Source organism: Sorex fumeus, unplaced genomic scaffold, assembly GCF_029834395.1.
Source record: "Sorex fumeus unplaced genomic scaffold, SorFum_2.1 ptg000029l, whole genome shotgun sequence".
In the NCBI taxonomy this organism is placed as follows: Eukaryota; Metazoa; Chordata; class Mammalia; order Eulipotyphla; family Soricidae; genus Sorex; species Sorex fumeus.
In genome coordinates this window covers 6,461,493-6,596,106 of record NW_026606086.1, presented here as the reverse complement: position 1 = coordinate 6,596,106, position 134,614 = coordinate 6,461,493, and the positions used below count along the sequence as shown (strand labels likewise).

General features: G+C 45.5%; 2 protein-coding genes across 4 annotated transcripts; one reads left to right on the top strand and one right to left on the bottom strand.

Annotated features, from left to right (window-relative positions):
* Positions 1 to 16,005: 16,005 nt before the first annotated feature.
* FAM168B (family with sequence similarity 168 member B) lies at positions 16,006 to 40,642 on the top strand. 2 transcript variants are annotated; one of them, XM_056115419.1, is made up of 7 exons: positions 16,006 to 16,080; positions 22,997 to 23,077; positions 28,925 to 29,041; positions 37,310 to 37,452; positions 37,557 to 37,734; positions 39,689 to 39,814; positions 40,236 to 40,642. In XM_056115419.1, the coding sequence occupies exons 2-6, from the start codon at positions 23,008 to 23,010 to the stop codon at positions 39,799 to 39,801; spliced, it is 621 nt and encodes a 206-aa protein (XP_055971394.1). In that variant the 5' UTR covers positions 16,006 to 16,080; positions 22,997 to 23,007; the 3' UTR covers positions 39,802 to 39,814; positions 40,236 to 40,642. The 2 variants fall into 2 exon arrangements, with proteins under 2 accessions (XP_055971394.1, XP_055971395.1); XM_056115420.1 differs by lacking the exon at positions 16,006 to 16,080 and having other exon boundaries at positions 28,958 to 29,041.
* Positions 40,643 to 45,377: 4,735 nt separating this feature from the next.
* On the bottom strand, positions 45,378 to 133,676 carry ARHGEF4 (Rho guanine nucleotide exchange factor 4). Of its 2 annotated transcripts, XM_056115416.1 has the most exons (11): positions 133,394 to 133,676; positions 64,572 to 64,744; positions 53,541 to 53,720; positions 52,428 to 52,604; positions 52,091 to 52,270; positions 50,628 to 50,860; positions 49,045 to 49,174; positions 47,437 to 47,568; positions 46,605 to 46,848; positions 45,895 to 45,969; positions 45,378 to 45,529 (listed from the first exon to the last, which is right to left on the bottom strand). In XM_056115416.1, exons 1-11 carry the CDS (start codon positions 133,449 to 133,451, stop codon positions 45,378 to 45,380), a joined length of 1,734 nt encoding a protein of 577 aa, XP_055971391.1. In that variant the 5' UTR covers positions 133,452 to 133,676. The 2 variants fall into 2 exon arrangements, with proteins under 2 accessions (XP_055971391.1, XP_055971392.1); XM_056115417.1 differs by lacking the exons at positions 64,572 to 64,744; positions 133,394 to 133,676 and adding an exon at positions 56,750 to 56,884.
* Between the last annotated feature and the right edge of the window lie 938 nt (positions 133,677 to 134,614).

The following is a 134,614-nucleotide window of genomic DNA, read 5'->3' as shown; positions in this document are numbered from 1 at the left end:
TTTGGGTCACACCCGGCAATGCACAGGGGTTACTCCTGGCTCTGCACTCAGGAATTACTCCTGGCAGTGCTCAGAGGACCATATGGGATGCTGGGGATCAAACCCGGGTCGGCCTCGTGCAAGGCAAATGTCCTACCCGCTGTGCTATCGCTCCAGCCTGAAACTCTTGGTTTTTAAAATGGGGGAAATAAAACCTGAATAGATGAGGCCGGAGTGATAGTACATCAGGTAGAGTACTTTCTTTGCATGCAGCTGACCTGGGTTCAATCCCTGGCATCCCATATGGTCTCTTGAATCCTGCTAGGTGTAATCCCTGAACACAGAGGCAGGAGTAAGCCCTGAGCATTGCTGAGTGTGGCCCCACAAGAACTCAAATAAAACCAAAGCAACAAGAATAGACACATCTCCAAAGATGACCTAAAGATGGCCCAAATGTGACATGACACATGACATAAATGTGCATTAACATGGAGGTTTTGATTTACAAATAGCTTGCCAGATACCAGAAAATGTCTATATTGGTTTTACAGGAGTCAGAAAAAAAAAACTTGTAAGGGACCCAGCAGCCTAAGAAATTGTTTAACTCTTCTCTGCAGGATCAATTCTTGGACTCTTTCCAACTTTGAGTTATTATTAGTAGACCCTCTGTGAATATATACAATTCTTGGCATGTGTGTAATGCTTTTATTTCTCTGTAGACAAGGACGAAAATTTTCTGGGTGATGGTATAAGACAGATCTATGCTTAGCTTTATTTAAAATGATGAAATCTTTACTCCAAATGATCATACCGTTTTACACTTTTAACTCTGTAATGTTTTTATTTATCTATTTTTAAAATGTGTCATAGTGTTTGGTTTTTAACCTAAAGGCCTCACATAGCAGTGCTCTGCTGCTGAGCTACATGACTGGCTCATTATTTTTAATGATACAATACATGTACACAGTTCAAAAAGAACTAACCATAAGAATTATCTCTACCCCCGCCATCTGCTCATAGCCTACATTGTCTACAGTCTTATCATAGGAAATCACTCCTACTAAGTTCTTGTCTTTTTTGTTTTGTTGTTGTTGTTGTTGGGTGTTTTTTTGGGGGGAGGGGAGTTCACACTCAACAGTCCTCAGGGCTTATTCCTGGCTCTGCACTCAGAAATCATTCCTGGAGGTGCTCAGGGGACCATATGGGATGCCAGGGTTCGAGTTCTGGTCAGCTACATGCAAGAAAAATGTCTAAGACAAATACTACTATACTATTGCTCTGGCCTTGTTCTTGAATTCTTAAAAATATTTTCTGCATTTGTATACAAGCAAGTAGTATTTAATATTTTAATTTCCCTATTTTCACACAATCTTTTATTTTAACATTTTTATTTAATCATTGTGAAATAGACCCTTAATAGGCTGTTCATGATTGGATTTCAGTCCTATAGTATTTCAACACCCATCTCTCCACCAGTGTACATTTCCCAGCATCAGTTCACACAATCTTTTACATGGCTCATTGGAAATGAAAGTCTATTTGGCCTGGCAGTTTTCTGACTGCATATGCATGAGATCTCAGCTAGTTGGAATTTCTATATGTTAACCAGGGACATGGCTCAGTGGTAATGCATATGCCCTGCATACATGAAACCTGGGTTAATCCCTGGCACCACAAACACACAAATAATTTCTGTGTTCCAATTTTTTAACAGTACGTGCAGACTAGCTAAGGAATGGAACAGGCCCAAATTTGAGTCATTTATACGCAAGTACGCTCAAGTGTATTAAAATGATAGCTAAGGTTTTTGCTATCCCAAGCTTTCTCAATAAATGAAATCCCCACTTTGCTGCTGTTGTGATTGCAGTGACTGGGGACATACATACTTGGTGGTGACACCTTCCAGGAACCATACTTCTCACCTCATTTCTTGCACAACTTTAGTTTCAGAGATTGCCAGAGACTGATCAGTGTTTTGCAGTGTGGAGTTGCCAGGATACACGTTTGGTGCATGACACTAGCTATTAAACTCAGGCCCTCAAGCAGATGCGACTGAGCCAGCACCTACGGTCCCACTAAGTAGAATTTGAAACCAATTAACCTGTAATCTCCTGGTCAGCATCAATGAGGTAATCATATCAGTTCTGGGTACTTATACTTGGTCAGCCATGTGCAAGGCAGGTGCTCTACCCACTGTACTTTCTCTCTGGCCAAGCGCCATTCTCCCAAGTAAATGGGATGCTACCCTACCCATGAGTCATCCTTAAATCCACTTGATTGAATTTTGTTATTTTTACCATAAAACTCATCAGAGAGTAAGAAGTGACTAGCAATAAAATAGAATAATTATGACCTGACCATCTTCTGTAATAATATAGGAAACCAGGTGTTAAGGCTGGCTGAACTGACTCCATCTTGTGCTCGAGACTCCATCACTAAACTAAACAAATGTTACATTTCAAAAGTAACCTTTAGGGGCTGGAGCAACAGTATAGCAGGTAAGGGACTTACCTTGCTGAAGACTGACCAGGATTTGATTCTCAGAACCCCATGTGGTCCTTTAACCCCCACCAGGAGTAGTCCCCGAGAACAGCCAGGTGGTCCCAAAACCAAATTAAAATAAAAAAAATAAATAAAAAGCAAACTTTAAAACATCTACTCAACAAAAACTATGGACTGGCAAGTACTGAGTTTCAATTAGACACAGTCTTCTCTAAGAACTGTGTAAAGGGTCCCCTCCCCTTCCCTTCTCTCCCAAGTAACCCCTAGTTTAACTAGAAGTTTGCAAACTATAAAAAAATATGTTCTGCATTGGGATCAGAGCAACAGTACAGCAAGTAGGGTGTTTGCTTGCATGCAGCTGACCTGGGTTTGATCCCTGGCATCCCATACGGTCTCCCAAGCACCACCAGGAGTAATTCCTGCATGCAAAGCCAGGAGTGACCCCTGAGCATCACTGGGTGTGACCCAAAAACCAAAAATTTAAAAATAAAGTAACTACAACCTATAATTGTGTTTATAATTCTATCCTTCTACCCTGACTTTTCTTCTATTATTTTTTACTGTAGCTTTATAGTTTATTTTAATATTTTATCTTTATCGATGTACTGTAATTTATAAAATTCTTAACGATAGTTGCATGCAAGTATCAGTCCAATACCACATCCATCAACAGCCCACCCCTTCCCTCTACCAGAGCCCCAAAGCTCCCCACTGTCTGCTCTGTGGACCAACTCAGTTGTGTGGATCAGTTCTCCCATTGTGTTGCCTTGGGCCTTTTGTTGCTCTCTTACTGTGTATCATCTTTAAGTCCCACATATGAGTAGGCATTCTGTAGCTATCCCTTTTCTCCTGAAGGACTGATTTCTCTTTGTGTGAAATCCCTTAGTTTCATCATTGTCATAGAAAATTGCATGATTCTGTCCTTTCTTAGAGCTGCATGCCTTTTCTTCTCTTAAAACCCCTTAAATAAAGGCTGCTACTGAGTTTGTGCTCCATAATTTAAAGTTTTAACACTTCCCCCAAATAAATTAATCCCCAAATAATTGATCCTCTTGTTGTACCTGGGTTTTCAGGTCACGATGTGAACGGACAGAGTTAGAGAGACAGTAATGAAAGTGCAAACGAGTTTTATTCCAGATAACTGGGGTCAACTATCTCACCCACAAAGTGGTCTCTTGATAGTGACCCTGACCTCCAAGTGCAAGCAGTTTATATAGGCTCCAAGGTTGAGCAAGCACTATGATAACAGTGACCAAGCAACAATTGTCAGTGATTAGTCAACATTTGCTAATAGTCAGTTTCTGGTTGTTCAAAAAAATGGACATAGTGACCCCTCATGACCAGTCAGATGATCTAGCAGTTCCTTACCAGAAATTGCAAGTTCAATTTCTGGGAAACAGAAACTTAGGCCTAGACAAAACTTAATGTTAGCTGTGGCCTGTCATGGCTGCAGTCTGGCTCTAAGTCTGGTTTTCGGGAACCCAACACTCGTGTTTTTCTCCATTGGCAAAGAGTTCTGTGGATGTTCCTTCTCTCTCAATACATACTATTTTTGGACTGCGGTTGACCTAAAGGTAAGTGAAATTGTGGAAAGAGAAACCAACAAATAAGGGTGACTACTGTAATTCGATCTATGGATGAATCAGAGTAGAATTTATTTCTTTTTTCTGGTGATAGATCCCAGGGTTCTTTCCTGTATGTTGCCAGTCTCAACAATGCATGCAGCAATGAATAAGGTTAAACCTTATAAACGTGTGCTGAATCTTGCCAATGTTTTATGAACATGTAAAAATACCTTTAAAAAAATACCTCTGTCCTCACTCTAATTGATGTAGCATATTATATTGATTTGTTTATGTTGGCTCATCCCTAGAAAATCTCCCATTTTTTTCATTATATATAATCTTTTGATGCGTTGCTTAAATCAATTAACCAGTACCTTGTTGAGAATTTTTGCATCTATGCCATCAGATAATTGGTCTGAAGTTTTCTTTTTTTTTTTTTGTGATATTCTGATTTTGGTGGGTGGTCCTGCGAGAGCGCCAGCTATCCTGAGGGAAACTTCGGAGGGAACAAGCTACTAGATGGTTCCATTAGTCTTTTCCCCCTATACCCAGGTCAGATGACCAATATGCATGTCAGGACCGCTACGGACCTCCACCAGAGTTTCCTCTGGCTTCGCCCTGCCCAGGCATAGTTCACCATCAGCACAGCGGTAGGGCGTTTGCCTTGTACGCAGCCAACATGGCCGACTCGAGTTCGATTCCTCAGCCCCTCTTGGAGAGCCCGGCAAGCTACCGAGAGTATCTCTCCCACACGGCAGAGCCCGGCAACCTGCCCATGACGTACTTGATATGCCAAACACAGTAACAACAAGTCTCATGATGGAGACGTTACTGGGCCCGCTTGAGCAAAAATTCTGATTTTGGTAGCAGGATAATATTGGCTTCATAAAATGTGTTTGAAAGTATCTGCTCTCCCTAATTTTGGATTTGAGTTTGAGAGTTTGAGAAGAACAGGTGTAAGTTCTTTAAAGATCTGATAAAGTTCACTGATAAAGTCATTTAGTGCTGAAGTTTTTCAAAAATTAATTTGTTTACTTTGGGTTCACACCCAGAGTTTCTCAGGGGCTTCTCTGGGAGCTGTGTTTGGGAATGCTCTTGGCAATGCTCAGTGGACCATGTGATACCAGAGACCAAATCCAGGTCTCCTACATGCAAAGCATGTGTTCAGCCCTGTGAGCTCTCTGAAACCACTATTTTGATAGATTAAAACACCCATCCTTCTCCCAATGTACATTTTCCCACTACTAATGTCCCCTGTTTCCCTCCCACAATCCCCCTAAACCCCACCCTCAATCCCAAGCCTCTCTCTATGAGAGGCACCTTCCTTCTTGTTCTCTCTCTCCTTTTCCTTTTGTGCACTATGGTTTGCAATACAGGTACTAACAGATCATGTTCAGGGCATTCAATATTTTTATTGGGACAATAAGGCTGAAGTAGCTTTTTAACTGGGTGGCAGCTTTGGGGTATGCATGTGACGGCCAAGGCTTGTGGAAGTACAGGGAGGTGGGGGGAAGTAGCCCATCCAGACACCGAGAAAGCCTGGAAACCCACATACCTGAATTTTCAGAACCTCGGTGAGAACCTCGAGGTCCATCCTGAGATGGTGGAGTCAGACTGAGGGTATGGCGGTGATTTTGGATTGTGGAAGCAAGTGGCTGCTGGGGCTTCTGCTTGGGCAGGCACCAGGCTAATCCCAATTCCGCCTCCTCTTTACCCTGGCCTGTTTATCCTTGTATGGGTCTGAGATTAATTGTGGCTTTTGATCTCTTCTGAGATTTATTCATGGGTCTCTTCAGTAAGACCAGTAGAAGAGCTTGCATGGTGCTGCAATTGGTCTTTGAACAATTTTCAGATAACTTACTCTGTCCTGTTGTATTCTAATTTCTCAGGGTTTTGTTAAGTTCCATCACTTCTCGGTGTACTCCTATTTTCTCCTGATGTGAAGTGCCATATGGATTTCTGTGATACAGAGCTTGAAGTGTGTGTCTCATGTCAAGATTACCAGCTGCAGGGACTGACCTCAGTTTGCTCACTCTGGAGGCTCCTGTGTACAGATGCCTGTGCATGTTTCAGGATTGCTGGGTCTCTGGTGCCTGCACGGGGAAGAGGCTGAGAGACAGGAAGATGCAGTGGGCTTGCCAGTAAGACAGTGACATGAATTTCAGATCCCTAGGGGGGCTGAAGTCTGAGCTGAGGGGGAGATCTGCTTCTATTCTCTCCTCTAGATCACTTCCACGGTTAAGGCTTCCCCAAATGTGTTTGGATCGTTCTGAGCTCTAGTATATAGCTTCTGCAGCTTGAATCTTTTATGGGTTTATAGACAGGAGGAGAGTAATCTATGAGATGTGTGTCCACAGGGCCAAGTAGCCAAGCCCATGTGGCCAGGCTGCCAGCCCACAGTGTCACTGAGGAATAAGAGAAAGGAGCTTTTCAGGGTCTCTGAATGATGTCTATAAAATTGTGGGGGTCAGAGGAACATAAAAGTGCCTTGCATACAGTCAACCTGAGTTAAATCCCTGGGATCCCATGTGGTCCCCTGAGAACCACCAAGGAGTGATCTCTGAGCACAGAGACAGGAGTAAGCTCTCAGCACCACGAGTGTGGCTCCCAAGCAGACAAACAGAAAGACAGCTATGCTGACAAACCAGCCTTATTTCCCTTTCTGATCTTGTAGTTCTCAGAGGGAGAACCTTTTGGAACGGGGAGCTGCAGGCAGGGTCAGTTACCAGACCAAGAACTACCAAGAGCAGAACTTTACCCCAAAGCCTCTGTTTCCTCTGCCAGGGCCTGCGTGCTGTAGACCTTGGACAGAAGCAGCAAGTACTTTTTAAGGGATTGTAACCCCAGTGAGAGCCCCACGTGGGGTAAAACAGACACTTCACAAAACACAATCTAGTAGAGAGGAGCCGATCAGGACTTAGAAGGAGACCCTAATTGGCGCCATTCACAAGCGAGCCCAGAGCCTGCCCAGCTGGTCTGCACAAGAACTACCCAGGGACCTCAGGCACTCCTGGCAGCAGGGGTACAGGGCATGTCACACCTAGGCACCATCTCCTGACTAGACACTGTTGTGGGGACCAGGACCTCGGCACAGTGTGGCCCCAGAGCAAGGTCTCTGGGCAGAGAGCTGTGGGGTGAACTCAGCAAGTGTAACTGTGTTTTGGTTTTCCCTCTCCCTCCATCACCAGTCACCTTGAACATACTGTTCTCCGGTCCCCTGGTCTTGTCTCAGCCACTGTGGTTTTGTAAATCTGGTATTTTATTGACAATTCAGAGCTGGTCAGAGTGTGATTTCACTGCTCTTTCACCTAATTGTCAAAGCCCAGCTCCATTAAATGATTGATACAAGTGAACTTGAACCTGTTGACTGTTGCAGAGACCTTAGTTTCTTGCCATAAAAACAATGGTTTTTGTTTCTCCATGGAACGTACCGGGTTTCCACCTAACTTTATGCTTCCTGAATTGCAGTTCTTTGATTCAGACCAGGGCTTGATAACCTCTTCTTTCAGCTCTTTATATTTTGCTTGATTTTGGAGTCACACCTGTCAGTGCTCAGGGCTTACTCCTAACTCTGCACTCAGGGATCCCTTCTGGGGCTGGTCAGGACACAATATTGGGTGTTGATGATAGAAGCCAGGTTGGCTGTATGCAAACCTTACCTGCCGTGCTATCTCTCTGAGCCCTTATCTCTAGACTTTTAAGATTAATGTGATTAAGGGCCATTTACTTCCTTTCCTGTGAACTTGCCTAACTTTTCCTTTGGGTTGTAGGACTTAGTGACTTCTGGAAACTCTCTGAATATTCAGGATCCTTTGGCAGAGATACTTGGTGAGACTGTATCTTCATTTGTCTTTTGATCTTTCCTCATAATGCTTTTTAACAAACCAGTGGTTGTTGTTTTGGTTTTAGGGTCACAGTCAGTTGTGCTCAGGGATGACTCCTGGCTCTGTATTCAGGGATCGCTCCTGGGGTTTGGAGGCTGTGTGGGGTGCTGGGAATCAAACTGAGGTTGGCCACACACCATACCCACTGTATTATGGCTCCAGCTCCAGTCAGTGATTTTTAAGACTTCTGAATGTTGAGAGTAAGTTAGATGCCCTTCTTCACTCCAATATGAAAAAGAGATTTTCTCATGTTTTCTTTTTTGTAACTATCCCATTGTTGAACCTTTCATCTTTTGTGGGGGGTGGGGGTTGGAGTCACACCTGCGGTTCTTGGTGGCTATCCCTAGACCATATAGTGCTAGGGATTGAACTATGGTCAGCTTTGTGCAAGGCAAGTGAGGTAAGTGCCTTAACCCTGTACTGTCTTTCCAGTTTATTTTTTTTAACTTAAAAAAATTTGGTTTTATTGTAAAATAGTGTCTGGTAATAGAACCAATTTATTTTCAGATGACTATGTTTTCCTGGAAACCAGTGGAAAATATGCACTGGTGGAGGGATGGGTGTTCAATCATTGTATGACTAAAGCTCAAACATGAAAGCTTTGTAACTGTATCTCATGGTGATTCAATTAAAAAAAAAAAAGTAATCCGTGACTTCAGAGCCAGGAGTAAACCTTGAGCACTGTGGCGTGTGGTCCCATGGGGGGGGGGGGGGAAGTAAATATGTGTCTTACCTGGTAGTCTTTGGCTACTGTTCAAGTAAGAGTATTTTCAAAGGTTTTTGTTGTTGCTGTTGTTTATTTCTGGGACACACTCGGTGGTGCTCAGGGCTTATTCCTGGCTCTGCAGTCAGGGTTCACTCCTGGAAGACTGGGGAGACCATATTGGATGCTGGGAATCAAACCCAGATTAGCCACATGAAGGCGTAACATTTTGTTTGCTGCATTTCTTTTTGGCCCCTATTTTTGAAATTTGCTGGCAGATAATTTTGCTTTCACTTTTTTTTTCCTTTTTGGGTCACACCCAGCAATGCTCAGGGATTACTCCTGGCTCTGCACTCAGGAATTACTCCTGGTGGTGCTTGGGAGACCATATGGGATGCTGAGAATCGAACCCGGGTTGGCCGCGTGCAAGGCAAACGCCCTACCCGCTGTGCTATAGCTCCAGCCCTGCTTTTGATTAAAAAAAATTTTTTCCTCATACGGATATTAGACTTATTACTAAAAAACAGGAAAAAAATAAACATAGTAAGAATAAACATTTAAAAAGAAAAAATATAAAACAAAAATATTTAGGTAGAACAAAGTTTATTGCTAGGTTCAATCACTTAAAATCACTTAACTTCCCGTTAGTCGTCGATTTGCTCGAGCGGGCGCCAGTAACGTCTCCATTTGTCTCTGTCGCGTGCTAGTGTAGCCCAATGGCATCTGTTCGCTCCGGGAACATGAAGGGCCTCAAACCGATCGTTCATGATCTTCACGAAGAAGTCTGACCATCTGGTAGGTGGGCGGCCACACGGTCTTTTGACATCCCGTGGAATCCAATCAGTAACAGCTCTAGTCCAACGGTCGTCTTTAAATCTCATTACGTGACCAGCCCATCTGATTTTCGACACCTTGGCAAATGAGACAGCGTCCCTGATCCTTGATCGTCGACGGATGTCAGAACTCCGGATTCGTTCTCTCATTTGAGTGAAACGTGATATTCCAAGCATAGCTCTTTCTATTCTTCTTTGGGAGACCTGAATAGCGTTCTCATCTTGTTTGTGTAGGGCCCAGGTCTCTGAGGCATATGTTAATGCAGGAAGAACAGTGGAATCAAAGAGATGTGCCCGGAGCCGGAGGTTCTTCGTCCTCTTAGCTATTTCTTCGACGTTCTTGAAGGCATTCCAAGCCGCTCTCTTCCTCCTGCGCAGCTCGGGTGCCAGGTCATTTGTCATGTTGACCTCTCGACCTAGGTACACATAGCTGTTGCATTCGGAGATGGTCATTCCATTGAGAGCGAATGGGGCGTCAGGAACAAGGCTGTTTCTCATAAACATTGTCTTCGTAAGATTCAGCTGTAGTCCTACCTTTCCACACTCACGGTCAAAGTCGGCCAGCATTTGTGCTGCTTGGCTAATGTTTGGTGTTATTAAAACAATGTCATCAGCAAAGCGGAGGTGGTGTAGTTGCCGACCATCTATCTTCACTCCCATTCCTTCCCATTCCAGTTGTCGCATGATGTTCTCGAGGGTGGCACTGAAGAGTTTCGGTGAAATGGTATCACCCTGCCGCACCCCTCTCTTGACATCAACGATCACTTCTTTGTAGAATGGTGAGATCCTGGTAGTGAATCCGCAATACAGCTCACGGAGGATCCTGATGTATTGGGCTTGAATGCCCTGATTGGCTAGGGCTTCAATGACCGCTTCCGTCTCAACAGAATCAAAGGCCTTCTTTAAATCAATGAACGTTAAACAGAGCGGCATCTTGAACTCCCGAGAAACCTCAATGAGCTTGGTTATTGTGTGGATATGGTCGATGGTGCTGAATCCTTTGCGGAACCCTGCTTGCTCGCATGGTTGTCCTTCATCTAGTGTTCTGCCAATCCTATTTAGGATGACTCGAGTGAACAACTTGTAGATGACAGACAATAGGCAGATCGGGCGATAGTTGCCAATGTCATGGATGTCTCCCTTCTTGAACAGTAGTACGGTCCTGCTGGTTTTCCATTGGGACGGAACCTTGCATTCAGACAGGTAGCGAGTGAAGAGCCGAGCCAGTGTATTGATGAGTACTGACGGCAGGTTCTTCAGGTGTTCAGGTCTGACCTTGTCTGGGCCGGGTGCTGTTTGTTTCTTTACCGACGAAATGGCGTGTAGGATTTCGGAAGGGAGAACGTTGGGAACGACATATCCATCCTGTGGAATTTGGTATGTCGGCAAGTGGACATGGCTATCGAAGAGATTTGAGTAGAAGTCATGGATAATCTTCTCCATTGCCGTTCTGCAGGATGTGATGGATCCATCAGGATGTCGGAGGGCAGTCATCTTGGTCTTATAGTTGGCGAAGGACAGGCGGGCGTTAGGAATACTTTTCCCGGCTTCTGCCGCATCTACCAGTACTTCTGCTCTTCTCTCTTTGAGGTCTTCCTTGATCACATTTCTGCACTGCTTTGCGAGCTCGGACGTTAGCTTGCAGTTGCCTGAGGCATGCGCCAAACCACGCTGGCGAATTAGCTCAAGAGTTTTCGAAGATAGGCGATTTTTTGTGGCTATCTCTCTCTTGGCGTTCCTCGCACATTCATGGAGGTGCTGAACCAGTCGATCGTATTCCTCGTCAATGTTGTCAACAATGGCATCTTGGATCCTCCCAGGAGGGGAGATGCAGGTTGAAAGTAGACTGGACTGAACATGTTCGCCACTCAATGCCTCTTTGGCTGATCACAGCGCCCAGGAGGAGAGAGAGAACAGGGGGGAATGCCCTGCCACAGTGGCAGGGGGGGATGGGGGGATGGGAGGATGGGGGGGAGGGATATTATCCTGGTGGTGGAAAATGGGCACTGGTGGAGGGATGGGTATTTGATCGTGGTATGACCTAGATCCAAGCACAAAAATTTGTAAATCTACAACTGTACCTCATGTCGTTTCACTAATAAAAAAGAAAAAAAAAATAGTACCAAAGAGTTCCCAGTTGGTGGTCATTCTGGGAGTTCTCTTGTTGAACTTTGCAGCCCTTTCTCCCCGCTCTGTGAAGTAGAATTTTGCACGAAGGAGACGGTGGTCTGATCCCGTTCGAAATTTTGGGACAACAGCGACATCAGTCAGGCAAAACCATCGATTGAATATGATGTGGTCTATTTCGTTGTGGAATCGTCCACTGGGAGACTCCCATGTCCATCGTTTAGATTCTGCCTTCTGGAACTGTGAGTTACCATGAATGGTCTTGGTCGACATGATGAACTCAGGCAGTCTCTCACCCTGTTCGTTCCATTCTAGGCCATGGGTCCCGATGTGAAGTTCTTCAACTGATCTTCTCGGTCCTATCTTGGCATTAAAATCACCCACAATGATCTTGTAGAAGGTGTGGTCTTCTTTATAGAACTTCTCTAGCTCCATGTAGAACTTCTCGATTTCTCTACACTACTTCCACTACCCAGCCGTCGCCACACTCCAGGACGCTTTCCGGACCCGCGCGGCCGCTTCATAAGACACTAAATACCCATCTTCTGGAATTGTCGTACCATATTTGATAGGGTTCAAATATGGTAACACCTACAAAGGTGATTAGAGGTCACCCCAAAAGCCTCTATCCCTCTCGGAAAGACTGGCAAGCTACCGAGAGTATTCCGCCCGCACGGAAGAGCCTGGCAAGCTATCCGCTGTGTATTCGATATGCCAAAACCAGTAACTACAACTGGTCTCATTCACCTGACCCTGAAGGCTTCACCGACATGGCAGCACTGAGAAGGATGAGAAAGGAGAGGCCGACAAAATCTCAAGGCCGACGTAGGCTGCCACAACGAAGGAAGACAAAAATGATCGTCTGTACTTTCAATGCACGTACGCTAGCATCAGATGCATCCATAGAGGACCTGATGGTACAAGTGCGAATGATCAAGTACGACATCCTTGGTCTGACCGAGACAAGAAGGCACGAATCTCTCCATGCCATTTTCGACACTGGAGAAGAATTGTTCCTCAGAACATGCGATAAAAGAGGTGTCAGAGGCGTCGGTGTCCTTGTCAACACAAACTTGGCCAAGAGCATTGATTCATTCGAATGCCTAACAACCCGAATCGGACGTTTACATTTGAATAGATGTGGCTCACTGCCTGCAGTTTCTATCTTCGTTGTCTATGCACCAACATCTCATTATGATGAAAGAGAAATCGAGAAGTTCTACATGGAGCTACGTTCAATATTGTTCAATTTATATATTTATTTTTCTATAAGTAGCCCAAGTCCAGCGAGCTACTGAGAGTATCTTGCCTCCCTGCACGGCAAAGCGTGGCAAGCTACCCGTGATGTATTCGATATGCCAAACACGGTAACAAGTGTCACAATGGAGATGTTACTGGGCCCGCTCAAGCAAATCGATGAACAACAGGAGGACAGTGACAGTGACAGCCCAAGTAAAATGAATCTTTTGGTCCATTTGAAGTTAGATACATGATCGCCATGGTTTTCCCATCCATCCTTTTGATTTTTCTTAGTGAATTCTCTTGTTTGTGCCAAGCTTTGTTTGTTTTCTTACGATGACACCACCTGCTTTGGATCATTTGAAGTACTTAAAATTTTATTGTGTGCAGACACTGATATTTCGAATTTGTTCTTCTTTTTGGTTTTTGGGTCACACTTGGTGATGCTCAGGGGACCATGTGGAAAGCCAGGGATTTGACTCAGGTCATCTGCATGCAAGGCAAAGGCCCTATCCAGTGTGCTCTTTCCAGCCCCAATGGACTTGTTCTTATTACATTGTTTCCTTGCCACACCGACAAAAGTTGTTCTAAAAAAACACTTGACACAGATACGTGGGAGGCAGCAGAACGGATAGTTCAAAAAGAGAAAGGAACAAAGAAATGTTGTGGAATGGAATTTATTAGTGCATTTTAATATTTATTTTCAGTGCTGAGGATTGAACCCAGTATCTCACACAGGCAGAACATGCGCTCAACTGAACTACACCCTCAGTTGATTTTTTTGTTTATTTGTTTGCACCGGCACTCAGAGGTTACTACTGGCTCTGCACTTAAGAATCCCTCCCGGTGGGCTTGTTGGACCAATGGGATGCTCGAGATTGAGCCAGGGTTGACTGCATGCAAGGCATGTGCCCTAATCACTGTACTGGTGCTTTGCCCCTCCCCCATTCATTTTTTAAAATGAACTTTTTTAAAGATGGAAAATGGTGAGAATCAGATAAACATGCTATCTATATTCTAACAGATGAACTTTTAAAAGAGTAAGATTCATATTATTTGCAGATATTTAAAAAAATTGGGGCCATACCCAGCAGTGCTCAGGGGATCATATGGGATGCTAGGGATTGAACCTGGGTCTGCCGCCTGCAAGGCAAGGGCCCTGCTTATTGGATCATTGCTCTGGCTCCTTTTGCAGCTATTTTAAAAGACATCAAAACCTTACTAGTGCCAAGTAGAGTCTTTAGAACTTTTTTTGGGGGGTATTCTTGGAGGCCCATCTCAGCTTGCATAATAGACACACTGGTTCTCCACTCAGGCAGGGAAATCGGGGGTCCAGTCCAGTTGCAGGTGTCCAGTATACCTCTTGTCTTCATTTCAGAGGAATCTCCTCACCCACTCTTCTCTTTCCTAGGAAGAGTCTGCTGATCTGTGTGATATGCGGGGTGTTCTTCAGATTCACAGAGAACCTAGAGTCCAGGGGCTGGAGCAATAGCACAGCGGGTAGGGTGCTTGCCTTGTACACGGGCTTACCGGGTTTCAATTCCCAGCATCCCTTGTGGTCCCCCAAGCACCGCCAGGAGTAATTCCGGAGTGTATGAGCCAGGAGTAACCCCTGTGCAATGCCGGGTGTGACCCAAAAAGAAAAAAAAAACCTGGAGTCCAACATTCCCCAAGTGCATCCAGGAGTCGTGACCTATACTTTCTCTGCAACCAACTTCCTCTTCTGCCCTCCCCACCTCTCTAACATGTACATACTCAGGACAGCTTGTACTTGCTCAGTCAACAGAGAGAAAACCTGGAAAGAACTTCTGGACCTTAGCCCACCAGTTTGTGTCGTTTGAGCAGCCCCTTGCAAGCCAATATGGATCCAGGCACGGATGTCCCATGCCCTCACCCTGGGTGGGATGTAGCTGAAAGTCCTTCCAAGCTACAGAGCCAGGGAGCTGTGGGGATTCACTATTACCTGGGCCATGATCACTTAGCCTTCCTTTAAGAGCAATTAGTGGACCCAGTGAGATAAAACACTGACTTCAAAATAAAAAGAAATCTAGTATTGTTTCACGAAGAATTAAATATACATAGAGACAGAGAGACAGTGTTAAGCGCTTAGTACCAAGGTTTTTTTTTAAATCCAAGAATAATAGACACTATGTAACTTTGTGTCTGAGAACTGGCCCCTGCAGTGTGACTCCTGGTGAGGTCACTTTCTGTGTGCTCTGGGAGTGGCTCGCTCTGTTTTGCTCCAGCCCCAAGTAAGAATTCCTTTGCTAATCTTCTTGCACCGTCTGGCGGTGCAGGGCGCCCAGCTCTGGACTCGGTGTGTCCCCGCAGTGACAGCGGGGCGTGGACAGCACCGGGGTGGGCGCAGAGGCGGCCGCGACTCCTGATGCAGTCGTAGGGCGCGCACGTGGCCGTCCCGGGAAGCACCCACGGGTGCGGCATTCCAGCCCGACCTTTCCATGACGGTGCCTGCCAAGTGGCGGCTGTCCTGAAACAGTAGGAACCCCAAGGGCACGTTTCCCCAGAAGTTGACAGAACGGGGCTGGAGCGAGCGATAGCACAGCGGGGCGGGCGTCTGCCTTGCAGGCGGCTGACCCGGGTTCGATTCCCAGCATCCCATATGCTCCTCTGACAACGCCAGGAGCCAATTCCTGAGTGCAGGAGCCAGGAGTAACCTCTGTGCATCGCTGGGTGTGACCCAAAAAGGAAAAAAAATAAAAATAAAAAGAGAAAAAGAATTGACAGAACGCTACAGATACGTTCTCCTCCCCGCCCAGGGCAGCAGGGTGCGGAGCGCGGGCGGCGGGTCGCGAACCCGGACAGCCCGGGGCGGGAACCTGGGCGTCGGGCAGCGACCCCAGGCGCACGCAGAGCCCAGGACTCTGCATCCGGGTGCCCTCGCCGCGAGCGAGCGCGCGCACGCCCCGCCCCCCGCGCGCCCGCCCGCCGCCGTCGCGTCACGTGCCCGGCGCCCCGCGCGCCCCGGCCGGAAGTGAAGTCGGCGGCGGCGGCGGCGGCGGCGCGGCGGCGGGCGCGCGGGCTGCTGAGAGGCGGGCCGGGTCGGGCGGCGCGGGCGGGCTCGCGGGTCGGGCGGCGGCGGCGGCAAGCGGCGGACGCCGGAGCCTCGCGGTTCGACCGTCGCCTCGGAGCGGTGCCGTGCGCGCGCGCCTCCCGCTCGCCCCGACGCCGGGCCCGCTGCGGGCCGGCGAGCGCTGGTGGTGCAGGCCCAGGCGGCGCGGCCGCGGCGGGGTGAGTGCGGCGGGCGGGGCGGGCGGGGCGGGCCGGGCGCGGGGCGGGCGGGCCGGCGGCGGGCGGGCGGGCGGGCGACGGGCGACGGGCGGAGGCGCGGCCCGGCCGGAAGTGCGGCGCTTTGTGCGGCCGCGCGGGGCGGCGCCAAGGTCGGCGCGCGGGCCGGGCCGGGCCGGGCTTTGTCCCGCGGGCTCGGCGCGGCTCCCCGAAGTTCGTGCCGGCGCGCGGGCCGTGCGCTCCGTCTCCTGGCGGGACGCGGGTTCGAGTCGCCGGGCGGGGCGGACGGTGTCGCCGTCCGGCCCGGAAAGGCGCGTGCGGCTGGGCTCGGCCGTGCGTCCTGCGGGGAAGCGTCTCCCGCCTGCCCGCCCGTCCGTGTCCGCGGTGGGACCGTGTGCGGGAGGGACATGCACGTGTGCGGGCAGGCGCGTCCGCGCGCCTTCTCCGAATCGTGGCTGTGTCTTTATAAAATAATATATATATATATTTTTTCTTTTTGGGACCGGTTTTGGTAGTTTTTGTTTGGGCGATGCCCGGGACTCGCCCTTGGAGCTGGAGCGAGTCGGCTCTTGGGGCTGTCGGCACCGTCGGGGGGCAGTCTCGGCGGCCCGCTCCCAGGTTGGGGTCGCCCCCCCCGGGCACTGACAGCCCCGGGACTCGCGGGCGGGGCGGGCACGACCACTCCCCTCCGGGTCTCGGCGGCCCCCCACCAGGCCCGCCTCGGGAGGGCGGGAATCGGTCGCCTGCACCTCCGCCTTCTGACTGCAATTGCGGTCGGTTAGGGTTTCTGGTTCCCCTTCTCTGCCTTTCCACTCACTGTCATTTTAAGGTCAGACCGTTTCCATGCCGAGTACTTATTTGAATTTTAAAACGCTAGGGAAGTGAGTCGTCTTGAATGCCACAGACAGGGCTGGAGTTGAAAATAACGAAGCAGTGATATTGATATTCAATTAATGTTAGAGATAGTAACCGTTTGAGTCATTTAAATATTTAATAACTTAGATGGTTAATATCTTTAATATTAAGGTTGGGGTTTTTTTTTTTTTTTGCGCTTTGGGTCACACCCGATGATGCTCTGGGGTTACTCCTGGCTTTGCACTCAGGAACCACTCCTGGCGGTGCTCAGGGAAACATGGGATGCTGGGAATCGAACCTGGGTTGGCCGTGTGCAAGGCAAATGCCCTACCCGCTGTGCTATTGCTCCAACCCCAAGTTATTTAAATATTTAAAATGTTTGTTATAGGTCCCATGGTTTATAGGGACCTTTTTGTTTATCAGGTTTGTATGTAGCAGCTTCTTTTCCTGAATAAATTGAAAGCAATTTTCAAAGGATAGCCTACCAGTGTAATACTTTTCTCATCAGTGTATTCTGTTCTATACTTTGGAAGTGTCTGCAGTCAGTGTTTCTGTGCAAGAATGTTGCAGGAATCCCCCCCCCCCCCCACCAATAGATTGCAAACCATGATAGTTAGGGAAGAGTTTAGGGGGGTTTAGGGGAGTACAGTTTATTTCTCCCTCTTTTGGTACATCCCCAATACTGAGAATTTTTTTTTTTATGGTTCTAAAAGATATTAAAGGTATCTTGCATGTGGAGAGAATTTAAGCTCCTTGAAATTAATTTTCTTGCAGTGAAACACCAACTTGCAAAGCCTTAAAAATTTTGTGATTGCTGTTCTTTTGTTTATTTTTTGTGATTGCTGTTTTGAATAAGAATATTTTTTAACTCATTGGAATCTTTGGAACAAGGTTAAAACAGTTGCCTTTATAGTTGATCCAATCAGGATCCAGACAGAATTAAAAAAAATTAACTTATGGGCTTTCTATTTAAATTTATTATTGTCCTCCCTTCCGTTATATCTCTTTTCTTGACATTGACTTGCTGAGGAAACTGGGTCATCTGTCCTTTATCATGTCCTAACAGTCTGATTGCTTTATGGGTTTAGCATATTCCTTCAGCTTCTGTCTTTTCCTCTAACCAAGGTTTTATTTCGTTAGGTTCAGATTTTAGTTTTTTGTGATACGTTTGGTAATTATTATTCTCATTATGAGGATGCACATAATGTTAGTGATGGAAACATTGGTTTGCAGGTTCAAAGTTTAGATACTGTAGCACTGTCCTTCCATTGTTCATGGACTTGCTCCAGTTGACACCAGTAATGGCTCCATTGTGAGACATTGTTACTGTTTTTGGCTCATCAAATACTCCACGGGTAGCTTGCCAGGCTTTGCTGTGCTGACGGGATTCTCTCAGTAGCTTGCCCAGCTCTCCAAGTGGCGTGGAGGGATCGAACCCTGGTCGGCTGCATGCAAGGCAAATGCCCTACCCGCTGTTGTTGCTCCAGCCCAAAGTTTATATACACTAATTTATAAATAGATGTGTCTGAATTGTTCTGAAGACTTTAAATGTCTCACATTTACATTTTTGTCATGAAAAGTTCTATATTTTCTATTGGCTAGTCAGGTGTTTTATTGTTTTTGGTTTGCTCTTCTGCAGTGCCTGGGGTCAGACCCAGGGCCTTCACACATGGGACAAGTGCTGTATCACTCAGGCCCCAGTACGGAGTTACTCAAGAAAATTTAGTAGGTGTTTATGAGTTACCAAGCTTTAGTGAGATACAGATTAAATAGCTTGGTAAGTTATTTTCTGTGTCCTTGAGGCTTAGTCTTGGAGGTAATTTCTCAGCAGTTGAACTCATAATTTAAAGAACTATTTGATGTTTGATGGCAGACTTTGTATTGCACAGTGAAAGTCATTTTGTCCAGTTGAATTCAGTTCTGTTCTAATTTCTTAAAACTGAGTTCATTGAGACTTTTTACTCAATTTAGGAAAGATTTATTACAAGACTATAGAAAAGTTGAACTGCTCTTAGGGAATAGTAACTTCTGGGTAGTTTGGAACTTAATGATATTTAGAATTCAAATACAGTTCTCTGAATTTTTTAATGGCAGATACAGAGTAGAATTGTATTACTGGTTTAGCTCATAAGCCAGATCATCTTGGATTGAGAACTTTTTGTTCACTTGAGTTATAGAGCTTTTGGCTTTACAAACATTCTTGTGCAAGCTAGTGTGTATATGTAGTTTTAATTTGTTGGAATTACAAGGCATATAGCCTTTGAGCTTACCTGCTGTCATTCATGAGCTTCATTGCCTACCATATAACATGGTCTACTTGGTTGAACACCTGCCTTATGTTTTTAACTTGAGTGATATCACCATATCATCGTTTGCTATTATCTAAATGTAGCTTGGACAAGCTCCTTAGTTCGATATTCTAAAATGCATTTCACATTTTCTCGTATCTATAGTTCTTAGAGATGCTATTAGGGCTTTTTTGGAAAACCATCAAGAGGTTTTTTTTTTGGTATAATCTTTTATATTTTGATCTCGTCATGGTAATAATTATAATAACTATCTGTCTTTACTAAAACTTTTTTTTTTTTTTTGCTTTTTGGGTCACAACCCAGCAATGCTCAGGGGTTACTCCTGGCTCTGCACTCAGGAATTACTCCTGGCGGTACTCGGGGACCATATGAAATGCTGGGAATTGAACCCGAGTCAGCCACATGCAAGGCAAACACCCTACCCATTGTACTATTGCTCTAGCCCCTCTTTACTAAAACTTTCAAAGAATTTCTGTGCTAATATATTTCAGAGTTAACAAGAAACAGGTAAGGCCTATTTGTATAAATTTTCCCCCTACACTTTATGTAAACACTGTGGTTTGCAGAATTGTTCATGATGATCTGTTATAGGCATTCAATGTTTCAACACCAATCCCACTACCATTATCACCTTCCCTTCACCATTGTCTCCAGTTTTCTCAACCACCCCTAAAAACTGCCCCTATGGCAGGCCCACAATAATTCATTTTATATTGCTTGTTATCAATTTCTAACTGAATGATCAAAAAGTATTTCCTTGGAAGAAAATTAGTGTAAATTGTTGTGTGTCACCCTGGAGACATTAAGAACATCCTTGTAGGAGAGATTACTAAGATATTGTTTCGGTTAAGCCTTCACCGTTGGGTTAGTTGAAATTGGTGGCCTTCTATGTTACTTCCCATCCAGTGTGGTGGGCCTCTACTGGATTAGCACTGTTGTCGAGTTCGAAGATGTTGCTCCAGGAAGTCCAGAATTTTTAACTTGATGGTACAGTTGGAGTTAAATTTTTAACTGGGCAGCGGCTTTGGGGGTGTGGATGTGACTGCCAGGCTTCTGGAAGTACAGGGAGATAGGGGAAGGTAGACGCAGAGAAAGCCTGGAGATAACCTGTCACAAAAACCTACATGCCTGCATTTTCAGCAGGTTGATTTCTGGGCAGGGCTCCATCTGGAGACACTAGCCAGAGGCATTGTGTTGATTTTGCTGTGTGGGAGCTAGCGGCCACTGAGGCTCTCTGCTTGGTGCCCCTCTTGGTGCCCTGGATGCAGGTGTCCAGATGACCTTTGGAGGCTGGGAAAACCATCAAATTATTCCTATTCTCTTCTCCCCAACCCCCACTCTACTCTCATCATTCAGCTGTGCATGACTCAAACCTAGGATACTCTTATCACCAATAATCATGTCATATAGGTCTAGTAGAATAGCCATTAGTGCTTATAATGTGGTGTTTAATTAAAAAAGTTAAACTAGAATTTGTTCTTGGGTTGTGCTAGCCACATTGCAAGTATTTAGTAGATTGCATTTTCACAGAAGGCTCTTTGGGGCAGCCTTTTCTCTTTTCCTACATTGTTAATGCAACAGTAGTGGTGACATGCCTTTTTCATCTTTTGTTGGTGCATGTACTGTACTATTTTATCAGTCTTGAAGTTTATTAAGAAGCATCAGGTCCTGGCAGGAAAGGAGAAATAATTTTGGGAAAATACTTACTTCCCAGGAGTTGATGTTGAATATAGAAGTAGATTACATGTTTGGGGATCTCAATTCATACTTTTTGCAGATTCACCAAGAGTTGGTTCAAAGTGTAAGGCTATAGGGAATACAGTTGCAGATTTATTTATTCTTAGATATGGGGTAAATACACTATTTTTATGCTTGCCTTGCTACTCCCTCTAGCCAGTTCAATAACCCAAGCCACAAGTAGCTATTTAAATTTAAACTGAAGTAAATTAAACTATCAGCCTCCTATACTGTCCACACTGTTCGTTTATTTAAGGTAACTTTTTTTTTTTCAGCTTATGTCTACCATATTGGGTCTGCATGAATAGGGATTGTCACCGTTGTAGAAAGTTCTGATATCTTTGGCAATAGATTTGAATGTCACAGCAAATTTGACATCTGTATAGAAGCTTAAAAAATTAGGAATTGTTCGGCTAAGGAAAGTCACGATTGCTTAAAAAATTAGGAATTGATCGGCTAAGGAAAGTCACGATTGCTGATGTGTTGTCCCTGTCCTATCCCCCTGTGTCCCCTGTACCCCCACCCACCCCTGCCCCAGTGTATTCTTGTTTGGTTACAAAGGATAAGGACCAGAACCAAGTATTTATACTAGGCTTCTTAGTTGTGAATAATCATATGAACGGGAAATTTGAAGTGGTTCAAGTTTGTTTGAACAAATTGGTTTGTTTTATCTTTATAATAAAATTAGAGTCTTCGGATATCCGAATACGGTAGTTGCACCTTTTTTGTGTTAGGCATTGGTGTTGGTGTCGAGGAGGGCACTGCAGTAAACAGGGCCAAGTTCCTGGGCTGCATTGCTTGGGTTAGGTTCTAGTGGAGAAAGCAAATGAGTACATGCACGTTTTAATACAGGTTTATTTTTGAAAGACTTTAAAATTTTTAAATATTAAGGCGCTGTAATTTACATAGTTATTCATAGTTGAGCCTCAGGAGTGCAGCATCCCAGCACCCATCTCCCCACCAGCATCCCCAGTGTCTCTTTCTCCCAGGAAGGCTCCTTGGATGGCACATGTGCATGTTTGGACATTGCTGATTGGATCTTATGCTGGCAGTGTTGTGGGCTCTTACAGTATTGTAGTTTGTAATTTTTATATCTGTGGGTATACCTCATATGTATATGCCTACAGTGCACCTCTACTTCACCAGTGAGCTCAAAGGACCCTGATCCCTACCCCTGTTACCTCCTGTTTCTGAACTCACCCTCACCCTAGCTTCTTTCCTTCCTGGCCTTTTCATTCGTATAACCAAGGGCCAGGGGTGATCTGGGAATCTCCCCGTGGGAATTCCCTCCTCCTGATGCTTTTCTGTATACCGAAGATAAGGGAAGTCACCTGGTGTTTTTGTCCTTCTTACTCTGGCTCACTTTACTCAACATGGTAATCTCCAGTTCCGTCCAAGTCACTGCGAATTTCATGATGTCGTCCTTTCTTGCAGCTGTATGGTATTTCATTGTGTATACATACCACACTTTACTCATTCGTTGTTATCAGGTAAAATTGAGTTTTTAAGAGCAGTTTTTGCTTTACTGTGAAAAAGTAAAAGTAGAGCAAAAAGTAGAATTTCCAACCCTTTTCTGTGTATGTAGGCTTTTTAAAATTTCTAAATTTAACCTCATTTTTGTTTCACTGAATGATTTACTAGACAGGAACATTGTTAAATCTCTGATTAAGCTCACACTTCGGAAACTGGCTCCTAGAATGCATAGGAGCTTTCTGGATACTTTCTAGAGAAATTATTAAAGGATAGTTTAATTGTTAAAGGGCATTTAAACTACAGGGTTTGTTTGTTTGTTTTTGGTCCATATATGTATGTTTTTCCCACTTCTGTAAGAGGGAAGAGAGTCGTAAAGTTGGCAGTATGCTAGTTATTATATGGCAGTATGCTAGTAGGCGTCCATTGGGATTCGGGGCGTTCCTAGTTGTCCCCTCTTGGCAGCATGAAATGCTTTGTTCTGCTCTTTTGAGATCGATGCTGGAGAACAATGTGCTTGACTAAGTAACTTTTTTTTCCTTTTTAGTTCTTGAAATCATGAATCCTGTGTATAGCCCTGGCTCTTCTGGAGTTCCCTACGCAAATGCCAAAGGAATTGGTTATCCAGGTAAGCCAGTACAATTTTATTGAACTTTGAACACTTGGTAAACTTCCATATCATGAAAAATTCTTTCAGTTGACAACCACTGGCTTGGACCAGCATGCTTTGGCCTTTTACACTGCGGACATTGCTCCTGTGCTGCGTACTGGCATGCTGGTCCTTGACTGGCATTCAGAACCATAGTGCTAGAGCTGTGGTTTTCAACCTTTATATAGACCCTGCGGACAGGTGATTTAAGATCACTGGCTGAGACAAAAAGAAAATATTGGCTTGTGTAACTGAAAAATGAAGAGCTAGTTTTGACTCCGGTCATGGTTTTGTCTGGTGACTCCAGTACTGTAGGGCATAGCTTCATTTTCCCAGTGTTGGGCATAGGTCAGATTTTTCCCCATGTAGACTCTGGTGATGGTCTCCCCGTCCTGTTAGCCCGTTGGCTTATAGAATTTTGTTTTTTTTCTGTTCTGTAGAAAGCTCGTGGGAGCCTCTTGTTCTCTATTCACACCAGTTCTGAGAATGTATCAGAATGAACTCAGCTTTTATCTTGAGGGGTTCAAGGAGGGCCTTCTACTGTTTCAGTCCTAAGCTGTGTGTCCCACCTTTAATTGGTGGTCATCTAGTCAAACATGTATAGGAGGGAATGAAACAAAATAGGAGGGAGCAGGAGCTGGCTGGTCAGAATTAGACATTGTTCTAATCAGTGAGTTCAAATAAGGAATAATAATAATTTGTAATGTGCAGTGTCATTGTATATTTGGACGATGTGGTGCTACAGATGAACTTAAAACCCTATTGCTAAAAAGTAAAGCAAAACAAAATCCTAGAAAGTGAAACAACATTTTACAAATGTGTAACTGAAATTGAAAGAGAAATATCTTTAGCTACAGTCCAGTGCATTTGGTCATTGATCTGATACGTTTCTGGTCAGGGAGCATTTACTATTATTTAGTTTGAACAACCCACATGGGTCAGAAAATGTAACATTGGTGATATTGAAGCTGGTATGGGAGCCCCATCTCTCTGGTATTACTGGGACATGATACCCTTTTTGAGGATGGAAGTTACAGTCTATTCACTGGCCTCAGGAGATTGAGTATCTCTGTTATAACTGGGGTGAAGGAAATCTTGCTAAGAATTTGTAATCAGTCAGTTGTTTGAGTTTTACTTTCTGTTACTTGTATTTCTCATGGGGTTTATAAGTCTATAAGTTGAAAAATGAATATTGAATATTAGCTTCTAGCCTGCATTAGCCTTAGAGCACCTGATAACAGCAAATGGAAATGACTATGGAGGGATATGTTCTCAATCTAGGTTGTGTGGGTTTTCAGATAAAGTTCTGCTTGTTAACAATGCAAAAAGCACAAGGCACGTGATGTTATTAAGAGTTCCTAGTCATGACAGACTACAGGAATAGAACATCAGGTGAAAACTGATTAGCAAGACTGCTGGGGAGGGGAAAAAATAGCTGAAACAAATGAAAAACAGGACTTGAACAAAATTCGGCGTAAGTTATAGATGAAATATTGCTAAGAAGAGAACCAGAATGGCGCACGAGGAAAGGGGGAAATAGAGTAGTCGAGAAATGGAGATTTACCTGGCAAGATTTGAGGGTAGATGAAAATCTGACTTCAGAAGAACCGAGAGGAGAAAAGATATAACAGAATTTTCCATAGGATGCTTAAATAGCTGAAGAGGATCCCAAATGGGTCTGGAGCTAGGAAAATAGGTTAAAAACCGCAAGATATTGCCATTATCTAATAGTTCATATAATAAATGCTGATGACCTCATAATGTCTGTGCCAGGTTTTAAGGAACAAAACTGAGCACAGCTGGGTATGGTCTAAGCCTACCACCCCACCAAGAAGAAAGTGGTTACTACCATTGGATATTTCCAGATACCATCACATTGAAGAGTAGAGTTTAAACACACATTTTTGAAGGGAACTCGTTCACTCCTTGTCCTCCCCAAGATTATCTACATTAGATTGCGGGTCTAATTTCTTGTGTTACCTTAAAGATGAAATTAGGAACTCTGTCTTTGTTACGGAGGATGACACATGAAAGGGTTGGACAGGAGGAAGTGGAATTGTGTAGTCTGGGGCTGTGCTGCTTATCTTGGACTCATTAGGGAGTTCTTGGGGAAGGTGAGCAGTTAGGCGCAGGTGAGCTGGAAGGTTCTAGAAGGCCTTTGGTTCATGAACTTCCTGTGGCTAAGTAGCAGCTTCTCTGGAATAGAAATGAGGTGGTGATGTAGACTTCGCTCTGTCAGTTTAATCTATTCCAGGAAGCGTCAGTACGTTCTTTTCCATATTCGTTCACAGAGGGCTTCCCTTGTTCTTTTTTGGGGAGTGTAGGGGAAAGGTTGGGGCCACAGGTGGTAATGCTCATCTTACTCCTGGCTCTGTGCTCGGGAGTCACTCATGGTTGTGCTTGGGGAACCATATGTGGCTCTGGGAATTGAACTCGGGTCAGCCATGTGCAGGACAAGCACCTTGACTCCTACACACTTTCTGGTACTCCCTTGTTCTTTTTTTTTTACCTTCGTCATACTCCCGCAGCATAACTTGCATAATCCCAGAGAATTCTCTTGTTTTCCCAGCCATGCTTTGGGTGGCTCTGCAATATATTTCTATTCTAACCTTGCATTCTCATGTTGCATGTGTTTGGACTGGGGATTACGGGAGTGAGAAGTAGGAGCACTTGTGATGCATATGGAATTCTGAGTTTGCATCCGTTTGATTTTTACTACTGTTTACTCCTGTCGAGCAGTGTGGGACTGCTCTGTGCCTCCCGCCTTGCCAGCAGAGTAAGTATGTTGGCAGCTTTTGGATTTTTGTCCATCTGATGTTAGAAAGTATATTTGTAATTGGTAATTCGATTTGTCTTATGTTTTTTCCCTGTTTTTTTTTTTTTAACTCAGCTTTAGGAGTTATTAAATGTATTAAAAAAATGTATTAGCTCTTTGCCTAAATAAATAGCAAGCATTTTCTCTTGCATGTTTTTTTCCTTGACTTTTGGTACTTTCTGGCTAGTCTAAAGGTTTGTTGTTGTTGTTGTTGTTGTTGTTGTTGTTGTTGTTTTCTGTTACTCTTATTCTGGTGATTAGCCTTATAGAGGTGATTAGGATTTGAGATAATTTCTGATTTATTGAGAGAGAAATTACCTATGCAGAGTAATTTCTAGCTTTACATCCTCTGTACACCAAAAGGAAGCTAGAGTAGGTAGGAAGAGACAGTCTGGTCTACTCATGGTGGGGGCAGGCTGGAGTAGGAGGAGGAGGAGATAGTCCGGCCTACCCATCAAGGAAGGAGCTGGAGTAGATGGAGGAGGCTGAGGCTAGAGTAGGTGTATACTCTCCAAGGGAGGAGAGGAGGGAGGAGTAGCCTAGGGGTGGGGGGAGGCAGGTTCAGGAAGGCGCTGCTGTAGCCGGGAAGATCAGTAGGGTTGACACTTCCAGCCTTGGTCACAGTATCCCCATAGGTTGGACTTTTCTGAAGAGATTAAGAGTAAAGATGCTGGTGCTTTACCCCCAAACCAGCCACAGCAGAGTGTTTATGGGGGGGTCCTTTCCGGGTTTCTGTGGGATTTCTGTGCAGCTAGGTAGAAAGCAGTGAACTTGAGTTAGGAAGGGCAGGTGTTTCCAGGCAGGTGGGGATTTGTGGAGGGGCTTTCCTAGCCACAACTCATTGTTAAACAGTTAAGATAGGGAGGGGCTCTCCTAAGAGGGTAAGACTTCAAGAACCTGAGACAAGTACAGAAGTCGGTGACTTACCCTGAGGATTTATTGGTAGTTTGTGCATATAGAATACGATACAGATGGGTGGTGGTTCACACTTAAAATAGCTTTACGGGACCAGATTGAATTAGCACTAAGGTGCTTGCCTTCCATGTGGCTGACCCAGGTTTGGTTTCCCACTAGAACATATAATCCCCTCCAGGAGTTATCCTTGAGCATAGAGCCAGGAGTAAGTCAAGCATGGCAAAAAAGGGAAAGAATAATAGAAGTAGCCACTTTAGTATGTTTCTATTGTACCAAACAAGTGAAACTGATAAGCTCAAATTCTTTGTCTCCTCAAACTATTATCTAGCTAGGGCAAATGACAAGGTGTTAATCCATAAAGAATATCCAAAATACTTCTGCCAAGGTAGAGGGGAATCAGTTTTGCAAAAGGAAAACCATTGGAATAAAGCATATGTACCTGTGATGAGGACTGGGCACTTTCAAGGAGGAATTCCTGGTACAGACACTGGTAGTGAAAACTTTCTGCTCTTCTAAGGGGCCCATAGAAACCGCAGGACTGTTGAGGAAGTGATTTACCAGACAAGGACTTCCAAACGGTGGTGGGGATCTCAGGGGTTGGTATTTAAAAATAAAATTCAGAGGGGCTCAAGAGAGAACACAGCTGGCAGAGTGATTGCCTTGTGTGCCACCAAGCTAGGTTCGATCCCTAGCACCCTATGTGGTGGGGGGAGGCTAGAACCCTAGCACCCTATATTAGCCCTTCCAGGAGTGATCCTTGAGCACAGAGCCCGTAATATGCCCTGATCACCATCAGGTCTGGCCCCCCAACCAACTCTAAACAAAAATGAAATCCAGAATCAATCATAGGCATTTACTTTTGGATTTCTCTCTGAATTGGCCATGTAGTTTTCTTCATCTATCCTGGGTTTTTTTTTTCTTTTTGGGTCACACCTGGCGATGCATGGGGGTTACTCCTGGCTCTGCACTCAGGAATTACCCCTGGCGGGGCTCAGGGGACCATATGGGATGCTGGGAATAGAACCCGGGTCGGCCGCGTGCAAGGCAAACGCCCTCCCCGCTATGCTATTGCTCCAGCCCCTATCCTGTTTTTTCTATGTCTTTATTTTGGTTTCTGTGACCATCATGATAGCCCTAGGTTACACTTCTCTGAGTCTCTTAGTGCTGTGTCTTCAGATGACTTTTATTTAACTTAAATTTTATTCATGACTACGGGGAGAGTGGAACACGGGCGGGGAGGTGTGGTGGGGGGAATTGTATTTGGTTTGTTTTGGGTTTTTTTTTTTTTTTTTGGCTACAACTACAGATCTCAGGGCTTATTTCTGCCTGTACTCCGGGATCACTCCTGGGACACTATATGGGATACAAACCCAAGTTGGCCATGTGCCAGGCAAGTGCCCTACTTGCTCTAGGCCCAGAAATAGAGGAGTCACAGCTTCCCACAACTAGATTCAGCAATAGTAAAGACTCGCCACCCTGAATTGTCTTTTTTGGTTCTTGCCCTGACCATCATGGTATACTAATACTTTAGCTGTCGCACAGTAGACATTTCTGGATTGTGAACTGGAGGGGTCAGTTGCAAGGGCAGCATGAGGACCTTATTGGGTTCCTAGGCCTGAGCAGGTCTCTAAAGACCCTTCTGCTCATGGCAGGATTTTGACAATAAAACTTAATGCCCTGTATCTTACTGTATCTGTTGTGTTGACTTAAATTATTAGTGTGTAGTCCTTCTTTGTATTCATAATTTCTGTTATGAGATGCTTGCAAGTGGGTTGTGAGGGATTTTTTTTCCTTTCTGGGTGCAGGTTGCCCCTTCAGTGTGGAATACTCTTAGGACTCTTAACAACTCTAGTTAAGTAATATATCATATGTTACCGATCTAGAGTAAAGCCATAGGAAATACTGGGAGTTGGCATTCAGAAAGCTTAGAAGACATGGTTATCATTGAGAGCCTCACAATCTTGAGATCAGGAGGCAGCTCAAGACAGACTTCTTGGTATGCATTATTTCCGTTGAACTCCTAAGGTAGGCTGGAGTTGTGGTGATGCAGGGAAGACATCTGGGTCTCTGGTTGTAAAATCATGGTGTCCTTTCAGGTGATGACATCAGATTGTTCTGTTTTCCTGCAGCTGGCTTCCCCATGGGCTATGCAGCAGCTGCTCCTGCATACTCTCCCAACATGTACCCCGGAGCAAACCCAACTTTCCAAACAGGTATGTGTGCGTCATGTGTGCTGGGTCCATGAACTGGGGTGGGGATGGGGGAATGGTGGATTCAGAGAAGAGTGATTGTAGAATTCGGATTTGGGATTAATTTAATAAAATTAGCCTTGTTGATAGTACAATAAACAGTTCTCTTTTTGGGGAAAAGGACACCCACCCCTGTGGTGCTCAGGACTTACTCCTGGCTCTGTGCTTAAGAGGTCACTCCTGCTGGACTGAAGGGATCATGTGTGATGCTGGGGATTGAACCTGGGTTGGCCCACATGCATGGCAAGCGCCCTACTTGCTGAATGCCCCTAAATGCTTAATTCTTACTGCATGGAAAGCTTTAGATAATGCATTGTTGATCTTCTACTGCACAGGTTTAGTCTGATCACAGCTACCTGTGATTATTCATAAAGATTGATAGGAACTAAATATCATCTTGACTTTTTTATAAGTGGAATTTCTGTTTTGATCCGTGGAGATAATTTCTTCTTTCTCTTCAGCACTTTATCAGATGAATGTGTGTTTCTCACGTTCCCTGGATGATCCTGGTCATTTGTATCTTGATCATCATTTTCTTTGAGGTGCAGAAATTTCTTTAGTATAATATAGTCCCATTTGTTTATCTTTCCTTCATGCTTTTAGCTTCACTATCACGTAGAGTTCTGTCTATATCTTCCTCTGCGTACCTTATGGATTCAGTTCCGATATCAAGGTCTTTAATCCATATTGATTTGACTTGCACATGGTATTAGAAAGAGATCTGAGTTTATTTTTCTGCATGTGACCGACCATTTTTTCCAACGCCACTTGTTGGAAGACACTTTCCTTGCTCCACATCATGTTTTTGCTCCTTTATTGAAGATTAATTGATCATATACCTGAGGATCTATCTTTTTTCCAGTAACATGCTATTTTAATTACTACCGCTTTGTAGTACAGTTTGAAGTTGAGGAAAGTAATGCCTCCCGTCTTCTTTTTTCCAAGGACTGCTTTAGCTATTTGGGGGTGTTTGTTGCTCCACGTGAATTTGAGGCATGTTTGATCTACTTTAAAAAATGACATAGGTTTCCTTATAGGGACTGCCTTGAATCTGTACAGTGCTTTGGGGAGTATTGCCATTTTGATGACATTGATCGTCCTGATCCTGAGTAGATGTGTTTACATTTTTTTGTGTCCTGTTTTATTTCATGCGTAGTGTTTTGTAGTTTTCTTTGTGTAGATCTTTCACTTCTTTAGTTAGGCTGATTTCCAGGTACTTGATTTTCTTAAACAGTTGTAAACAGGATTATTTTTTAAAAATCTTCCTTCTCTTTCATTATTTGCATATAGCAAATACAGAGTTTTGCTTTTCAATTTTGTAGCGTGCCACTTTACTATACAAATATATTGCCCTGGAGGCTTTCCTTAGTTTTATTAGCTTATTACTGGCTTTAGAGAATTTTTTTGGGGGGGTTTAGGAGGTAGACCTTCCCTGGGAATATGGAAATTTGGGCTCTATGCTGTTGTTCTGATGTAAGTGCCCTGGGATGCCTGGTGCACAGATTTGGTGATGCTAGGGATAGCAGGTCGAACCAAGGTGCACAGGGGCTTCCAGGACCAAACCTGGTGTTGCTCATGGGCCCGTAGGGTTGTAGTAGGGAATTTGGGGGGGTCCATGTGGTGCCAGGGATTAAACAGGGGTCAGCTTTGTGCAACTTGTGCCTTAAACCCTGAACTCTGCTCTGCAAGCCCAGAGTTTTGGTCATGCTTTATTGGGTACATGATTCTCACACATATTCTCAGTGTATGGCTTTTTTCATTCTCTAAACATTGTTTTTGAAAGAGCAAATTTAAATGTAATGAATTTATTTTTCCCTTTACCCTTTCATAGATCATACCTTTGGTATCATCTCTTAGAAATCTTTACCTGACCCAGTATCATAAAGCTGTATCCCTTCTAAAGGTTTTATGGTGTTAAGTTTCACATGTAGATCTATGTTCCAGTTCAGGTTAATTTTTGTATATGGTGATCAGAATGGGTTGAAGTTCTTATTATTACAGACAGCCCTCTATACAGTGAGTCATCACTTTAGTTTTCTTAATTAGGTTTTTGTGCACACCCACCTGTGCTCAGGGCTTAGTCTTGGTGCTGTGCTCAGGGGTCACTCTTGGTGGACCTGGGGAACTGTATGCAGTGTTAGGGATCTACCCGGTTGGGCTGCATGCCTACCTGCTGTGCCATCTTGCTGCTCCTATCATTTTAGTTTTGTAGGGTAGCTGACTTCTCATTTTCTTCATGCTGTAAAAGTTAAAATATAAAAATGCCTTAAAAGTAGGGCTGGAGTGACAGTACAGCAGGTAGGTTGCTCACGTTGTACATGACCAAACTGGGTAGATTTACAGCACCCCATATGGTCCCCTGAGCCCTCCAGGAGTGGATCCCTGGATTTGAGCCAGGAAGAAGCCCTAAGCGCTGCTGAGTGTGGGCCTTACCCGGAAAAAGCTGTTAAGGATACCCAAATCTTTAAAAAGTTCTTTTCCCAAAAAAGCTTTGATTTGTTTGAGCCTGGCACAGCTGTTGCTGCCCAGAATCTAACAGCTCCAGGTTAGTGAGAGTTGTTCTGTTGCCATAGCCTCTGTCTGTCTCTGGGTGAGTGAGACACCGCCCAGGTTAGCGAGAGTGGTTCCGCTGCATAGACTCTGTCTGGCGCTGGGTAAGTGAGACACCGCCCAGGTAATCAAGAGTGGTTCCCCCGAGTAGGCTTTGTCTGTCTCCCACAGGCAGAGGATGCATTCTGGGACCCTGATCTTTTGATCTTTTTAAAGATGAATCACTAAGCTACCATGTTACTCATGGTTGAGTTCCAGGTGTACCGTGTTCCAGCACATTCCTTCACCAGAGTCGGCTTCCCTCTCATGCCCCCAGTTTCTCTCCTGCACCCAACCTGCCTCTGTTGGCACTTTATACCTCCCTCAGCACTCTGTTCTCAGACGGACCGCTTCTTCCACCAGGGTCATAGTGAACCTTTTTCTTATGTTGCTCTAGGTCATGTTATTCCGCTCCTGTGTTTCTTTATATGCCACGTATTTGTGATATCATTCATTATCTGTTTCTCTCGCTGACTTCACTCAGCATGATATTCTCCAGATCCATACAGTAGCAGATTTCCTGACTTCATCTTTTCTTAAGGCTGAGTAGTATTCCATTATGTGTTTGTATCATAGCTTCTTTATCCAATCATCTGTGCTTGGGCTCTTGGATTGTTTCCAGATTTTGGCTCTTGTGAATAGGCTGCAATAAACAATGGGGTGCAGCTGCCTTTTCTGCACTGGTTTGGGGCCCTTGAAGTTTATTCCAAGTAGAGGAATTGTTGGGTTGTGTGGAAGCTCAATTCCTAATTTTCAAGTTTTATGAGGAATGTCTGTACTGTTTTCCAAAAACACTGGACCAGTTGACATTCCCACCAGCAGTGAATAAAGGTTCCTTTCCGCACATCCATTTCAACACTGATTACTGTTCTTTTAGTGTGCCAGTCTCTGTTGTGAGTTGATACCTTATTGTTGTTTGGATTTTCATTTCCCTGATGATTAATGATGCAGAATATTTTGTCATGCCCTTTTTTGCCTAGGTACCATGATCCTAACAGCACCCTTTCTTTGGACTTCTTTTGGGTAACTGTAGGACATATTTCACCTGTGTCCTCTTACATGTTTCCTTTCTTTCAGGAAACTTGGGTCTTTCCTGCTACTTTTCCAAGTTGGGGGATAACAGGATTGATGGGAATGATAGCTGTGGAAACCTCTGGAGGGGGCATCCACTGAGAGGTGCCAGATGGTTCTTTGCTGCTTAGTTGCTTGACTGCCTGACGGCCCAAACCAGCAGTGCAAGTCTTCGGATTAGACAATACATAAGTAAAGATGTATGTGAAATTTGTGATTTGAAAAGTAAGACACTTTGAAGTTCTGGCCATGTGCCCCAAATGTATCTAACATGAATATTGTACCGTTACAGTGTTTGTATCTTTCTGTGGCAACCTCTTGGATTTTCATGTCTTTAATGGAGATGGGGTGGGAGTTTTTAGGGCTTTCGGTCAGGAGTCACTCCTCCTGGAGTACACAGGACTATATTTGGAATGCTGGGCATCAAAACCAGGTTGGTTGCATGCAAGAAGGTAAGAATCCTACCCACTGTACCATCCAGATTCTTGGGTTTTTAAAATATTTTTTGAGTTTAATTTTATAAAGTTCACGATGATGTATTACAGTCAATATTCCAACACCAGTCCCACCACCGTTACACCTTCCCACCACCATTATTTCCAACTTTCCCAACCACCACCCGTCTGCCCCTATAGGAGGCCCTAAATAATTTATTTTATCTTGCTTGTTATGAACAGTTTGCTAAAAGTGATCAGAAAAGATTTCCTTAGGAGAAAGCATGTGAAGATTGTTGAAACTCACCCTGGAGCCATTAAGCCCTTGCTTGTGTAAGAGATTACTATCATGTTGTTATAGGTTGAGCCTTGTGCTAATATTTTCTTAATTAAGGTTGGTTACCCTCTTTACGTCCATCCAGTATACTGTGCTACTCTTGGTATGTCAGTGGTGTGGAGTTTGAGAAGTTGCACAGCTGCGTGCTCCAGGAATGCTAAAATTTTGAATGGTATCATACAACTAGAGTTAAATTAAAAACTGGATGGTGACTAAGGGGTGCAGAAGCATCTCTGCAACTTGTTGATCTCTGCAAAAATTTATTTATGAGTCTCTGGGTCATGGCAAATTCGTGAGCTTATGTGATGCCAGAGGCAGTTTGTGGGAGTGACTGCCATGCTCCTGGGAGAATGGGGATGGCTGGTGGTGGGAAGGTGCCTTCCCTGCCCTCCTTTATTATTCAAAGGTCAGTCTCAATGGCATATACCTCAGTTTTAAAGTAAATTTTAAAGATAAATGTCACCTTCAGAATAAAAGTACTTAGTATTATGATCAGTTTTTACAATTCTAGTTTTATTTGTCATGTTTGGTAAAGTTTTTTTCCATATGAAAACCAGTGAGCATCAGAAACTCAATATGAATGTCAAGTTAATAAGTCTAGCATTTCCCTCAAAATACGGACAGTGGTGGGCAGTCCTTATGACTGTTGACTTATCTGAGTTTAATCCCTAAAAGTTTCATTTTCGTCAGATGTGTGTGGGAATCCTGGGAGGGGGTGGAAGGGTGAAGGAAGTTGGAGACTGAGGTAAGTGAAGTGGTCACTGTGGGGTGCTGACGCTGAGGGAGGAGGAGTGCTCCTGGCTGCCGTGAGTCCTGGGACCACCTCACGCCCGCTCTCCGCCTTTCTTGTGCTGCTTCCCAGGAGTCAGCACCTGGGTGTGAGTCAGCCAGCTGTGCGGGAGCCCTGACTGAGCACAACCTGTGATGGAGTGATGATGAGTCTACTCCGGCCCATTGCTTCTATCACAGCATAGGTCATGAGTGTGCTGCTTGCAAAGCTTTCCATTTCCTGCTCCTGATCGGGACACTGGTTTCTGTGAGCTTTCCCCGGGCGGAGTTGTGTCTCTGCCTGTTTGGGAATGAGTATAGTTTACAAAAGTTAATCCCCCTTTTGGGGCCATGTCCAGCCGTGATCAGGGCTTTCTCCTAGTCCTGCACTCAGGGATCACTCCTGGTGGGATTTGGGGAACCACGTGTAATGCCAGGGGTCGAACACATGCAAGGCAATTGCCATACTTCTGGTACTATATCAGGCCTCTGAATAGTATAGTACAATAATTTTAGAAGATAATAACTTGGGGCCGGAGCGGTAGCACAGCGGGTAGAGCTACTGGGTTCAATCCCTGGTATCTCATATAGTCCCCAAGCACCATCAGGAGTAATTCCTGAGTGCAGAGCCAGGAGTAACCCCTGACTATTGCCTGGTGTGACCCAAAAAACAAAACAAACAAAAAAAGGAAAATAATAACTTTATTCATGGTATATTACTGTTCTAGTTCATTATTGGGTACTGTTAAACTCTTACATGATTGATAAATTGAGCTTCATCATAGGTGTGTATGTATAGGAACAATTATAGGTTACCTCGGATTTGATACTGTCCTTGTTTGTAGACATCTACTGGTGGTCTTGCTGATAAGGGGGTGCTGTTCCAATTTTGGCGTTGTTTTAATTTGCTAACAAAGTGACTAATTTCAAAATAATATAGAGAAGCCTGGGAGTATCTTTGCACTCTTCAGGCTAGCTTGTTCACGTTGCACACAAGAGCCAGGACTGGCTGCAGAGAGATCTGGATTTGAGTATGCACTTCCTGTTGGGGTTGTGTGACCTCCAGGTGTTAGCAGCATTCACAAAAGAGACCGTTGAAAACTGATGCATAACATGGGAGTTGCTCGTCTTTCCTCTTAAAAATCCAACACACAGGAGAGATGGCTTAATGGGAGCCCGAGTTCTATCCTGAGCACTTCATGGTCCTCTGAGCCTGGCTGGGAGTGACCTGTGAACACCCTCAGGAGTGATTCTCAGCACCACCGAGTGTGGCCCAGAAACAAGCCCCCAAAGCAGATACGTACACGCCGCTAAACACAGCCTAGTATTGTCATTTAATCCAGCGTCCATTTCTTGTTGATAACACATTTTTTAGGGCAAGTGCGTAGCAGTTCCTGGACCCTTTGAGAAGTGTATGTATGAATGACACTTATGGATTGTGTCCCAGGCCTTTTGGGCCATTCTGTGACCGAGAAACAATTCTTGACTGTTTGAGGTATAAATTACATATACTGAAAGTTTTCCTTGATGTGTACAGTTGGTGTGTTTAGATACAGTTGGTGTGTTAATATACCCAGATGTGACTTTGTTCCTCTGAAACAGGGTGTCTTGAGCCCTCTGGGGTACAGTAGGTTTCTGACACTGTAGATGAGGTGGTGATTTCCTAGAGCTCCATAGGGTGGGCTTCGACCAGCCTTCTGTGTCTGGCTTCTTTTGCACATTTCAATTTTTTTTTAGATTTATTCCATAGTGTTATGTGTGCTGGCAGTTCATCCACTGCTGAGTACTGTTTCCTGCTGTGGATCACCTCAGTTTGCTGTTCATCTCAGTGAGCAAGGTAGTCACAAGGCCCTTTTTCCCACCCCTCCCGCTCAATGATCCTCATTGTCTATTGGGTAAAGGAGGCCAGCCAGGGGGGCCAAAACTGTCCCAGTCAGGAGATGAACCTCATTCCTTCTGGGTCATACACCGTCGACTCTTAGAAACAAGGACTCTGAGTCTCCCAGAGAAAGTGACTTCCCTGTGCCTGGGAATGTTGGCAGTGTCTCTTGAATCATTTCCACCTCTGTTCCTTTGTTCTCTCCTCTGCTTGATATAGTGGGTTTTCATTTATTGCTCTATTTTATTGTCATTGTGGAAGGGACAAGGGCAACTCTTACCAACTTGCTGTGTCAGTTCAGTACACTATCAGGAGTCACCCTGATAGTGGTTATAGTGATACTGTATCTGGCCTCTATTATATAGTATAGAACAATAATTTTAGAGAATAACAACTTTCCTCATGGTATATTGTTACAGTTCTGGTTCATTATTGTGTACAGTTAAACTCTTCTGTAATTGATAAATTAAGCTTCCTCATACCAGTAACCCTGATAGTTTTCTTCACTGGATCGGCAAGTCTCTGCCCTTGTCAGCTGTGATGAGCAGTATAGTGAAGCATGCTTGCTGCCCTGAGCTGGGTCTCAGCACGTGACATTACACATACTTTCCCCCTGAATTGGGCCCCGGGAAGGCCTAACTGGTTTACACGTTGGCTAGATTTTAATTTTCACTGTTTATTTGGACAGGAGTGTTGGGCTACACCCAGGTGGGGGCGAGGAGCTACTTCATTAGTGCTCAGGGGTCAGTCCAGGTGCTTGGGGACAGGTGCAAAGACTCTTGCGTCTCCTGCACGAGAAGCATCATTCACTTCCCCTTGCACTGAGTTGTCTCTCAGCTGCTGTGTGTGCCCAGCTAGTTGTTTGCTGTTTAAGCTCAGTCAGACTTGACTTTGTTGTCCCGGAACTTGACCGCGTGGAGGCCTGGATTCGCTCTCTGGCAATACTTGGTCCCACTGAGCTGGAAGTAGCCCACCCGCACTGCCTGATGTGGCTCCCTGCCCCACGAAATCAAAGCAGGAAAACAGTTCTGCTCTTCTCCTGTGCCCTCCCACCCACATGTTTCAAACTCTGGAGAGTGATTGAAGCACAGCCCAGGATGTACAGGACACCCTGCCTGGCCACTGTGTGCTGAGTGTGTCTTTCTTGGTTTCAGGTTACACTCCTGGCACACCTTATAAAGTGTCCTGCTCCCCGACCAGCGGGGCGGTGCCGCCATATTCCTCCTCTCCCAACCCCTACCAGACCGCCGTCTACCCCGTGCGAAGTGCCTATCCCCAGCAGAGCCCGTACGCACAGGTAGGCCTGGCCGGGGCTGCTCCAGCACTCGTGGGAAGGGCCGCTCCACCGTGGTGCTGAGGCTTCCGATATGAGACCCTGTGGCAATTGTTCTTTTTCCACAGCAAGGCACGTACTACACACAGCCCCTTTACGCCGCACCCCCCCACGTCATCCACCACACCACGGTGGTGCAGCCCAACGGCATGCCAGCGACAGTGTACCCTGCGCCCATCCCTCCGCCTCGAGGCAGTGGGGTCACCATGGGCATGGTTGCCGGGACCACGATGGCCATGTCAGCTGGTAAGTCCTGGATCCTGGGGTGCCTGCTCCATGGTGACGTGGAAACTGGGGGAAGGCCAGGGAGAGTTTGCTTGACTCACAGGAGTCTTACGGGAGTCTCGTTATACTGTGCTCTCACTGTAACCTGACTGTGCACTGTGGTCTTGCTGTACTTACTGTTGACACTCTGTACTGTGGTGTATGCTCTCACTCTACTCTCCCTATAGTCCTGCTGTACTTGCTGTGCTCTCACTATAATCTTGCTCTACTCGCTTTACTCTCACTATGATCTCGCTGTACTCTCACTCTCCTCACTGTAATCCCACTATCCTTGCTGTACTCTGTCTCACGGTAGTCTTCACTATATTCTTGCTATACTATCACTATGCTCTTGCTGTACTCTTAGTGTACTGTCACTATACTTTTGCCTTTGAGTTTTCATGTATAGGATTGTGTTGGAAGAATATACAGTTCTGGGTGAGGGAAATCTTTTTTTTTTTTTTCTTTAACTCTTCTTTTTTTCATTTGAGAGGAGTCTGGGACGTGGGCTTTAGAGTACAAGCCATGAACCCAGAACCAAATCCCCTCCTCTGGGGAGGGAATGGGGATTTGATGGGGCCATGTTGTTGGGGAGCTGACCTCCCTGGCAGAAGGGGTTCAGGAGCGAGCTGGCCCCCTGTTCCTGAGCAGAAGACATTGTCGGTCTGGCCCTCCCGATTTCCCTTTACACGTGCGCTGCTCTTGTCATCCTGTCAGAATAGGGATGTTTTCCTGTGTCTAGGAAAGCTGACCTCTCTTTTGGGGGGATGGTGAAGGTTGGACCACATCCTGTGGTGCGCAGGAGCTACTCTTGGCTTATGCGCTCAGGGGCCAGTCCTTTGGGGACCGCTTTATATGGTAAAGGAGCTTGAAATACGGCCGACTGTTTCAAGGCAAGTGCCTTCCTTAACCCCTGCAGCTGTCTCTGGCCTTTGGCCTTTAATAAAGATAAGGGCTTAGAGAAACAACCCTTCAGCATCCATTGGCTGCTTCCCAGCACTTGACCTGGGTCAGGTAAATATACCATTTTCCTCACTCATTGAGAAGTGAGACCCTGGAGATAGGCACCACTCCATGGAAGTAAAAATGTCACTTCCTCTACCTAGACTTCAGTCTAAGTAAGCTGTCAGTAAACCAGAGAGACCATTTGTTACTGGAAACCATGTGTTCATTTGCCTTTTCTGTACCTAATCTGTGAAGGACAAGGAAGTTGTGGTACAACGAGAGCTGCGTGAGGGAGGAGGGGAATGACCGGCTGTGCTGGGGGTGCATGAGGGTAGGTTTAGGCAGACACAATGAGGGCCATCACATGAGTCTGTCACATTCAAATTTGTGTTTCTCCTTGCTCAGGTAGTACTTGACCATGTTGGTGACTCGGGTCATTGGGATTTTTCATAGGCAGGGAAGATAGTTTTGCTTAAGGGCTTTGCAAGCTAATGTAGGTTGGAATCTGCCTACCGCTCTCCCTTTAGGGCCTGAGGAGAGAGAAAGAGATCAAGTAGATGTTCAAGGGAGAATATGGACTTGAAGGGCAAGCCAACCCATCCTGGCCAAGTGTATGGTTCAGTTGTGTAAAGTCTATTCACGGTGTTGTGAAGCAGATCTCCGAAGCTTTTCCATCTAGCAGAATCTAAGCACTGTCGCTTTTCACCCGGCCTTCCCCACCCCCTCCTACAGCACCAGCACCCGCCGGTTTATCTCTTCCTTCATCTCAGTTACTAGGTACCTAAGTGTTAGGTACTTACTCACTGAGTGTTAAGTTCCCCAGCGTCACTTGTATTGTAGCATGTCTACAAGTCTGCTATGTAGCTTTGAACTGCATAAGCAGAGCTGACAGCACTCCAGGTCAAGGCCAGACCAAAGCTTGTTCAGGGGAGCTTGCAGCTGTGGCCCCATGTCCCGGGTAGGTAGTGAGATGCACTGTGCTTCCTTCCAGGTACCTTGCTGACTGCCCATTCCCCCACTCCCGTCGCTCCTCACCCGGTCACTGTGCCCACATACCGGGCCCCAGGAACACCCACCTACAGCTACGTGCCCCCTCAGTGGTGATCACTCTGCAAATGTAAGTGACCAGTGCTGGCTCTTGACTACATTGCATTTTTTCCCCAGAGGAAAATGGTGATGTACCACATAGATCTAAGCACTGACAAAAACCTAATATGCTGACTGTTGATCCGAGGGCAGTGCAGTGTTTACATTTTAATTCTTACAAAACTCATCAGAGTAGGATATAGAAGGAATCCTTGAAGCTCTTCTGTATCCATGCGTTATTTCTTCCATGGCCTGTATTTTACTCCACATTGACCTTTCCTGGTGAAGGGTTCTGCATACTGGGCTCCTTCGAGATTGGAGGAACCAGTCACTGGCCAGCCTGCTGCTGCCTTCCCTTATCCTCGTAGATGTTGTCCTCCTAAGTAGACATGTCCTTGTGGGACTGAGGGCAGCAGGGACTTTTTTTCTGATTGTCTCTTTCCTCCCGCCAGGTTTGAAGATGGAGCTGTGCAGTCACATCACGGAGGTTCCAAGCTGGTGCTGCAGGCCTCGTGCCTCCAACCAGGACTCTTCTTAATGCTCTCGACACTTAGCTAAGCACTACTACGCCCGCCTGGCAGGCCCCAGCGCCGTTAGTCTCCAGCTCACTCTGGGTTGGTCTTAAAGCAAATCCTGTTTTGTGGGCTGCCTGGCAATTTTTTTTAGCTAACTATAATGATAAAAAGGGAGTATTAATCTACTCTGAATCATATCTAGTTGAATGCATGTTTAAAAAACACACAAAAACAAAGCTTGCTCAATCTACCTGCAGTGACTGATGCAAAACCATCATATGCAAAATCCAAAGGAATGGAAAAGTATTTTACAACTTGTATCACTAATACACTGTTGTAATGTATGCAAAGTCTTAAAAAGTTCTGTGTTAACGTAAACTTCTTCATAGAGCATCGGAAGTCTTTTAGATGATCCCGCAACCTCTTGGGGTCGCTGTAGTTGCCAATTGGAGACATTTTCATTTCCTGCCATCTGTTTGTTTTGCACTGAGGGCACTGGAGGGGGTTGCGGGACGTGGGATGGGGAGGGGGTGCTGCAGCTGCCGGGGTGCACCTGAGGCTCCTCTGCCTTTCCTGTAGACTGGTGGGACGAGGGGAACCTCAGTGTTCTTAAAGGAGATCACGAAGGGTACATTTAGAGTCTTGTGGCCAGTACAGTTAGGGTAAGAGGTGGTTTCTATATCAGCAAAGCAGTGATGTCTGATACCTAAATTTTCATTCTAAATCTTACAGGTAGAAATGATTTATCCCTATTGGGAAAATTCTAAGTAGAACTAAATTATTGCCCCACTATGAGAAATAGGTCAAAGAGAAACAACTACACTTGGAGGTGTTGGCCTCTTCTTTAGTTTAGAAAGACATTTCTCTTGTCTGCTGAAACTGTGTAGGTATTTCTGATCTTCTCTCCCAGCCCCCTGCGGAAGGGCCCTGATTTCAACTATATGATAGAAAATCGCATATTTCAGAGCTTTTAAAAGGGAACAAAACCTTATATGAAATTACTTGTTTTTTATAGAGATGCAGAGCCCTGTGTTTGGGGCTGTCCACCTGATGGGCTTGTCCTGCAGGCCCGTTTGGAGGGTCCCCTTCAGGTGGTGGAGCACTGAGGGTAGGCAGCTGTGCCAGTTGCCTGGGGGCCTCTGGGGCCTTCTCTTTTGCCACAGCTCAGGGCACTCGGTACAAAGCAAGCATGGACAGCAGTGGACCAGACAACAGGAGGGGGAGGAGTTGGCCTGCCAGGGTTTATGATGGAAAGGATTTCCTGTTTGAAGTCTAAATTTTGTACATAAGAAATCACGAGGGTTTCCCCCCCACCCCCACCCCCGTACCCCACCCTCAAATGTGCCCAGCTTGTATTAATGGAAGTGTGTCTGTTCTGAGAGTCAGAGGGATTGGGGGGAGGGGGGGGTTGTTCCTGTTCTCGGCAGTGGGGTCTTGCCAGTGGGGTGGAGGTTCATTCCATTCGTCCTTGTTTGGAGACTTTGGGCTTTGGTTGGGAAAGGAACCCTGAGTCAGTCTGTGGTGGTTCTGGCCAGGGCTCTGGTGCACACCCAGTACTCAGCCACAGTGGGTGTGTGGAACTCCTGACCCTGAGCCTTTGGGAACCCGATTTTTTTTATAGGGAGTACTCTTCATGATTTTCTAATTCACATTTAATTTTATAAGAAGTTTAGGGATATTTTTGCATGGATCATTGTAAACCAGAATCCTTATTCCTAATGTCTATTAACATAGTATGTTTACTGATAAGTACTTTAAATTGCTTCATGAGCACTTAACTTGTGTGTGCGTGTGTGTACATGGCAGCTGTTGGCCCCAGGCAAACAGTTCATGTCTTCTTCAGCTCTTGTGTTGGTAACTCCATCTGTGTAGTTGAAGGTCTGTCATGAGGATAGGTTCTAAAGGTTCCAGGGTCTAAACTGAGGAAGGTCAGTCAGTTTCCCAGTTTAGTAATGATTAAAAAGGGGGAAAAACACGATTTCGGTGTCTGCTTAAAACAAACCCGAGAAAGCAGTATGGGAAAACAGGCATGTGTGTGTAGTGTTCCATGTCCTGCACACATGGCTAGGCGTTAGGGCAAAGCCTTTTGGATTCCAGAGGTAGAAGACACAACATAGAATGTCTTTGGACTTGCTTCAAATTTGGCACACACAGGGCAAGTGTTTACATGAGCACTAACATGGTGCTTTTTAGAGAACAGCCGGTTGTATCTCCCTTTTCCACCCCTTGAGCCCCCTTCCACCACCACCATTTAGATCAGCGTCACAAACACTGTCTCCCTGTACAATTTTTTTAAAAAAGAAAAAAACACAACTTTTTCCCCTTCTGCAAAGATGACTTGGGAGACTGTCAAATAATTTCCCATTATAGAAGAAAGTCTTTTGGGGCATCAGTTATCAGAATGATGAGAGGTAGATCTTACCTAGTGGTGAGAATTTGGACATACGAATATTAACAAAGTATATAGGTTGTAGTTTAGCAGCATTTACTTCCGGTAAAATTAAGGAATAGAACTTGATAGCACAAGCACAATAGTGGAACATTCAGAGAGTCATTCTTCCTTATTTTTTTAATTTTAATTTTTTTTTTTAATGTGACATTCCTAATTTCAGAATTTCAGCTGAATTATTGTTCTTTTAGACAGGCAAGCAAAAGACCGAATTCCTGTAACCATGGGTACCATCATGTTTTAAGTTGTCTGCTAAGGTTTGGAGACCTTTCTCCCATCGGGTGAAGGCTGGTCTCTGCAGGGTCTCATGGTCCTGGCACAGGGCTGTGTTCTGGCTCTGTTTTGCCTTGGTTCAGTCTTTCCAGAGCATGCCTATCAGGTGGGTGTTTGCTCAAGTACTTGCTCGCTGCATCTGTTCCCTGAGTGCTCTGCAAGCGTCGTACTCGCAGGGGCAACGGTGCTGAGCACCTGCTTCCAGCGGGGCCTTTCTTGCTGGGCTCCACGCATGGTGTCACCTTTAGACATGTGAGAAAATGGGTTCTTAGAGCACTTTGGCTGGTGTTGTCCCCATATGTCTGAGTGCCAGTGGCAGGGACAGGGGACGGGATGGTGTCAGTCAGCCACGTCAGTATTGGGGCTTGCTCTGGACTTCTTCATTGTCCTTTTGAACTTCTTCACTGTCCTCTTGGAAACACTTGGAAACAGTATTACTCGAGTGCTTTGGGCTGCCTGTCCCTTCCCTGGGCTGAGCAGATGGGACAGGAAGCCCATGAGTGAGGTGGGAGCAGATTTGGTGTCTTTTCTCTGGTGCCTTTGGGGCAGTGGGATCCTCACAAGGTGTGTGTTGGCTTGGGGAGGGGCAGGCACTGAGCCCCACTGTTCCCCACCACTCAGACATTGGGCAAGCTTGAGAGAGCTGACTGCAGAGAAGACACAGGTGGCCCTAGCCACAGTGGGGAGAAGGTAGGGAGAAGGATCCTTGGGGAACCTCCTGCTCTCTTGGCGGGCCTGGAGGGCTACTGTGACCCCTTGAAGAAAGGCCCCAGGAGCCACGCAGGTTGTGATTGGGAAGTGGTTCCTTCCCTTTTTTTTTTTTGAACTTTAATGTACTTTTTTTTTTTTTAGACCATTCTCGGTACTTTTTAAAGCTTAAGTCGGCATTGTCTTCCAGTGTTACAGGCACCCCTCCCCTTCTGCACCAAACTTACCATGTCAATCATTACAGAAGAATGGAACATCCATCCTGAGCCAGTTCCATTACTTGTCAATTCATACTATTTTAATTTTTTTATGCAATCCGATGAGTAGATGAGCTCAAATTTAAAATTCTTAAAAGCACGTTTATTGTAATAAGAATTGTTATGTATTAATCTGCAGTTTTCAATAAAGATTGACTTGTGTTGCATGTTGTGGTTTTCAGGAATGTTCCTCTTCTAAGTTTTATCTAGGGAGGCTGGGCCCAAAGGATGTCTCGTTGCTCCTGTCAGTTTGGAGACCCCCCGGGGTTGCAGCCCTCTGACCTGGGCATTGTGGAAGAGTGTGTGGGGCCTGTTTGCCCAGGTGGGAGAAGGGAGCCTTGCTCTCTGCTGTCCCAAGGTGGTGACAGTTTGAATTCTGCGTTTCACCAAGGAACCCAAGATCCTCCTCCCTCCCCTGCCAACCTGTGCTACACATGGGCTATGGGAGAGACCGAGGGGGGCGGGGGAATGATCCAGCTCCAGACACCAGGCCTGGCCACGATACCTTTCTCCACCATAGCCTGGGACATGGGCAGGGCTGGTGAACACAGACAGGAAGGAAGGGCCATGCAGAGAAGACACAAGATGGAAAACAAGGCTGCTACCAGGTTATTTTCATATTTCTTTATGAAATTAAATGTGGTTTCTGGGTTGGAGAAGGCTTAGTGCAACCATGACGGAACATGCTGCTGAATTCCCATGGGCCGCAGGCCTGGCTCAGTGGGACACGTGTGAGCCAAGGAGTCCAGCCCTGCCCAGCACAAGATGCTCTCCTGGCCCCGCTGCCCCATGGCTTTGGGGTACTGGGCTACAGAATTCAGCCTATGGCTTCTCATGCTCACTTCGGCTAAGGCAATCTTTCTGTCACAACAGTTCTCTTTCTCCATTGTTGGAAAAACAAATACAACAAATACAAAAAAAAAAAGCAGCAAACCAACCCCAAACCAGGCTCTGAAGTCACCCACACCTCCACGAGGACTGGTCCCAAGCCCGATAGATGTGTAGCCAACTACAGTTCCACTTCCGTCCCACGAGGAACACGAGAAAGGGCGTTCAGCAGGAAGAAGTGACAGGAGGCCACTTGGTGGGCTCTGGATGTGGCGGGAAGTGACAGCCGGGCTTTGCAGTTGGGTGAAGGCAGACTGTCCCTCCGGAGAATAAGCAGGGTGACGACTAGCTGTCCGGAATTCTCGGGTGACGTTTGGAGGGAGGTTCCTGTGGCCTCCTGCAGGTGGTGTCCCCAGCACACGGCAAGGCGGGGCGGAGACCAAGTGGGAGCACAGGACTGGCACAGAATGGCACGGAGCCTGCCCCTGCCCGCTGTTTTAAGAGTAACGGGGGGCTGGGCACAGGGCAGGCTTGAGGAGAAACGGGGGCAGGTCCTGCGCGAGCTCACTTGCGGAAAGGTGCCAGTCTGCTGAGGCTGTGCCAGAAGGTGGATGGCTTCCGCTTGGGCTCCGCCAGCACCGCGCCCTGCGGCTGGGGCAGGCTCGTGGGTGCCGCTGGGGGCCACTGGCGTGTGAGGTGGTAGGGCCGGCCTAGGGCTGGGCGGGGGGAGAAGCGGGGTTACCGGTACAGGCTAGCGTGGGGTGGTGGCCAGGCCACGCAGCTGACTGGACGGGGGAACCTACTTCTCTGAGGTCCAGCAGCTCTTCCTGGACCTCAGAAAGGAGGGCCCTGGGAGCTGTGGCCCTGGGTCTTGGCCGTTAGTAGGACGGAGACACTAACTGCCTGGGAGCCTGGCTAGGGAGGTGAGCCTTGTCCAGTGGTGCCCCTGGGGATGGCGTGAGGGACAGAGAGAGGACAGCTGCACACTGGTCGGTACCAGCCTTCAGAAACAAACACCTGCCCCAAGGGGCCGGAGCTGGTGTGGCTCTGGTGGCTGGGAGGGGGGGCCTCACCCACTCACCTTTGGGCTTCGCGGTGACCTGCTTGCTAGCATTCAACATGGCCTGCTTCCTCTGCAGCTCTGTGATGGAGAAGCCTGCCAGGGCGGCGGAGGAGTCAGTCACTTCCTCAGAGTACTGCCCAGCCCCTGCCCACTGCTTCTCTGCCTCTGCCGTGTGTACCCTGTACCTCCCATGATGCTCTGGGCTGGGCCCACTGCACACACCCACACTGATTGCTGCCTGCCTTTGCTGACCAGGCCAAGAGCTACTCTGGGGCCCTGTGGGGGTTTTCCTCACATCCTCTGCCCCATCCCTGCCCCATCCCCATCCCCCTGCCCCAGGCCTGATCTCCTCCACCCCCACCCTTGTCTTGTGTCTTGTCTCTCAGACAGAGCCAATCTGGCCAGTGCTTTATAGACAGGAAGGTGTGCAGTGGGCAGCATGGGAGAAAGTTCTGGAGCCAGTACCCACTTTGTCCTCCAGTGTTCTTCCAGAGGTTATTCCTGAAATAGTAATCAGGAATAAACGTCCCTGGTCTGCAGCTGAGCTGAGGTCCCGACCCCTGAGGGTGTCTGTACTGTATGCTGGGCAAAACACCCAGATTCTGGGCGAGGAGAGGATCGCCACAGAACGCGGCCCCTGAGGTGACCTGGAGCTAACCCCAGCCACCACCTCCAGGTTGTAAGCTGCAGTTCAGGGGTGGCTGCTGAGGGCCGGGTGGGTCTCCTACCTGTCTCCTGGTCCAGCCGCACCTGCTCCCGCTCCCTGGCCAGGGCCCTGAGCCAGCGCTGCTTCTGCTCGGGCTTCCTGGCGCACAGCAGGTGGCTCTCGCCTGTGGGCAGGCAGCGCAGCCGGAAGGCATTCCTGATGCTCACGTGCAGCTCCCTGTCCTTCCCGTCCTCCAGGTCCACCACCTCCAAGTTGTCCATGTCCACTCGACCCTTGTAGTACAGCATGTCCCGGCGGAGAAGGTCCTGCCAGACAGCTCATGAGCCACAAGGCCCTTTCTGGTCCCCGCACCCTTTCCTGGGTCCCAGGGTAGAACCCGGCGCTGCCCAGGACTGGGCCTGTGGCTGGCAGCCACTCCGAGCAGACAGTGGCCTGCAGAGCCCTGATGGCCCAGCATGCGGGGTGGCAGCCACAGAAGCAGTGCACAGCGCTGGGTGTATGGGGCTGGGCCCAGAATCGTGGTCAAGGGGCCGCCCAGACAGCCGATGTTTGGGAAGAGCAGAACCAGCAACACAGAGGGCGGGAACGAGCTGCACACGGGACTCTGGCTTGCAGAGAGAAAAGGCAGCTTGGGAAGCGAGCAGTGGGGCGGTCTGGACGGTGGGCATCAGAACCACCCTGGGTGCAGCTCAGACTGAGCGTCACACCCTCCACCCCCACAGCAGGGGTTTGCTGCTCCCTCTGCAGAGGACCCTCCTCAACTAGGCCCACGGGACTGTCCCCAAGGTCCAGAACTGTCTGTGGCAACTGCTCCCACCCCTTTCTCCAGCGTGATTCCCCCTGGCCGTGCCCTCCGAGTCACAACCTGTCCCCAGGCAGTGTGGTTCTGGTACCTTCTTACAGAAGATGAGCTGGTGATCGAACAGGAAGAACATCCTCTGCTGGCTCTTGGCTTGCGGCTGCGTCACCCGCGTCAGCTCCCCCGAGTAGATGAGTTCTGAGCTCCGGACTAGGAGGTCTTCCCCCTATGGGCCGGGGGCAGGATGAGAGAGTGCCCCCAACCTCGGGCTGAGAGGAAGCTCGTGCTGGGCACTGCGCTGCTCACAGAGGCTGGCTGCAGGCCTGCTGCTGGCCCTGGCCCTACTGCTAGGCTCTCGGCCACGGAGCGGGCGTTCTTGGAACCCAAGGAACTATGGGATGGCAGGGGTCTGGAGGAGGGAATGTCAAAATCGGGTAGGACCTACTAGCCCTAGTCTGTAGAACTGGGTCATTGTTTGTCAGTGGTCTTGAGTGCTTATGCGTGGCTCAGGTCTGCTGAGAGGTTAGACAAGTGGACATCACTTGTTAGATCATATAAAATCAAGACTGACATGTGTCACTGGTGTTATGTCAAAATGAAATGTTGGCTTCCCTTAATAAAGTAAGACATTGAGATTGGTTTCCCTTGTTTCACTTTTGGGGGGTTTTGGCCACACCCGGTGGTACTTAGGGCCTATTCCAGTGTGATACCAGGCTGGGGGAGGGCAAGGAATGTGGATCGATCCCCCACCTCCTGCTTGCAGAGCGGGCCCTCTGGAGCCGCCTCCCTGGCCATTCACCCATTTCTTTTTTTAAAGCCTTTAGAATACATGGTTTCCTACCCCGCTCAGGGGCTGTCTGAGTACACAGTGCTGTCCTAGCGCATAATCAAAGCTGAAATCATCTCTGAGGGTTTAATGGCAGTCATCTTCCTGGCTCCCTGCAGTCCTGTCAGTGGGCTTCAGGCTTTCCAAGTAACTCTCTGCATCATTCAGTCCCTCTTGGGAAATGCCAACCGCAGTTGGTCCCCCCTGGCTCCTGGCACTTTGGGGTGAGGGGCTTTACAGACACTTAGCTAAGTCTGGGCTTCCAAACCAACTGGCTGAAAAACAGAAAAACCGTATCAAAGCCACCTTGCTCAGACCCCTATCCACATCCCAAGAATTCTTTCTAGGGAGATGCTCAGAAACCTACATTTGTGTAACATTCACTGGCTTGGAGAGGGGTGAAGGGAGGCAAGGAAAGGAAGGCCTCTGTAGCCCAGCTCTCTGGGTCACTTCTGAGGGCAGCACTGGCAGAGTCCAGGGAAGAGACAAGGCCGAGAGGCTGAGAGGGTCCAACACTGGCGGTATGTTTGTTCCTGATGACAGGCCTGGCCCTTCTGTGGGAGTCCCAGTGCTTAACTCCAATGGAGTTAAGGGGCAATGTGGGTATTTCCAGCAGAGGGGGCAGCTTCTCTTTTCCTGGGGGCACTCGGGGTGAGGTGTGTGAGCTGGGTGCTGAGTCTCACCGGTGCCCAGGTCTCCGCCTCCCAGGGACAGCCACACCTATGCCCAAGCTCAGGGCTGGGGTGGGAGCATCAGCCGGGCTCTGGGACACCGGTTCTGGCCAGCCTGCCCACTCCTGGGGTGAGCACAGCTGCTGCTCTCCTGGAATTCTCCCAGGGCTGCAGGACTTCTAAAGCACAGGGACTTTTCTCTTACCTCCCAGTCCTCTATGGAGCTCTGCCACTGAGCTATCTTGTCGATGTTCTCAAGTCTCCGCTTCCGCTCATTGATGAGCCGTGCCACATTCTTCATAGCGTGTAAGGCAGCTTCCACGTCCTTAAAGTCACTGTGGAGGGAGACATCAGGGGGCTGTGACCCACGGCAGAGCCTCTTCCCTGGGGCTCGACTTCCTCTCTTCACAAACAGTGTTATGTCCCAGAAAGGGAGTTTTGCCCACACATTAACCAGGCTAAGACGCGAGGACGCAAGCGCAAGGCCCCTTTATCGCTAGCTCGAGCTAGGGTCCGAGTCTCATGCAACGCAGTGGAGTCTTGACAAGGACCCCGGCTCCGAATTCTAAGCAGCTTATATAGGGTTTGGTTACAAAACAACATTTGTTTCTAGGAATTGGCAAAATGTTTCCAATTCTGGTCCCTGTCTGGTCCTGTGACTTCAGGGACCAACATTATGTTTCCATAATGTTGGTTTCCTGGTCCCTGTCCAGTCCCATGACTCCACTCCCTCGGCCCTCTCTGCCTGGCTGGACGCCACTGCCCATGCCCCCTACTATGATAAGGCTGCTGCCATGGGGCGGCTTATCTGCCCAGGGTGATGCTGTTCTCTGAAGTCGGGACTTTCTGATGGGGGGAACCGGGACTTAGGCCTGCTGAGTTTCCGTCTTAGAGTGGAGCCTGTCATGGCTCCACTTCAGCCTCACAAGAGCACAGTGGAACACCCTAGTTTTGTCCTCTTCCCTGCTGGGACCAAGAGTTCAGATAGATAAAGGAAAGGAAAGGAGAGGCTGGTCAGATTATGCGACCTTCCGACCTAGAATGCTACCCCACTGAGCATCCTGTAACTGTTCTGTCTCTGCTCCTTCTCCCGGAACAACGTACCCTTGAGAAAGCCCGTTACACAGATGTTTGTCCATATGTCTAGTTTTGGTAGATAGCCTTGTTTTCGGTCTGCTTTTGGATTACACCTAGCTCTGCACTCATGAATCATTCCTGGAAGCCTCAGGGAATCATACAGGGTGCCAGAAATTTAACCTTTTAACCTGGATCAGCCATGTGCAAATCAAGTGCTCTACCTGCTGTCCTACTGCTCTGAGACAGGCATTTGACCAGAGAACATTGTTCTCGGGTGTGGAGCAATAGGAAAGCACTTTCCTTCCATGTGGCTAACACATGGGTCCGATCCCCAGCATCCCAGATGGTCTCCCAAGACCCCTGAGCACGGAACCAGGAGTAATCCCTGAGCACAGCTGGATACAGACTCCCCCCCCCCCACCCCCAAAAGACCCTCCAAAAAGAATGTTCTCCTTCTAATGATTACTGGCGCTAAGCAATAAATACTGTATATGAAGGACATTCAGAGTTCTGTCTGAGGTCGTGAGTCCCCTGACTCCAGGCTGTCCCTCTCATTTCTGTCTCTTCTTAATCCCAGCACTGTCCCTGCTGAATTCTGACCTATTCACCCAGGGCCAGTCCCCGACATTCCTTCTGTGCCCTGACAAGGTGAGACCAGGGTCTGCTTCAGCGGGAACCCCGGCACCCGGTGCAGCTCCCAGCACCCTCTACCTGTGCTGGGGGTGCGTGTACTTGAGCAGCTCGGCCAGCTGCAGCGGGTACTTGCAGATCTTCTGCACCGGCGTCAGCAGGAAGCCGTCCAGGGAGATGTCGATCATGCGCTGCAGCAGCCGGCAGGCCTCAAAGAAGTACACGTACTTGCTGAGCTTGGCAAGGCGTGAGAGCTCCACGCAGGCGTTGGGGTGATTGTTGCAGTACTCAGAGTAGATCTGGAAGTCTGCTTGCTGTGGGCACAGCTGCGGTTAGGATGGCTGTCTCCTGCACAACTCCCGCGCAGGTACCAGAGGAAGCAGAACGGGGCTGGGGACCAGGGTCTGACTATGAACTTCCCTGGGCACAGGGAGGTGCCCCACAGCCAGGAGAGGGTCACAAGAGGCCTGTGCACGTCCCCTTCCCACCTGGTTTACCCAACTGGTCTCCCAGCCCAAATTCTGGCTCTATGTCAGCTTTTCTGGGTAAAATCAGTTTTGCTAAGGAAGACGGAATAGCAAGGCCCAAGGACGAGGGAGGGAGGTTGGGATGGATGCCAAGCCTCCAGCCATGCCTCCCGGGCTCTCTGCATCGTCAGTGCCGGTTTCAGGTCTGCCAGACAGCTGCAAATCCAACACCTGGGACTCAGCTGTGTGCTGGACCAGTCAGGGGCTATGCCTGAGACTCACTGAGACTCGCTGGGCTTTCTGGTTGCTTGTTCTCTTTTTAAATCTTTTGCTTTTGGGCCACACCCAGCTGTGCTCAGGGGTCATTCCTGGCCGGGTGCTAGTCATCAAAACCTGGCTGCCTGCGTGCAAGGCAGGTGAAGGGTCCTCTGTCCTGTCATGGAGCCTGCTTGTCTTCTTTTCCTTTCTTCCTTCACCCCCCATGGACAGACCCAGGGCCTCGTGCGTGCTTGGACAGCGCTCCATGCTGAGCTCTGCCCTGAACCTGCTTTGTAGCAGAGAGATCAGTCTGCCACTGAGCCACTTCCAACAGTCTGGTCACAGGGTGAGAACGGCTGGCTGAGGGATTTCCTACACCGTAATCACAACTTGCCTACCCCATAGTCGACTAATAACCACGTGCTCCCGCCTGGTTGGGGGGGGGGGGAGGGAAGGGGGGCAGCCTCTGGCCACTGGAGAGGCCGTGACTGACCTTCCCAACGCCCACCCGCCCTGAGGGCCGGCACCTGATGGTCCTGGGGCCCAGGGACAAGGGAGAGCAGCAGTGGCGCTCGGGATCGGTGTGGTCGGGCCCTGGTACTGGAACCTGGAGGTGCGACCACTACCATTTGCAGGACGATGCGGCAGTGCCCCCCCCCCGCCCCCACACCCACGTGTGCTCCCCGTGCCAGGGGCCTCCGCGTTTCCTCCGCCCTCGTTAGGGTGCTCAGCCGGCGCGCTCTCTGATCTGGGGCCCAGAGTGGGGTGCGTGCCCGAGGGCCGGGGTCCGGGCGCGGGCGGACTGCCCCCAGCGCTCACGTGCTCCAGGAAGCAGGCGCCCAGCTCGCTGAGGTGCGGGCGCTCGCGGTTGACCCTGCGCTCCAGCGCGGTCACGAAGGCGCGCTGGCATCGGTAGATGTCCTCGATGTTGCCGAAGATGGTGCGCAGCTGCTCCTCGCTGAACATGTCGGCGCGCCGGCGGCACTGGCGGATGTAGCCCTGGGCGCGGGCGGGGGGCGTCAGCGCACTCCCACCCCGCCAGCAACTCCCACGCCGCCCAAGCCCCGCCCATGCCGCCCAAGCCCCGCCCCCGATCCCGCCCAGGCCGTTAAAGCCCCGCCCCCGCCGCCTAAGCCCCGCCCCCGCCGCCCCTCACCTCGCAGATGTCGCGCAGGTGCTTGATGTAGTCGCGCTCGGTGCTGAGGATCTCGTTGATGACGTTGGTCCGCATCTGGTCCTTGCTGCTCTGCGCCTCGGTCCCACCGCCCGGCACCTCGCGCTTCCCGGCGCGCAGCACCTCCTCGTCGCCGGGCTCGTCCTGATTCACCCGCAGCTGCAGGCAAGGCGCGCGGTCAGCGCCCGCGGCCCCGCGCGGCCGCCCCGTGCAAGGGCCCGTCCGCCCGGCCCGCCCCCGGGCCAGCGCGCGCCCACCCGACCGCTCCCTGCCCGCGACGCCCGCGGCCTGTCCTTAGGTGGGTCCGTTAGTGCAGCTCGCTGTCCTCCGTTGCTTCCCGTGTGTCGGACCGGGTGGGGCTGCTGCTTCCTGCATCAAGCAGGGGCTAGCGTTGTAGGGGCCTTCTGGGGAAAGCACTAACTGCCCCTTGTCCCCCAGCTCGAGGCCCCCCCTCACTAACCTCTTCTTGACTCTTTTGTTTGGGGCTTGGGGGGGCTACACCCGGGATGCTTAGGACTTACTCCTGGCTCTGCTCAGTAATTACTCCTGGTAGGCTCAGGGGGCCATATGGGATGCACGAACAGAACCCAGGTAAGCTGTGTGCAAGGCAGGCATCCCACCCACTGTACTGTCGCTCCTGTGCTGGGCCTTTTGGGCACGGTCAGTGTCCCTTCCTTGGAGACTTAAGGCTGCTGCTGGCTGGGGAGGCCCTGGGCTCTCTCTCAGCGTCTCTCGGTCTAATGGTTTGTTTTTGCCTCAGTGTCCTTAGGAGTAAAGGTCCATCATGCAGGTGGTGAGGACCCATGCAAGTGTGTTTTTTCAAACCGAGCAGAGTAAAGCGAGTTCGTTTTCGGGGCACTGTAACATACCGTTGGGTTTCGGGGAGGCCTTGTGGCTGGAGCATGGCTGGGGAGTGGTGATGGCTCAGTGTGTGGTCTTCAAGAGACACCCCTTCCCCACGGCCCCCATCGCCACCCCGACCCAGCCCCAGGCCTGAAGGCCAGCTGGGAGGTCGCACCAGCACTTCGAACCCAGAGTAGTTTCACACGTGTATTTCTGGAGAAGGCCTCGGAGGGGGGGCGGGGCACACCATACCCGCACAAAGCTGGCTGGGAACCATCCCTCGCCATCCGCCACGCGGCCCCACCACCACTCTCTGTTGGTCGCATCCATCACTTCAATGACATCCCCAGCTTTGAAGCCCAGTTCCTGGTCATCCATGGTGACATGATCCCAGAGTGCCTCCGCGCAGACCACGCTGCCATCGCTGAGGAGCTGTGGAGAGAAGCAGGATGACCGTCAGTGGGCGGAGCCAAGCCCAGCCTCAGCCGGGCAGGGCACCGCTGACCCCTGCCCCCATTACCTTGGTCACCCGCCAACTCTAGCAGATGGAATCCTGCCCAGACATGCTTCAACCAGCAGCAGCCCTAGAATCCGGGGGAGCACGTGCACCCCCGCACCTGCCTGGGGTGCCTTCTTCCCCACCTGTCAGAGCAATGACCGAGCTGTTTCTGCCTCTCCCTGCAGTCTTGGCTCTTGGTGCTGGCTGGGACAGCACAAGCCTCATTTCTGCTGTGCCAGCGTTTCTTGGTGGGTTCTTCTCCACAGTGGCATTGGGAGAGACTGCCAAGCTGAGGGAGAAGCCCTGGGCTCTTTCCTGCCAGCTTTTTGTGGCCTCTGCAGTACCTGCAAGGCCACCCGGCAATGCTGCCCCATAGAGGTATGAAGGGCCTGGAGCTGGATGTTCAGTGTATCTGTAAGACTTAACCACCCAGACTCAAGCACCATTGTTGCCCGTGGCCTGAGCTGAGCCAGGCTCCAAGTCCCTCATAGTGTGTGAATTCTTCTTCCCCTGGCACTAGGAGGTGGCAGCAAATCTCAGCTGCTGGAGATGGAATCATTTTCAGAGTATTCTCGTGTCAGTGCATACCGAGTTCACGAGTTCATACTTGCCACCAATTCTTTAGAGTAACCCCACTCTGCTGCAAGAACTGGCCTGGCTCGTTCCTGCCATGTGGCTGTGGACCTCACACTGGGATGGATGTTTCCTCTTCAAGATATAGGGGCGCTGCTCCTCCCTCAGGGGAGGCCCATGCTTGGAGCCACCCTTGCTGTGGACATAATGCAGCTCACTTTCTGCTCCTTCCATGACGAATGGGTTCTGGAGAGGTAGTGACAGAAGGTGTGCTAGGGACTGTTTGCAGGTGTGGTCCACAGCTCTCCTCTGTGGTCACCAAGTATTGGCACCAATGACAACTGGCGCTTTGGTCATGCAGTCACATATAGGCTGGGCACATCACCACACAGGCCTCTGCACCAACTGTTTCATCTTCCCACTGTGCCCATCCGCTTCTCAAGGTATGAGTTCTCTGGCTTCCTGCCTGGTGTACAGTCTTAGGGCACTGTAATCCCCACATCACTTTCAGAGCTCTCAGGGACAATGAAACTTGTGAACCTTCTCCAAAGCCCAACAAAACCAGTAAACTGCAGACTGTGTTCACCCGAGTTCAGATGCCCAGCCAGCAGGGGTGGCAGAGGGTTGCCGGTTGCAAGAATTGCCCCAGATTCCATCCAGGGGCGTCGGCCATTCCTGGGAGGGAGCAGCAGCCCAGGGGACCCCCTTGATCAAGCTGGGAAGCCATATGGTGTGGGCACGTCCTCTTGGGCAGGGAGGCCTGGTCCCCAGGGCCATCTTTGTTGGCTTCAGAGTGATGGGATGGCACGGGAGGACACAGCCTGCTGCCTCCAGGGGACCAGTGGAGTGGCTCATGGCCACCTCCCCAGCCCCCAAGGCACTGGGCAGCGGCCAAGGAAGAAACAGACATGGTGCCGGCAGAACCAGTGGGAATGGCTGCCCCAAAGTGCCCCTCCACTCAGGGATGAAGCCCCCGGCTGTGTGCATGTGTGCACTCAAGTACATGTGGATGTATGTAAGCCAGGGTGTGCGTGGGGGTGAACACGGACTACTTTTTGAGGTAACTGAAGGATTCATTTCTAGCGCCCTCAGGTACACTGAGGCAGGAGAGAAACTGAGTTTTTATCCCAAGAAATGGGTGTCTTGAAACTATACACTGCCTGCCCTGATCTCGGCTAGCCTGTCCACCCACTCCCCGACGCTGGCCTGTGGGGTATAAGGGCCGAGTGCAGGTCGCTGCCCTTCCTCAGCTCACACTCTGCTCAAGACATGCAGAGGCCGCCAGCACTACTGACCCACGCTGGGAGGAGGGAACACACCCACAAGGTCCTCCTTCCCAGCTTCTTGCCCACACGCTTTCTGGCCCAGAACCAGATTCGGCGTCTCCCACATATCCAGTTCCGGAGCAAAACGTGCTCCCTGCTTTTTCCTGAGACCTCCAGGGCCAGCCCCAGGGCACCCCTGCACTGCTGTTGAGGAGATGCAGATGGGGGCTGCAGGCCTTCACAGACCAGCCCCCACTACATTCTGCGCTCATCTGGGCCCACCCCTTACTCAACAGCTGACTAGACCCAGCTCTCTGAAGGCCCAGAGGCCACTGGGGTTCAGGCAGGGCAGAGGCCCTCTGGGTCTGAGATGTGCCCACACCATGCGAAGATGCAGCTGGCAGACTGGGGGTAGAGGCACCAGCTCATCTGGGCCTGGAGCAGAAGTTGGCTTGAGGTGGGGGCTGTTTATGTGGGGGTCACTGAGGAGCTGTCCCGGTGATGGGCCAAGTTCAAGTCCAAGTCACGGGGAGCAGGGAGCCTGGACAGGGAGCCTGGAAGTGGACGTGTCTCCCGAAGCCCACCCATCCGTCCCGCCCTGCCCCATCCCTTTCTCCTCAGCACGCCTTGGCGCATGCTGGTCCCAGTCCCGCACGGAAAGCGCAGTGAGAGCCCACCCGCAGAGGGGTGGGGGATGTGCGAACCGAGACCCCTGAAGCTCTGAAAGGCAAAGCCACTGCAGGTAACATGGAGTCCAAGCATCCTGCGGCCATCTCATGCCACACAGGCGCGTCCAGCTCCGTTGCTCCCGGCCCGGTCACATGCCTGCGGCTTCCCGGGAGCCGCGACCGCCCCCTGGGCAACGGCCGGGCCGCGCCCGCGCCATTTTACGCACATCCACGGGGCCCGGGCACATGTCCCCGCACACCCAGCCCGGGCACAGGCACGCGTGCACACACGCGCTGCACACGCGTGCACGCCTGGCACAAGTGCCACCACGCCCCTGAGTGCGTCGGCCGCAGCAGGCTCGCGCGCGCCCCGGGCTCCGCCGCGGGGGGCGGCCGGGCGGCTCCCCCGGGCGCGCGGGGGGCGGGGTCGGGCCGGCGGGGTCCGGGCGGCGGCACTCACCGCGGGGCCCGGCGGCGGTCAGCGGAAGGCCAGCAGGAAGATCAGCACGACGTTGATGAGCACGAGCACGGCCAGCACGGAGAACACCACCACGCTCTGCGCGCCGGGGGGCAGGTTGCAGCGCAGCACCGCGCGCAGGACGCTCCCGGGCGTCGTCGAGCGGCCCTGGGAGTGCGGGGGCCTCGCCATGGCCACGGGCCGCGCGGGGCCGGGTGCGGGGGGCTGCGAGCGCCCGCCGGGGGGGCGGAGCCCGAGGCGGCGCCGGGCCGGGGCTCGGCCCTCGCGCTTCCCGGCAACCTGCGGGCCGCGTCTCCGCGCCGGCCGGCGCCCTAGCAACCAGCCGCAGAGGGGCGGGGCCTGAAGGGCGGGGCGGGGCCTGCGCGGGGCGGGGCCTGGAGGGCGGGGCGGGGCTCGAAACCCGAGGGGCTTCCCCGCCAGGACCACGTAGGAGTCCTCCCCTGCTGGCCCGGCGCGCCGATGACCTGATGACCTGGGTGGCTCTGGGGTACCTGGGGGGACCTTGCGGCTACAAGCGCACCTGGGACACTCGGCCAGGGTTTCCTAGCGCCGTGGGCTGCCCTGGGTCTCACCTCCCAGAGTCAGCGCCGAGAGCTGGTGGTGCTGGATGAGGATCTGAGCTCAGATCAGATGAGCTCTGATCCTACTCAGAACCGTATCTCACCGGCTCTTTCCTCTTTGGACCCTACTTTGGACCCTACACCGGGACCCTACTCAGAACCGTTTCTCACCGGCTCTTTCCTCTTTGGGAAGGCCGCTGGCTTCTGCAGCCCCCACCCGATTCCCACCCGCACATTTTACTGCAGTCTACTGGACAAATGACAGTCGCACACCTTACTATTTTGGTATATGCCTGCGCATATCCATATAGACATGCATATTACAATCAATAATCAGTCAAGCTAATGACCACATGTATCAATTTACGTACTTATTCCCATTTTTTTCTGAGTGTAGATTAAGCTCTATCCCTTTAGCAAATTATAAGTACACTTAAGATTTACCTCCCTAGCAAATTATAAATACGCAAGGTAGTCACCATGATGAATTAGATCTGGGTCATTTAAGCATCCTCTGCTTCGCTGAAACTCTATCCCCTTTGACAGCTTCGCCCATATTCCCCCACCTGAGGCAACAATCACAACTACTTTCTGTTTCTATAAATTTAAAGTTTAGACTCCACACTTAAGTGACAGCACAGTCAGCCTGTGACTTGCTTAACTCATCTGGCATGGCGTATATTCATTCCATCATAAATGGCAGTATTTTTGTTATGACTCATTAAAACTTTCTGTACATATATGCACACCCTAGAGATTATCATTCATCCAATAATTGGCACATATTTCTATGTCTTGGCTATTTGGACTAATGCTGCGACGATTATGTAAATGCAGATATCTTTTGAAAATCCTTATTTCATTTCTTATAAACACACAGACACACACACACACACACACTCAGAAGTGGGATTGCTGGGGCATGTAGTAGTCCCATTTTGAAAGGGAGGGAGAGACACCTGTTAGTGCTCAGAGCTTATTCCTGGCTTTGCGCTCGGGATTACTTCTGGCAGGACTTGTGGGACTGTAAGTGGTGCTGGAGATTGAACCTGGGGTGGTCATGTGCAAGGCAAATGCCCTACCCACTGAACTGTCTGGCACAGTAGTTCCATTAAAAATTTTTAATTCTCCCTGCTATTTCCCGTAGTCACTATGCCAATTCATAGTCTCTCCAGCACTGCTCCCTTTTCCCCATCTCCTTAACCACATTAAAATAAAAAAATCTTGCAGGTCTAGGGGTTGTGCACCCGCTCAGTTTCATCGCTCTCACACTGGCCGGGGTGCTCATGGGGCTCACCCAGCTGACATAGTGCTGGCACACAGGCTGCCCAGGGCTCAGCCTTCTTAGGGTGGTGCTCACGCACATCCTTGCTGGGGGCACTTGCGTGACTGTGCTCCTACATGTGTCGGGAGTACACACCTGTCTATGCTTCCACCCTTACTCATGGTCCTCATGCACCTGGTCATGGGGATATGGAAATCACACCCTGCTTGTCACCGAGGATGCCAAGCAGCAGAGCTGCAAGCATGTGTTTGGCATCCGTGGCTTTCATGGGGCTGAGCTCGGGTTGAACTTGTCAATTTATACTTGCAAGGCAGGTGCCTGGCCACTGAGCTATCCCTGGGCTCCCACCCACACATATCTTCTGTCTTTTTGGTTGATTTGTTTTGAGCGAGACCTGCTGTGCTCTAGGGGCTGCTCCTGGATTGGCATTTGGGGGGGTTGCTCCGGCGGTGCCCGGAATCCCCTGCATGCAAGGAAAGCATTATGCCACTGAATTACATCCCTATATCTTCCCTCTTTGTTCTTTTTGATAACAATCATTTTAAGAAGTGTGAAGTGATGTCTCAAATCATGGGCTTGGTTTACATGCACGTGATTATCAGTGCCGCTGAGCATCTTTTCATACACACATTGACCATTTTTATCTTGTTTTGTTTGGTTTTGGGGCTATATCCAGGAGTACTCAAGGCTTACTCCTGGGCTCTGCACTCAGGATCACTACTGGCAGCTCAGGGGACCATATGTGTTGCCAAGGATCAAACCCAGGTCAGCTGCATGCAAGGAAAGTATCTTACCCACTATACTCTCTTTCTGGCTCCATTTGTATTTATTAATTTTTATATTTTGAGAAATGTCTAGTCAAGTTTTTTACGTACCTTTAAAATTGGATTACTTGTTTTCATTTTTCCTTTGCATATATGAGCTCCTTATTTTTGGGGATATTAGCCCTTTAGTACAGTGGTAGGGCATTTGCCTTGTGCGCAGCTGGACAGGCTGAGCTAGGTTCGATTCCTCCGCCCCTCTCTGAGAGCCCGGCAAGCTACTGAGAGTATTTCACCCGCACGGCAAAGCCTGGCAAGGTACCCGTGAGGTATTCAATATGCCAAACATGGTAACAACAAATCTCATGATGGAGACGTTACTGAGCCCGCTCGAGCAAATCAATGAACAACGGGAGGACAGTGCAGCCCTTTACTAGAGACATGGTTGCAAATGTATTCTCCTGCAGACTGCCTTTTATCCTTTTCACTCTCTTGTGCTGCTGAAGCATTTCAGGTCAGTAAATCTCACTTATCTTTGTTGTCTGTGTCTTTGGTCTCATATCATAAAGATCACTGCCCCAAGCAACATGGAGACTTCCCTCCCACCTCCTAATTTCTACTAGCAGTCTGTGTTTTCAGAAAGTATGTTCAATTTTCAATCTATCTTGAGTTGATTTTTGTAGCTAGTGAGAGACAGAGTTCTAATTTCATCCTCCTGAAGAGTTTAACAGTTTTAATAAGTCCTATGTCATGGACTTAGAGGCTTCCACTGTCCTCATGTCAGGAGTCTAAGCAGGTCTTGCAGGGTGCCACACACACAGGTGTGGGCTTCTCTTACCCCACCCACAGTGGTGAGCTGCCTGTCACCAGGCCCCAATGGACCATGCCCCTGACAGACCACTCTCCTGATAAGCTATGCCTGATAGACCATGCCCCTGATAGACCACGCCCAACAGATCATGCCCCCATGGACCACTTCTTATCCACTAGATAAGAAGTCTGCAGGTATGAGGCAGAGGAAACGAAACAACAGGTCTCTAGTGGACTAAGATATTCAGGTGGCATCTGAGCTTGAAGACACCCATGACAAGGAGAATCTCTGTCCAGGCTGCTGTTCACATTCAGAGGACTTTTTTCAGGTCTCTGTGTGTGCACACAAAACATGCATCTTAAGTGAGCCCAGGGCAAATTATAGATCATCATGCAGAAGACCCAAAGCAGAGGTGAGGATCCATGTATCTTGGATGCTGGTGTGAATGTCCCCATGTGTGAGGAACCATGTGTCTGTGAGATGCTGGTGTGTGTGTGTGTGTCCCCATTTATGAGGATCCATGTGTCTGTGGGATGCTGGTGTGTGTGTCCCTGTGTGTGAGGGTCCACGTGTCTATCAGATGCTGGTGTGCATGTCCCTATGTGTGAGGATCCGTGGGTCTGTGGGATGCTGGCGTGCGTGTCTGAGAGGCTCTCTCTCCCACAGAACTTCATGTTGAGTGGCCTCAGTCTAGAGTGTTGGGGAGAGTCTCCTCTTCATGCTTGGTATTCCTAACTTAGGCTTAGCTCTCAGGAAACACTGGGCATCAGAGAGATCTGGAAGACGGCTCGACTTAAGAGTGCTCACCGAGAATCTTAGGAAGATTCTAAGATGACTGGACACCTAGGAAGTGCAGAGGGCCACTGTGAGGCCGTGGCTCATGGGGCATGCATTTTTCTGAGGTGATCCTGGCAGTCTGGGGGCTCTGGTGAGAGGAAAATAAACCACACAAGAACCTTCACAAACCTCCTTGTCACTGAGGTTTCGGTGCTCTGAGGGTACTCAGGAAATTCTGACGCAGATCAGGCGTTGTTTGTGTCCCTGGGAATCAAAGCCACCAGTTCTAGGAAGAAGGGTCTGAGGCTGTGTGTTCTCAGGACTCACCGCCCACAGCAGCACAGAGCTCCGTGGGCTGCAGCACCCCTGGGGCCTCACTGTGGGCCAGCACAGGTAACAAAGCCTCTTTGGCTGGTGTGAAGGATGAACCTTAAACCAGGAGCATGGAATGAGGTGTGACGGATGAACCTTAGAACCAGGAGCATGGAATGAGGTGTGTGTGTGTGTGTGTGTGTGTGTGTGTGTGTGTGTGTGTGTGTGTTAAACCAAGAAAAGCATAGACCTTTGAGGGGTTCAAACAGGATCTCCTCAAGGCAAGCACAGGTTCAGGGCAGAGGGGTGTTAGGGTGCCAGATGGATGGGGAGGTGGGAGAGGGATGCAGATGTCTGGGTCACAGGCCTGTACCCCCAAAGCCGGGCCCTCAGCAGGGAAGGGAAAGTGGCTGCAAGTGTGCTGGCAACCAGGCAGCTTACAGCCGCAATTCCAGGGGCTGTGGGGCCCCGGAGGATGGTGACACTTAGATGCTCCTGCCCTGTGTCGCTGACACATGAGTCCAGTTGTTGGCCAAGAACAAGGGAAGCACCTCTCAGCACCCTGAGACAGGCGCTGGGGAAGACAGAGCTACATGGACAGGAAGACTGACTCCCCTAAGCGGGTGGACCCCGTGTCCTGCAGTTAGTGACAGCTGGTGTCCCTCAGAGCAGCAGACGGGGTATTTGCTCTCTGGCAGTGCTACACTTACTAGACTGGCAGTTCTGCCCAGCCATGCCCTACCCCTGCTCTGCTGACAACTTAGTGATTGACCACCTAGCTCAGAGGACACATCTGATGTTCATCTGCCTCTCGCTGGGGTGAGGTGCGGGGATACCCGCTGTTCTCCCAGCAGTGACATCACAGGCACAATGCTACCTTCATTTGGCGCCCACGGAGCCTCAGGGCAACCCAAGCCTTCCTGGCATGAGCACCCCCTTTACCGCCTCTCAAACCCCCTCTCACAGCCTGGGCATGGGGTGGGGGTGGGGGACAAAGTCAAAGGACACTTCCCAATTCCAGGTCTCAGCAGGAGCCACCCTTGGTCTGGCAGTGGCTCAGGCTCCTGGGGACCCACTCAGACCTAGTGGAGTGGCTGAGTCATGGACATCCAGGGAAAACCCAGAGGGGCATGCCACAGGAGTGAGGGGTCCTGAGGACCACTGCCTGCTCTGTCTGTGAAAGCATCTTACAGCGGTGGGACAATTGTGCAGCACCAAGTCTGAGCTAGGTGTGGGGATGGGGAAGAAATAAATCTGCCCAGGTCCTGCCTTTCATAGGGCACATCCAGAAGAGCCCATGTTCCACATACACAGACACACACATACACGTACACATGCACCCCCCAGCTCTGCCCCTCCTGAATGAGGAGACTGTCCTGGGCTCAACAATTGCCAGGTCTGGGCCACCTGACACCCGAGTGTCATGTGTCCCATGCATGAAGCAGCATCACAGGAGCACATTAGGACAGGAAGCACACCTTCACCTCTGCGTGCGGTGGGCACGCCCCGTTGGGTCCCCTCTCCCCATGCCCACATGGCTCCCTCTTCAGATGGCCCAAGTTACCTTCTGCTGTCACTAGCACCACCTGGGCATCACATTTTAGAACACTGCACCCTGAAAAGAACAGCTGAGGCATTTCTGAGCAAGCCAAACAGTGCACAGCACCTCCTTTGATGTCACTTCTACTGTTTCTCAGAAACCCACCTGGAGCACAGCAGGCGTCATGACGCACGCAGAGGCAGAGAAGCCAGGAGTGCAGGGTGAGGGATCAGGGATGAGGTGGGCCGTGGCTGCTCTTGGACAGGCAGGTCAATGAGCCTGTCACCTGGGAACCACCAGTAACTCTCTCTGGAGCTGATGAGCAAGTGTCTAGTGCTGAGAGCAAAACTAACAGGTACTTCCTGGACCCGGTAGAGCTGGGTGCAATGAACCCTCCTGTCGTTGTCATCCAGGCTCTGCTATCACCTCCACCCTTGGAGAGGAAATCACATTCCAAGGAGTACCTAGCTTGCCCTAGGTCCACCACTAGCTGGTGGCAAAATGGGATCAGATCCAGGGTTATCAGTCTCCAAAGCTGGGTCCTCCGTTCCATTCTGTGCCGCCTCTTTCAGGGCAGAATTAATTTTTTTCTGAGGGGCGGGGTGGTGTAGGGATGCACAAGCCCGTGCTGAGCGTTTACTCCTGCCTGTGTGCGTAAGGATCACAACATGTGAGCTCAGGGGACCAAGCAGGGTGCTGGAACTGAAACCAGACCCACATAAAAGGCAAGTGCTTTACCCCTGCACTATGGCTCTGGCCCTCAGGGGCAGAGTTTCGTGACCTTTCTACTCATCAGGAGTCTGAGAGGTTGAAGGCCCGAGCCTCTCCTCCAGCCTCTGCACCATGCATGGAGGGTCACTGCCTGGCCTGGTGTGGTCCCCACCTCTGGGCAGTTTGACTTTCAAGGCACATGCTCTGGGTTCAGGGAAGACCAGCACCATGCAGAGCACCAAGCCCTCTAAAACACAACACACTAGCCACTTAGTGATCTTAGATTTGCTTAACACTCTGCCCACTTAGTGACCTTAGGTATCAGGGAAGACTTGGAATCAAACAGGAAACTTTTTATTATTTATTTACTTATTTATTTTAGCTTTTTCAGTGCACAAGGGTTACTCCTGGCTTTACACTCAGGAATTACTCCTGGCAGTGCTCAGGAAACCATATAGGATGCTGGGAATCAAATCCTGGTTGGCTGTGTGCAAGGCAAACACCCTATCCACTGTGCTATCATTCCATCCCAAACAGGAAACTCTTTAAACGGCCCAAATAGGTGTCATGCACTCACACTTACAATGACCCCATATCCTCATCTTGGCTTGCATTGTCTAAGCATCTTAGAATAAACCACTCATCAAAGACCCCAAAAGCACCTCAATACCAGCAGCAAATTGTGACAGTGCAGTGTTAGGAGTTACGGCAGCAAAAAGGCAGTGGAGGAAACTCTAACACCACAGCATTGATGGCCAATTCCACAAATCCACCGTCCAGTGCCTCTGAGATTTATGTTGTTCTTCCTCCTATATCACCCTCATCACTGTGCTTTCCTGAGAGATCACCAGGTCACATGAGTTATTCACATTCACTCGGACAGCCTAGTCCTCATGTACACATAACACAAGAAGCATGTGCATATGTGCACATATACATACGCTTAGATTGGGCTTCGGGTTTGACAGACTTGCTGGGTTCGCCCTGATGACTGGGCCAGCTGCCCTAGCCCCATCCCCCAACCCATGCAGCCCTGACCCTACCTCGTTGATGGCCAGCTGCTCGCCGCCCCCTCCAGGGTGACTGTAGTGGTGACTGGAGCTGTGCACATCCTCGTACAGGTCTTCCTCACTGCCCACCTCATCAGCACAGATGGCCTTGTCTAGAGCTCCATCAGGGATGGCCGAGAGGAGAGACACCAACTGGCAAGGCGGAGCTGAGGAAGGGGGACAGAAAAGGACAGGGTCCTGTTCAGAATAAGCACTCCTTTTATGGGAGAAGAGCTGGGATTGGTTTCTGAAATGACTTTGACTTCAAAATCAAAGTCTGGTTGAAGGACTAGACAGGCTGACTTTCATACGCCATTGCTATTAATCATCAACCACAAATGTCCTACCGACCCCTGAACAAAGAAACACCCAGTATGCCATATTCAAGAGTCCTTCCAGTAGAATTCAATTCAGAATCACGAGCCAATATTTCAGGGGTGGAATAGGATCCGGAAGAAAAACACTGTCAGGGCTGGAGCGAGACCTTGCGTGTGGCCATCTTGGGATGGATCCCCGGCATCCCCTATGGTTCCCCGAGCACCACCAGGAATATTTCCTGACTGTAGAGCCAGGAGTAACCCCTGAGCATCGTGGGGTGTGACCCGAAAATCAGAAAAAAGGAAAACACTGTCAATTTATTATGAAATTTATGCTTTATTCTTTGTTTTAGAGCCATACTTGGCAGTGCACTGGAGGCCATGTGGTGCCAGGGTTCACACTCAAGGCTCTGCACCATGCTATGAGTACTCTTTAGCCCTCTGAGCCAAATCCTGACCCTGAAATGCATATTTCATGTATATTTCTCAATATATGTGTATACATAGCCAATAACTATATTTAGCCATGTATAGCCACACACAGGCATAAACATTCAAATATAGTTTGAAAATTAATGTATACGTTGTACTCATCCAACATAAAAAATCCCAATTTATTTCCTTTAAGTTTTGCATAGTTTGAACAATGAAACAGGCTGATTAAGTAGCTATCTTCTCTTACTGGCTTTTTTCCACTCACCTGCTCATGCAGGTATGTCTTATTTTTTCATTCTCACCAAATACACATTATTGCATTTCATGAGCTCATATGTAGTTGTTTTATTCCCAGCCCAAACTTTAACTCTAATGATAACCCTAATTTTAACCAACCTCTAATTCAAAATCTAACACTTGTAACCTTAACCCATATCTTTTTTTTAAAAAATTATTACTTTTGAGTCACTGTGAGATACACAGTTATAAAGATGTTCGTGATCGGGTTTCAGTCATACAGTATTCCAGCACTCATCCCTCTACCAGTGTCCATTTCCCACCACCAATGGTGCCAGTTTCCTTCCACCATCCCCCTTCCCCCAGTCTGCCTCTCTGGCAGGTGCTCTCTCTCTCTCTCTCTCTCTCTCTCTCTCTCTCTCATTCAACTCTCTCCTTTTGGGCATTTATGGTTTGCAGTACAGATACTGAGGGGTTATCAATTTTGGTCCTTTCCCTACTTCCAGCACACAGTTCTTATCCAGAGTGATCACTTCCAACTATCTTTGTTGTAGTGGTCCCTTCTCTATCCCAACTGCCTTTGCCCAAGGACTTGAAGCAGGCTTCCAACCATGGACCAATCCTCCTGGTCCTAGTTATTACTGTGCTTGGGTATTAGTCTCATAATATAAGACTAATGAGTGCAATCGTTTCCTGTATGTCTCTACTTCTGATTCATTTCACTCAGCTTGATACTTTCCATATCCATCCATTTATAAGAGAATTTCATGACTTCATTTTCCCTAACTTCTGCATAGTATTCCATTGTGTAAATGTACCATAGTTTCTTTAACCAGTCATCTGTTCTTGGGCATATGGATTGTTTCAAGATTCTGACTATTGTGACTAGTGCTGCAATAGACATAGAAGTGCATATGGCATTTCTGCAGTGTGCTTTTTGGTGTATATTCTCAGAAGTGGTATTCCTGGGTCATATGGAAGATCAATTTCTAGGTTTTTGAGGAATACCTATTTTGTTCACCAGAAAGGCTGGGACAGTTGGCATTCCCACCAACAATGAAGTACAGTTCCTTTCTCCCCACACCCACGTCAACACTGGATGCTCTTGTTCTTTTTGATGTGTGCCAGTCTCTGTGGCCTAACCTGTATCTTAATATTAAATGGAATTCTAGCCCTAATTGTAACACTAACCCTAACCTAAACATTAACCCTATTTGTAAACCAAATTCCAGCCCTAGCCCTAACTGTAACCCTAACCTGAAAACTTACTATGATAGTAATTGAAATTCTAACCCTTACCCTAACTGTAAATTTAGTCATAACCCTAGTCCTAATCCAATCATAACTCTGACCCTAGTTTCAACCATAACTCTAACCTTAACTCTATAGTTGGCCATTTGAATGAAGGTGCAATGGGCACATCTATACCTCCTGGGAACAAGCTCCAGACTTTCTCTTAGATTATATTTTCAGCGTCTCCATTTTTAAAAAGACCCTTGCCTAAAGGATATTTTAGAAATTATTTTTCTAATCCTGTCAAGGAAAATTTAATGCCACAAATATCTGTATATAGTTTATGGCCCATGGTGTTTTGGAATATCACAAGCATTCCAATAGCTAGGATTCTATCCTCTTGGGTGAAATCACACTTCTGTAGTGAATTCACACTCTAGGGCATAGATACTTCAGTGTAATATCCTGGGTCCTAGGTATGCCAAACTCCCAAAGACAGTCTACCAATTTTGACTATTCACATATTCACAGTATGTATGAACATTCCATCCTAGACACTCTTGGGATTGGCATTGTGAGAAATTTTCATTTTTTTTATAGGCTGATAGGTATTAGTTTCTTATTATTTAAAACTTTACATTTGTTTTTGATATTCATTTTATTTGTAATTTTATAATAGTACAATAGTATTGGTTTATACTTGCAGGAATGCTACATCATGTCGACCACCATTATCATCCCAATGTCCCCTGATATACTCTCTCCTCACAATACCTCAGATCATAGTTCTATTGACCATATCTGTGGGTTATTTTCACTGAGGATTGTGTAAACCTTGTTGTGCTCTTTATACCCAGAAAATGAAAGTAATCCATCTGGTGTGTTTGTCTTTTTCTTTTTAATGAATTTCATTTAGCATCACTTCCTCCAATTCCATTCAAATTGCAATTAATCTGTAAGGTCTTATCTTTTCTCCTTGCCAAGTAGTATTCCCTTGTGCATACATGCTACAATTTCTTCATCCATCTGCTGCTGAAATCTTGGCTATTCTAAATAATAAAAGGATGAACATATATCTTTGGGATTTGTGCTCATATGTCCTTTTATTGATTTTTCACTTTTTGGCTTGTTGGGTCACACCAGCAAGACTCAGGGGTGACTCCTGGCTCTGCACTCAGGAATTACTCCTGGCGTCACTTGGGAGACCATATAGGATGCCAGGGATTGAACCCAGGTTGGCTGAGCACAAGGCAAATGCCCAACCTGCTGTCCTATATCACTCTGGCCCTTTATATGTCCTTTTAGAATAGTGTTTTTGTGTTCTTGTGGGTAGATGTCCAGGTGTAGAATTGGAGGATCAAAATAGAAGCTCTGTTCTTAAATTTTTGAAAAACTCCAAACTATAGAGGTTGAACCAAATAAGAGTCCCACCAGCAGTGAATGAAATGCTTTTTATATGACATCCCTGTGAGAAGTTATTATTTTCTGGCTTTTCGATATAGACTTTTTTTGCAGGTTTGAGGTGACACCTTATTGTTTTTTCTTTTTATTTTATTTTTTTATGTAGGGGTACTGCTATTTATTCAGTCACTGATTAGCTGATTGAATTGGGCGTGAACTCCACCTTTTTTTCATGATTTTATTTACTTTTTCTTCTTATATTTATTGAATCACTGTGGGAAAAGTTACTAAGCTTTCAGGTTTAAGTCTCAGTCATACAATGATCAAACACCTCTCCCTTCACCAGTACTCATTTCTCACCACCAAGAACACCAATATACCCCCCTCCCACCCCTCCCAATGCCTGTGAGGCAGATGATTTCTACTCGACTCTTCTCTATACTGATTACATTCATTACTTCGACAAAAGATGCATCATTATTGTTTAGAATTCCTCCCCCCCCCCCCCACACACAACAATCAGAATTGCTGAAAAGGCATTGTGAAATACTTTGTTTTCTATAGCTGGTTATGCGAATCATATAATGTCACACAATTGCGATTTTGGATTTCTGCAAAAAGCCAGATAATTACGAGATTGGTTTCTGTGCATCTGGTGTTATGGCTGTGCCGGAGAGCCGCTCGTAGGGGGCAACTTGTGACCTCGGTAGGGCGTGAAGACGAGCTGGTACTGCCCCCCTACCCATGAGACTGCAGGTGCCCCGTCACCTCCAGCTCATACCTGGCTTTCCTAAAAGCTCTGAGGCGGTGGCCACCTTGCTGCTGGGGGGGGGGGGGGGGGAGGCAGAAGGGAGCAACACCCTTTCCCTCCTGGGGAGGCATGGCGCTGTAGTTTAACACATGGTCCATTCACTTTTCTGCTGCAAGCTGTCGGGCTCCGGACTAAGTCCTTTTGCCTCTGGAGCCATGGCCGTGCCAGAGAGCCACTTGTGGGGTGTAAATCGTGACCTCGGTAGGGCGTGAAGGACGAGCCGGTACCGTCCCCCTTCCCATGAGACTGCAGTTGCCCCATCACCGCTGGCTCATACCTGGCTTTCCAATAAGCTCTGAGGCAGCGTCCACCTTGTATGCGGTCCAGATGCATTTCTGCCAAAAGCCGCTGGGTTTCGAAATTTGTTTCTGAGTCTCTGGGATCATGGCCATTAATCAGCTTGATCAGGAGCCAGAGAGGCTGTTTGTAGGCGGCAACTTGTGATCTCGTTGGGATGGGGAGGAAAGGGCCGGCTCCACCCCCATATGATGAGGCCCTGTGTGTCTCGTCACTGCAGGCCCAAACCTGACTGCCCAGTGGCCTCTGGAGGATGGCGGTCATCGGGCCGCCAGGGGGAACAGGTCAAGGCACGAAACCTATTCCCACCTGGAGTGGCCTAGCCTCAGTAACCTGCTGTAGGAACAGGACGCATTTCTGCCAAAAGTCTTTGGGTTCTGAGACTCATTTCTGAGTCTCTGGGATCATGGCCATTAAGCAGTTCGATCAGGAACCAGAGAGGCCATGCCTCCAATTATATAGCTGAGCTGGAGGTGGTTTGTGGGTGTGTCTCCCACATACCTAACTTTTGTCCCTTTACTTTCTTGGTAAACTTTGCCCCAAGTTTTTGGGGTCTGGCCAAAGGCACAGCAGCAATTTTGGGGTATCTGAAAGCCTGACGGTGGCATCAGGCTGCTGATGCACTCGCCTCACAGGTACAGACTGACCTGCTGGCGGCACTATACCCCCTATTGTTTTTTTGAATTTGTAATCTGTTATGATGATTTCTTTTCACATGCCTGTCATCTTTATGTCATCTCTGAGGAAATGGCTTCATCTCTTGCCTTCTTAAAATGTTTTTTGTTGTTATTTGAGCTTTGAGCATGCTTTATATATCTTAAACGTTAGCTCTTTGATTTGTGATGAGTAAATATTTTCTCTCAATCAGTGGGGTGTCTATTTTAGGCCTCATTTCTTTTGCAGTGAAGAATTTTTAGTCTAGTGTCGTTTTATTTAAACTACTCTGATGACCCAAATTTGATTCCTCTGCCCCTCTCGGAGAGCCCGGCAAGCTATTGAGAGTATCTCACCCGCATGGCAAAGCCTGGCAAGCTACCCATGAAGTATTCGATATGCCGAACATAGTAACAAGTCTCACAATGTTACTGGGTCCGCTCGAGCAAATCGATGAACAATGGGAGGACAGTGACAGTGACAGTGACTCTGATTACTAAAGCACTGAACACCTAAACTGTACCCATGTATCTTGGTAGCAACAAGCACCTGACAACTAACAGTAAGCTTTCAAGGAATTCAAAGACATCCGTCTTGAAGAGATGCATGGCCACGAACATACAAGTGAAAATGTCACTTTGTACTGAGATCACTCACTGTTGGACCAAGTGCTTGCTTTCTTCTTCTCACACTTTAGTTCCCTCTGATATTTAAATTTAAATTTAAAACTAATGAAAAAGAAGACTGTGAAGCTCCGACACACCACTCCTGATCCTAATCAAGGCAGAACCCATGTCTCTGAACATGCTTTCCATCTTCACTCTCAACTTCACCGGGGGCTGGGTAAGTGCCTGTACCTTCCAGAACTTGTAGTAAACTTTCTTTTTAATAAGTTCCCTGATGCCTGATGCTGAGGTACATCACGGTGCAGGGACACTGGATGCAATTTTAATATCAGATCTCAGTGGAAAATGTCTGTACACTTCACCCCTCTTTTCTGGACACTAAGGCTAGGTCACTCATGTCTCCCAAGTGTTATTCCCAATTTGTGGCTTGTCTTATCTTTTCCATTACACTTTTGATAAATAGAAGGGTTTATTTTTAGTGGAGACAAATTTATCAGTCTTGCCTTTTATAGTTTATATTTCTTGTGTTTATAAAATTCTCCCCTAACTCAATTATAGTTCAATATAAAGGTATCTATCTATCTATCTATCTCTGTGTATATATATATATATATATAGAGAGAGAGAGAGAGAGAGAGAGGGAGGTCGAATCCAATTTTTTTTTCTTGTAGGATAATCAATGGTCTGAGAACCAGCTTGGAAACAATATATTTTAAGGATCTTAAATATCAGCTTCATTGGGTGTTTTGAAACATTTTTTCTTGTCTTCCCTTCTCTCCCCTCCCCTCCCCCTGTTCTCCTCTCATCCCTTCCCCTCACCTCCCCAACCCTCCCCTTCCCTTTCCCTTTCTCTTTTCTTCCCCTCTTCTCCCCTTTCATTTCTTTCCCTCCCATTCCTTGGCATCCCTTAGAATCCCTTGCCTGTTATGATGAAGGGGGTGTTGCACACTTGGCTGTGGTTTTCACATGCTTGGGTGCGGTGTGCTAGAAATGGCCCACCCTTGAGACACAGGGGAAATATGAGTGCCTCAGGAACCACACTCAGCATGTGGGGTGGTGCTGGGGATCTAATTTGCGGCCCCTACAAACTTGAGCTACCCACAACCAGTCTGCTCTACCTTAAATCATGTTTCCATGGTTATGTGTCTGCATCTGGATTCTATTCCTATGGGCGGCAAAATAATGAACTACAGTGATGTCAAAATCCTAATCCCCAAGAGCCTGTGATTATGTTATTTTTCATGGCAAAAAAGGAATTAACATTTCAGACAGAATTAAGACTGATAATTAGCTGACCTCAAAATAGATTAACCCAGAATTATCTGGGTGATCCCATAATAGTTGAAAATATTACTTTTTAAGATACACCTCAAGCATAAGGTGATCCTTATCTGACATTCACACTCCAAAAACTGACCCCTGTTTCCACGTTGTATATGTCTGTATTGGCATTATGATTATGGCATTTGTCATAATCCCAAATAAGTTGCATTTGTTTGACTGTATCTCCCAAATGCCATTGTTAACCCTATTAATTGGTGCAAACATTTGATAAATGTTAAATTAATGAATGAGTAAAACAGGTGAAGAATGGCAGAGATAGGATTAATTTAATGAGTGGGAAAGTGGACACACACACAAATGAAAAAAGAGGATATGACGAGCGTCTGGCAGAGCCAATGTGAGAAGCATGGTGAAAGCTTTACCCACATGGCTAAAAATGGACACAGGAGCACAGGACATGACAAAAAAACTGCAAGTCCCTGGAACTTCTGGAACCTGGGAAACTTCTGTCTCAGGCTTGAAGCAGGAGCTAAGAGAGACTTTCCTGACTCAGGCAGTCGAGTCCCAAAGAAAACTCATAATTTATATTTATTTATATATATGTTTCTATTTATTAGGGGAGGTTTCAGAAGCTGAGATAGAAATATAGTCAACCTTACATACTACCATCTGTCTTTAACCATTTTTCTACCTGCGGGTCATATTATTTTATTATTAGTGAAGCAAAGAGGAGGCAACTCATGCAAGTCTGTCTGAGTGAAGGTGGTGATGGGAAGATGCCCCAGGAGTAAAGTTAGGAGGCCCAGAAGCTGTGCTGGTGGGTGCCAAGGGCTGGTGGTGGATGCAGTGCATCATCACAGAATTCCTTCCTCACCAGCAAGGACAACTGCACTGAACTAATGCAGAAGTATTGAAGGGTACATTGAAGAACTGTCCAGTAAATACACAAATTAACACAACATGGTCTGGTCAACATGAAAGACTGTCTTGATTCTGGATTTAATGTTTTCATGTAGGAACACAAATTTTTATGCCCGGTTCATGTAAGAGGCGAGCAAATTAGAATGCTTAAGACAGTAAACAGAAAGGAGTTCTGGATTCTAGTAGGGGGAGTATGGTAAGGTCAGAGAAAGAGTCACCATGGCAATGATAGCAGGAAATGGTCTCTTTGGACAAGAACGGAGTGCTGAAAGAGGTAAAGTGATAGGCATGATGCCCTTTCAGTAACAGTGCCTAGCACTGCACTGTAGCGCTGTCCTCCCGTTGTTCATCGGTTTGCTCCAGCGGGCACCAGTAATGTCTCCATTGTGAGACTTGTTATTACTGTTTTTGGTATATCGAACATGCCACGGGGAGTACTCCAGGCTTTGCTGTGTGGGTGAGATACTCGGTAGCTTGCCGGGCTCTCTGAGAGGGGAGGAGGAATCAAACTCGGGTTGGCCGGGCCGGCCATGTACAAGGCAAACGCCCTAACTCTGTGCTGTCACTCCAGCCCTAAATAAAATAAACAAAATTTTAAATTTTCTCTCTTCTACATGAAGGGTTCCCTGCTGAGAGCAGCTTAAACAAGGATGTCTCTGCTCATGGTTGATTCATCTTTAAAAAAACCTCAACTATAAAAAAAAAAGCTTGTCTCATCTATAATTCTGTATATGAATCCCTGCCACACCCAAGGTGACCTTCAGGATTTTCTTATGGAAACTACTTTGAACTTGCCTCATTCTCCCACTCTTCCTTATTGCTGGGTGAAAAATAATACATTTTGGGGCCAGAGCCATAGTCCAGTGGGTAGGATGCTTGCCTTGCATGTGGCCAGCCCAGGATTGATTCTGGGTTTCTCGTATGGTCCCTAAGCACTGCCAGGAATGATTCCTGAGCACAGAGCCAGGAGTAAGTCCTGAGTACTCTTGGGTATGGTTCGAAAACCAAAATAAAAAAAAACAGTAAAAATAACGACGCTTGTTTGGAGAATTTACAATATGATGACTACTTTACGTATTAGATTCAGTCTAACCTGCTAGGTAGATACTAGCAGACACACTACACAGATAGAAACTAGAGGCTGCTGGTAAGGGCTAGTGGGAAGCCAGTCACAGAGCTGGTGAAACGTGCCCCCTGCCACAGTCTTTCCACTCCCTCAAGGAGCTGCTGCTCTGCCTTCAAGAGCACACAGCTCTGTATCCCTGGCATCTTGGCTGAGAATCACCGTGCCACACGTGGCTGCTTGGCATCTGACTCTACTATTCAAGAAGAAAATGCCTGGAAGTCAGTCAAAATACAGGTCTTCAGACACTAGACATATGCATGACTCCTATGTGTGGGTCCCTGGGTTCAATTTCCAACACCACACACATGCATCTTCACGTGTAAGGTATGTTTTGTGGTCACATTACTTCAAAATCATTTAAAATGAGATATTCCTCGCCTCAGCAATAAGTAAAGCAGGTCTTTGCTACATGGCACTTCTATTAGGGAAAATGTGAAATGCTAAGGATATGAACAACTGTTTCTATAAGTTTAAACTGATGGAGCGATAGCACAGCGGGTAGGGCATTCGGGTGGGGCTGGAGCGATAGCACAGCGGGTAGGGCGTTCGCCTTACAAGCGGCCAACATGGCCAACCCGAGTTCGATTCCTCCGCCCCTCTCGGAGAGCCCGGCAAGCTACCGAGAGTATTCGACGATCAACGGGAGGGTCTTTACCTTACCTTTACCTAAACTGATGGAAAAATTAGGGCATGACTTTGACTTTTTTTTTTGTGGGAGGACAGTGCTCTGGGCTTACTCCTGCCTATTCAGGGGTCACTCCTAGAGGGGTCAGGGAGCATATGGGGCACTGGGGGCTGCATCCAGGTCAGCTGCATGCAAGGCAAGTTCCCTACCTGCTATACTAACCCCGATTTTTAATTTAATATAATCAGTTCACAACACAACATTTTAGGTAATAATTTTTTCAGTGCTAGTAATTGAACCCAGGGTCTCATACACGTAAGGCAAATAAATACCACTGCTCTAAACCCTACCCTTTGAAAAGAAAACCTCCAAGAAATACAACAAATTCAAATCCAAAGAAAGCATTTTTTTATAAACCAGTATAATAATACTATTTCTTCATGGAATATTTTAGTAAAAAATTTTATTATTTTCACTTTAATATTCTGCAAAGCAGTAAAAGCCCATTCTATGTTGACAATAATATTCACTACAAAGATGATTTAAGTGCCAATGAAGTTCCATGTTAGTTTATTATAGTTTATGAGTCAGCTATTTTCATGAATTAATCTCTTAAAAGGATAGAGTTTTTCTTCTTTTATTGTAGAAATTGCTTGAGTTACATGCAATGAGAAAATGTTTATATATTTAACAAATGACTCTACCACGCTTTAAAAAGATAATGCTAATCCTTTTCAAACTCTTTCAAAAACTAGAGGAGGGAAACACTCTCAAGTCATTATTAAATATTGATATTAAACATTTGTATTCAATTGCAGGCACTATGATTTACAAAGTTGTTCATAACAGAGTTTCAGATATAAAAAGTTCCAACACCAATCCCTCCACCAAAGCCCCCAGGTTCTCTCCCACAGCCTACGACCTTAGTAGGCACATTTTAAAGTTTAGTTATTGCAACTTGGGTATCTTGCTGGTAGTGCTGTTAGCTGTGTAGTTAAGACATATACATCTACAACACCTCCATACCACTGATGTGTCAAAGGCCTCTATCCACCTCTTATTAGTTCCCACCCCTATTTCCTTCCTTGTCTTCATTTTTTGTATATATTCCAGTTTTATCCAGGATGCAGAAAACTGTACAATTTAATTATTCCTTGTAGCTGCATAGTGTATAAATGTCACATCTTCACTTTGCACTCATCTATCCTTGGATACCCAACTTGTTTCAATACCTTAGCTATTGTGCTAAGTGCTGCAATAAATAATGGTGTGAATATGTCCTTATGTATGACTATTTTTGCATCTTTGGGTAGACACTAGAAAGCAGAAATGCTGGGCCGTACGGTAGCTCTATTGTTACTTTCTAAGATATCTCCATACTATTTCCCTTAAGGAACAACATTCTTACCAGCAGTGGACGAAAGTTCCTTTTTCACCTCATCTACACCAAAATTTTAACTTTATGATGCCATAATTACCTTGATACAAAAGCTAAATACATTCCCTAAAACTACAAAGCAATATTCCTGATGAATATTGATATATAAATCCTCAGTATTCAATTTGAGTGATAAATGATACTTTCAGGATATAAATCTAAAGAGATCATTTTTAAAAACAATATTATTGTATGTAGAATAGACATACACAATATTAATCATATAATATTTACATAATAATTAATATGAATAAAGGAGGTAGGGTGAGAGGCAGGAGGAACCCTGGGAACATTGGTGGAGATAAGGTGACACTGGTGTTGGGACTGATGTTTGAACACTGCATGCCTGAAACTGATAAATTCTGTCAAGTTACATGTTACAAAATCAATAGTTATCCTTCTTAGAATTCAGTAGTGGTCTAATCCTAGTTTCTACTGTGGGGTTTTGCCTCCCTCCCTCCCTCCCTCCCTCCCTCCCTCCCTCCCTCCCTCCCTCCCTCCCTCCTTCCCTTCGCCACACCTAGCAGTGCTTAGGGCTTACTCCTGGCTCTGTGCTTAGGGACCCTTCTGGCAGGCTTGGGGGACCATATAGGGTGCTAGGAATAGAACCTGAGCTGGCCACCTGCAAGGTAAATGTCCTACCTGTTGTACTACTGCTTGGGTCCCAAGGTTTTGGGTTTCTTTTTTTTTTTTTTTTTTTTTTTTTGCTTTTTGGGTCACACCCGGCGATGCACAGGGGTTACTCCTGGCTCTGTACTCAGGACTTACTCCTGGCGGTGCTCAGGGGACCAGATGGGATGCTGGGGATCAAACCCGGGTTGTCTGCGTGCAAGGCAAACGCCCTACCCGCTTGCTATCTCTCCAGCCCCTGGTTTTGGGTTTCTTGGTTTATCAGACAACTGGATTTTTTCTATGAACTTCAAAATTTCTAATTTATTTTTATGAATTGTTCAAAGCCATTATCTTAATATTAAAATATGTAATCAGTGATGAGCTTTTCTCATTTTTTAAAAAATACTGATTACTTGTGACTTAAAAACAGAGTTTTTGAAGGGACACTATTGATTTTGTGTATTTTGCTATATGGTTGCTTTTTTCCTAACTTTATTTATACACTGTGGTTTACATAATTGTTCATGATACAGTTGTTTTGGGCTTTCAATGTCTAAACACTAATCCCACCAGCAGGGTGACCTTACCTTCACCATTGTCCCCAGTTTCCCACTCCCAAGTCCTCCCCATTAGCAGAGACAAAATAATTTATTTTCTATTGCTCGTTACTACAAAATGGCCAATGGAATGATCAAAAAAATCATAACCGAAAGTTTGTGAAAACTGCTTTATCTCACATGGTGTTATTAAAGTCATTGTCTGAGGATCTATTGAGCTGTTTGTTATTAGTTGAGTCTCTGTATATTCTTTATATGTTTATTGAGTTTTGTTAGCTTCTATGCTACCTTCCCTTCTATTTGCTCTGCTTCTACTAGGCTGTAAGTATTGTAGAATTTAGAGGTTGTGCACTCCAGGAGCTCTAGGATCTGTATAACTGGGATGCTTCTCCACCTGCCCCCCTCCTGAGGTGACCCAGAGTTTTCAGCCTGAAGGCTGGGTACCTATGAATTTCATGGGCTTGGCATCTGTTCTGAGATTTCTCACGAAGCTGGGCTGTTTACATGGTGGAGGCTGTAGGATCACTAGATAGTTGCTTTCTGTGCAATTTATTCTATTTATTTAATATTCTATCCTCCTTTCTATTTAATTTTTAGTTTAACCCGCTTTTCTTTTTCTGACTTATGTAGGTATATACTCATATCTCTAATGGAATACTGTGGCAAATCCATGGAGGTTCCATTGTGCTTGAAAGAACACACTTGGAATAAAATGTCTAGTAGTTGGTAACATATTTTAGTGAAAGTATATCTGGGACAACGACATGTCTATAAATATCAGGAACAGTTGTAATGTTTTCATAATGAGGGACTTGGAAGCTGGGGTGATGAGAAAGGCTTTCAGACATTCTCAGGGTTGTCACACTTAAGAGGAACAAAATTTTAACACGTAAGAGGAACAAAAAACACCCTGAATTGCTTTAAAGTAGAAGAAACAGTGAAAAAATGATTTTGGCTGAAAACAGTAAAAAGGCTAATTTTTGTTTAGAAAAAGTTTCCTTTTACTTAAGAAAAGGCCTTTTTAAAAAAAAATTTTTTTTATTAGTAAAACCCCATGAGGTACAGTTGTAGATTTACAAATTTTTGTACTTGGGTTTCGATTATACAATGATCAAATACCCATCCCTCCACCAGTGCCCATTTTCCACCACCATGGATAATATCCCTCCCACCCCCATCCCCACCATCCCACCCTGCCTCTGTGGCAGGGCACTCCCTTTTGTTCTCTCTCTCCTTTTGGGTGCTGTGGTCTGCAAAAGAGGCTTTGAGTGGCAATCATGTTTGGTCTATAGTCTACTTTCAACATGCATCTCCCCTCCTGGGAAAGGCCTTTTCTTAAATCAGTAAATGTTTTCAAAATTAAGACTAACAGTATTTCATCAGAGAAGACTGGAGTAACATCTGATAAGAGTCATATTGGAGGCTTCCTGCTGCTGGTTGATGATTAAACCAGACTGGCCTTTGGCTTTCCAGTCTTCCTCCAAGCTAGCTACGAGCTTTAGTTTTGTGTGCCCAAGTACCAAACATAAAAGATCCGTATGGGGGATTCTGAGGTGGCATTCACAGCAAAGCTTGTCTGCAGAGCCCAGACTGCATTTTATTCTCTTAGAAGGAAGAGAGTCAAGGATGAGGAAATCATGTGCATTCCCAGGCAGAATTTTCTTAGCATCTGATTTGTGTCCCATTCTACCAAGACCCATTACCGACCAGAATCTAAGGCATCTCATTAAAAAGAAATTCCTGCATATAAAATACTGATTGCAGATAAACATAAAAGGATTTCAGAAGCTTGCCTGTAACTCCATATAAAAGGCTCTCATAAGCAAAATAAGAACAAATAGAAATAAAAAAATCACCATAGTAACTTGGCCTAAATCTTTCTAGATCCATATTTTATTATGTGCTAAGATCCAGCATTGCAAAATGCAACCATGTACAGATCATATGGATAAATCATAGCATTAATGCAAGGAAAAATGGACCACTGAATGTTTACTTAAGTGTTATGCTAGTATTTTATATAATTATTTGTCTTATTAATTTTACCAACAACCCAGAAAGTGCATTTTATCGTCCACATTTTCAAGGATTTTTTTTTGGGGGGGATCACACCTGGCAATGCACAGGGGTTTCTCCTGGCATATGCACTCAGGAATTACTCCTGGCAGTGCTCAGGGGACCATATGGGATGCTGGGAATCGAACCCAGGCCGGCCGCGTGCACAGCAAACGCCCTACCTGCTGTGCTATTGCTCCAAGCCCTCGTCCACATTTTCAAATGGAGGCGAAGAAGCTACCTTAATGCTACCTTAACCCCAGGGCTGCTTCGGGCCCCTGGCTGCCTCGTGGAAGGTTGGTCTCCAGCAGACACCACTGAATAAAACACTTTGCACTTTTATAGGCCTATTCCTATTTTCCCATTTAAATTTTAACTATTTCCATGCTTACTAAATTTTACTTTTGTAGGTTTTGCCTATTTCATGGAAAATAAAGTATTTTTTTAAAAAGCCTTATTTATGATGGGAAGACATGAAAATGATCACAGTAGAATCCACGAACAAAATTTAATGCAATATATTTTAGATGCCAGAGTTGAAAACTTAATTATGTAAATAAGAACAGACGTATACTATAGCACTGTCCTCCTGTTCATTGATTTGCTCAAGTGGGCACCAGTAGTGTCTGCATTGTGAGGCTTGTTGTTACTGTTTTTGACATATTGAATACGCCACGGGGAACTTGGCAGGCTCTGCCATGTGGGCGGGATACTCTTGGTGCCTTGCCGGGCTCTCGGAGAGGAACGGAGAAATCAAACCTGGGTCGGTCATGTGCAAGGCAAATGTCCTACCCGCTGTGCTATCGCTCCAGCCCCAGAGTAATTAAATCAATCACACTGCAAAGTCTCTTGTCATGTAAGGTAATGCAGTCACAATTTCTAAATATTAGGATATAATAATGGCCTTCTGAGGCCATTATTTTATTATGGCTTGCTGAAGTGGGAAGAAACAACACAATATATAGGAGCATGAAATTTAGGAAAACTATTTTAAAATAGTTTAACAGGACCCAGAAGTATACTATACTGCATTAAATGATTTAAATATATTTACACAGATTAAAATGATCACAAACTGACTTTTACTCATCTATTTTTCTGATAATTCCATTTCCCATTCTTTTTTAAGTTTTGTTGGAGCAAGTAATATGTAACAAATCTGCCAAGGAGGTAGGTTGGGGTGTGGCAGGGAATCTGAGATCTGGTAGAGGGACGTAGACCTTGTGGTGGAATTGGTGTTGGAATACTGTATGCCTAAAACAACTCTATTAGATTTACTACTTTGTAAATCATGATATCTTAATAAAAATTTAAAAAATTAAGTAGAAGCAAGAAAAATTAAGTGTTTTTTTTCTACCAAATGTTTATTTTAAGCCAGGAGTTGGACTCAAACTCTCAGGCACTCATTACTGCTCTGACCCTCTGTTTCCAGGGTACTCCAAGTGGCCTGCTCTGTCATGATACCCTTGAATCCCATCTGCAAAGGCAGAAATAATGGCCACCCAAATAGAGCATACTTTGAGTTCTCCAAAAGTTTCAGTAAATCCACAGGTCTCTAATTCATATATAACCATAATGTGTACAGTTTGTGAAATATTTCATTTCAATTTTTCAAATGTTAGTGTATGTGTCTGTGTGTAGTTTTAGTTGCATAGAAGAGAAACTGAATTTCTATTCCTCCCATTTTAATTTTGGGGTATGGAAAACCTACAAAAAAACTGAAAATAAATTCTTCCCTTAGATTCATCAATTGTTCACACAAACTACATTTGCATTTTAACTTCAAAAGCAATTCTCTGATTCTTAAAATATTGAGATAAACATATATAACTTTATATACTCTAACACATACAATATATCACATGATGCTTATTTATTGCAACTATTATCACTTGTTTGGAGGTTCTAGCAGGGGAGCGCAGCTACTTGTATACCCTCGACCGAAGACCGGTCCGTCTCTATTCGTGGAAGGCCGTCCTCTTCGACCGAGCGCGCAGCTTCGGGAGGGACGCACATCGAGCGGTGAGGGAGGAAGGGGACACCCGCCTAGCCAGCCAGATCAGCCGAATCAACCCTGGCGATCAATGGGGTGACAGATGTCACAGCCAGATCGCCCTCACATCCGAGGCCGAGATCTCCAAGCCTACTCGGATTTGGGCCGAGCATCCTCCACCCAGATCCTCCAAATTCCAGTAGGCAGGGGTCACACCCACCAACTGGCCCCCCCGGCGCCGTGTAATCCCATCAACGGCCACGACTCAGAGACTATAAAAACCAGCTCCCGGAAGAGAACAGTGCAGTCTCCTGCCCCCGCGCCTGGCTGCCCTCGCCGGAGCCCCTTGGAGGGGAGCGGGTTGAGCTCTCCTCCCCAACCCGACCAGGGCTCCGGCAGCCAAAGACCTCCAGGACCAGCCACTAATAGGATATCCTATTATGACATTTATTATCTCATTCCTACTTTGGACAAACTGGCAGGCTACCAAATGTAGCCTGCCCACACGGCAGAGTCTGGCAAACTCCCCGTGGCATACCCAATATGCCAAATACCAGTAACAATGATGGGTCTCATTCTCCTAAAGAGCCTTGAATATAATCTCAGGGCTAGGATGAAGGAGACATTACTGGGGCCTGCTCGAGGCAATCGACGATTAACAGGATGATTTGTGATTTGTGTGATTTGTGATTATCACTTAACAAAATTTATTTTTGTGTTGAGATCAACTAAGATCTAGTACTTTAGCAACTTTGAAGTCTATAATACAGTTTTTGAATTGAGGCGACATCACACAACTATTTATGTGTTTTAGGGGGTCATTTCCGCGGTGTTAATCCTTCCAATCTATGAACATGGACTACCTTTCCATACCCTTGTGTCTTCTATAGTTTCTTTCAATAGTGATTTATAGTTTTCAATGTACAAGTCATTCAATTCCTTTGTTAATTTCTAGGTACCTATTTTAATTGAGCTCGTAAATGGGATTTAAATTTTCCTTTCTCTTCTATGTCCTTGCTTGCATAAGGAAATACAACAGTTTTTAAAAGGCTGATTTTATAGCCTGTCCCTTTATTTTTTTATTTTTGGTTTCTGGGTCATACCCAGCGAAGCTCAGGGGTTATTCTGGCTCTGCACTCAGGAATTAATCCTGGCAGTGCTCAGGGGACCATATGGGATGCTGGGAATCGAACCCGGGTCAGCTGCGTGCAAGGCAACCGCCCTACCTGCTATGCTATCGCTCCAGCCCCAATCCCTTTACTTTTTCTTGCCTAAACACTGTGCCTATGACTTCTAATACTATGTTGAATATCAATGGTGAGAGTGAACATACTTATTTTATACCTTATGTTAGGGGAAAAGCTTTCAGTGCATCATTGATGTTAGCTGTTGGTTTTTCCTACCTAATCTTTATTATGTTAATATTCTATTCAATATTTATTTAATGAGCTTTCTAAACACCATGAAGCAGATGTAGAATCATCTCAAACTGTTTTTCTGATGGTTTTCTATTCCTTTGTTAACATGGTGTACTACATTAACTTATATTAGCACATTTGAGTCTTGCATCATGAATGAGTAAGTCTTGGTCTTGATGTATGATCACTTTAATATACTGTTTGAACTCAGTTCATTAAGATCTTATCAAAGCTCTTTACATCTGGGCTTACAGGGTTCTTTGTTGTTGTTGTTGTTATTGTTATTTTTTGTGATGTTTCTGTATGCTTCCAGAATAATCTCAGTCTCATAAAATGAGTTTGGGAGACTCCCCTTATCTTCAGTTTTTTCTGGAAGAGTCCGAGAAGGATGGATAATATGTCATCTCTGAAGGTTTGATGGGAATCACTTATGAAACCATATGGTCCTGAGCTTTGGTTTTGGGGCAGACTTTTACTTTCTCTTTAAACTTCCTTGGTTGTAACTGGGTTTTTCAGCTTTTCTCTTCTCTCCCGATTAAGAATTGTGAGGTTTTATGCTCTAATTTTTTTTTTCACTTATTCTAGATTCTCCAACTGGGTGGCATAAAGTTGTTCATAATAGCCTCTTACTATACTTTGTATTTTTGTGGTATCTGTTTAATTTCTTCCTTTCATTAAAAATTTTATTTATTAGGGTTTCTTTTTTCATTTTTGTATAGCCAAGTGTTTGTTAATTTTATTTATTCTTTCAAAGAACCAGTTCTTAGTTCTATTGATACTTTTATTGTCTTTTTGAATTCTAGTTCATCAGCTTCTACTTGAATTTTTATTATTTCCTAGCCTGGGGGGAGGGGCACACCTGGCAATACTCAAGGGTTACTCCTGGCTTTGCACTCAGGAATTACTCCTGGCAGTGTTTGAAAGACCACAGGAGATGCCAGGGGAATCAAATCTGAGTTGGCTGCACGCATGACAAGTACTTCCTCTGCTGTACTATTGCTCGAGCCCCACCTCCTTCTTCTGATTTTGAGTTTCATTTGTTCTTCTTTTTCTAGTTCCTTCAGAAACGCAGTTAGGTTTTTAGAGTCTCCTTATTTTCTGATATAAACCTATATTGCTATAAAGTGTCCCTCAGAATAATTTTTCTATAATTCCCTTTTTCTGATAGCTTGTTTTCATTCTCCTGTGTTTCCAGGCAATTAAAATATTTTCTATTTGATTTCCTCATTGACTCATTACTCACTGGCATATCGCTTAGTTCCCATATACTTGAGATTTTCCAAATGTCTTTTTACAGTGGATTTCTAATTTTAAAATACTGCACTCCAAAATGATTTCAATTTTTATAACTTGCATTTGTTCTGTATCTCAACATGGGGTCTACCCAGGATAATTTTCCATATGCATTGGATAAAAATGTGCATTCAGCATTTTTATGGGGGGAAATATGTATGGAGAGTCTTATAAATGTTTATTTAGCCTACCTGGTCCAAATCCTAATTTAAGGATGCTCTTTTCTGCCTGGGTGATGCTTCATTGACGACAATGGGATGTTATAGCCCCCATTACTATTTTGTTACTGATATTCCTCTTAAAGTTTTTAAAAAGATTTCAAACTTTACTTAAGCACCATGGTTAACAAAGTTGTTCATAATACAGTTGTTTCAGGTGTTCAGTGTTCCAACACTAGTCCCACCACCAGTATGACCTTCCCTTCACCACTATTCCCAGTTTCTCACCGCCCCCCCCAAGCTTGTTTCCTTAGCAGGCACAAAATAACTTGTTTTATATTTCTTGCTATAACTAAATGACTGATGGAATTGCCATTGGGATACTTCAGTAAAAGAAAATTTGTGAAAACAATTTTATCCCACAATGGAGTCATTAATGTCTGTTTTTGTTTGTTGCTAGTTGAACCTGCTGTGTTATTGTTTTTGTTTATTGAGTTTAGTTGGCATCCACACTACTTTTCCTTTCAATTTGGTGTACTCCTACTGGACTGTCGATATTGTGAGATTTGGAGGTGGTATAGGGCCACAAATGCAGCTGGACCCTCCAGAACTCCAGGATCTGTAGAATTGGGCCCGTGAATTTCTGCTGCTTGGTTTGGCCAGCTTCTCCTCCAAGATTAGTCAAGAAGCTACAAGGCTGCACTGTTCGCATGGCAGTGCTGTGGGGTATGAATGTGGCAGTCAAGGTAGTAGTGTGGGAACTTCACCTGCCCCCTTCCAAGGGTGCCCCAGGATTTTCAGCCCAAACTGAGTTCCCATGAGTTTTAACAGCTTGGCTTGCATCTAAGGTTTATTAATGATTGCACTATAAATTTGATGCTTCTTTGGTTGTATACATGATGATTATTAGGTCTCCTTGATCAATCAATCTTTTAATCATCATATATTGTTACCTTTTATAGTTTTAAGTCTATTTTATATGATATAAATATGGTTGCTTCTGCCTTTATTTTTTTTTTAGTCTTTTATAAATGTATTTATTGAATCACCATGAGAGCAGTTACAAAGCTTTCAGGTTTAAGTCTCAGTCATACAATGATGAAATACCCGTCCCTTCACCAGTGCACATTTTCCACCACCAAAACCCTTAGTATATCCCCCCATCCCACCCCGTCCCCTACCTGTGTGGCAGATGATTTCCACATTATCCTCTCTCTACTTTGATTGCATTCAATATTTTGACATCAGACCCACCATTATTATTTGGGATTTTACCCCAACACCCAGATCTGCTGAAAAGGCAACCGTAGATAATTTGTTTTCTGTTGCTGATTATGAATAGCATATCATATGATGTCGATTCTGCCTTTATAGGACAGTATTGCTTATAAGATTGTTTTCCAGGCCAGATAAATAGCACAGAAGGAATGTGCTTGCTTTGCATGGGACTGACTTCTGTTTGACCTTTTGGGTTTTGTTTTGTTTTGTTTTGGCCACAGCCAATAATAAATGATCAGGGGTCCATATGTGGGGCCAATGCTTGATCATGCCTAACACCTTTCCAATCCATGGCTGACCTTTGCTTGATCCCCAGAACTGCACATAGTTCCTGGAGCATTTCCAAGAGGAATCCCTGAGCACAAGAGTCAGCAGTAAGCCCTGAGCACAGTCGGGTGTAGCCCATCCCTCTCCCGCCAAAAGATTGTCTCCATCTTTTGGAGCCCATGTTTATCTGTGGAATTCAAGTGTATTTCCTGTAGGAAGCAGAAGGTTGCCTTTTGTTATTTATAAACATACTGTGCTTTGGCTCTCAAGTACTTATATGTCTACTAGATACAAGCCTGTCACAGTAGATGTCTTTCTCTCTCCACACACATTCTCCCTAAACCCGTGGGATAATATCACTTTATTTTGTGCCAAACCACTAAAAGTGAGCTTAGACCACTGTAACATTATCACCTTTCAATACTGCACTGTGCACACCCCCAAAAGACATTCTCTTACATGGACACATTAATATCAGAAGCATAAGAAATTAATATTGCCTAACTACATGTGAGCCCAATAGAAGTTGCCAATATTCCCCCACAGAAGTGCACACACCTAGTTTCTGTCTACATCATGTCTTGATGCCTCAGGCAATAGCTCAATAACAACAATAATAAACCCGATGCTTTAGGGTTGGGCAGATTTCAGGTATTAGAAAAGACTAGAATGTTTACCCTCAGTATTTGTTACATTTCTTTAGCTGTGTTAAAAAAGAAACTACACACCTCAAGAGGAGTTATGCAAGCCCATCACTGTTTAATACCTAACATAAATGCCGTGAAAACTTCCCCCAGGAATGCAGCCTTAAAAGGTCAGTGTGGACTTTTCTGGTCTCCTTCCATTCCCCAAAGGTGAGGTAATCCACAGCTAGACTTCTTTCCCTCCCCAAGAAAAGGTTACAAGGCCTAAAGTATTCTTTTTTAATTGATGACTTCCTTGTGTTACCTTGAAACCTGTTCCCTTTCTTGTAGCCCTTTGGAGTACTCTTCCACGCTCCTTGCTAGATGAGACGCTTCTGGTTTAAGACCTTTAAATTTACTTGGTTGATCTTGTTGTTTAAAAGTTCCTTTTATTCAGATGACAGGTCCAGGTGTTTGGCACACTCACTGTTGTGTGTATTTGTCTCTCAATATCCTACACTTTTCATTACGCCAATGTTATAAAAAAAACAGAATCTATCTACACACAGTTACTTTGGTTTTCTGATCACAGTCATCCCCGGGGAGTGCTCACATGGTCCTATTTGTTGTTATAGCCTCAGTTCTCGTACAGCAACGGACCTACAGAAATTGTTATAGTTTTTTTTTTCTGTTTTGGGGACACATTTGGAGATTCTCAGGAGTTACTCCTGACTCTGTATGCAGGAATTATTCCTGGTGGTGTTTGGGGAATCATACAGCATGCCAAGGATCAAACCCGGGTAGGCCACATGCAGGACAAATGCCCTACCTGCTGTACTATCCCTCCAACTCCCAAAATTGTTCAAAATTTGTTGAACAGACTTAATCAAAATATTATTTTTGGAATGAAATGACTTTTACTTTGTTATTTAAAAGCTACCCGTGACATATTTGATATGCCAAAAACAGTAACAAGTCTCACAATTTGTTGTGAGATGTTACTGGTGCCCGCTCAAGCAAAATCAATGAACAACAGGAGGACAGCACAGTGCAGTGCAGTGCAGTTATTTAAAAAGATTTAAACTAGAATTTTGTTTCAGTAAAAGTTCAAGAGCTTTCTTTTATTTCTTTATTTATTTTTATTTTTATTTTTTTTTTGCTTTTTGGGTCACACCCAGTGATGCACAGGGGTTACTCCTGGCTCATGCTCTCAGGAATTACTCCTGACAGTGCTCGGGGGACCATATGGGATGCTGGGAATCGAACCCGGGTCAGCTGCGTGCAAGGCAAACACCCTATCCACTGTGCTATGGCTCCAGCCCAAGAGCTTTCTTTTATATAGTTCTTTCACACTCCTTTTCAATATACAAAGATATTGGCTAATACTGTTTTATATATATATTTAGATATTTAGATATATATATAAATCTCCTGTATATGTCACAGTTTCTTGCATTATCCTTGCTTTTATTTAGAAACAATAATTTTACATATTATTTTATGTTCTATGTTTAATTTTCACACTGATTTTATAATCAGTTATATGACAGAATCCATTTGCTTCTAATACACTAAACTTGACTTTCTGGTTTTTCAGCAATAAACAAAAATATTCAAATGGTAACATCTTTGCCTCTGTCTTTCCCCTTCAATGCTTCAATTTCTTTTTTTCCTTTTTGGCTTTGGGTTGGATCCAGTGATCAGAGGACAATAGTTGCTTCCTGCCTGTCATTTGGAAGTCATTCCTGGGAATGCTCAGGGAACCAAACATGATGGTCAGAATCAAACCTGGGTATCTTTCATGCAAAGCATATGGTCTAATCCACTGAGCTATCTCCAGGCCCTCATTTCTAAACACATGAACGTATTGTATCAAAAAACTAGAACAATCTGTGTTGGCAGGGATGTGGTGAAAAAGGAACTCTCAAAGCTGGTGGGAATATTATTTAGTTCAACCCCCCATGGAAAACAGTATGGAGATTTTTCAGAAAAGTAAGAATTGAGCTCCCATATGACCCAGCAATTCCACTTCTCATTTTCTACCCCCAGGGCTTAAAAACATTCATTCAAGAGGAATATGCACACCATCATTCATTGAAGCACTTAGTGCAATAATTAAGATATGGAATGAACCTAGGTGCCCAATAATAGATGAATGAATTATGAGTATGTGGATATATATAAAATGGAGACTATGCAGCTTTAGGAATGATGAAATTATTGCAACTTCAATGGAAGGGTAAGATATGTTGAGCTAAATAAGCCAGAAGGATAAACAAAGGATGAAATCACTTATCTGTGGCATACAAAGTAACAGGACAAGGGAATGCAAGGTATTAAAGGAGGAATACTTAGATCAGCCATGACCCCACAGTTCAGGAAGGAGGACAGGGAAAAAAACAAATCAAGGAGAGAGCAGTAAGAAGAAGTGGATGGGAAGAAACAGGAGGCAGGTGTAAAGGGCTTCAGGTACACTGGTGATGTAGAGGGGGTGGTATAATTATATATTCAAACCACAAAGTCAACAATACTGAAATCATTAGATCCAAAATACAACAACCAAAGTTAAAAGTATGCCTATCAAGGAGGTGGGAGGACTGCGGTGGAGAGAAGCTGATACTTGTGATGGGATTGGCGCTGGAGCACTGTTTGCCTGGAATTCAACTATGAAATCTTTGCAAATCATAATGCCTTCATTAAAAAAAATTATGTGTTTGTACTTTAAGAATAAAAATCTTCTGAGTTCATAATATATATTATAAAACAAGGTATGAGATTTTTATCATTTAATCCGAACAAATACTTAATGTTATGTCAAATTAAGAAACTGAGGCACAGAATATTTCAATTAATATGTTCAATGTCACATAGGTCAAAAGAGAAAAGTAACCTCAAATGAGATTCAAAGTCAGCAATTCTGGCCACAAACCCATGTTCCAAACTATGTGAATTCCTGACTTTAATAGAAAATCTGTCTCTTGAGTAAAAAAATCACTTCAATTAACTAAGTCTTTTTAGGAAAATAAGGTAACAGCTGTTCATTCAGCACTAACTCAGGGTAGATTGGTCTTCCAGAACAGCCCAGACCTGGCCAAACTCTATGGACTTTTGCTTGCTTATACCATCTTTTGGAGACTCTTCTGTCTTCTGCTGCCTACTCAGTTGGAAGGTGGTGAAGGGTCTTTACTCAGCCCACCATTAACTGCAATATAACCCCGCTCCCTACTATTCTTTACAGCTACTCCTGCAGGGCCAGGAGACCATCCTGCTCCTCCAGAAACCCCAATTATTTGAGTCATAAGCTTTCACAACCCCCACTGGTGTGGATGTGGCATCATCAAGAGAAATATCTACTTGGGGTGATGGTGGTTTGGTTCTACCTTCATGGGCTACCACAAAACAATACACATGGTATTTGCCAACACTTGATTACACAAATGATATTGCACTCTCATCTCAGTTAAACATGAGTCCCCTGGGAAAAGACAATTCCTCCTTCTCCATTGATCACAGAGATCTAGACCTGGGCCAAAAGCACCATACATATCCATGGGCAGGGCTTGAGGGGGGCATGTGCATTGTACACTTCCAGGTGATCCCAGCTCTGAGAGTCTGACAGAGAAGAGACTGGCTCAGTGCTATGTGAGCTTGCTCAACCCACTTGTCTCCTCATGCCTTTCTCTGTGGACTAAAAGACAAACATGAAAACAGAAATAACTCATTAGGTGGTTTAAAAAACAATGGAAACTTGGACCCAAAGATGTTCCCAGAGCTCCTCTACTCTGATTCTCCCGTATCTGCCCCACTCTCTAAAAGCAAGTCTGGCCTCTAGTCACTTGGAGTTTCTGTGAAAGTTGGTGCCCTTTCACAATGATCCCCACAAAAGATGCTTCTTTGAATTTAATCCCATTGAGGGTATACAGGGTCCCATTTCAACATCAACTCCTGATGAAGGGTTTATGTATAAATAGTAGCAAATATCAGCTATCCTAGTTATGCTTTTTCTAATTAGGTTCAACAGTTTCACAAAATCTACTTCCCAGAGATTAATCTGGAAGCAGAGGACAGAGAGGTAACTGTGTTAGGCTGGGCTTTTCAGGGGAGGCTCCCAGGTGATTTTCTCTTCAATACTTCTGCATTTCAGCAGTATTCCAGCACTGCTGTCACACACCATCAAGGCAAGGGAAGAAGGTTTCTGAATCAGAGTTCACAGTAGATAATCCCAGCATTCACATCAGTGTCACTTGAGTACTGGAGATAGGCAGACTTTCTAGCATGCTGTCTATTTCATTAAGCCAGCAAGTCAGACAACAGTGTCTTCGTAGATTTTTTTCCCATCCACTTACCCCCAGGCAACTCATGCTAGAACTCCTAAGCACTCAGAGGTTGGGTATTCGCAGCAATCAATGTCTATGGTCTGCGTTTTGACCAGAACTTGGCTCAGAGACACTGCTACAGGGACTGTTGTGGGGGAGGGGTGTTATGATTCTCATGCTTAGGAAGAAACAAATCTAACACCAAGAAGCAGGAATCAAGAATTCTCATATACATGTGCACATATATTTCATATAATATAGATAGACAGGAATCACCATTTTATAGTCACTGTCTTGGGCTGGAGCGACAGCGGGTAGGGTATTTGCCTTGCACATGGCCAACCCGGGTTTGATTCCTCTGTCCCTCTCAGAGAGCCTGGCAAGCTACCAAGAGTATCTCACCCACACGGCAGGGCCTGGCAAGCTCACCGTGGCATATTCAATATACCAAAAACAGTAATATAAGTCTCACTATGGAGATGTTACTGGTGCCCGCTCGAGCAAATCGATGAACAATGGGAGGACAGTGATACAGTGCTATTGTCACTGTATTGTAAATAAGGAGGCTTGGAGTGACTATATTTTAGAGGAAAATACAGCTACTCCCAGAGTATGGTATTTTGCACTGAAAACCAAATGGCTGGCATTCCTTTCTACAGAAATAGAGGGGAGTGCTATTGGCAGAGGGCATTTCTACACCCATGAAACACAGGATGGATGTAAAAACACAGTCAGGGTTTGGATGATTGAGGACACAGGCAGGATCTGGAGTGGGAGTCTTGTTGAGAGAGTGTGCAGGGCTGTCAGCCACTGGAAGAGAAGGGTTTGTCTGGAAAACTTTGGGAGTGGATGAGAGAGAAGATGTTTCCAATGCTTTCTGGAATTAGTCTTTTTGTGATAAATGTTCAGACTCTAGATTTCAACAAAGGATCTGAAGTCACATTAATCCCATCTCCAGATGGTTCATTCAACCCAGTAAGGTAAGAGGTATTTTTTTTTAGTACGATTGTATGCCTAACAGACATTCAACACTTCTATTTCAACTGACTCTGCCCTTCCTACAGTATGCACACATTTGCAGTATCTGCAATATAGCCTAATCAACCACTCCAAAATTAAACTTCAAGTAGGAAAGTCTTAACTTATTTGGTCCCTAATTACTTCGGTTGCCAGCAGAAGCCCATTAGCAGCTTTTCTCCTGCTGTGGCTGTCGCAGAAACATGCGTTATAGTTTTCAATGCAAAAGTCCTACTCTGTTTTAATTTTAATTCTTTTTGATGCTACTGTAAATAGAACTGTTTTCTTAACATCATTTTCAGATTGTGCAGGGATAGCATAGAAAAATACACCTCATTTTTGCAGGCTGACTTTATATCAGAATTCATTAGATCTAATTTGTATGTGTATTCTTAAAAAATTTATAGAAATGATTAATATGTGAATTGAGAGAGTTTTAGACTTTCCAATCTGATTTCCTTTACTTTTCTTGCCTAATGGCCCTGGTTAGAACCTCCACTACAATGCTGAATAGAGTCATATTCTATTAGCTGTGGACTTTTTCTATGTCCTCTCGACATCTTCTAAGTCTCCACAAACTAGTTAGATTCTTTCTACCTCATTTTACATAGCAATTTTGTACATCTCTCTACAGAGCTGTCAACAGTCACATTCTGCGATTATTCTTGGTAAGCTTTCATTAAATGATCTTTTACTGATCTGAATTTTTGACTGAGCACAGCGGTAGGGCATTTGACTTGCGTGCAGCCAGCCCGGCCGAGCCGGGTTTAATTCCTCTGCCCCTCTTGGAGAGCCCAGCAATCTACAGAGAGAAGCCTGGCAAGCTACCCGTTACATATTCGTTATATTCAATATGCCAAACACAGTAACAACAAGTTTCAAAATGGAGACATTACTGGACCCACTCGAGCAAATCGATGAACAACGGGAGGGCAGTGACAGTGTTAAAATTTCTCTGAAGATCAGGGATGACCTGGCTTCCTCTTTCCAATTATATTTTATCACGTCAAAGAAAGCCTGACATAAATTAGAGACCCATGCGCCTTTTGCAACCCATACCTGTGTTCCAGAAAAGTCTCTGTTGGTGTGCGCATCACACAGAGTTCTGAGGGAAGCCTGTCTCTAGCTCTTTGCTCTGCAATACACAGCAAGCTACCTCTGAGTTGGACAACCCTCAAACACTGTTCTTAGTGTGAAAGAGAGATTGACCAGATCCTCAAAAATGAAACCACGACCCAAAAGAAGCCCAGCACCCTGGCGATGTAGCCAATGAAGTTGTGGCAGGAAGTTCAGGACAGGAAGATGGGGTCACCCAATCCTTATTTACACAGGGATGTGGTGTTTGGTAAATTCCACAGCTTCATTTGATGCTGTGGAATTTGACATCTTATTATGAAATCTTATTATCTCATTCCTACTTTGGACAAACTGGCAGGCTACCAAATGTAGCCTGCCCACACGGTAGAGTCTGGCAAACTCCCCGTGGCGTACCCAATATGCCAAATACCAGTAACAATGATGGGTCTCATTCTCCTAAAGAGCCTTGAATATAATCTCAGGGCTAGGATGAAGGAGACGTTACTGGGGCCTGCTCGAGGCAATTGACGAATAACAGGATGATCTGTGATCTGTGATCATGTGATGCTTTACTGATGTGTGCATCTGTCTAACCTTCACCGGCGTTTGTGCAAGCCAACTGCATCTGGTTACTCTGGGCACCTGTGGTCTGCCTATCAAGAATTACTGCTTGGTTTTGGTCCTGGACAGAGTGGCAGGTCCTGAGCACGGATGTTACAAGTTGTACACCCAAAGTCTGGTGTACTACAACTTCACTCACTCCATCAACACTCAAAAGGTATATCACAGGCTTTCTCAAGCTTAAGTTCTCTCTTGAAGACATATCTTGTTTGCCTGTCTCTATATTTCTTTGCTTGTTGCTATGCTTGTTTGCTCTTTTGGCTCATGTTTCCTCTTGATTCCTTTCTTTATCTCCCCTCACATCTTTCTAAGTACCATTCATTTAAGCGCACACACACACACACACACACACACACACACACACACACACAGAGTATGCTACAGGCATATCAGAAATCATGCCCTTTATTCTAACTCCTTATTTACTTCGTCAGATGCTAATTTCTATATGTAAAATTGTCTTATATTCTTATAAATTTTCTATAATCTCATTAAAGTGCGTGGGCTGGAGCGATAGCACAGCGGGTAGGGCGTTTGCCTTGCAAGCGGCCAACATGGCCGACCCGAGTTCGATTTTTCCACCCCTCTGGGAGAGCCCGGCAAGCTATCGAGAGTATCTCACCCGCACGGCAAAGCCTGGCAAGCTACCCATGACATATTCGATATGCCAAACACAGTAACAATTGTCACAATGGAGATGTTACTGGGTCCGCTCGAGCAAACTGATGAACAACAGGAGGATAGTGACAGTGACATTAAAGTGCCTACATTATCATGGATTTATTTTGCTTTGAAAGTTTGCATAAATACCATCACGTGCATGTAACCCTATGAATAAACCATTATGCTTTCAACCCAAAGCATCAATCAGCATCAATAGCTGCTACTGTGGACACACGGAAAAGTTTGTCTGGCATACAAATAGAATCATCTTCAACTTTATTAAATATTACCAGATGAACTTAAGAGTATACGTTGGCACTCACCAGGAACTGGGAAGAATTCCTGACCCTCATCTGGGAGAGATAATCAAAAGGGCTAGAGTATATACTTTGCATACAAAAGGCTCAGTTTCATTCCAAAGCATCACCAGGAGAGACTCCTAAGCACCAGCTGAAGGACCCCCCCCCCCCCCAGACAAAACAAACAAAAAGCATTCCCTATAAAATAACATAATATGAGACTAATATCCAAGAATAGTAGAGGCAAGGGCCAGGGTCTTGGTTTGGAAGTTTGCCTCATGTGCTGGGGAAAAAGGCAGTTGGCACTGAAGAAAGAACCACTAAGTCAATGATGGTTGGAGGGATTGCTTGGGAGGGAGATGTGTGCTGAAAGTAGACTAAGGACCAAACATGATGCGCTCTGTATTGAAAACCGTGATGCCCAAAGTAGAGAGAGAGAGAGAAAGTAAGAAAGAAGGTGTCTATCATGAAGGCAGGGTGTGGGGTGGGGTGGGGGTGTCAGGAGGGATACTGGGGACTGTGGTGGCAGAAAATGAGCACTGGTAGAGGGATGGGTGTTTGATCATTGTAATGACAGAAACTCAATCATGAAAACTTTGCAACTGTATCTCATGGTGATTCAATTAAAAAAAAAAGCATTCCCAACTTTGTATACCTGCATTTCACTTGGCACTTACAGAAATCCAATTTGAATTTGAAAGATGGCGGATGCCTTCCCCTGATTATCAGCAAGGCTGAGCATGTGTTAATATATCTGCTGATTATGTTCCTCAAGAATTATAAGTTCTCCAGATGACTGGTTGAAGAAACTCTGGCACATTTACACAATGGAGTACTATGTAGCTGTTAGAAAAGACAAAGTCATGAAGTTTACATACAAGTGGTACTGCATGGAAAGTATCATGTTAAGCGAAATGACTCAAAGAAAGGGATAGACATAGAAAGATTGCATTCATCTGGGGAACATAAAGTAACAAAATAGGAAACTAACACCCAATTATGGCAGAGATTAGTACCAGGAATTTTACTCAATGACCCGGAGGACAACCACACATGTTAGGGGAAAAGGGAGCTCAGAAAGAGAAGGGAACACCAAATAAAGGGTGTTGGGAGGATCCGCCCACAATGGGAGAGCATGCTGAGGGTAGACTGTCGACCGAGCATGATTGCCACTCAATGCCTCTTTTGCAGACCACGGCACTCAAAAGGAGAGAGAGGGAAATGCCCTGCCACAGAGGCAGGGTGGGATGGGGGCTGGGGGGGGGGAGGGGATGCTGGGATCCGTGGTGGTGGGAAATGCGCACTGGTGGAGGGATGGGTGTTTGATCATTGTATAACTGAAACCCAAGCACAAAAATGTGTAGGTCTACAACTGTACCTCATGGTCTCTCACTATTAAAAAATAAATAAATTAAAAAAAATTAAATTAAAAAAATTTCGACTTCCATAATAAAAAAAAAAAAAAGAATTATAAGTTCTCAGGCCTGGAGCGATAGCACAGCGGGTAGGGCGTTTGCCTTGCAGCAGCCGACATGGCCAACACAGGTTCGATTCCCAGCATACCATATGGTTCCCTGAGCACCGCCGGGAGTGATTCCTGAGTGCATGAGCCAGGAGTAACCCCTGAGCATCGCCGGATGTGACCCAAAAATAAAAAAAAAATAAAAGGCAACCTTCTGCTTCCTACAGGAAATATACTTGAATTCCACAGATAAGCATGGGCTCCAAAAGATGGAGACAATCTTTTGGTGGGAGGGGGATGGGCTATACCCGACTGTGCTCCGGTCCCCATAGCCTCATTTTTATGTTGGGCTATAAATCTTATTCTTATTGAATTTAGAAACTGTTTATGAAGTTTTCATTCTACTCCTTTGCCATTTTATAAGTTGCAATTGTCTTTCCTGGTTTGTGATTTGAAGTATTTCCTCATTTGTAAAAAGCAATTTTGCATACAGGGCCTTTCCCCTTATAATAAAAATAGCTTTATAGTTCAGTGATATAAAATTTTATTAATCTGGACTCTTATAATTTAATAATTTGGACTTTCATTTGTTGGTTTTCACTTTCCCTACCCATTTAAGGCATATGGTTTCCCTTCTACGTGTGGTTACAGCTTTGGTTTCTCATTCAATTACAAATCTGATCTCCTAAATAAAATAAATACCAATAAATGAATGAAAGATGAAAAATTAACATAAAACATTAGAATGAACCATCAGAATTTAATAATATGAAATGGAAGTAAAAAAGAATTCTCCTATCCCATATGGTTTTAAACAGGGATGCTATCATTAGTCTTTCAAATAATAGTTAATTCATATATTAAACAAATTGCTCTGGAAAACAGGAAAAGAAAACTGCTAACTTGGTTTATGTAACCATGACTCAGAAACCAGATAATGGAAACAACAATAAGAAGATAAATATCTCCTTTAGTAAAGCGATTTAATAATATTAAATAAAATATGAACTAAATATAGCTGTACATAATAATATTACAGCTATGGAAAACAGTATAATGATGTATCAAGAAAACAAGGATATATTCCCAACAAAAATGTCCAACAGCAGATAAATGGATATAGAAATTGTGACTCATATACACAATAAAATATTCTGCAGTTACAAGAGAAAATAAAGTCATGCATTTATTTCAGCATCCAGGTTGGAAGTGGAGGATACCATACTTCGTGAAATAAGCTGGAGACAGAAGACTAACACAGGATGAGCTCACTCCTCTCTGGCGTATGAAGAAACAGATCAAGGATATGGATAAGATCAGTTTTTTTTTTTTAGTCCATAGTGTGCTGTGTCTTGGTGAGCATATTATGTGCCATCCTCTCTTACTAGGCAGCATATTCGGTATCAATTATAAAACCTTACTCAATTCTTTTGTTTATTGATTTTCTAATTGTTTTCCCCCTATTTAAATAAACTACTGAAATGTTCACCTGTGATTGTCTATGTGTCACTTATCTTTTACAATCTAGAAGTTTGGGGTTTATATATTTTACAAATGCATCCCAAATTTTAAACATGCATAATTGTGCATATATATGGAATTATTTGATATTGTGATATAAGTCACTGCTCATTTTTTGGTCTTTCTTTTCTTTCTATGCTTCATTTTGATGATTATTACTATGTATGTTCCACAAATAGTTAAGACCATCGAGTAAATAAAAATAATCCCAAAAGATCTATACACACATATTCATTGCAGTACTAAGCCAGGGTATAGAAACAACCAAAATTTCCAATGACAGATGAATGGATCAAGAAGTTATCACACACACACACACACACACAAACACACACACAATGGACATACTATGAAACTTTGCTGCAACTTGCATTTAGTTACGCAAACTAAATCAGAATAGCTGGACAAATATTGGATGATCTCACTTGTCTGTAGTAACATAGATCAATAAAACAAGGAAACAATTCGGTATTGAGTAATGGCAAATATTTGATTTTGTGTTACAAAACTAAGATTTCCAAGCAGTGAGAGGAAGTGATGGGTGGGGGTGGGTGGGACAAGGCAGACGAGAAGTGACAGAAAGGACAGTGGTAGAGGGACCTCAACACTTTGGTGGTGAGGACCAGTAACTGTGTACATCAATGCTATAAATAATAACACTATTTTATCCATGTTATATACATATAAATAAAGTATCCATGGTGCCTAAGAATAAAAATAATAAATTCTTATAGTAAATAAGAATTTATCCAGAAATGCAAGGATGGTTCCACTCAGATAAATAATAAAGTTTATAACAGTAGATAAAAATTAAAAAGCTAAAGTATTTTCATCTAATTCAAAGTATAACAAAATGTTTAGTGCTTAATTTAAAAATACTTATAATAAGAGATAATTAAGCTTTACATTTTAAAAATTAATCTTTTTATTTCATGCTAAAAATATTTTGGGTTGGAGAGAGAGCACAGTAGATGGGGTTCTTGTCTCACATGTTGATGACTCAGATTTGATCCTTGGCATGCCATATGGTCCCACAAGCATGTCAGGAGTAAACCCTGAGCACTGCTAGGTGTGGCCCCAAAACAAGAAAGTTAAAAATAGTTCACTAAAGGAATCTCCAAATAAAGCTCACTCTACTAAAATCACTTTCTTTGTGGTAAGTGAAGTAAGGAGGACAAACACAGGATGATCTCACTTTTCTGAGTATGCAGAATAACAGGACAAGAGAATGCAAGGTACCAAGGAGGGATATTTAGATTACTCTCAACCCTGAAATACAGGCCGGAGAAGGACAAAAAGTAAAGAAATCAGGAAGGAACTAGGAGGATGAGAAATAACAGAGGCAGGCGGCAGGGACCAGGAGCACATGGGAGATGTGGAGGTGTGATGCATTGTATATATCCCAACCACAGAGCCAACAACACTGAAAGCCGAACTACAACCAAACTTGTGCCTCTCAAGTAGGCAAAGTGGGGACACTTGTACAGGGAAGCTGACACTGGTGGTGAGATTGGTACTGGAACTCTGTTTGCCTGAAATTAAACTATAAATAATTTTGTAAATCATGGCACCTTACTAAAACTTTTAAAAAGTCATCATGTTACACAAAATCATGCAACAAAATTCACAGTATTTAAGGGAAAGTGAATTTAGAGATATAATATTCAAAATCTTGTCAATAGCACATGAAAAAGAGCAGGCACTAATTGAAAATAAAAAGAAATAAAAAATAAAAAGAAATGAATAAAGGGGAATAACAGAATATCAGAATCTAACATTGGGAAAAGTTTATTATATAGTATGAAAAATGAAATGATATCGCTATCAACATATTATACAAAACGGCTTCTAAATTATCTCAAACCATAAGTGAATTTATTTAAAAAAGCTAAGAAATATATTATAACTAAAAGCTAAGTAAAATAAATAATATAGAGGCAGTGAATGACTCAGCAAAAGCACAAGCCATTAGGAAAAAGAAATGAAGACATTATGAGTGAGTTGACAGATGACACTCTGAGAGTGTATTTACATATAACAAGGGATAAAATTTACACACAAAAGAACTCTTAAAAATCAATAAGATAAAGGCAGAAACCTAAGTAAAAAAAACTGGAAATGAGCTAAATGTAAATAAAAATTATATTGTCACTTATTTCTGTTTGGCCTGCCTGAAAGAAATTAGAAAGTTGGAATGCCCAGATTTTGGTGGTGGTGTGAAGAGATAGCAACTCATCCTGAGAGTGTGATACAGTGAGAGAACCATTTGGAAAAGTCTCTAGGTAGCACTCACCTAAAATAGACACAGGTTTTTACCAATGGTTCGACAGTCTTTTCTGAGATATGTTAGTTTATAAAAAAATACAGGGCAGAAAAATAGTATAGCGGATAGGCCGCTTGCCTTGTGTGCATCTGACCCGTTTGATCCCCAGCACCACGTGTAGTCCTTGAGCACCACAAGGAGGGATTCCTAAGTGCAAAGCCAAGAGTCAGCCCTGAGCCCTGCTGAAAGTAGCTCCAAACAGCAACAACAACAAAAGGAAACATTTACAATGCCGAATTTTTTTAGTATTTGTTATAGCACACAGTTAAAGGTTTATCACTGTAATAACTATAAACGTGGATAATGTCCACTGCAGAATCAACAGGCTAATATATAAATATATTTATATATATTTTATAAATATATATTTATACAGCATCACTGGCAGATCTTAAGACATATAATTGAAGGCTTCTGCTTCTGGTCATACAGACTATAATTCAAACAATCCACTGTGGAGAAAACTTAGTTACAAAGATGAGAAAAACACTCAGGATCCAGAGGGCAGCAGGCTTTCTCCGGGGGAGGAGCAGGGCTGTTACCTGCTCCAGCAGAGATCCCTAACAGGCTGATTCATACCCATGACTGTCCTAAGGGAACAGAAGGAGAGGAAATGGGTGCAAGGGACCCCCAAGGGAGCGAGGGGGGAGGTGTGTGGTATGTGGTGTGTGGTGCATGGCAAAGGACTCCTTGCTAAGACTCAAGATATTTTGTGTATAGACAGATAGACCCCAGCAGTATCTAGCTACATAGAAAACCGAGCTAAGGGAATACCAAAAGCTAGTGCTGTTACTTGGCAGAAGCAAAAATAAATCTTCTTTGTGGAAAGACAAAATCATCCTAAGCCTAACATTATTCTATAAACAATCCTGCATATGCTCTGTTCATCACCAAATATAGCCGGGCGCATGTGAAGGAAAGGCAATGTGAACAAAGAAATTACTTCAGCAGATATGGAACCACTATGTAATTTAGATAATAGAGGTACCACATACTGACCTTAAAATTAATAAATGTACACATCTAAGTGAGTAACAGGAAGATCGACTACTTGGGCAGGAAAGTGAAAACTAGTTATAAAAAAGAAAGAAAGAAAAGCTTTTAGCTACAGATTCAGTAACAAATCAAGAACTCAGTGAATGAGTTGCAGTTGAAAAGCGCTGATAATTCAGACAAAAATATTCAGAATAAAGCAGGTACAAATAAGAAAGCATAGGAAGGAAGGTAAAACACAATACTAATTCAAATGTGTTGTCCCAACACATTCTCTTTTATCCAGATAAGAAAAATATATAAAAAATATTTTAAAAGAATGACTAAGTATTTCCCCAAACAGGTGAAAAGACACAAATTTAAGAGAGAAGCCCAAAGCACACGAAGCCGAGTAAACTTGGAAACAGAAGCTACATCCAGGCACATCATCAACACTAATGAAATTAAAGACAAAGAGAAAATCTTTGGTGGGGGGGCTATGGGGAGGAGGCATACTGACTTAAACGTGACAAGGATTAGATAAGCAGGTAATTTCGAGAGGAAAAAAAAGGAATTAGGGTGCAGTGTAATGCTAGCCTCCAAGTGTCAGTATCTATGCTCAGAAAGTGAATAAAATAAGGTAAGAGAAAGGCATTTTTGGACAGAGACACAGGAAGAACTCATTGCTATACAAAATCTCTTAAAGTATTTATTAGCCATGTGCTTTTTTTTTCCTGGTAGAAAAGAATTCCAATAGGAAATTAGAAATTCATGAAAAAATGAAGCACTGTATGTCGCACAATAGCACTGTCCTCCTGTTATTCATCTATTTGTTCGAGCAGGCGCAAAGAAAATCTTAAGAGTAAAATATAAATGCTAACAGTCAAAACTATAATGTCTTCTGAGTTAAATACACATAGAAAAACAGGCCAGAGTGACGGTACAGAGGTTAAGACGATTTTCTTGTAAGCGGCTCAGATCAGTTTAATCTGTGACACCACATATGGTGTCCTGAGCACAGAACCAGAGTAAGCCCTGAGAACCGCTAAGTATGGCCTCAAGCCAAAATAAATTTAAAAATATGTAAATATATGTATATAAAATATCCCCAATATAAAACATATGACATAATGCCAATAATGCTAAGAAGTCAGGAGAGAAGTGGACTAGGTGTTCTAAGATTCTTATATTATACAGAAAGACGTTGACTGCATTAATTTATGTCTTTTATAAAGCGCAAGCTACCAAGAGTATTCGATATGCCAGACACAGTAACAACAAAGCCTCCAATGGAGACGTTACTGGGCCCGCTCGAGCAAATCGACGATCAACGGGAGTGCCTTATATTTATTATAAAGCGAAAGTAACTGTATGATATAATTTCTAGCAGAAATGTTAAGAGAAAATTGTTAATTTTCAAGATATCAGAAGATAACTGTAAAAAAGGCAAAAAGAAGGAAAATTAATTCAGAATGTATGAACAAATGAGACACCTAGAAGGCATATTTAAAGCTAAATATATTACGAATTATACTGAAATAAATATTTCAGTGCAAAGACAGTACATTTTTTGGAGGGGGGAATCACACCTGGCGGTCACGAGTTACTCCTGGTTCTGTCCTTCTGTCCTTATTTCTTGCAGTGCTCAGGGGAGCATATGGGATGCCGGGACTGAACCTGAGTCAGCCATGTGCAAAGCAAATGTCTTACCTGCTATACTATCACTCCAGCCCCATCAAGGACAGTACTTTAGTATAGGATAAAAACCCATTTATAAGAGAAACATATATTATTTATAAGAGATACATCATAAAATCACAGAAAAGTATTGTTAAAAATAAAAACAAAAAATGTCATATTATAACAATAATAATCCTAAGAGTCAATGCATGTGCATTTATATTAAGGTAGACATTTAGGCAAAATATATAAGAAGGAACATGTAATAGTGACAAAACTATGAATATTTAGGGAGAATTTTTAAATGGAACATTTAACAAATGATAAAATTTAATATTTAAGTAATCTAAATTTGGATGCTCCTAATAACACAGCATCTAAATATATAAAGCAAAGAGAAAAACCAAAAGTCCTAGAGGAAGATTCAGGCAGACTTTTCTTTTTTTCACCTTTGGAATATACTTTTACTTCAAGATACACTATCAAAAGTTATCACTAACTTTTATTTTCAGACTTACAAACTTTCATGATTGTGTTTCGGTCATACAATGATCGAATACCCATCCCTCCACCAGTGCCCATTCTCCACCACCAATGTTCTCAGTATCCCTCCCACCACCCCCACCCCAATCCCCACCCCCCTGTCTCTGTGGCAGGCACATTCCCTCTTATTCTCTCTCTCCTTTTGGGTGGTATGGTTTACAATACAAGTACTAAGTGGCCATCATGTTTGGTCCATAGTCTTTTCAGCATGCATCTCCCATCCCAAGCGAGCCCTCCAACCAACATTTACTTAGTGGTCTTTTCTCTATCCCAGCTCAGGCAGACTTTTATGACTGACAGAATAGAAGAGAGACAAATACAGCAATATCTCACAAAAATGACATAAATAATATAATTCTCTTACATCCAGTAAGGAAAGAATTCACATTCTTTTCAAGTATAACTGAAATCACTATGAAAATTGGCTGAGTTTGAACAAATTTCAAAGGGTTGAAATTATGCATGTTTATATTGCACTAATGAAAATAAGTCAGAAATTAACAACAAAATACAAATGACAAAACTAATCTTTATTTGGAAATTAATCATATATTTCAAGTGACTCATGGGATAAAGAAATTTCTTATTTTTCTTCTTTTGTTATGTTCTAAACTTTATTCATGCTTTTTAATTGAGATAACATTAGTTTACATGACTGTATGTGTTTTAGGAAGGCAATTTCACCTTGACAAAGAAGAAAAGACATTAGAAATATTTTAAAATAGATGATTAAGAGAATATAAAAATCTATAGCATACAATTTAATCTACATGATGTTATATTGTCTTAAGCTTATATTAGAAAAGATGAAAGTTTTATCTTAAGTTTAACATGATTTTGGATGGTACTTTATTTGTATGAAGAATTCTTAGCACTGTGACATTAGTGGAGGAATCTTCTGATTTCACTGTGATTGTTAACAAGCAGGCTTTTCATCTGATATTATTCCTTGGTGGATAATCCAGTTCCTTTCTTTAGGTGCTTTTATTACATCACACTTGTTGGTACCACACTTCACCATGACTAACAGCTTGCTATGAATTTTGTTGAATTGTTATCTTTCATCACTTGATTACTTGCTCACTGGACTTCCCGTTAATCATCAATTTGCTCGAGTGGGCACCAGTAACGTCTCCATTTGTCCCTGTCGCGTGCTAGTGTAGCCCAATAGCGTCTGTTCGTTCTAGGAACACAAAGAGCCTCAAACCGATCGTTCAGGGTCTTAACGAAGAAGTTTGACCATCTGGTAGGTGGGCGGCCACACAATCTTTTGACGTCCCGTGGAATCCAGTCTGTAATGGTTCTAGTCCAACGGTCGTCTCCAACTCTCATTACGTGTCCAGTCCAACTGATTTTCGACACCTTGGCAAATTAGACAGCATCCCTGATTCTTGATTGTCGATGAAGGTCAGAACTCTGGATTCTTTCTCTCATTTGAGTGAAATGTGATACTCCAAGCATAGCTCTTTCGATTCCTCTTTGGGAGACCCGAATAGTGTTCTCATCCTGTTTTGGTAGGGCCCAGGTCTCTGAAGCGTATGTTAGTGCAGGAAGAACAGTGGAATTGAAGAGATGTGTCTGGAGCCGGAGGTTCTTCGTCCTCTTAGTTATTTCTTCAACGCTCTTGAAGGCGTTCCAAGCTGCTCTCTTCCTCCCGCACAACTCAGGTGCCAGGTCATTCATCATGTTGACTTCTCGACCTAGGTACACATAGCTGTTGCATTTGGAGATGGTCGGTCTGTTGAGAGTGAATGGGGTGTCAGGAACGAGGCTGTTTCTCATAAACATTGTCTTTGTGAGATTCAGCTGTAGTCCGACCTTTCCACACTCACAGTCCATACTACAGCTCATGAAGGATCCTGATGTATTGAGTTTGAATGCCTTGTTTAACTAGGGCTTTGATAACCACTTCAGTCTCAACAGAATCAAAGCCCTTCAGAATCAATGAACGTTAGATAGAGTGGCATTTTGAACTCCCGAGAACCCTCAATGAGCTTGGTTATCGTGTGGATATGGTAGATGGTGCTGAATCCTTTGCGGAACCCAGCTTGCTCACACGGTTGTCCTTCATCTAGTGTTCTGCCAATCTTATTCAGGATGACTTGAGTGAACAGCTTGTAGATGAAAGACAATAGGCAGATCGGGCGATAGTTGCCAATGTCGTGGATGTCTCCCTTCTTGTATGGTAGTACAGTTCTGCTGGTTTTCCATTGGGATGGAACCTTGCATTCATACAGGTAGCGTGTGAAGAGCCGAGCCAGTGTATTGATGAGTACTGATGGCAGGTTCTTCAGGTGTTCAGGTCTGACCTTGTCTGGGCCAGGTGCTGTTCATTTCTTTACTGATGAAATGGCGTGTCGGATTTCTGAAGGGAGAATGTTGGGAACGACTTATCCATCCTGTGGAATTTGGTATGTGGTCAGGTGGACGTGGCTATCGAAGAGATCTGAGTAGAAGTCATGGATAATCTTCTCCATTGCCCTTCTGGAAGATGTGATAGATCCAGTAGGACATTGGAGGGGCAGTCATCTTGATCTTGTAGTTGGCAAAGGACAGGCAGGCATTATGAATGCTTTTCCTAGCTTCTGCCGCATCTGCCAGCACTGCTGCTCTTCTTCTGTCTTTGAGGTCTTCCTTTATCACATCTCTGCACTGCTTTGTGAGCTCAGACGTTCGCTTGTGGTTGCCTGACACATGCGCCAAACCACATTGGCGAATAAGCTCAAGAGTTTTCGAAGACAGGCGTTTTTTTGTTGGCTATCTCTCTCTTGGCACTCATCGCACAATCATGAACCAGTCGATCGTATTCCTTGTCAATGTTGTCAACAACAGCATCTTCCCATGTTGCAGCAATAGTGTCAAAGGGCTCCCATTTGGTGGTCGTTCTGGGAGTTCTCTTCTTAAACTTTGCATCCTTTCTCCCCGCTCTGTGAAGTAGAATTTTGCATGAAGGAGACAGTGGTCCAATCCCGTTTGGAATTTTGGGACAACAACAACACAGATCAGGCAAAAATGTCGACTTAATATAATGTGGTCAATTTCATTGTGGAACCGTCCAACGGGTCCACTACCTCCACTATCCAGCCGCCACCACGCTCCAGGACACTTTCTGGATGCTCGGGCCGAGACTCACACACGACTGAAGCCCCACAGAACAAGATAAGCAGAACTCTGAGACCTTAGACTCCAGGCTCAACTGACCCAGGGACAGAGATCCTCTACTTGCTCTCACCAACCACAGGCGATGAAGGGATTAAAACCAGGAGCCTCACTCTACCCTGCCCTGTCTGTGTCCACCAATCTTTCAACTTTTGAAAAATTTTTGGTTTTTGTTGTTTTGGTTTTGTGGCATTCCCCAGCAGTGTTCAGGCCTTACTCCTGGCTCTGCACTTGGAATCACACCTGGTGATCTCGGGGGACCAGAAGGGTGCTGAGGATTAAACCCAGGTTGGCCACATGCAAGGCAAATGCCCTACTCACTGCACTATCTTGTAGATATTCATTCATCAACTACTGTCTCATTCTAGTGAACACTTCCTGGATAAATCGATATTCTAAAGTGTCCTGGAAACATGACAGTAAATAGGAATTTTTTGAAAAAATTAAGTTATTTTCTAGTGACACACTACATGGTTGATACAATTTAAACTCTGTATCTAGGTAAAGTAAAAGCTCAAGGAGAGGTTACTTTCTTGACCCAGAACACAGAGATAGGAATTAAGTGAGACAAAGAAGTCCACTCTCCTACTGGTAACATAACCCTGTGAAGGTCTCATTTTGAGGAAGGATTTTGGTTCCATCTCCCAGGCCTGATCTTCTGTTCCCCAGTGAATAATTTCTGTTTAAAAACCCCTTTTTTTCCCATCAGCTACAGCTGCAAGCATGTAATTATCAACTCGCTCTTCAGTAAGCTGCTAGCCCTGGCAGCTGGGATCTCTTTCATTCGATGAGTGGAACAGTGCAACTAAGGTAATTTATGTTGTATTTTATTCAGCAAGCTGAGGTTTTTATTTTTATTTTTTTTTGGGTCACACCCAGCGATGCTCAGCAGTTACTCCTAGCTCTGCACTTAAGAATCACTCCTGGCAGTGCTTGGGGGACTATATGGGATGCCCGGGATTGAACCCAGGTCAGCCGCATGTAAGGCAAACACCCTACCCGCTGTACTATTGCTCCGGCCCCCTGAATTTTTTTTAAAGCAGTTTTTCACCTTTAAGTAAAAGTTGCAATTTTATCTTTACTTTAAAATCTAAAGAACTTAAATTTTAAATTCTAGTTAAATTGTAGCTCCAAAGGATATAAATGCACCAAGAAGCCAATACAAAATTTAGTATATATTTTAATAGAGAAATCATGGAATCTTGCCCTGTAAAATGTCATATTGGTGAACTCATTATTTATCAATCCCAACACACATCAATACACAAGCATTTTACATATCTCTTGAAAACATAGCACAGAGGTTTTTAGAAAAGGAAGAAAGAAAAAAAGAAACAACCCAAAAAACCACAATTGAGTTAATTAGAAAGATATAACTGGACATAATTTTTATTAGAAAAAAGATTTAAAAGGCTGTTTTACATGTTCTGGGTGACAAAAGTATCTTCAAAAAATCAAGAAAACAAATTGTATGAGCTGTCTTCTCAGACCATAAAGCTTTGAATATAAAAATTAATTGCAACCAGAAATGAAGGGGGGAAATATGCAAACACTTAGAAATTAAGCAAGTTACATCTGAACAACATTTTCAAAAGAAAATCAGAGAATAAATGGAAAGATTCAGCTACCAGATCATATGGAACATAACAGAAGTGGCATTCAGAGGCACTTTCATAGCAATGCAAGCTTGAATTAGGGAGCATCATAGGTCCCAAATAAAGCACCTAGTAGCACAGCCTAAGAAGCTAGAAAAAGATTAACAAAGGGAATCCACAGCCAGCAGATAAAGGGAAATAATAAGACTTAAAAAGATCAATAAAATGGCAACTAACACAACAATTCAAAAGACAAAGCCAAAAGCAGGATTTCCTAAAGAATTAACAAAGTTGGCAAACCATTAGTTAGACTCATAAAAGAATAAAGAGAGAAGTCTATATAAATAGAACCAGTAATGAAAGGAGAATTTTAAAAATTACTGCAGAAATTCTAGTGATCATCAGGAATTATTACAAAAATCTTTATGCTATGAAATTGGAAAAATATCTTTATGCCATGAAATAAGTTTTTGTTTGACTCACAACTTTCCAAGGCTGAACCAATAGGACACAGAACACCTCAACTGAAGGTGAATTGAAATGATAGTCAAAAGTTCAATTGAAGGAAATTGAAATGATAGTCAAAAGTTCCCCAAACATATTTGATTATTGTATAATTGAAACCCAAGCACAAAAATTTGTAAGTCTACAACTGTACCTCATGGTGTTTCACTAATAAAAATTTTTTAAAAAAGTTCCTCAAACAAACTTCCAGACCCAGATGGTTTGTTACTGAGTTCTTCCAAACTTTTAAAGACTTACTGCCAATCCTTTTCAGACTCTTCTAAAAAGTTGAATAAAGAGGAATCTTTCCAAACAGTTTCTATGAGGCAAACATTAACCCTGATACCAAAAAATAGGCAGACACCATTAGAAAAGAAAATTACAGATCTATATTCCTGATGAATATAGAAGCACAAAAATCCTTAGCAAACTCTTAGCAATTTGAATCCAACGATATATCAAAAAGATTACCAAGTAGGATTTATTTTAGGGATGCAAGGATGGTATAATATATGCAAGCCAATCAACATAATATACACTATCAATAGGTAAAGGTAAAGGTAAAGGCCCTCCCGTTGATCGTCGATTTGCTCGAGCGGGCCCAGTAACGTCTCCATTGGAGACTTTGTTGTTACTGTGTCTGGCATATCCAATACTCTCGGTAGCTTGCCGGGCTCTCCGAGAGGGGCGGAGGAATCAAACTCGGGTCAGCCATGTTGGCCGCTTGTAAGGCGAACACCCTACCCGCTGTGCTATCGCTCCAGCCCTTACAATATCCCACACCCATTTATGATAAAAAATTCTCAATAAAATGAGGAGAGAAAGAAGTTTACTCAACATTATTAAAGCCTTTTTTCTACAAACCCACAACAAGCACCAGGCTTGACAATAAAAAATGAAAGCCTTGGGGCTAGAGCAATTGCATAGCAGGTAGGGTGTTTGCCTTGCACGCGGCCAACCCAGGTTCGATTCCCAGCATCCCATATGGTCTCCTGAGCACCACTAGGGGTAATTCCTGAGTGCCGAGCCAGTAGTAACCACTGTGCATCACCAGGTGTGACCCAAAAAGCAAAAAAAAAAAAAAAAAAAAGCCTTTCCTCTAAGATCAGGCACAAAACAAAGGTTTTTTTACTTTCACCATTAGTGTTGTAAGTCCTAGTGATAGCAATTGGGTAAGAAAGAGATATTAAGGGTATCAATATTGGAAAATAAGTAGTCCCTATTTTTATAAGAAGTCACTATTTCCACATCAGAAAATAAGTCACTTGATATCATGTTATTTGATGATGACATGATACCAACCTTAGAAAACCCCAAGAAACAACAAAATCATAATAAAAAAAACCTCCCAGAAACAAATATTCTGTACAGTAATGTGGCAGGCTGCAAAATCAACACATAGAAATCCGTTTCTAAAGGCAAACAATAAAGCAGAAGAGAAAGAAATCTGATAATCCCATTTGCAATTGTGACTAAAAAATCAAGTACCAGGGAATCAGCTTAACAAAAGAGGTGAAAAACTTATACAAAGAAAATTTATAAATTGCTACTAAAAGAAATAAAAGAAGACACAAGTAAATGGAAACATACCCCCTACTCATGGATCAGATGGATTAAATGATGGTCTTACCCAAAGCACCATACAGCCTCAATGTAGTCTCTATAAAAATACCTGGCGTGTTTTCTAAAGACAGACCAAATGTTGCTGAAATAACTGATGTCCCTAACCCCACAAATAGTCAAAGCAATTCTTTTTAGAGAAAAAGATTTAAGGCTATTATTTTCCCAACTTTAAATTATACTTCAAAGCAATAGGAGTAAGGGCAGTGTGGTATTGCCATAAAGTCAGAATCTCAGACCAATGAAAAAGAACAGAGAGCCCAGAGACAGACTGTCTGCAGGTCTATGGACTACTCATTTTCAACAAAGGATCCAAGAACTTGAAGTGGAGCAAGGAGAGCCACTTTAACAAATGATGTTAGGAAAACCAGTCAGTCACATGTGAAGACTGAACGCATGTCCCTATTTCACATCATGCACAGAGTTAATTCAAAATAGAGAATGACCCATGGCTCTTGCTGCATTTTCTGACAGAGGATGTACAGGAGAATGTGTTGGGGAACTGTTTATGTCCTGACTCCTGAGAACTGTCAGTGAGTGTTAATCTGGAAGTGCAGAGCTGTCTCCAGGGAGTTGGAGGGTTTTAAACTCCCATGATGACTTCCCCACCCAGATGACACAAGACTGCTCTCACCTTAGTTTTAGAGAAGGTCCACAGAGAATATGTTTTTTATGCTTAGGATACTGCTACATAACATCAGAACACAGGAAGGGATAAAAAGCTTATGGAAATGAGTCTAGCATATTTCATGACCCATAAAACTGGCAGCTGTACTGAATCAGAGCTGCAGAATGAGATTGGCTATGTTTAAATGCACAGAAAAAAAATCAAAAACATGCCTTATTAGAAACTTTTCAATTTTACCCAACTTTAGCTCAGCAAATCCATATTTTGTTTAGCTGTGGGGCCTCACCTGACAGTGTTCAGAGACATCAGGACGCCTCACCCACCCCCGGCAGTACTGGGGACCCAATCCAGGACCTCACATATGCAAAGAATGTGTCCTATGACTTGAGAAATATCCCTGGTCTCAGTATATTCATGTTTTGAAATTTATCTAAACAAATTATGGAGGAATTCAAGAAGTACAGAAAAGAGCACCATTATTTAAAATGTTAAAAAAATAAACTTGAATTATCACTAATAGGATGTTCACTAAGACATTGTAATGTGTTCACAAAATAGAAGAAAATAGTATTGATGAGACCTATTCAATGATATTCTGAGAATCCACAATAAATTGAGTGAGGAAAAGGAAACCTGATCATGAAACAAAACATATAGTGTGCACTCCCTTTTGTTAGTAAAAAAGTTTATTCACAGAATGGAGATGGGCAAAGTACATACCAAGATATTAAGAGCAAAGCATGGTTTTTCAGGTTGACCGATTTTGAGAAATTTTTCCCTAAAATCTATACAGTGGATTCATGTTACACTTGGAATAATAAAATCAATAAAAGTTCATTCTTAAAATCTCTTAAACCACCAAGTTGAATTTCACTTCTTTGTGTTCACAAACACATATCATGATTTAATGGGTGAGTCTTGTTTCTCACTCTCCAATATAGTCCAACCATAAAATACTGCCTACTCACATGCAGCTCTGTAACTAAGAGTTCTGGTTTTCGAGACCAACATAAGGCCTCCAGCTTCCAAGAGGAGGCCAGGCCTCACCAGGGGCAGGTGTGAGGTGTGCAGGTAGGTGCCCCAGAAACTCTCAGGGCACGCACAAGACCTACCTTTCCACACTGGATTTATTTAATGTGCTTTCTACAACAGATGGGTAAATCATCCCATACAGAGCATGTAGTTCTTGTTTATGTGCCAGGCAGTTAATCAGGTGTATTATATACCTTCACTCCTCATGCATGGCAAAAGGAGACAGAACATAATTCTTATTTCACAGATGAAAAACCTGAGGTCAGAGAATCAGCTCCCTTGTTAGCCTGGGCCTCAAGGGTTCAATGTCTGTGTGGTCTCCAAGCTAACTTATTCTTTCAAAATGAAAGATCATATTTGAAATTTAGAAGTGCAATGTGTGTCTCTCCCTTCACTCACAAGCTGCTTTTCCAACCCAACCTGAAGATCAGTGTGGGGTGGACAGAGCAGGAATGGTCAGTGCTGTGGGTCATGGAAGCAGCATGTTCCTGGCTGAGGACACCAGGAAGACTTATCCCTGGAACTTGGGGACCATTTTCACAGAAGGACATCATCTGTGACTGAGCTCCCTCTAGCACCCAGGACTGTTGGATGCCCTGACTTCACAGACCCATCAATTCACACAGCCCTGCAGGGGAGCTTGTCAGCTCTGAATTCCCAGAACATTATCATCAGGGGAGGTCAGAGGCTGTCATGGCCATGTATGGCCATGCACAGTGTCTGCCCTTTTGTCACTTTTAACTGGGCTTCTCTCTCCAAAGAAAGACACGTTGGGATTGTAGAGCAGCAAAGGCCTGCTGCTGTGAGGATACAGTCTCATTCTCCCTGCTTTCTAAGCCAGAAAGTGTTCATCCAACTTCCCCTTCCCTCATCACTGCAGTGTAATCTCCTTCCCTCATCAATGCAGGGCCTCTCCTCCAGTGTAATCCAAAGCACTTCTGATGAGGGAGACAAAAAGTTGTTGCGGGAGACAAAAAGACTAAGACAACTTCAAAGTCTTCTGAGTGACAAAAGCAGGAAAAAGGGGAAAAGCCAAGGGAAGGAGACACAGGGGAAGCGGTCATTTTTTTTTTTCTTTTTGGGTCACACCCGGCGATGCACAGGTGTTATTTCTGGCTCTGCACTCAGGAATTACTCCTGGCGGTGCTCAGGGGACCATATGGGATGCTGGGAATCGAGCCCGGGTCGGTCACGTGCAAGGCAAACACCCTACCTGCTGTGCTATCGCTCCAGCCCCAGAAGCAGTAATTTATTTCTTTATTTCTTTATTTATTTTGCTTTTTGGGTCGCACCCGGCAATGCATAGGGGTTACTCCTGGCTCTGCGCTCAGGAACCACACCTGGCGGTGCTCAGGGGACCATATAGGATGCTGGGAATCGAACCCAGGTCGGCCGCGTGCAAGGCAAATGCCCTACCTGCTGTGCTAGTGCTCCAGCCCCCAGAAGCAATATTTTAAATAAACACTTATTTTTTTCTTTTTTTTTCAAATTTATTTTTTATTTTTAGTGAAACACCATGAGGTACAGTTGTAGATTTACAATTTTTTGTGCTTGGGTTTCGATCAAATACCCATCCCTCCACCAGTGCCCATTTTCCACCACCATGGATAATATCCCTCCCACCCCCATCCCTCCCATCTCACCCTGCCTCTGTGGCAGGGCAATCCCTTGTGTTCTCTCTCTCCTTTTGGGTGTTGTGGTCTGCAAAAGAGGCTTTGAGTGGCAAACATGTTCAGTCCATAGTCTACTTTCAACATGCATCTCCCCTCCTGGGAGGATCCTCCAAACACCCTTTAAAATAAACACTTATTAAGCACTGACTGCCAAATACGTCCCCCCAAATTTCAGTGTCTAGTGCTGTCTTTCACATGTAGCCTCTTTAAAATTCTGTTTTGTTTATTTTGGAGAGGATGTTTGCCACACACAGTGGTACATAGGGCTCACTCCTGAAACTGTGCTCAGAAAACACCCCTGGTGATGCTCAAGGAGCACATGTGGTGATGGGGATTGAACAGGGGTGAGTTACATGCAAGGCAAGCACCTTATCTCCCGCGCTACCTCTTTGGCCCGAAAAACTCTGTTTGCTGGAAAATGAGCTGCCTGCAGCGTGAAAATGAAGTGGAGACACTGCTGTAATGATGACCAACCCACAGTCAAGTTTCAGCTCTTTCTGCTCAGCCCTGGGATTGCTCGTGGAGGGTCCTAATTTTTGTCCTGCACTCTGTTGCTTCTCAGCCCTTGGGAGCCTCTGGAGCACAGAACGCCTGTGATTCCAAACCGGTCTAGCTCAAATGCCTCTGAGTCAACCTTGCCAGCTTCCACAAGACTTCTCTTCCCTGCACTTCCCTCCCAAGTTGCACTTGAAGCTCTGCTTTCTAGCAATTAGCATCATCACAGCTTCCTGTGTACGAATCCCATCTGTACTGTTTATGTTGTTTTGGGGTCACATAAGGTAGTGCTCAGGAAGCCCTCCTTGTGGTGCCAGGGGGACCATATGCAGTGCCAGGGATCAAAGTGGGGCATGCCATTTGTAAATCAAGTGCCTTCACCCCCGTGCTACTTCTCTGGCCCACAGTGCCTTTGTTTACTGAGATTAGCAAGTCCCTGCAGTTCCTCTCAGAAAGTCTGTCTGGCAAGAATTGTGCTCAGATTGTTACACGTTAAGGTACTTAAGATCCTACGAATCTAGAATGGGAAATAAGAGTAGGTTTCTTGGAGGATCTGACAATATCTGACCTTATGGCAGGCAAGTTGCTCCAGGAGACAGGGGCAAGAAAAAGCCACAATACAACATATACTCAACCTATATACACATTCAATGCCACCATCCTCCCTGCGTGCGCGCGCGCGCGCGCACACACACACACACACACACACACAGTCATGTACACCCTTATAAACATCACTTGTCCGCTGTCAATGGGGGTTATCTTTTCTTCTGTGTTATTTTGTGGATTCATAGGGAGTTGCCTAAATTTTGGGGTAAAATTTGAGTTTCCATATCTGCTTCCATATTTCCTTCACTCCATGAAGTGAATTTATGGTAGTACTATATATGATTGGCTGGTTTTTATTAGCATAATTCAGATGGATCTCATATAATTTCGCACTTATCTAACCTCCCTGTCACTGAACTCAGAACTCAAGAAAGACACCCCATCACCGCCATCATGTAAGCTCATCTACTGACCTCATTTCAGAGACTCAGATAAATCTCAAAAGAGACCATCTAGCAGCAAAACTTTCTGACACCTATTCCTGGCTAAGACTTCTGGGGCACTCTTGGAGGGGGGGGGTGAGTCAGCTCCTGCTTAAACAAAGCCCTGGCAGCCGCTCCCCAAAGCCACTGCACAGCTAACAATTTAACACCAGCTGGACTGCCCAGGTAAGAATTCTGGATTTTCTGGAGTGCACAGTGGGTGAATATCTCCAACATCTACAATACTGACATCACAGTAGCAGATGGATTTGATGTAATATAGAAACCAACCAACCTCAACTAACAAAAACATTAACACAGATTAACAGGCAACAACAGCTAGTAAATCCTTAGACAAGGACTTAGTGTTCCCATGGTGAGACACAACATTTCTCACAGATTTCCCCCTATTGAAACTTTTTTGGATCATTCTGTTAGCCATTTAGGCATAACAAATAATACAAAATATTTTTATAATATATTTTTTATAATATTATATTATAGTGGGCCAATTATGGGGGCAGGTTTGAGGAGTGCTTGGGGAAATGTAGACAATGGTGGAGAGAAGATGTTGACAGTGGTGGTGGGTGGGTGTTGGAATGCTGAATGCCAGTAGTAAGCTGTCATAAATAACTTTGTAAACCATGATGTCTAAATAAAGTGGGGGAGAAAAAGAACCCAGGATAGCTTCCTACACAAGCAGGAAACTGAAGCACAAGTTTGGCATTTCTCTAGAGTGTTCCGCCAACACACATAAACATACAAACAAAGGAATTCAGAGTTCAGTGAATTTTGAAGATAATAAAATTATTGCTGCTGAGATATTTGTATCTTTCAAACTTACTTGATCTACGTATCTCTTTATCTACCAACATAGTTCAGGACTAAAGCTTTGGGATACTGGTTTCTGGTTTCATTTTCGTACTAATTGCCTTGGACAACCTTCCCCTGGGTCAATTTCCTCATTTGTCGAATGGAAAGCAAACAAGAATCTCAGATCTGAGGTAGATAGAAGGCAGCCAACATGGAAATCTGAGCGGTGTTGGTGGTACAGAGGTGAGTTTAACTGCTATCCAACATGGATATATGATAGATGAGCTGTGTGATGTGATCGCCGTAAGTCAGCCACTTAAAATGCCGTAACACCCATCTTCCTTATGAAACACAAAGAATACTTAATGGAAATGGCATTTTCTTTCTCTTCCTCAGCACAGTGCTCTCAGAACTGCTGCTCACAGAAGAGGATAGCAAGATAATGTAAAATGACAGGTCTGGAAGCCAAGATCGACGAAAGGCTGATTCCTAAGGTAATTTATTTTAATTAGGCCTGTCAGACATGCAATCATGAAAATGACTGCCATGAAGATTATACTCAGTTTCCTAGGAAGAGAAAGCACAGTGTTCCATGCAGGGGTGATAGGGGACCTCTGGGGTGGGTCAGGGGCACAGCAAGTGGAGAGAAATGGAATTAGAGGCCTCGATACAGTTTCAGTGGGAAAGGCAAGGCAGAGCAGCGTTGAAAAAAATGAGGAAGAGCTCCCTTAACCACTGCAGCAGGATCTGACATGGGCTTTCCCTCCTTATGTGGCCTCTGACTGAGGTGACTATGGCAAAGGCTGGCAGCACTGAGCCCATTGAGGGCGGAACTCTGCTCTGAATCTGAGAACCATCCATCGCCAGGCCCCTCCTTTGCTCACAGCCCATCAACCAGATCCTCTTTCAATACAGGACCCATGACAGTGACTCTGTAATGCTGATGACACACACCTCAGGGACAGATGCAGCTTCAGAGAACCCCTGAACCTAAGGCCCTGTCCTTTGCAAGGGTGGCTAAATCTTTATCCTTCCATAGCACTCAGCCCAAATGAAGACAACTTTGAGGGACCAGTCGAGTTCCTGAGGATGAAAGTTAGATTTCTGGTACTGAATCTGCAACCTGGTTGAACTTCTCCCTTTCCTTCCTTCCTTTCATGGAAACTGATCCCCAAAGAAGCTCTTCAAGAAAGTGATGGCTGGAGGAATCAGCTGGGATGAGAGATGTGTGCTGAAAGTAGATAATGGACTAAACATGATGACCTCTCAGTGTCTTTACTGCAAACCACAATGCCCAAAAGTAGAGAGAGTATGGGGAATATTGTCTACCACTGATGTGGGGGGAGGGTGGGGAAGGGGAAAACTGGGGAGATTGTTGGTGGGGAATGTGCACTGGTGGAGGGATGGGTGTTTGATCATTGTGTAACCGTAACCCAAACATGAAAGCTTGTAATTTTCTCACGGTGACTCAATAAAATTAAAAAAAAAAGAAAAGAAACTCTTCAATACATATTCTGGATATTAAAATCCCTCTATTTCCTAGGGAACCTAATAAGTGATGCCAATCTCTTACCAAAACCTTGTGAATTCCCCCCATGGTCTCTCTGGAGTCCATTCCAAGTCTTTCTCAGCAGGACCGTCTTTCTTGCATGGACAGAACCATGAAGTCTAGCTCCCGGACAGAACCTGACATTTAGCCTGGGACATCCATCAAATGCTTCCATGAACGCTGACCCTCTCCAGGAAGACTCCAGCACTGCAATCTCTGAAGGGATCGCAGTCAAGGAATCAGGGCCCCTACCCACTATGCACTCACACAAATTTGTTTTCCCAGCCAGCTAACTGTGTTCCAAGTGCGTGCAGAGACCTTGTTCAGGGACATCTCTGTAGTTGTACTCTGGATTGGAGAGAGGGGGGAGGACTTGGAGCTCATGGCTCCCACTCCGACTCCTTCCCCCTCCCAAGGCCCTGGTCCCGCATCTACACAATAGCCTGAGACTTCTGTTTTGGGCTCTTCTCAGCAATGGGAGTCTCCCCATTTGCACTGATACCTGAGGGGAGAGAGAACTTTGGGGTGCCGGAACTTCCTTGTTCTCTCATACTACTGCAGCAAATAATTCAGGGTTTGGCTATTGCTTTCATATTGGTTTGTTTTAGTTGATTACTCCAACACCTGGTTTCTTAGCTCTCTATAAATCAGCTAAGCTCTTGATTAACTTATAATTGTTTTCTTTACATAAGGATAAAAATAATCTTGGGGCCAGGAAGATGCTGCATATGACAGAGCACATGACGTGCAAGTGTGAGATTCTCAGTTCTATCTTAGGCACAACTAGGGCCCCTAGTTCTGTTGGACGTGGTCCTGGCGACCCCAAGCACTGAACCATCTGGCTCATACCATAGGGCCAAGCTTTGCCAGGAGAGGCCTCAGGTGCCCTGAGTCCTACTGGGAGTCACCTCTATAAACATTTAAAATGAGGGGCTGGGGCGATAGTACAGCTGGTAGGGCATTTGCCTTGCACACGACCAACCCGGGTTTAATTCCCAGCATCCTATATGGTCCTCTGTGCAACGCAAGGAGTAACTCCTTAGTGCAGAGCCAGGAGTAACCACTGTCCATCGCTGGGTGTGACCCAAAAAGCAAATATATATATATATATATATATTAAAAATAAAAAATTCTTAAAATGAAATTTACACCCAACATTTACAGAGGTGTATCACTGTCTGAGCCAAAACCAGCTTTTAAAAACCATATTGGGCTTCTGCCAGGAGCTGTGAACATTTTGGTGAAGTGGAGGTGAGGTCACTATGCACATTAAAACCACAGGAGTCAACACAAGTGTCAGCATGTGACCCCAACTATAATACACAAATTAAAAGGTTTGCTAAGGAGGCTGGGTGGGGTGAGGGAGGAAACCCCAGTCATCTGTAAGGGGACACTGACACTGGCACTGGATTTGGAGTTGGAACACTGTATGCCTGAAACTCTGCGATTAATAGCTCTGTAAATCCCAGTGAACTAAAGCAAAACAAAACAAAACAAAAGTTTTAAGGAACTAATCCTACAAAATATATTCTGTAGCCACAATTGAACCATATTATAAGTCAATAAAAAAAGCATTTAAAAAATTCCTAAATATCTAGAAGTTAAATGCAATTCTAATTTATAGATGAGTAAGGAAGTCTCAAAGGAAATAGAATATTGAATAAAAATAAAAATATAAATAAAATTTTGTGAGAAATGGCTAAAGAGAAGCTTAGAGAAAGATTTATAGGTTTAAATTCTCCTACTAGAGAAGTCTCAAATCAATTGTCCACATTTAAGAAACTAGATAAAAACCGTGTGAAAATTCTTCAAAAAAAGAGAACTACCAAATGACACATTGAGTCTACTTCTTGGTATCTCTTCCCCCAAAACAAAATTGGTTTGAAAAATTTCATTCACATCGGTGTTTAGTGCAGCCTTGAGTTCAATAGCCAGGATATGGAACCAACCCAAATGTCCAATGACAGATGAACAAAGAATTTGTGGTATATGTACATAATGGAATATTATACAGCTATAAGAAAAGATGAAGCCTTGTAGTACACTGTGATGTGGATGGAACTGGAAGTCATCATGCTAAGTGGACTGAAGCAGACGGAGGAGAATTGTCAGATAAAATGGTCTCATTCATCTCTGGAATAACAAGACAAGAGAGGTGGGGAGGGAGGGGGAGAGAAGGAAGGAAGGAGGGAGGGACAGAGGGAGGGAGGGAGAGAGAGAGGCGGGGAAAGAGAGAGAGAGCGAGCGAGAGAGAATGAGAACTGAACAATGGTAAATCCTTGGCCTTAAATTACAAAACTGATTTCCATCAGTAGGGGCTAGGAACAAAAGGTTTGGAGACAAGATTAGAGGTGACGAAGGGCAGTGGAAAAGGGTCACTGATGGTTTGGTGGCAGTGGGGTGCAATCACTTTGTACATCAACACCATCAACTTCGACACTGTTCTAACACTATTGCATGAGGGGCTCTCTGGGTTTCATTCGTGACAGGGCTGGGGATAACAATCCCTAAGTACCTCTAGGTGTGGCCCCAAACAAAACCAACTAACCAGAGACAGAAAGCCGTAAAAGGGCGAGGGAGATAGTTCAATTAACCCCCAACCCAAGCCCCACTGGGCACAGTTAGGAAGGTGTGTCCCTGAGGTTCATTGAGCACTACTTAGGAGAGTCAAAAAGATAAAAGAAAGAAAATTTTAAAAACAAAAAGGGCCCTGGATACAGCTAATCAGTAGAGTACTTGACTGACATGTGTGAGGCCCTGGGTTCAAGCTCTAGCAAACTTCTCCTGGTAGTTCTGCCCCCTCAAAGACTGTCACTGTCACTGTCCTCCCGTTGTTCATTGATTTGCTCGAGCAGGCACCAGTAACGTCTCTATTGTGAGACTTGTTACTGTTTTTGGCATATCGAATACATCACAGGTAGCTTGCCAGGCTTTGCCGTGTGGGCGGGATACTCTTGGTAGCTTGCTCTCCGAGAGGGGCAGAAGAATCCAACCCAGGTCGGCATGTGCAAGGCAAACGTCCTACCCACTATGCTATCCTCTGGCTCCCTCAAAGACATTAGAAAAAAAATAGAAAAAGAACAGAACAAACCTTAATAAAGCAGAAGATGGAATAATGGAGATAACAGAATAAATCAATACTATTTAAAATAAAAAAAAACAGAGAAAGATCGATGATGTCAAGAGTTGTGTTTTTGTTTTTATTTTTGGCCCACACCCAGCAGTGCTCAGGGAACTCCTGGCTCTGTGCTGGGGTTTGTTGCTTATGGGACCACACAGGAGTCAAAATCAAGTCTTCTGCAAAGCAAGTGCTCCAGCCCACTGGGCTGTTCTTCCAGTCCCCAAAGTTGATTCTTTATAATAATAAAATGGGTAAATCTGGGGCTGGAGTGATAGCACAGTGGGTAGGGTGTTTGCCTTGCACGCGGCTGGTCTAGGTTCAATTCCCAGCATGCCACAGAGTCCGCTGAGCACCGCCAGGAGAAATTCCTGAGTGCATGAGCCAGGAGTAACCTCTGTCCATTGCCAGGTGTGACCCAAAAAGCAAAAAAAAAAAAAAAAAGAAGAGTAAATCTAGTCAGATTGTCTGAAAATAGTAAGTAAAAAGTAAAGGCCCTCCCGTTGATCATCAATTTGATCGAGCGGGCCCAGTAACGTCTCCATTGGAGACTTTGTTGTTACTGTGTTTGGCATATCGAATACGTCACGGGGAGCTTGCCAGGCTGGAGTGATAGCAGAGCGGTAGGGCGTTTGCCTTGCACGCAGCCAACATGGCCAACCCGAGTTCGATTCCTCCGCCCCTCTCGGAGAGCCCGGCAAGCTACCGAGAGTATCTCGCCCACACGGCAGAGCCTGGCAAGCTCCCCGTGACGTATTCGATATGCCAAACACAGTAACAACAAAGTCTCCAATGGAGACGTTACTGGGCCCGCTCGAGCAAATCGATGATCAAGGGGAGGGCCTTTACCTTATCTCGTCTGAAAATAAATCATAACAAAACAGATTCTGAATATATCAAAAGTATACCAAGAAAATGATGTATCTTACGTCCTTTTATTCACCAACTTAGCTGAAAGGGATCAATTCATTAAAAAATACCAACACTCAAAGGTTTAGAAGCCTGAATAATCTACTGTATTTATTTTACTTTATATTCTTATGTCTATTATTTTATCACTGTCACTGTCACTGTCCTCCTGTTGTTCATCAATTTGCTTGAGTGGGCCCAGTAATGTCTCCATTTTGAGACTTATTGTTACTGTGTTTGGCATATCGAATACATCATGGGTAGCTTGCCAGGCTTTGTCGTGCGGGTGAGATACTCACGGTAGCTTGCCGGGCTCTCCAAGAAGGGCGGAAGAATCAAACCCAGCTCGGCTGGGCTAACTGCGTGCAAGGCAAATGCCCTACCATTGTGCTATTGCTCCAGCCCTATTATTTTATACCTATTTTTATTAAATGAACATAGTTAGAAAAAAATAACCTGTTAGCAACAGCAAAATCATTAGGCCTGGAGTGCTTGACTTTGAAATCTATGAACATTTTAGAAGAAATCCGCACATCCACACAATCGCCTTTGTGTCAGGAAGAACGGACAGGCACCGAGGACCAGCCCACTGTCCAGAGCCCTCCACCTGCCAGCATGATTCTCCGCTTCTGAGAGGCCATACTGTTCTCTCCTTTGAGGATTTCCTATTTAATAAACATTCTCCCATTTATGTCAGCCCGAGTGAAACCTTTCCTTTCTTCACTGGCCAGTGCATTTTGTGTCTGACAATCTTGGTGCCACAACCTGCATGGGACCATTGGGTAGCACGGAAGGAATTTGATTTTGATTCCTCTGGACAAACTCCCTCCCTTTCTGCCTCCCTCCTTACCTGTCTTCCTCCCCTCCCACCTTTTCTCCATGTCAAGTCTTTACTGGCAAGGCATGTGCTCCACCACTGAACCAAGACATATCCCCAGCACCTCATTTGACTTTCTGACCAGCTTCTTTTGATTTTATAGTCTGACCATTTGGTAATGTCTATCCATAAAGAGGTAAAGCGTTTCTAGAGACTCTGTCTTCAATGATCTTAAGCTCAAATAAATGAACAATCCAATGCCAACTGGGGAGTAAGTACCTCGACTGGTGAGCCTTGTATTTTTGCATTTACACTCGGCCAATAGCAGACATTTCATAAGTTTCCCCATGAGTCTGAATTGTTTACATGTCTATAACTTAGAAATGACTTTCCCTCTGTACATGTATATAAGCTTCCTAACTTCAGATAGCATTACTAAATTAGACTATGAATCTTTTTAAAAAGCCCTGTCTTGATTGGTTTAGAAATAAGCAAGCACTGGGCCCAACTGGGCCAATTTCACCAGGTAACTCCAGATAGGAGTGATAGCACAGTGGGTAGGGTAGGGTGTTTGCCTTGAACGCAGCCAATCTGGATTCGATTCTTTCGCCCCTCTCAGAAACCCAGAGAGCCGGTAAGCTACCGAGAGTATTCGATATGCCAAAAACAGTAACAACAAGTCTCACAATGGAGCCATTAATTGATAAACAATGGGAGGATAGTGCTACAGTGCTATCTCAGATAGAGCAGGTGCAGTCTCCCCGCCTGCTCCGATGGAATCCCAGTAACCAAGAGCTTCCACAAGCAAGGCCCAGGTAGCAGGATCCAGGACTGAATCTCCAGGCTACATGGTGGCAGAGGACCTGAGCTGCCCCTCCGGGTCCCTGCCCAACCAGCAGACTGCTGTCACAACCACAATTTGCCTCTGGGTGCCATCTTAGCGCACCAACAGCCCTGGCCCAATTGAATCCCAAAATGAATTAGTGCTGTACAGAGATGTCTCTGAACCCATCCAGTTACAATCTAAAAATTTACATCTATAATCGCGACTGTATAAACTCTCATGATATTCAAAATGAGCAATGGAAAATAAATTATCTAGTGTCTGCCCCTGGCAGGTAGGCTTGAATGGTAGTGGGAAGTTTTGAGAAAAACACAATGCCCAAAATTAAAGAGACAGTACTGGGGAAATTGTCTGCCATAGAGGCAGGGTGAGGACTGGGATGTGGGTGGTGGAAAATGTACACTGTTGGAGGAATGGGTGTTCCATCATTGTATGGCTGAATCTCAAACATGAAAGCTTTGCAACTTTATCTCACCATGATAAAATTAAAAAAAAAAAGTAATGTGGAGTTCATGCCCAGTCCAATCAGCTTATCAATGCTGAACAAAGCAGTTCTCCTACATTATTAAAAAAAAAAAAAGAAATAAGCAAGCACTTAAAATAAAGTGAATATTCCTAAATTTCCAGAAGGTAAGAAAATTGAATCTCAAATATTTTTAATAGAAAAATAAAGAGTCTATTACAGAAACTAACTCAGAAATGTTTTAAGTTTTCAAGCTCATATAATTGACAAGACTACTTTAATATTTGGTTTAATAAAGAGTTACATCTTCTCTGTGTTAAATGTGTTGAAAATATACATATATATTTTAATTCTACTTAGGTATGTTCTTCTTAATCATGTATAGGTTAACTGATTGTATAGGCTAGCATTACCTCTATTAAATGTTTAGGATTATAAAAATAATGTATCTTTGTGTTTAATTAACTAAATTACCATTATTATGACAAATTTACAATAGTAAGCATATTGGCTTGAAGATAAATTCCAGGACTTTTAGGTAACAAATTTGGGGTTAAATAAGGGCTATTCAACAAATACCTAGATTATTTCAATAATATCAAGTTCAGAATCATTGATTACTAAATATAATTCAAGTGTATACAGTCTTGCTGTTCACAAGATACAGGGAGGCTTAGAAATTGAGTCTGTTAATGAGACTTAAATATTGAGTCTATTAATGAACATGGTTTTTTTTTTTTTTTTGCTTTGATAGCTGTGCTAAAAAGGATGAAGACAAATAAAGAAAGTTGTCAGAGGGGGTATGGTGCCGCCAGCAGGTCAATCTGTACCTGTGAGGCGAGTGCATCAGCAGCCTGATGGTGCCTTCAGACGTCCAGATATCCCAAAATTGCTGCTGTGCTTTTGGCCAGACCCCAAAAACTTGGGGCAAAGTTTACCAAGAAAGTAAACGGCCAAAAGTTAGGTATGTGGGAAAGACACCCACGAACCACCTCTGGCTCAGCTATATAATTGGAGGCATGGCCTCTCTGGTTCCTGATTGAACTGCTTACCATGATCCCAGAGACTCAGAAACAAATCTCGAAACCCAGCGGCTTTTGGCAGAAATGCGTTCGGTCCCTGCAGTAGGTTACTGGTGCTGGGCCAACGCAGGTTGGAATAGGTTTCGTGCCTTGGCCTGTTCCCCCCGGCGGCCCAGTGGCTGCCATCCTCCAGAGGCCATTGGACAGTCAGGCTTGGGCCCGCAGTGATGAAACTTGTTGGGCCTCATGGTATGGGGGGGGGGGAGCCGGGCCTGTCCTTCCCCCCCAACAAGACCCCAAATCATTGCCCATGAACAACCTCTCTGGCTCCTGATCAAGCTGCTTAACGGCCTTGATCCCAGAGACTCAGAAACAAATCTCAAAACCCAGTGGCTTTTGGTAGAAATGCGTCCGGACCCCACAGTAGGTTACTGTCGCCGGGCCACCCCAGGGGAGAAAGGGTGTTGTTCCTCCGCCTGCTCCCCCTTGGCGGCTCGGTGGCCGTCATCCTCCAGAGGCCATTGGACAGTCAGGCTCAGGCCCGCAGTGACGAAAGTTGTTGGTCCTCATGGGATGGGGGTGGAGCCGGTCCTGGTCTCCCCGTCCCAACGAGACCCCACGTCATCGCCCACGAACGGCCTCTCTGGCTCCTGATCAAGCTGCTCAATGGTCATGATCCCAGAGACTCAGGAGTAAATCTCGAAACCCAGTGGCTTTTGGCAGAAATTCCTCCAGATTTAAGTGTTAAAACTTCGGAATTTCAAAATCACATGGCCCTACTCCAGCCACGCGACATCATATGTTATTCATAACCAGCAATAGAACACAAATTGTCTACTGTTGCCATTTCAGCAGATCTGAGTGTTGGTGTAAAATCTCAAATAATAATGGTGGGTCTGGCGTCAAAATATTGAATGTGATCAAAGCAGAGAGAGAGTAATGTGGAAATCATCTGCCCCACAGGTAGGGGGAGGGTGTGGGATGGGGTTATACTGGGGTTTTTGGTGGTAGAGAATGGGCACTGGTGAAGGTACGGGTGTTTCATTGTATGACGGAGACTTAGACCCGAAAGCTTTGTAACTGCTCTCATGGTGATTCAATAAATAAAATGATAAAAAATGAAAAAAAAAAAGTAAGGCGGAGTTCATGGACAATTCAATCAGCTAATCAGTGGCTGAATAAATAGCAGTAATCCTACATAAAAAAAAAAAAAAGAAAGTCGTCAGGGAATTCTGTATTTAAATCACCAATTAAAGGCTGTTGGCTTTTGAAGTAAGACTTTCAGAAGAAGCTCTTCTCTCTTTTGATCATGGTGGTTGTTATATGACTGTATGCATTTATCCAAGCTCTTAGAACTGCACACCAAGAAGAGTAAGTTTTAAATGTCAATAACTTTAAGAACAAATACAAAGAAAGAATATAAGCAATTTGGTCACAGTAACCTCCTGCTTAAAACCTTTCCAGGTCTATTATTAGTATTCTTAGCATGGAGGTCAGGCCTGGTATTTCTCTCTGAGCCTTGTCTCTCTCCACACTATTTGTAATTTCCGCATATTTAAAGCACTTGACACAGGACTGGCCGAGCATAGGTACTCAGTAAACACAGGTTTTCTTCCTTCACATGTTTCTGCATATGTTTAGTGAACCCTGTCTCCAAAGACAGGGTTCTTTACTCCATCACTTTGCAGACATTAAGACTCAGACAATATTCCCTCTTGAAGGATCTCTCTGGGAAACTCCCTGTCAGACTGAGGATGGCAACTCACTTCGGAACTGGCATCCTCTGTATAGTAAATGGTCTTAGATTGTCTCAAAAAAGGACTGGCCCTAAGTTGGTTCCTGGACATGCCTCTAAGTCCTAGAAATATCCTGCTAAGAAGACTGGATAATTGGTGCCTTAACCCACACCAGTGATGCCAACACTGAAATTTATGCGGTGGTCTGAGGTACACTGTGCTTTGTGACCTTTGGAGGGACTGGGAGGATGTGACTAAGGTCAGCCCTGTGGCTTTGCTTGCCTAACCCCTGGACACAGGCTTAGAAGAGCATCCTCAGAAGGCAACATGTCCTATTCATTGTCACATTCTATTGTTTTTGTTTGTTTGTTTGTTTTTGATTTTTGGGTCACACCCAGCGATGCACAGGGCTTACTCCTGGCTCATGCACTCAGGAATTACTCCTGATGGTGCTCGGGGGACGATATGGAATGCTGGGAATCGAACCCGGGTCAGCTGCGTGCAAGGCAAACGCCCTACCCATTGTGCTATTGTTCCAGCCCCTCATTGTCACATACTATTACTGGATAATTGAGCACTGATGGTGGAACAGGACATTTGGAAACTTAGGCCTGGTTTCTTAGACTTGCAACTTTTGCCTTGGTTGACTTGAAACATGAAAGACCAGAATTTCAAAGCTCTTCTCTACAATACTCTAGCAACAGACTCTTACTTTACTAGACAGAAAGTCTCACGTGGGGTCAGTTTGGAAAATCTCATAAAACTGAGTTTACTAAAGCAAGTTTCCTGCAATCCTATTCTGCAGCAGCTTACAACTTTAACTTGGGGTGTGCAATTGCTTCCGTTCCCTTCAGGGGGCTCCCTCTGCTCTCTTCCCCTCTAGAGAAGGCTGCATTCCCCTTCTCCCTCTCTCTCCCTGCCACCTCCCTCCCCAGAGCCCCCAAATAAAGTCATTTTACCTCACTATTTGTCTTCTAAAATTCTTTTCTGGGAAGCCTGGGGAGACGTCAGGATGGACTTGCCTTTTCCTGCAAAGAACAAGCACTTGCTCCCGCCTGAGGCCACTGCTTCCCCAAAACTCAGGTGGTGGGGTTCAAGTCCTGACTCGTGGAGAGTAGACCTCAGCACTCTGGGATACAAGTGTTTTGGGTAGCTTTACCAATCCTGGCCCTGCTCTCTCCACTACTGTGCACTTCCCAGAGAGACAAAGTGAGGTTGAGCAGGAAGGTAGTAGCACTCCCTCTAGAGAATCACCTCCCTGATTCCCCCATTCTCCACCGACATAATTTGGGGAGTTACCCAGGAGACGGAAATCATTTCATAAGCCACCTGGAAAATTGCATTTGTATAAACCCCAGAAGCCTGAACTGAGATTCAGGCCTGTCATACAACAACAAAACCATTGTGAGAATTTAGAAAGTCTGAGCCCAGGCAGAGATGTAATAGTACAGCACACATCTTGCATGCATGAGGTCCTGGTTTCAGTCTCTGGAATCACTAAAACCAGCAGAACAAAAAACACCAACTCATCCCCCAGTCACCGGAAACAGGCAAACAAAACTTTAGTTCTCTTAGCTACAGTGAGATAGGAGAGCTGGGTGCCAGGGAGGCCAGTTCCAGGAGCAGAGATGGAAGGTCTGGGGCAACTCACTCTGTCCAATATATCTTGACTTCAGAGCCTGTCTTGGAGGAAAGTCTCTGTACAGCAAAGAGTTCAAATTTGGACATTTAAAAATTTAAGGTTTTTGGCAAAGAGGACTATCCATGGTTCTCCGTGGGACTCTTGATTGATGGCCAATTCTAATTCCAGCCTCTCATGTCTAGCCTTTGCATTTTTTTGCTGACAACTTAAAAAAATTGGCAATCTACCCCATCACAAAAAATCACAACAATGATAACAAAATTTTGCTAAGGACTGTATACTGGCAATTCTTTTTGTTTGTTCTATTTTGTTTTGTTTTGGACCTAACCTGGTAATGCTCAGGGTTACTCATGGCTCTGAACCCAAGAATTACTCCTGGAAGTGCTTGGGGAACCATATGGGATGCCGGGTATTGAACCAGGTTCAGTCAAGTGCAAGGCAAACACCCTACCCGCTGTACTATCGCTCTGGCTGCATTACCAGTAATAACTAATCTTTCAGAAGAGAGACACAAAGTACTTTAACTTAGCGTCCTAAAACTAATCACAAAGAAATACAATTGCAACAAATGCCAAGTCATTGGGGAGGTTTCCGTCACAAATCAACAGTTGTGATTAGAACGGTGGAATTTTCTTCTATTCCATATAGTATGGGAGATACTTGCCATAGCAGTTAGGGAAGAAAAAGATATCAAGGGCATCCAGATAGGAAACGAAGAAATCAAGCTATCACTATTTGCAGATGACAAGATACTAAAACTTAGAGGACACTAAAGTCTGTACCAAGAAGCTCCTAGAAACAATAGACTTGTATAGTAAAGTCATGGGCTACAAAATCAATACCTGAAAGTCCATGGCTTTCCTATATGCAAATAATGACAGAGAAGAAAGTGATATGAAAAAAAAATTCTGTTCACAATCATGCCTCAGAAAATCAAGTACCTCAGAATCACTTAACTAAGGAGATAAAGGACCTGTACAAAAAAAAAAAACCTACACAATGCTACTTCAAGATATGAAAGAGGACATGAGGAAATGGAAACACATTCCCTGCTCATGGACTGGGAGAATTAACATTTTCAAAATGGCAATACTCCAAAAAGCATTATACAGATTCAATGTGATCACTATAAGAATATCCATGACATTTTTCAAAGAAATTAATCAAACATTCCTGAAATTCATATGTAACAACAAGCCTCCATGAATAGCTAAAGCAATTCACGGGGGGAAAAAGATAGGAGTCATTACCTTCCCCAACTTCAAACTGTACTACAAAGTGATAATAATTAAAACAGCATGGTATTGGAATAAAGACATATGCAGATCAATGGAACAGGGTTGAATATCCTTACACACACTCTCAAATAAATGATCATTTAATGTTTGATAAGGGAGCAAGAGATATGAAGTGGAGCAAAGAAATCCACTTTAACAAGTGGTGCTGGTAAAAATGGACAGCTACATGCCAAAAACAAAACAAAACAAAGCAAAAATATGTGCTCAGATCTCTACCTAACACCATGCACAAAAATCAGATCAAAATATATTAAAGACCTCATCATCAGACCAGAATCCATAAGATACATTGAAGAAAAGATTAGGGAAAACCCTCCATGATATTGAAGTTAAAGGTATCTTCAAAGATGAAATGCCACTGACCAAGCAAGTGGACACAAAGATAAACAAATGAGATGATCTTAAATTAAGAAGCTTCTGCACCTCAAAAGAAACAGTGACCAGGATACAAAGACAGCCTACTGAATGGGAAAGGGTATTCACCCATGCCCTTCTGATAAAGGGTTAATATCAAAGATATACAAGGCACTGGTTGAACTCTACAAGAAAAAAATCCAATCCCATAAGAAAATGGGATTTTGAATATGAAATGGAAATATCGAATGCACAGAAACTTTCTCAAAGAAGAAATTCAGGTAGCCAAAAGGGACATGAAAAATACTTTTCATCACTAATCATCAGAGAGACGGTGTGAAATATCAAATCACACCACAGAGATTGGCACACATCCAAAAGACCAAAAGCAATCAGTGTTGGTGTAGATATGGGGAGAAAGGGACTTTCATTCATTGTTTGTGGGAATGCTGATTGGTCCAGCCTTTTGGGAAAACAATATGGACGTTTCTCAAAAAATTAGAAATTGAACTCCCATTTGACTCAGCAGAACCACTTCTGGGAATAAATCCTGGCATCCCAAAACACACAGCAGTAATACCATCTGCATTCCTATGTTTATTGCAGCACTATTTACCATAGCCAGAATCTGGAAACAAACTGAGTACCCAAGAACAGATGAATGGATAAAGAAACTATGGCACATCTACACAATGAAATACAATGACATTTTAGGAAAAATGAAGTCATGAAATTTGCCTATAAATGGATGGACATGGAAAGTATCATGCTAAATGAAATGAGTCAGGAGAAGGACTGATAGAGAATGACTGCTTTCATTTGTGGTATATAAATATATATATAGTATAAGGCTAATATGTGTGGCCAGGGAAAACAGGGTTTAGGAGAACTAGTTAATGGTTGGAACTAACCACAAGTGTGTGTGTGGAGGGGGCAGGGGAGGGCTGAAATTAGGAAGATACAGAAGAGACCGGTATGAAAACAATAACTGGGAATGATCATGCTGGACAAGATCTGAGGCTTAAAAGTAGGTAAGGGATATTCTTGATAATCTTTCAGTACCAATATTGCAAACCACAATGCCCAAAAGGAGAGAGAGACATACAGAAACAGAGATAGAGACAGAGACAGAAAGACAGAGAGAGAGCGAGAGCAAGAGCGAGAGAGAGAGAGAGAGAGAGAGAGAGAGAGAGAGAGAGAGAGAGAGAAGAAAAGCACCTGCCATAGAGGCAGGCAGGGGGTGGGAGGTGGGAGTGATGGGAGGCAACCTGGGGACACTGGTCTGGGGAACGTACACTGGTGGGGGGATGGGTGTTGGGATATTGTATGACAGAAACCCAATCATAAACAGTTCTATAAGGGTCTATCTCACAGTGATTCAACAAATGGGTGAAAAGAAAAAGAACTGTGGAACTTTATCACTGATGAGGAAAGAAGTTGGGTTTGGGGCCAATGGTGGGGGTTTGGGCTCGGGGCTATTCCTGGCTGTGCTTAGGAATAACCCAGGTGGTGACTTTATGAAGCGCCAGGGAGCAAATCAAGATTGGCAGGAATCAGTTCTGGTGGCACTTGGGGACCATATGGGATGCCGGGACCCGAACCCCGGCTGGTCATGTGCAAGGCAAGCACCCTACCTGCTGTGCTACTGCTCTGCCGCCACATTTAGATCTTTGACCTCAATGTCCTAATTCTGAAATTGGGGTAGCTAGGACTCTCTGAAAAGCTGACTACAGAATAAAGACAAGTGCAATCAAGTACGCATCCATGGTATTACTTCATGGTGCTTCTCAACATGCTTACAGGGTCTACCCTCCATCGGAACCCTGCAAAGAAGCTGCACAAAGCCACACTGAGGCAGGCCATGACCTCACCAGACAACAGTGGGGACGTTACTATTGGAATGCGCACGCATGCGCGCGCGCGCGCGCGTGTGTGTGTGTGTGTGTGTGTGTGTGTGTGTATAAAAGCTGGAGTGATAGCACAGGAGGGAGGGCATTTGCCTTGCATGTGGCCACCCCAGGTTTGATTCCTCTCTCCCTCTCTGAGAGCCCGGAAAGCTTCTGAGAGTATCCCACCTGCACAGCAGAGCCTGGCAAGCTCCTTGTGGCATATTCGATATGCCAGACACAGTAACAACAAGTTTCACAATGGGGACATTACCGGTGCCCACTCGAGCAAATCGATGAACAACAGGAGGACAGTGACAATGACAGTTCCTCTGGGATTGCTGGCCACTGGCTAGTGCTTCCTGAGTTTGCTCCCCCTCATCCAATACCTGGGGCTCAGCATCAGGATCACTGATGTGGGAGGGGCCCAGTATTTGCTCTGGGTCTCATAAAAACTCTTCAAACTGCATGTTACTTTAACCCTTCCCTGCTCTTGCAGTTCCGATTCCTCTGGGAACAGACCCATGTGCTTTCCAGCACATGCCACGTCACGGACTCACAGGGGTTCTCTCTGAAACATATCCAGATGCCTCAGTGCCAGAGAGCCAGTCTGAGTAATCCCTGGGTCTCAGGGTAACTGCCCTCTGCAGCTGCCTCACCCCTGCCCATGGAGAGGGAGTCCCAGCTCCGCCCCCCATCCCGGAACCACTGCTCGAGCTTCTCTGGGCCCTCTGTGGTGCTGGGCTCGAACTGCTCTGCCTTCTGACTCTGAAAGTGGAAGAAAAGCCACGTGGGTGGGTGGGAAGGATGAGTCCCCCCACCGCGCCAGCCAGTTTGGTTTTCTAACACTGGGTTCTCTTTAAGTGGGTCATCCCCAGACAAGAGAAGAATTATTTCAAGGAAACTAGAGTGACAGCTGCAAAATTCTGGAGAACTTGTGCTTGGATGAGACTCCCCAGTAGCTGGGTGATTCCGCTTCCGGAACTTTCATATATTTGAGGACCAAGCCGAGGAATGTCCCTGAGTAATCAATGCAGAGAGCTATGTGTCCAGACCCACTGGCTAAGGGCAGAAGCAGAATCTGTCCTTGCAGAACCATCACCGACCACAGGAAACCCACTTGACTCTAGCATCCCCAATTGGCCTGTGCTCCATCAGGGTTCCTAGGGGTGGAAGGCACTCCGCTGGTGGCACGGCTCCGTACTGATGCCCCCACCCCCCACCCTTCAAGGCACACAGTGTCACCCACAGAGCCCCAGGTATCCACAGGCTGCACCCATAACCCACAAACAAGATTAAATGACTAAATGACGTTTACTAGCCTTCCCACCCCCGATTTCCCAGTAGCACGTTTTCCTTCGTACCCCTCACTTCAGGGTCTTCAAAATAATTGGAGAGTTAGTGAGGAGTAAAACATAAAGAATCCACCTTAGCAGTGCCCAGCGATGGGCGGGCAGACGACTACCAAGCAGCCCCCCCCCCCCCCCCCCCCCGCCGCGGGGCTTCCTCGCTGCCCAGGGAGGGCCACGGCTTCCTTTTAACCCGTGCGCGGACCTGTGTGCGAGGGTAGACGGGAGGAGCATCCCAGGCAGCACACATCTGCTGGGAAAACAATCCCATAGACAGGAAACTGCTATTGCAAAGGAGCCTTGGTCCGAGCTACAGCAGCAAATACACCGAAGCTGGCGCACCCTCGGCCAGCGCTCGACTCTGATGTTGTGCTGCGCAGGAGCTGCTGCTCAGGAAAGAGGGACATGCCAGGGACCAGGCAGAGGAGGAGGGGAGCGCACGGCGCGCCCACCTCAAACACTGTTTCCGGACTGACAGGTGCCCTGCCAGGGGGGTCCCGGCAGGCACTAGTGAAACTGGTCAAAAGTGAGTTGGAAGGAGGAGCAGGGACAAGAGGGTGGGCGGAATCAGAAAAACAACAACAACAAAATGTACACGGAGAGGGGAAGCCGAGGAAGAGGGGCGGCCGGAGATGCAAAGAGAGGAGTGGAGACAGGGAAGTGGAGCGGCGGGAGGGCAGTCCGCGGGGCGCCCTTATCAGCGGGATGCAGTTCCGCGGGAGACAGGGGAAGGGAGCGGCGGGAGGGCAGTCCGCGGGGCGCCCTTACCGGCGGGAGGGCAGTTCCGCGGGAGCCTTAGCGGCGTGGACAGGGAGGGGAGCGGCGGGATGCAGTTCCGTGGCCGCCTTACCGGCGGGGACAGGAGACGGGGCAGAGGGATGTAGTTCCACGGGCGCCTTACCGGCGGGGACTGGGAGGAAAGCTACGGGATGCAGTTCCGCGGGCGCCTTACCGGCGGGGACAGGGAAGGGGTCAGAGGGATGTAGTTCCACGGGCACCTTACCGGCGGGGACTGGGAGGAGAGCGGGAACTGGGAGGAGAGCGACGGGATGCAGTTCCGCGGGCGCCTTAGCGGCGGGGACAGGGAAGGGGGCGGCGGGATGCAGTTCCGCGGGCGCTTGCTTACCGGCGGTGGCCGAGCGCAGGCTCTCGAGGCTCCAGGAGCGGGGCAGGGCGCCGCGCATGCCCCCGCCGCACACCACGCCGCTGCTGTCGGAGTCGGAGCCGGGTGACAGCCCGACGCTGCTGCCGCCGCCGCTGCTGCTGCTGCTGGTGCCGAGGTCGCCGCTCGCGCGGCCGCTGGACTCGCTGGGGCAGTGGCGGGCCCCGGTGCAGGCGGGCCGCAGCTCCAGCCAGAGGCTCGGGGGCGGGCCGGGGGCGGCGGGGCTGCCGGGCGAGGGGGCGCGCGCGCCGGGGCCGGGGCCGGGGCCGGGACAGCGGTCGGCGGGCTCGGGGCGGGCGGGCAGCGGCGCGGCTCCCTCGGCCCCGTCCCCGCCGCCGCGCGGCCGCTCCCGGCCGGCTGACATCACGGGGCTCCGCCAAGGAGGCTCCCGGCCGCGCCGGCGACCCTCTGCGGCTGGGCACGCGCGGCCGGGCCGACCCCGGGCACCTCCAAGGGCCGCAGCCCCGGTCGTGCCGGGCGCCGACACGGCGCGGTGGCGGGTCCCGCTCACGCGCTCACGCACGCGCGCACGCAGGCCAGGGCGGCGGCGGCGGCGGCGGTGGCGGGCGGGGGCCGGGGCCGGGGCCGGGGCCGGCTGGGCGCGTCCGGCAGCCGAACGCCGGCACCTGCGAGCGCCCCCGACCCCCCGGGACGCTCGAGGCGTCCCCCGCGCCCCCCAGGTCCGTCGAAACGTGCACGCGGCACGCGCGCCCTCCTGGATCCTGGTCCGTGACCGGGGCGTGTCCGCGCCGGGTGCGGGGGGGCGCGGGGCGGGAGGACCCCCCCGGGCGGGCGGCTGCGCACGCTGGACCCGCACTGGCCCGGCCCGGGCTCGTCCCGCGTCCAGGAGCGCAAACGAGCCAAAGGAGCCCCGCGCACCTGCGACCCTCCGCGGTCGCCCTGCCCCCGCGCGCGCGGCACGACGGTCACAGCAGGAGACTTTAGAAAGTGCCCGGAAAAGTCCACGCACAGGCACAGATGAAACCCGGACCGACGAAGCACACGTCTTAGATGCGGGGACTCCAGGGGCTCTGGTTTGGGTGGGAGGGAGAAGGGAGTCTGAGCGCCCAGTAGGTCCTTGAGTGCCTGTAGGGTGACGCTTAGGGACTCCCATTGTGCTAACAGCTGACAGGAGACAGAATCAAGAACTTTTGGGAGCGGGATGCTACACTCGGTGGTGATCAG

Coding starts and splice junctions, on each gene's coding strand:
- FAM168B (XM_056115419.1), top strand. CDS start 23,008: ATGAATCCTGTGTATAGCCCTGGCTCTTCTGGAGTTCCCTACGCAAAT. Junction 37,453..37,556: donor AGCAGAGCCCGTACGCACAG/GTAGGCCTGGCC, acceptor CTTTTTCCACAG/CAAGGCACGTACTACACACA. Junction 37,735..39,688: donor CACGATGGCCATGTCAGCTG/GTAAGTCCTGGA, acceptor GCTTCCTTCCAG/GTACCTTGCTGACTGCCCAT.
- ARHGEF4 (XM_056115416.1), bottom strand. CDS start 133,451: ATGCGCGGCGCCCTGCCCCGCTCCTGGAGCCTCGAGAGCCTGCGCTCG. Junction 52,271..52,427: donor ACCTGCGCGACATCTGCGAG/GTGAGGGGCGGC, acceptor GCCCGCGCCCAG/GGCTACATCCGCCAGTGCCG. Junction 47,569..49,044: donor GCTCCATAGAGGACTGGGAG/GTAAGAGAAAAG, acceptor CCCGGCCCATAG/GGGGAAGACCTCCTAGTCCG.